The 144,179-nt window shown below is 35.0% G+C and overlaps 1 protein-coding gene across 2 annotated transcripts; it reads left to right on the plus strand.

The window, feature by feature from the left end:
- Nucleotides 1-12,142: 12,142 nt before the first annotated feature.
- Nucleotides 12,143-113,470, plus strand: CDH9 (cadherin 9). Of its 2 annotated transcripts, XM_051799395.1 has the most exons (12): nucleotides 12,143-12,458; nucleotides 41,936-42,252; nucleotides 64,711-65,005; nucleotides 88,212-88,331; nucleotides 90,970-91,137; nucleotides 95,029-95,216; nucleotides 96,496-96,749; nucleotides 98,019-98,155; nucleotides 99,531-99,652; nucleotides 109,395-109,512; nucleotides 109,598-109,849; nucleotides 112,551-113,470. In XM_051799395.1, the coding sequence occupies exons 2-12, from the start codon at nucleotides 42,022-42,024 to the stop codon at nucleotides 113,036-113,038; spliced, it is 2,373 nt and encodes a 790-aa protein (XP_051655355.1). In that variant the 5' UTR covers nucleotides 12,143-12,458; nucleotides 41,936-42,021; the 3' UTR covers nucleotides 113,039-113,470. The 2 variants fall into 2 exon arrangements, with proteins under 2 accessions (XP_051655355.1, XP_051655356.1); XM_051799396.1 differs by lacking the exons at nucleotides 12,143-12,458; nucleotides 41,936-42,252 and adding an exon at nucleotides 64,324-64,385.
- Nucleotides 113,471-144,179: the final 30,709 nt, after the last annotated feature.

Here is a 144,179-nt window from a genome sequence, read left to right on the forward strand (position 1 = left end):
AGTCCCTGCATTGATTCTGACCACAGGTCTGAGGAATGAAAGATCATTGCATTTTCCCTGACATGAAGGATCCTTTGACTGCATTAGTTTTGCAACTTAGCAGGAATGAACTAATTTTGCAATACAAGCTTTTCAGAGTCATGTAGAGGAAATTCTTCTAATTCAGAGCCCCCTTTCTAACAGTCCTTCAGCTCTTTTTGTATGTGTAAAACATACATTTGCAAGCTAAAGAGCAGCAGAGTGGTGCTTAGGGTTTAGACACTGGAGAAGAGTGTGTGAAAGTCCCCTCATAGCTTATCAGATGCAAAATGAAAAGAGCAGTGGGGAGAGCAAGTCTTGAGGCAGGATCACACCAGGTATCTGGTTTGAAGTGACCAGCAAAAGGGTGGTTGCTCCTTTTTAATCTTTCCAGTAGGGCCCATATCAGTGCCTGAGGAGAAGAATTGTGACTGGTGATATGGTAAGATCAGGTCAGTGTTTGCTATTTGTTAATCTATTTGATCAGCTATGAGGGCCTCTAACATGCAGATTTCCTTATTACAGTGCCCTCAGCTCTCTGTTTGACTTGACTTGAGAGGACAGAAGAGAATTCACTGTATTAACACCACGTACACTAAATAGATAAGTTTGTCATCAAGGTAATGGAGTAACTTTTATGCATATAATGAAGATGATTTCTTGGTGGCAACTAGACAACATTGTCATTGAAGATTTAAAATTTGAGCAATAATAAATCTTACACAAGTCTTAATATTTTAATTTGCCACTATATATTTCTACAATCAAAATTACAGACTCAATACTCAGAAATAACTGAGGTAATTGGAAATGGTTGTACTCTTATTTACAAAAGAAATAAACTCTTTACTAACAAAACAGAAAAAGTGTTACTGGAAACGTAATTATTGCAACACATTACTTAGGACTTGTATTGCTTATTCCCATACTTTAACTCTTTCAAGAATTGTGGTTTGCTTTGATTTGAGTCTTTTAATTTTTTTTTTCTTACTGTTACAGCTGATGTAGCTTTAATTTTAAGTTTTCATCTTTATTTGTTTGTTATAGGTTAGAAATCCGAGAGGGGGAATTTTTTCTTCCCCCTGCCCCCCACTGTAGGAAAGACCAAGTTTGAATGGAAAGGGGGAAGGGAGTCAATTATCCTTACAAAAGAACTAGCTGGTCAGGCTGCATTTCTAACTGATGACCCATCAGAGGCTGGGGGAGAGGGGAGGAGTTTTGGGGGGGGGGGCTCTGCTCAGAGGGGAGAGAGCGGACTGTGGAGTTCGCTCTCTAGAAGGGAGACAGAATCTGTGTGTGGGCAGTTTTGGGAGAGGGGAGCCTTGAGGTCGGTTTTCTTTCGCTGGCCTCAGCTTCCTTGTAGGCTGCCTTTGCCTCCATCCCGAGTTTTGATGTGTTTTCATCGGAGAGGTCTTTGTGCTCACTGGGAGAAAAAGGAGGAGCCCTGAGACACCGTCATCTGAGGACAACAGCGAGTTCCGTGGGGGTGGACTGTTTTCCCTTTCCCCCTTCTTCCACTGGGGGAAGGGTCCCCATTTTCTTTTCAGCTTCTCCAGCGATCCGAGACCTTTCCCCCCAGACCCTCCTTCCCACGTGGGGATCGCCAGAGCCCAACAGTGCCCCCTGCAGGTAAACACAGAGAACTGAAGGCCCTGCACCTCCAGCGATCCCACAGCACCCCCTGCCAACTGTGATTAGAACTGCACTAGAAGATAGAGAAGTATTCAGACTTTTTCTTTTGTTTGAAGGGAACTTCTGGGTACAGGACTATTGTTTAGTTGTTTTTATGTTCTGTTACTGTTCTTGCCAATATAAATATTTCTTTTAATAAAGGGTTGTTATTTCTTCTTTTTTTTTTTTCCCACACTTCCTTGATTACAGCCCCTTAATTTTTGAATTTACAATTGTTGAGAGAGAGGAGTTTGATTTGTGTCATAATTCATCCTCTTTAGCAAACATTCCAGTCTCTTCAAACTGAGACATTGTTCCAAAACAAAATTTTAAAAGTGATGTGCACAACAGCTTAGATCAGAAACAGTAACACTTACTTTTTCCAGCTCATCTTTTCAGAGCAATGTCTTTGGACATGTTTTGTTTTAATTCCAGTAACTGGCTTCACAAGTTTTGATCTTTGGTTGCACAAATTCTTCTGGTCACTCTTTTAATCAAATAATAAATAATTTTCTTAAGACAGAGGACTCTAAAAAGAAAGAAATGGGAAACTGGCAGGATATGAATATATTCATGTGAATGCTGTGATTTGCAACTGGACAAAATGTGCAAGCAAATGGAGCTCTGTTATCGCTACTTTAGCTTCCTGAACAATGTGTGTAACAGTCATTTGGTCACTGAATGCAGTGGTTAGAGCTGAGAAACACTGAATGTCTCCTGACAAGATAGAAGACAGCTCAACATTGCTAAAGGTAAGCTACATTTTTGCCGATGGTAGTCTAATGCTGTATGACCTTTAGAGGGAAAAATCCTCATCTAGGCACAGGTGGGATGTTGAACTGTACTGGAGAAAGACATACCTGTCCCCTCTCCCATCCCCAAACAACAGCAACAACAACAAAAACAAATAAGCAAACAAAAACCAGCAAAAAACCCACAATAAAAACTCCACCACCACTACCACCAAAACAAAACAAAACAAAACACAACAACCCATCCTAAACAACCTCCCAAAAAGTCCCACAGACAAACAGAAAAATCTAAAACATCTCCATGTCAAAAACTACTGCTGCTCAACTTGCAGGCAGCACACTTTTGAAGTTCTTACTGTGGTGTTAGAGAGCAGAAGTTGCATATTCTCTATCCGCTAACCACGGCAATGTGATGACAATTAAGTTTCCACAGGTTCAGCTAAAGTGGTTTGAAATCAGCATTATCAGGGGAAGGAAGACGCAGCACACAAGGGGAAATGCCTTAAGGTGCTTTATGATTGAGAGGAGTAATCTCAGCAGTTTGATATGTGCTGTTACTTTGCATCCTATACACTCACATTAAAATATCTTTGTCTATTTAAATTGTACCTTAGAATTACAGAATTGTTTAGTTTGGAAAAGACCGCTAAGATCTTCAAGTCTAACCGTTAACCCAGCACTGCCAGATCCACCACTAAACTATGTCCCTAAGCACCACAACTACATGCCTTTTAAATACCTCCAAGGATGGTGAATCATCTATTTCGTTAGGCAACCTGTTCCAGTGCTTGACAATCCTTTCCACGATGGAGTTTTTCTCAATATCTAGTCTAAACTTACACTCCATAATGTAAAATCAGTGTCTTGCCACATGTTTTCAAAACACTTTGCATAATATGTTGTCAAGTCCTTCAAAAGCCCTCTATTCTCCACAATAATAGAAATAGGTAATAGTAAAGACTGACTGTCACAACATAGAGACCCATTCAAACACAAGTTTATAAAACCAGCTACATCTAAACCACTTCTAGTCTGTCTGCTAAAGTAACTTGAATGTTTTGCTGTTTGGGGGGACTCAGAAACAAAGTACTCCAACACTCCATTTGGCCTTCATCCTAAGAGGGTGCCTATTCATTCCAGGACATTATTTTGAAGCTTGAGTTGTTCTGTGCCTCTTAGAATAATGCTTTTATGAGCACTGTTTAATGTTGTTCATAACATGCAAATATATTTTGGACTTTGAATAAATTCTGAGTCTGAATAATTTCTGGATGCTTTATTAGAAAAGAAGATAACCAGATAATAGGGCCTCGTATTTGGATGCATTTATCTGATATATTTTCTGCTCATCCATCTCTTCTTTTTATTCTTATTGTGAGTTATGGTGCCTCCTGTTTTCTTTTTTTCTCCCCATTTCCATACCTAATTTAAGGTGCTTGGAAAACAACAGAGAAGAGTTACTGATTTCAGGTCACATAAAGACAATAGGTAAATAAAAAGTATAGCATTTTCATGTTAACCTCTATAAGTTCAAGTGTTGCTGTGTACATACTTACAGAATATGATAATGGGGTTTCCATTACCCTCCTGATAATATCAAGGATTTCAATATAACCTAGACAATATTGCCTCTGATATTTGTAAACAACTTACACAGCCCCCACAAGGGGCTCTCCTTTAAAAATTACACTGCTGTGACTAGAGTAACATTTATCAAAAATGCCTGCATTTTAGAGAAAACTGATTACATGAGACTTGAAGCCACATAAGTTTTCTAGTTAAGATAATTCACATTAAAACAATCACAGTTTTATGAAAACAAAGGCCAGGGAAACAAGAACTGTGTAGTTTACAATTCTGAAAAACAAGGCATAGGGTTTTCATAATAAAAGGGTAGGTATATAAACATGAAGGCACAATATTAGTTCTCTTTCTCCTCTCCTCCTATCAGAGAGCACTGCTATTAGAGTTGACTGAAACAGAATTTTTTTAAGTAGCCGAGAGTGGCTTTTATATTTTCAAACCAAAATTAAAGGCAAAAAAGCTAATAATTGAAACAAAAATCAAGAGTAATAAATATGATGTTGTTGTTTACTTGTTTTTCTACTTTAAAATATTTTATTTAGAAAAATCTGAATCATCTGCTAATGCATGCACAACCAGTAGAATCTATGAATCATTAAACACAACTGGTGTGACCAAGTCAAACCACTTGATAGCATTGCTTAACCTCTCAGAACTGCTACATTTGTATGATCTACATAGATACCTTCTTGTAATTCAGCAGTATGACAAAGCCAAGCACTGAGATAACACTCATATTTTTTTACAAATAATAATATGCCAAAATCTTCTTTCTTGCCCTCTTTTTCTGGTTACCCTTTCATTCTTTCCTTCCAACCATGATGACTAGTAACATACTTAAATAAGAAATTGGGGAAAAATATGAGTCTCAAATAATTGGCATCATGAATTATAGACATTTCAGAACTCTGAGAGCTGGAACTGGAGGACAGGGCTCATCTCACCTATCAGGAGCAGTTGAAAGTTAGGCAAAGAGCTGAGTTCCTCAGCAGGGTTCCCTCCATAGACAGCAGAGAGAAAGAAAAAAAAAATCCAGATGAGGTTGCTTAGCAACTTCAATTTCTTCAAATATCTTAAACAGATATCTTAAAATGGGATGAATCTTCCTCTGGAGACCTCTTTTACCTTCCAAGCATTATACATGAAATAACTTGAAGTGGCTGCCTAACTTCTGGACTAGTAAAAGACGTGAAATTAATTCCATCTCAAGATCCAATTACAGCAAAATTAGAGATTTTGACTGTGCTCCAAGGACTGTAGTGGAAGGAAACTTGAATATTGCCACACAGAAGGTAAAGAATTTCATCCAAATAACCTGATGTTAAAAGAATAGATATTTCCCAAACTGGTGGAGTACAGCAATGGCGTGTGCTGAGAAGATTATGTATTTATGTGTTGTTTTACATCCATAAGCACAGAGCAACATGGGAGAGGTCTGGGAATATTTTGCACCAACAGACTAAGATCACTGTTAATAGACTTATTTATGCATGCACATTTATCCCAGTTTAAAAAGAGTGAAAGCTAATTCATTCAGTTTTGGGTTCATGCTTTACCTTTGTCATTTCAAGGGGCAAAACATCATCTGACAGAGCTTTGTTTCATTTTAAAAAAAAGATCATGCTTCTGCTATTTCCTTTATTCTAAACCAGCTTCTTCTCCAATATTAGAGGAAAAGAACTCTCCTCCCACGATTTTTTTCAGAAACTCTTCACAACTGTCATATATCACACACTCTAAGTAAAGAACCTCGGCATCAAGTTTATGAAGAAATGACAGCTGAACAGTTAGCTGTTCGCCTTGATTAATTTTTGAATGCACATACAAAGCTCCTAAGGACTCTTGCTGTGGAATTAAGAATGGAAATTTCACGTGGAGTTAACATACTTTCTGGTTGTGCCTTAGCAATCACAAATAACACAGTATTTATTTTTATTTTCAGAAATTTTAACTGTGTCTATAGTTAGCTGGTGACATTTACACTCCAGAGCACTTTACTTATGTCTCTTCTGAGCTACAAGTATTTCTATTGTACCCTGATTTTTTTTTGTGTGTGTGTATAAACCTGAATGAGAGTGGGAGCAGTCTGAAATCAATGTGTCTGATCTAAGATGAGTGCTTTGCTGTGGACCATTAAAATCGTGTTTCTATAATATGAAAGTGAGGGTGGGTAATGTTTACCCATGGAAGTGGCACTGTTTCTAAAAGGTACTACATGTTTTGTTTATCTGCTTATTTTCTCTAGAAGACACTTAAACACTATTGTAGATTTAGTCTTCTGTTCTGTAAGTGGTATATGTGGAGGTTTACCCTGTGCTGGGACATATGTTCCATTGGAGTCTTACATATTTTTATTAATATTTAATATTTAAGAAACCCTATTTTCTTAATGTTTGGAGATCAGTGTGATTTTTGGTTTTGAGTAGAAAGTGGATTCAGGTTATCCAGATCAAATTATTGCCTTAACTTTATTTCCTGTACCAGAAGAATATTTAACTTCATTGTTTCACCTCTGCAGGTAAACTAATTTGCTCCACAAGTACATCTTGTAAAAGTGTATTGCTATTGCAATTAATTGGATAGTTACTGTAGAGAGGTCAATAAATTTTCCACTCAGTGTGATTTTTCAAATTTCTGGGAAATGAGAGGCTTTATTCCCAAGCAAAATTGTTTCAAAACATTTGCAGACTAAGATGCAAATGAGAGCTATTAGGATTAGGTCAATCAAAACAGTGCATTTAAATAATTTTATAAAGTTGCATTTCATGCATGAATCATATGCTCACAATTTTGTTCCCAAAAGAATTGATACGGGAAAAAAACGAGGAGCAATCAATATTTGTCAATACTTTCAGTGAATCAGTATTTCCAAGAAAAAAATCTGTGTTAAAGATTGTTACCAGGTCTACAAATTCATGCAAAAAATGTTTATATAAGAATAAAAAATAAAGTTCTAAGCAAGTCAGTTTATAAAGCAGTTGTGACTTGAAACTCAGCTTGACACACTTTCATGTAGATGACTATTTTCACTTTCTCTTCAAGTGTCTCTACCATCCATCCAATATTTGTCATTTTTACTTTAGCATACTGCACTTTACTTTTTGTGTATGCAATAAATCATACTCTATGACAACTTTGGTAAATTGATTGAAAATCTGCACATTTCAATTCTTATACATAGTTCCATTGGTTATTATGTACTTTCAAAATCTTAACCAGCTTTGAACTGATTAAAGGTGTGGAAATCATTAAGGCCTTGCTGCTGTAAAATCTGGTCTGTTGTTTTAAAACTTCAGTCAGTTCAGCAGAACCTAACCCAGATTTATCTTATCATAATATTTCAAAACAGTATATCTGCAGACCGAGGAAAGAAAGCAAGATAGCAGTGGTCAATACCATTGATTTATGGATGATGAAAAAAACAATTCAAAATAAATTAATAAATTTGAAACTACTAGGTTTTTCTAAAACTATTTTTCTACACATTTAACCCATAAAATCAAGTTAAATATGATATTGAATTCAAGTTTTGAATCTTGACTTACTAAGATAAATAAGTTTTCTCATTGAAATAAATGGATAAAGGGTGTATGTATGTAAATATGCATATGCATGTGTGCGTATGCAAATGACTCCAATAATTTTGCACCAACTATCTAAATAAATCACTGGGTTTTTACCAAGCCAGGAAATATTTAAATTTAGGGAATTAATTTACTTTAAAAATGCTGTATACAGACTAAGCTATGAAATGGATTATCACATATATTCTTAACTAAATATTTTACTACTGCATTTCTTAAACCGGAAATATAAATACGTCTGGAGATGTTAGCCTAATTCCATGGTCTGTGTTACACTAGATTGCTTTATACACGTGTTTTAACTTTGAGCTGTTTAAAACAAAGCAAAGTTTAGCAATGTCTAATTGTTCTTATCACATTTTGGTCTTGATATACGTTCCTTCCCACATACGTCTTCCATCCTCTCGTGTCTTTTTTGGGAATTTGGAGCCATATAAAGAAATATATTTTTCCTTCAAAAACAAGACAGAGTGGCTGTTCCTTGCATAATTGTATCAAAGGAAGAGGTTCAGAAGTGGGAAAGAAGTAGGAGATTTTTTATTCTCTCTCTTATGACCCATCCTCTGTATAGGATACACATAGGCTGGGGCCAGCCAAAATCTAGTGCTTACCCGGTCTGATTTAGCAATTCTTGGGAAGAAAGGGTTAAAACTGAAAGGATGGTAAGGAGGATGGTAGATTCACTCAAGTGACCTTGCAGCTGGGATTGCTGAGGCCTGGACAATAACAGTGTGGGAAATCCCCTATATTACACCTGCTGCTGTTTATCTTCTATCTGTTTTGAGAAGCAGAATTTCTGTGTAGAGATAACGTAGGTGTTCTGAGAGACTGGGAGGCACTCTCGCTGATATTCTTGAGCTTCCTGTTTTGGGAGAGAGAAGATCAAAACTTAGAGATCATGAAAAAGCACAGAGATGACAGCATAGTGATAAACTACACATGCATGGGCCCTTGATAAATGGGTTCAAATAGCAGACCCTCCTCCCGCCAGAATGGACTGAGCCTTACAATGCCTATGGTCCTACTTGTGTGTGCCTGCCCAGGTGTTGCTTCGTGATCCTCCAGTTAGTGAGGTAATTAAATAAATTTACTCTTTACATTTCAGTAGTGGTTTTGTGGTGTTCTGGCTACCTACCTGTGGCTATTCACACAATGATGTTCCAACAGTCTTTCAAAGTTATGTACTTTATCATATTCTTTGACAAATGGATCATACAAAGTCTTTCACAGAAAGAGAGAAGAAAGCTATAAGAAAAGCTGGAAAAGAAGCTAATGGCAATCTTTTGAAATGATTAACTAAGCAAAAATATAGATATGTTTCAGATTAGTTTTCAACTAGTGGTAATTATTTGATCCAGTTTCTTTTTGTATCAGAATCTTAAAGGCTCTGGTGAAAACAAGCAGAGCTGAAGCTATCCAACTGTTAGCTTTGTTCATGTGTATCTCAGGGAGCTTTTCTTATTTATATGTTTCTTGATTGTTCCATTCTGTTCAGCACTGTTCTTTTTTGGCATCACACAGGGTCTCTTATTTAAGAAAGATTAAATACATATTTAAGATTTCTGACTATGGAAAAAACTCGAAGTGGCATAATGAAAGGAAGTTGTTACTACTAAACCCCAGACTAAGATTTCTTTGCAGACCCTAGGAGATTTGTGGGAAAATAGATTTGTGAAAATTCAGCTCTGCCTTGGCTTATAAGAAGCATGAGAAGGGATCACATAAGATATCAGTTCCACTGGCAGATGTCTGGATATCATCTGCTGACTACATATAGGTAGAAAAACCTAGGGATAAAAATAGATTATTCCTTTCCCCTTCTGAAGTTTTATTTGCTTTTAGTTTTGCTTAAACTGGTTAAGTACAAACATGTCAGGAAACGAAAAAATGATGGGAAACTGTGATTGAACTCCGAATGATTTAACATGGCAACCAGCCCAAGTCTGTGCACTGCTGAGTGATCTTAGTCTCCGTGAAACAAGCAAATGTTTGGAATTTCAACGAAGAGTGGATATGTAATCGCTGTTTCTCATGGATGCTAGTCAGACAAATCTTTATAAATGTAAAAAAAGAAAGATGAATATAATATTTATATGAAATATGAAACACAAGTACAGCCTATCTTGCAATAAAAGCAATCCTGCCTTATCCTTTTGGTGCACTTTCTGTTTTTCCATATCTTTCCACTGCCCACGCTTTTTCAGAAGGAGCATTTTGTATTCCTCCCCTATATGGAGTAGCCTTTTGCATGTTAGAGCACAGGCTTAGATTTCCATCCATCTCTCCCTATTTGCTGTCACACCTACGCTTTTTCCTTTTTGGCCTACTTTTGATGTATATTCCATTTACAGTGTATGTTACAAAACTTTTTACCCCCATCATGCAACACCATTTTCATTAAAAAATGCTTCTTTTTTTTGGTGAACGCATGTAATTTCAATATTTTTCCTCTGTAGTAGTCACTGTGCCATATTTACAGCACAATGAAAAATACATGTTACAGAGCAGGCATTACACTGTCTAATATAAATAAAGTTGCTTGTTTTACTGCAAACCTGTAGATGGCATTAAGAAAAATGGGGCCACTCCCATTTATCTGAGTGTCCTATGACTGTTATGAACAGATCTATGACAGTATTTAATCAGGGGCCCGTTCCTCAGATGCCACTGAATAAGCTCAAGACAGTATTGTGAAAAGGTATTTTGTTCCTCTCACATTTCAGGGATTCCTCTGTACCTGAATGATCTCATATTATTGATTAGAGTAGCCACAATGTTCCCAAACAGAAGCCAAAAGAGCAAAAAAAAGCCAATACAATGAAAAAAGTAGAGCCATTACTCATGCCTTCTTATCATCCAGACATCTTCCTATTAGGAAAATATCTTTTTAGGATCCACAAGATTTAAGGCTACACTGGGACCTTAGGACATCAGAGATATACACTTGTCTGTAACTTTTCTTTTTGCTCTCCCATAGAACTACTGAGACAGAAGTTGTGCTAAGTATTTTTTTTTCAGTAGTTCCACTGTTAAAGTGGACCAACTTTGGGATGAAACTACTAATTAAAACTTCGCTTTATGTGTTTTACCCGAAGTACATTAATTGATTTTTTTCTGGCTCTAGATTTGGTTTTTGATTTTAGAAATATTAGACCAAATTCTGCAGCCCGTTATGGATACACAAATATTGTTTTCATGGATGTGTAGCATTCACAGAGAAGATCTAGTTCATTCAGAGCCAAATTTGACTGCCATTTAAATCGATGAAAGGCTCTGACTTATGTCTATGTGAATTGCATTAGTCACTTAATAATTTCAGAGGAGATCTAATGGTGAATTGGTTCTCACTAAGAACAGTATACAGTGAGTATATTAGTCTGTTGAGCTCCTAAATGGTAGTATTAAAGCAATAACAAGAGCCTAAAGAAAAAATAAATAGTTTGCTTAGGTTTCCCACTTGTCTATTTGATGTAAACCTTCCTTTTGTTACAGCACAGTTTCTCCACAAGAATAAACTGGTATCTTCTTTCACTCCAACTACTGAAAGTACAGCCCTAATAACATTTCATAACTACAAATTAGACTCATGATTCATCTAAGAGGAAATTTTGGTCCTAAATTAATTATGCAACAAGACCGGAAAACTACACTTTGCAGCATTTCATGTTATTCTATTGATGCCCACAGTGGACTTTTGATGAAAACTATCTTCAGGGTTTGTCAGTACCGCAACCAGTTCCTGAGAGTCCCATTTCAAAAGTTTATCATATGTTGTTGACTGAAATAGTCATTAGTACCCAGAAACCCACAAAAAAATGAACAAATACATACATATATATATATATACACATATGTATATCCAAATTCAGAACTTACAATACTTTAGTTCTCTCATTTTATTAGGAGACATGCTTCACTTGAAATGCTAGTTCAAGCAAACCACAATATTCTGTGATATTGAACATCTATTGTGAGCAGTGATTACTTGTACCCAAACAGGCTGCGTCGGAAAGCAGGAAACTCATTACTGTTCTGGTAAAACTGTGTATTTCAGACAATGATTTGAACAATATTAGTCACAATTCCCAAAACATCCCTTGCAACTTTGTATTATGTCCACTTTCAGGTACAATGACAAGTCCATCATTATCAATAGCTGTAAGTGATGCTAGAGCTGTAAACCTACTGAGTTCAGGGGGAAATCTCACGCACCTTGCCTTCTTTCACCTTGAAATCATTTGTCACTGTAGTAGTGTTAGACGACAATTTTGCATTCTCCAATGTGTATTGCACACAAATGGCACTGTATTGCTAGTGTAGATATTTAAAATGATTTTTTTCTCCACATAATGCACAGGTTATGGGTATGCCTTTACTCCTATTATTAAAACAGACCAAACTGAGGTGATAGCATGAGTCTCTGTATTTAAGCCTCAGTTAATAAGAGGGTCCTTAACAAAGCCCTCCTCTTTGAACCCTCCCACTGCATTCAGTTGCAAATCACTGTTTGGCTGACAAAGCCGTCGTCCTGTCCCCCACAGCCCCAAACCTTCTCACGCTGAGCACTGCGGCTCTATCAGCAGTAACATCTCTGTGAGGGGCAGCAACACCTCTTCCTGTGAGGGACTGTTCTTATTAATCAGGGGCACTGAATGGAAACCAATCAGATAGAGAGTCCCTTTTGCTTCTGCTCGCTGCCTGCCTGACTTAAAAGTGATGCTGGGAGAGAGAGAGCCCTAGAGAGATGCAAGTGCATTCAGCGCTGGAGATACGGTAACATGCAGAAGGGAGGAAGCAGGTAGAGAAGCAGCAATGAACGGACAGAGCTAGGCTCACGCTGACAGACTCGGTGAGTAGATTAACTTTCTTTAGCACCGGAATTCCTGACAGCAGAAGAGCAGATGCTTTCTTTAGGAGTGTGTTAAAGATGTCTTACAGACACTTTTTTTGGGGGGTGTGTGTGGAGGGGCAGTATCAGCAGAACACTTTGGGGGTATTTCTCTTATACAATTCAGAAACACCTCCCTGTACACTAAATTGCTGAAATCTAAACATTTGTTTCTGTATATATGACAACTGATGTGCATATTAGAAAACTAGCAATGCATATGCTATTTGGCAATACTATTTGACATTACTCAGTTTTTATTGCCATATAGCAGTAACGATACAGCCTAACTTTTGTGCAGGATGCTTTTTCACCTGTCCAGATAGAAGGTATCCTCTTTTTCTTTCTTTCACATTTGTTTTCCTGATAAACATCTAGGATGAAAAAATAGAGGTCTTTACTACTACTAAGAATGAAGTACCAATGCTTTAGCTTGTTTTTCTTTAGTGGGAGTAGCAAAATTAGCAGGTTTTTTTAATATGCATTGTAGGGAGAAGTGGCAACTCAGGGTTCAGAAAGACTGAGATCTGAGGGAGATGTCCCTTTGGATATCCATAGCAGTAAGTCAACAGACTTAAAGTGCAAGGATGCTTTCCAGAAGTGCTTCCAAACAACCTTGTCAGCCCAATATATATAATCAGAGATTCACACAAGAAAGCAAGACAGAAGGCACAAAAGGTCACACTGACCACTTGATTCTGAAGTAACCAGCAGAAAACAATTGCCCGATGAATGACATTTTGCCTTTTCTTCTCACATGCAAGAAACACGCTGTCACATCCATTCAATTTCACTCTATAAGCTTAAAAGACAGAATGATGCTTATGAATTAAAAGGAAATTTATATACTTTGCTGTTGTAAGGCAACGTGCATACAGTAGCTACTCACCTTGTCACAGAGTTAAGTCATAGGTCAGAAAATAGAATGGTATTTTCTTACGATAATTTCAGTAGACAAATTTACAACCAATGTGTCAGTCTTACTTTTATTAAAGTCAGTGTTAAAACTTGTATTTTACTGAAATTACAGCAAGATTATATTTCATTGCTGAATGTTACACTAGCTACTCATGGTAAGGATAAGTATGGATAAAAACACAAGTGTGATACTTGTAATAGTTTCAGTGATATGATCAAAAGATTTGTTTAATAAATAATATTGGCTGTAGCGATAGGAATTGCTAATGACAGATCTTTAAAAATATTGTTTCCAAGTCATTTTCCCTATTTGAAATGTTAATTTCTATTCCAAAAATTGAGTGGACTAATTAAATATTAATAAGCCTTGTGTTATTATTTTTCTATGATTTTTAAGAACTCTATTTAAAGAACTGTCTTAGTTTAAAAAAAAAGCATTTTGCTATCTGTATGTCAGTTTGACAGGTAAAATACATTGCCCTGTCATTTGTACTTCACTATGTAATAATGTAAATTCAAGACAGAATTAAATATGTTTATAGCTAATGTGATTTTTTATTAAAAAAACATAAAACTTTTACAAGGTCACATTATAAAGCCAAATATATATGAAAGAAATAATTCTTTTTTTAAAGTTAGATAAACAAGATTAATTTTAAATGGAGAAATGTAACTGTATTAGTATTACTAATACGTACTAATCTTGTACCTAAAATTGTTGCCAAGTCTTTTTAAACTTGATGGGGTGATTTCAGCAATCAAAGTTTTTCATGTTTATCCTGTGAATGAAGTAGAGTATTTAATTTCAGAGGTTGTCTTGCAGCCATTATTGTGGAAAATTATGTTTTGTATGCAACCAATACCTCTCACCTAAACATGAAAAGCAGTTTGGTGATGCAGTTTGTAAAGAAAATGTGGAGAGAAACAGCTCTGCCATATGTTTTGTACAGCTCCACAGTAAAAGTGCTTCAAGCTTTCAGCATTTGCATGCTTTTCAGCAGAAGTGACCATTTTGAAAAGGCTTTCCTTCCCTTCACGTGGCAACCCATGTGCAGGGATCTGTGCTCTACCCTCACCTAGCTGTTGCTCCACAAGGATGCTGATCCCAGCAGCAGTTGCATGGTGCTGGCAGAGACGCCCTCTCATCATGGGATTAACCAATAAGGATGACTGCATTCCCCAATTTATGCACCAAAAAAAATGTAATAACTCAAATCCACTAGTTTAAATGTCATCACCCACAATGCTGCAGAAAGAACTTAATTCTGACAGTCACTTATACCCTGGCATCAGGACATGGTTTCTGAATTTGTAAAATATGGGTTGCAAGTAATCTACTGGCAGAAGCGTTTGAGAAGTAGAGCCAGAAAATAACAGGACTGACAATTTCCTCTGAAGACAAGTTTGTTTGGCAGATAAAACAAGGTAGACTAGTGTCTCCTGTTGATTGATGATAACCGGACACATGAAGGAACAACCATTACCTCAGAATTTTCATTTATTATAGGATGCCACAAACACACAGATTCTTACAACTATTTTCAGAGAGAAACAGAAGCACAGAACTGTTCTCCTTTTCTTTCTCCTTCCCCATCTTTTCCCAATTTTGAAAACTGTTCTGCAGTCACAGGAAGACCTTACTGAAAATCAGAATTCAGTAATGATCACCGACTAAAAATTCTCCCAACTTCTGCACAAACCTTATGCTTATAAAAAAGCTGGATTATATAGACTGGAATATAAGACAGTAAGACACTATAGATATATAATGTTATGTGTTTCTTCTATGAAGTCAGAACTATTTAACTGCAGAAGGCAACTGGAGCAAAAGCCTAGAGAAAAATGCATCTCCCACTCATATCAGAACATCTTCTGAATTTCTAAGGCTTGCAGCAGGTGTTACATGCAAATGTTATCTGTAGAAGCACTAATGTTTGAACATGAATAGGGATGCCTGAAAGCTAACTACATTCTACATGTGAGAGAGTTTATGAAAAGTCATTTGTAGGAATAAATTCAAAATTTTGCTAAAGGGGGTGGAAAGAGAAGGAATATAAAGCAAAGGGAAATGAATAAAAAGAATTTTTATAAAAGCAGTCATCGTCATTTTAACAACTTTCTCCTTTTGCCTTTTAAACACATGTGAAATTTCTGAATGGCTGAAGGTGACTTATTTTCCTGACTTTCAGTGACTGATCATGATAAAAATACCCCAGTGGCATCAAGGACTACTTGCCGAGCATGATTGGAGAGGCATATCTTAAGCAGATCATATCATGTGTTTGCAGTAAAAAATCCCAGCAAAACTGAGCCTTGGTTACTCCCAGGAAAATGTTGTTACTAACTTCAGGAGAAAGAAAAAATACTGGATGTATGGTGCAGCTCAAAAGAAAGCTCTAAAATGAGTATGTTTTGGAAAGAAAATAATTTTTTAATGCCTAGTATGTAAAGTTATTATAGAAAAGATAGGAAATTAAGTATGCTACTTATAATCTCTGATCCACAATCTTGGAAAGATAACAGAAGGACGTGGGTGGCACTGTTTTCATCCCACACACAGGTATTATCGCACAGAAAGTTGACTTGATCTCAGTTATGGAGTAGCTCTGTGTCAGAGCCAGGGGTAGAATGGGGCCTCCCCTTTCACAGTCCTTCAATTTCTCTGTATGAGTACATCAATATTCATATATCCTTGAATACTTAAATTTGATACCATAAACAACCACAGATGTTTCTCTGGAAATATATTTCTGCCACTGCAAAATAGAATGCTTAAAGTGATGGTCAATGCATTCCATTGTTAGTAAAATGCAAAAGTCTATAATCAAGTTTCACACTTTTTAACAGTAAGAGTAATAGCAACATGAAGACAGAATCATTTTAGATTCTGTTTCCCTATCTCATACAAACATAGCTTTCATAGTCACTAACTCCTGATACGAAAATGCAAATACTAGAGAGGTTTATGAAAGTAAAAATTTTCTGTGTGCTGGACAATATTCAAGTTGCTCCCTCAAAAACCCTATTTGAGGGAAATAACCCCCAGCTTCATGGAAATTCTGCCTGGAAGGATATTACAGTTTTAGACCATGCATGTTGATACTTAGAGATTCCAATTTCCAAAAAATACTAACAGCATTTTCCTATTGTATATAAGGATATTAAGAAAAGCTTCTAAACCAATTACCCAAATTCAAAACATGATCTTTGTAAATTACACTCAAGAAAGACTCTGTGAAATAAAAAAAACTGGGAATAATATTTTTATGTTTGGGGATGGAAACAGTAGGCCTTTCCATCCTTTTAGACATCCTTTAGACAAACTACACAACAACTTTCATAAGGAGACTATCTCAATTTACATATTTTTAATAGTTCAGTTGAAGTCAATTAATAATGCATACAGGCCTATTTGCAATATACACATGAATAATTAGATTTAGCCATTACTTTCAAAAAATTATGACCTATAATACTGATAATCAGTGGTGTAGAATTTGACATTTATATTTTGGCACCTCTTAAAAAAGAATTCAATAAAACATCGAGTTGTAAAAGAGTGTTCAATAAAGGAAATGTAAAAAATATAGTGATCTAACAACCTCAGTTAAAGATCTTACCAAAATAATTGTTCTTTATTTCCTCTGTATTCCATCATTCAATATTTGCTCCTAGGGAGATGATGAGGAGGCAAAGTGAAAAAGGTGTGAGTTGGGGATAAAGGAGAAGTTAATCCCATTACTTCTGTTTGAAAGAAAAGTAGTTACAGTAGAAATTAAAATTAGTATTTTGAAATCCAGCAGTGATAAGTTCTGTATGACTGGAAAGTATCAGTAAACTATTCAAAGCTGGTTTTAACAAATACAAATAACCCCAGTTTATGAACAGAACTTTTATATATATATATATATATATATACATATATATACATTTATACATATATACATACAAATAGAAATGTAAACCCAAGCATAACTTATGCAAATTCTAAGAATGATAACATATTTTTAAAAAGAATATATTAAAATGGGTTTGTTTAAGTTTGCAGTGCTGTTTTCTGGATGAATTTGCCTGCTTACTTTGTTGTTTATCAAAATACTTTTACATGGTTTGAATTATTCTTTGTAATTTTTTTTTTTATATTAATGGATTTAAATATCAAGCGTTGCAGTGAGAAGCTATTGCAAAAAAGTTCTTTCTTCTGATTCTTAAGACATAGGTGCTGGTTGTGGGTAATCTCCTGGAACTCATTTTACCTGTGTAGTAAAAGAAAAACAATCAGGAAAACATACTTATTTCAAAAGGAAATTCTTGTAGTTGTTTAAACTACATGTCAGGAGAGTTGTTTGTACTTGTGCCACATTCCGGAACCCGTATTTAGAATGACTAACATTTTGCAATAAGACTAGTCCCACTGAAGCCAGTGAAATTGCTTTTGTGCATTTCCCTTACCCAGAGTAAAAATGAGCGCTGAATCTGTGTTCTTATAACAATTCTATCTGATGAAAATTTCTATTTCCCTCAGAGTAAACATAAAAATATTATGTTACAGAAAATATTTTCCCATTTCCTGAAAGATTTGCAATAATCCTTACATTTGCTTCCCAAATGTAAAAGGTAATTTCATTCTTAATGAGAATTCAGACTTGCTGAAAAAATGGAAATATATTTAAAAAATAATGTAGACTCTTCATTCCTTTCTGTTAATAGCATCCCATGGATTACCAGAAATTAAGCCAGATCTTGCTCTTAGTGATTTTAAATTTTTGTTATACATGACTTCTGTCCTTACCAAGACAGCTTTCTGGATTGTATTTATACCTTTTCTAGGGGTAAGATAATAAGTAAAACTTGTATTCTAAATAAAATTAACTAATCTCTTCAATTTCCTTAATGGAAATAGAACTACTTTATCTATAACACTGAAGATATTGTTCTTTGCTTAGTAGTAGTAGTAGTAGTAGTAATAGCAGCAGCATCAAGGCTGAGAACTCATGTATCACTTGAAGTAATGATTTTGTAATGTTTTAATAGCATTTGTCACATTTTGATAAAATCCAAGCTTCTGGTAGTGCCTGCTGTTCCCATTATTGTCCTTCTGAAAAATCTACCCATGATGGTAAACCATGCATGCAGCAAACAAAAGGACTTTCAAATCAGAAAAGTATATAATGTGTTTAATGTACTTCTAACCACTTTTTAAGGCAATTAAAGACGAGAAACTCTCAAAGACATTGGTACAGCTACAAGTGGCCAAAAAAACCCCTACTGGTTAAGAACCTTTCCCTGAAGCTTTCATTCAAGAAAGGGGGAAATAACATCAGTGAAGTCAAAAGGGGGAGTAAATTAGGAAGTGGTTAGACTGCACCATAGTTTGATGGTTTTGTCCAAAATAAAAGAGAAACAAAAATTAAAATAAAAGATGTTCACCCATACTGAAAGGTTAAATTTAATAGATAATGCCTTAGGAATATACATAGTGTTGCACATTCAGAAATGTAACTCTTAGCACTGCTAGAATGAAAGATTTAGCACTTCTGACAATGGTGCTCATTATAATAATTTATTTGCCATTTGAACTTGTGCTCATGCAACTCACATTTACATTTCAGAGCAAATTTTTCTAACAGCTCCCTACAATGTAGATCCACAAAAAATAAACTTCTCAAATACATAAAGGCCCTCTATGTTTTTTTCTCTCCCAAATATGTTGAGACTCTAGTTCATAATGCTCCCAAAACTAGAAGCCTACAGGTTTAATAGATTTTTAACTACTTTAAAGATTATGTTTGCAAAGCATTTGTTTGATTAAATAGTGAGCTGCTGTTATACACAGACACAGGACCATAGTTACCTTGATTACTCAAGAGATACACTCAGCAACATCTAGTAATATATAAATGACAATTTCAAATAAATAGAAAAGATTTCCTAAAAATTGCATATGAGAACAAATGGTTCCTGTGTAGTTTGTGTCTAACACACTAGGAGAAGCATATATTCATAGTTTAAGTTTTGATTAGAACTGAAATGGGTCTTAAGGATTAACCAGTACAGGATTAAAGTTCCTGGTCTCATGACATAAAATGGATCTCAATTTCTATTTAAAAAGTATTTCACTACTTTTTAATTGGCAGAAAAAGTATATAAACTCAGGAGAAAGTGATACTTTTCTGAAAGTGCAGATAGTTAGAAACAGTAGCATTGTATGTCACTGAGAACTTTCATGAGATCTACATGTGGTGGTCCCAAACAATACAAAGCCAAGGCTTTGTATTTACATGCATTGAGTAACCCCATGTAATTGGTAAAGTGCTGAGAGCTATTAGAAGAAACCTTACCAACCTGGTACAAAGTATCACTAGTTGGAAGGAACGAAGGAAGGGAGAAAGGAAGGAGGGAAGGAAGGAAGGCAGGCTTCCTCTCCAAGAAGAGTAGATTAACAAAGCTGAAGCAGCATAAAGATTTATGTAAACAAGGAGAAGATTCTAGATTACTTGTTTTGAGGTAATTTAAAATGCAATAGTGTGGGTAGCTACAATAAAAATAGGACCAAAATGAATGTTATAATTTATCTATACCCTTTCTGTTCAAATAGCATCAGAATCAATAATTTGTACAGACTGAAAACTGAAATCTGAAAAAAAATGCTTTAAGGAACATAAATAGGGGGGTATTGCAGTAGAATTGAAAATAAATGAGTCACATTAATTTTCTGCTTCCTTCACCTCTAGTTAATTGGCACTAATTAAATTTCATGCTAGTCAGCCTGTGAGTTTGATAGGTAATTAAAAAAAGCCCTGAAATTTCATTGCTTGTGGTGAAAATATACATGTATTAGTGTATACATATATCTGTATCAACATCTGTGTCACTACTGATATAATTTTAGAGGCAGAGGTGACATAAAGAGATTTAGAGATCTAGATATATCCACACATGTATCTACATATATCTGTGTAAATATAGCTATACCTTTATATGTATAATTACATCGATAATTATACATATAATTTTTGTTTTATTTTTTATTTGCTCAGCATCTGTGTCATGAAAGTCATGCATGTACTTGCACTGTAAGGTCTCCAGTGGTACACTGAGTTCTAAACAGGAACTGGTAAGGTAAGATGCCTACATGCTCTGCGTTGAGGAGGACTCTGCAGGTCATTTCAAGTTTCTATTCTATCACCTCAAACCCAGAGAGGTAAATATCAGAGGAAAACACAGCAAAACATCTGTTCTGTCTACATTATCAATCCAGAATCATAGAATGGTTTGAGTTGGAAGGCAACTTTAAAGAACATCTAGTTCAACCCCTCTGCCATGGACAGGGACACCTTGCACTAGATCAGGTTGCTCTAAGCCCCATTCAACACAGTCTTGAACACTTTCAGTAACAGAACTTCTACAACTTCTCTGGGCAACCTGTTCCAGTGTCTCAACACCTTTGCTGTAAAATATTTCTTCCTTATGTCCAATCTAAACCTTTCCCTGTTTCAGTTTAAAGTCATTGTTTTGCATTGAGTTTTTTATCTACCAGTGCTCCCAAGTCCTTCTCAATGGGGCTACTCTCAATTTTTTCATCCCAGTCTGTAATACTGGGAATTGCCCCAACCAAGGTGCAGGACCTTGGAATTGGCCTTGCTGAACTTCATGAGATTTGCACAGGCAGAATCCTCAAGCCTGTCGAGGTCCCTCTGGATGATGTCCCTTCCCTCAAGTATATCAACTGCACCACTCATCTTAGTCTCATCTGAAAACTCTGAGTGTGCATTTAATCTCACTGTCTATATGGTTAATAAAGACATAAAATAGTATTGGTCCCATTAGAGAGCCTTAAGGAACACCACTGATTACTGGTTTCCACTTGGACATTGAGACATTGACAGTAAATTTTTGGATGAGGCCATCCAGCCAATTCCTTATCCATCTAACAGTCCAACCATCCAACCTGTAAGTCTCCAATTTAGTAGCAGGACTATTGTGGGGGCCTCAAAGGCCTTACAGAAGTCCACGTACATGACCTTTGTAGGTCCTTGTCCACTGATGCAGTCAGTCCATCATCGAAGGCCACGAGATTAGTCAGGTAGGAGTCACCCTTGGTAAAGCCGTGTTGGCTGTCCCTAATTAACTCTTTGCCTTCCTTGTGCTTTAACAGGAGGATCTGTTTCATAATCACACCAGGTACAGAGGTGAAGCTGACTGGCCAGCAGTTCCCAGGGTCCTCTGTCAAATCAGCGTCATTTTATTCCTTCAAGATTATAGAAAAAAAATTCCAGTTCATTCAATAAATTTCTTTTTGAGGGAAAAATTCCATGAAAGAGGAACTTTTGACTATATCACATTAATACAATTACATGGCATGACTGGTTGGTAACTTTCAGTGAAGCACTTAAATAGCCATACACTGTCTACCTCACTACATGTATTGACAATTTTTGTACCTTCAGAAAATTCAAGCAATATTTTCAACATGGGCTTTTTAGCTTCTATCACTGTTTCTCATCTGAAAGAGCAAAGATTCAGGAAATCTGGAATCCTTTAGCTACAATGCAGTTTTTGGAATATCTTCAGCCTTACTGTGTGGTCATCTAAATGATCAACCCCAAGGTAGACAAAGCAATATCTCTAATGACTTGAATTTAAATGTCCCTTTACAATGCAAATAAAAGTTGACTTCTTATTCCTACTTCACTTAATTTGTCCTGAAGTTGAGCTGTATCCTGATAACTGACAGGTCAAATGATGTGATCATCTACCTTAAACAGAAATTTTCAACCCAGTAACCACTATCAAGTATCTGAAGGACAGCAAGGACCAGGAAGACATAGACATGTTCTTTGGGTTTTTCAGGTAGTCAGTAGTCATTAATTCTAGGGCACACTGAACGAAGAATGAGATTTTCATCATTACCACAGAGCATCCAAGATTTTTTATACTATTTATAAAAAAAGACAATTGAAGATTTCAAGATTTAAATATGAAAGTAGTCATAGAACAGTTACCAACTTAATTTACAAGCACTTGCTTTCTCAGGTGTGGTTGGTAAACAGCAGCACCAATCCCGTTTAAAAGATGGAGAACTGTTATTTGCCCTGAAATATAATGGTGTTCATATTTGAAGGTAGAATGTATCGTAGTGTTTTTTTTTTCTTCAAGACATGGAATGTTACCATATGATATGTTAAACAGTTGTAACTAGGAATTGATTTACCTTAATACTCTTCCAGTAATATTCATTACTGTATGTTAAAACTTGTAGGTTGTCTCACTGAGAATTTAATGAGTATTTGTCAATGTTCATTTGTTTTATTGACTATGGTCCTACAAAAGTACATGCAAAAGAAATTTACACTCAGTGTAAAAAACTCAATATTTAAATGCAAAAACTTACATATCCTATATTTTGTTGATATATATATATATTTATGTGCATTTATGAGCATAAGTAAATGTAATTAAAAGTAGCAGCTGAAGTACTACGTCATGAGAGTCATGTACATTATAATTTCTTAGAGTGCATTTGGTTGTGAGTGGGAGTACCACAATATCCCAGTAGAATATTAATTTACGTGAAGCCACTTACAAAAATTATTATCTGAAAGAATGGCAACAGTATCGTAACATTTCCAACATTTATCTCTTTTCATACTCTGTACAACTCCCTTGGATCTAGCCTCACTGCCTTCTGGAGCAACCAGCCCCATTGTATTCCTGATGTGGTTTGAGCCAGAAAACTGTTGAGTTTTATGGGGACAGAGAGACCTGCCGATTTGAAGAGAGGAAAGTAGAGAGTTCAGAGGTATCCTTGAGTGACCCTCAACCTGAAGGAAGGGAGGAAAAAGAGGGTTGGCAGCCTCCACTGTAGTGTGATGTATCAGCAAAAAAATCCTTTTCCCTTATTCTGGAGATGAAACTGGTGCAACAAGTGTAGGAAAAGATCTTTCTCCTTACTCCAAGTCTCACTGATCTGTTATCCAAAAGAATTAATGTCATCATCATGTTTATCTTAACAATTTATTGATATGAAAACAATGAGATATTGAGAAGGTTAAGATTAAGAATCATTACTGTCTGTACTCCATCATTAGGAGAACTCCAGGAAAGGCCAAGAATTGGGCTAAAGCAACCCGGCCTAAGTACATGTACCCACAGTACTGGATATCCAGAGCTTATCATGCTCTTAGGGCAACCATTGTTCAGATGAGTTATATACTCTTCTGTCATATTTATGTCCCCTGATAGTCACTGCCTGGCAAAAATTATAATAATTAAGTAATATAACGGTTAATATTTCTGCATTCCCTCAACATGGAAAATACTACCTATTAGTTAAGTGAAAGTCAACTTATCCTTTGTAAATTAAAGATACTGAACCCAGTTCTCACAGAACAGCACAATACTACCTAGATCACTAGGGATACACTGGTTTAAGTGAATGTTTCTCACCCTATGAGACTGCAAATTTTTAAGGAATCCATTTCTAGGACACCTACACAAAAATATACAGGGCAATTACAAGCAACTTGAAATTTGTCATACAGAATCCTTCTTTCTTGATGGAAAATATTTATAGTGTCTGTAATCTGTACTAATAAAAAAGAAAAAAAAATAGAACAATATGTATCTACTGCATTTTCAATAGAAAATGGTTTATAAAAAAAGATATGTGGCCTAAGTAGCCTTGTTTGTGTTCATAGACCGAAAATACTGAAGGAAAACAAAGGCAGAGATTGTAAAAGGATAGGGAGTGGAGAATTTTTTATTCATGCTTTGTTTTGATTCTGATACCACTAAGAAATCTGAAGGACAAGACAATAATCAGGAAGGCACAGACAGTGAAGTTTTAAAAGAGAGATGTTTTAACCATTCTAGTTTTAATATGAAGCTATTAACAAGTTGCATAGATACAAACCTGCATTTTTTAAGTTCAAGTTTTGCCTTTGACTTCCCCTTAGATAAGAATAACCAAATAATTTTACTTCTGAATTTGAATCCTGTCAATTTCCTGGTTCAACAGGATAGTGTAAACAGTCATAGTTTATTGTTCGGTAAAAAAAAATACATGAACTCGAATAATAGGCTTTTTGATTGAGCATAGAATAAAATACTGAAACCTTGAAGAAGAAATACTAGAACACAAGAAAATTATACAAATAGTATTATCACATCATATGCAGTGTCTTTGCAAAGATATGATTCTATCTCACTGATCTGAAAGAAGATCACTGTTATATTAGAGACCAAGTAAATTAGTATTCCCATTGTGTCCCTCAGAAATTGCCAATTATCAGTCAGTAATTACAACAAAGTATTTCAAAGTGTTCTATGAGAGCAGTCAAGTATAAGCTTCAGGTAAACAACAGAAGTGCACATAGTCCTGATGTACGGCTCATCATGGTCCAGCTGAATATTCCCATGGACATCAGTAACATTTAGATACAATCTTTATAAAGGGAGGAAATATTGTCACAGTCATTAACAGGCCAAGTAGAGGACTGGAGAGCTGCAAAGGGACAGAAAATGCACTGCACGCTTGAGCACCAGCTTGTTCAGGAATGCCTGAAGTACCTGACCCTCACCAGGGTCTGCAGGCTGGGCGGTAGCAATAGGGTGGAAATGGTCAACTGTTGTACAGTAAGGGCTAATGTTAAATTATTAGATATTTTTCTTTCCAGTCTCTTCATATCCTTCCTGCTGCACAGAGGTCAGTATGTGCGCAGAATCCATGTTAATTTGTATAATGTGCATGTGTATATAAAGTGAGTAGACAGCATTACATGGTAAAGTCAATTATGATACAATATGCAAACAAAATTATTTGAATAACTATTTTTTTTAAATGCATTCTGTTCTGTGCAGAAGTCATCAGTATTCAAACAAATAAGTGGAATAAAATCCATGTTCCTTTTAAGGTAAACGTCAGAGGAAACAGTATTGCAAAATGCCAACAGACTGATTACTAATACATCAGAAGATAAAGTTAGAGGAAAATACAGATAGTGTAAAGAGGCTTCTTTCTGCATAGGCTGAGAGAGAAAGTATAGCTTGTTCAGCTACCAAAATGAGATTGAAATATAATTTTAATATAACTTAAAATTATATAAATAGAATATTGTGAACTTATTGCTTATAAAAAATAAATTCTTTTATCAGATAAAATAAATATTTATACATGAGTACTCCCTAATAAGAACAATAGCTAAACACACAGTACAGATTTATAAATTGTACAGAGGGCTAAAAATCTTTGGTTAAAAAAATCAAAATCAAATATATACATATAAAATGTTGAAGAAGCCATGGCTTTAGAAGGCATTCAAATGTATATATCAGTGAATAAAATTTCATTAAAATTAATGACAGACAAAATGGAAAAACTGTAGAAATGCAGCAAAAACCTAACTGCAAGCCACTGCAGTTAGCAGAATATTTTTACTGACTTATATGACTTGGAAGAAAGTTCTATGTCCTGAAAATGCTAAAACAGGGAAAAATATGAACAATGTTATGCATAGCTAAGAAGAGAAAATGCAGTGCATGTAGGAAATGGAAAAAAACCCAAAACATCCCTACAAAAATTAATTGCATATTGAAATAATGTCGTGTGTAAGTGATGAAGCAAAAAAGAATGGAAATAAGGAGTGCCTTACCACACCTAAGCTTTGAACAAATGACAAAATAAAGACATACTGAAATAAACACATCAGAAAAATGCAGAATACATTGGGTTTCAGAAAGAAAATGTAAAATTATAATTTTATGAGTCATAGAGAATTCACCAGAAATTGGGAATTCCAACTATGAAGTAACTACCTAAATTCTTAGTAAGGCCACTTTTTAGTGTAGGTGAAGATACAACCTGCATTAAAAACAGACAGTAATTAAGTAATCATAGTTCACTGTACGACAGGACTTACATGATTAAGACAAGACAAATTGAAATTATGAAGGTTTTTGACTTTGTTATGGAGTATTCAAAGTCTGATGACACATAAAAAAACTTCATTGAATATAATTAGAGTAAACATGAACATATTTTCAAATACCAACAGGGAAAAGAGAAAGTAAAAACATGGCTAGAGTAAGCACTTTTATTTTTAATTACATTTGCAAGGATCGTATCCAAATGATGAAAGTTTCACATGTAGCATATTTTCTGATGCATTGTCTTTTATAATTTCTAAACACACAAGCTGGTGTCAACAAATGTATTTTCTTACGAATTCATCAGGACAAAAAGGGGCAGCTATAGATCAAGAAAGTTCAACCTCAAGTTCATAATTTCTTTTATGATGACTTAATAGCGGCTGATAATGTATTTTTTTATGGTATGAAATTAACTGCTCTGCAAGATTACTCACTTTCATTATGACAGAAATGGAAGGGGGGTTCAATCTGGAAATTAAGATAAAGGATTCCATTTTGTATTAGATAACAAGGCCTTCAATAATTAAAGTGATGTTATTATTTCATCTAAACTACTAAAAAATTCCATGTCGCAACAGAAATAGTGAAGTGGAAAGCTGTTTTGATATTGTAAGGCAATAAAATAAAAGATCATAAAATATCAATAGTAAAACTGAAAAGCACAAATTTTAAAAGATACCAACTAAAGAATGTCTCTTTTACAGGAAATTTGAAAAAATACTGGTAATGAGAGTAAATTAAAAAAGGTGAAATATTCTTAACAAATAAAACTTGTTGAAGATAAATATCTGTAAATGAACTTCTCCTTTTTTGTAGATTTTGAGTTCAAATGTTGGATAATTTGAATGTTTGAATGTTGAATAATTTGCTGGAGTAAATTATTGGGAGGCCAAGTCACAAGCTGTTACAACAAGGTGCATCATAGGTTGGATTGACCATAGGTCATAAAGAGATATGAGATAAGCAAAAACTATCTAAAGAATTTCAGACTGCAGAAGAAACTTCCTAGATGTTTTTTTTTTTCAACTAAACTCTTTTAAGGTGGAATGCTTATTCTCTTATGCTTTATTTAGTTGTTTGCCTCACTCAAGAAAATCTACAGTCCTTCTTGTCTACTTTGCAATGGAGTCACTCTTAAAACTTATCATAACCCAAATAACACAGAAATTTTCCTAAATCTTATCTATATATTTTATTGCAGTAGAAACTGTTAGGTGACTTCAGATACCACTGGAAAAAATATTGATTTGTGTGAATGATGGTTACTCCCAGACATGTGTATCTTTAATGTTCCACTAAAAGTAGTAGAGACTCTTAAATATATGGAGAAAGTACTGTTATTAAGTATATTTCCAGTGAGAAAAAAAATCTCAAAATAAATGAAACCATAGATCCAGTTACAGAACTTCTGAACATTTATAAAACTAGTTTAATTTCTGGGCCCACTCAGCAGCTCTGAAAAAGTCAGATCCATGTTTCTTGAGATGTTTAACTGGAAAAAGTGATTCTAATGTACAGCCAAACTTTATCTAACAAATAGATGCTATGGATGGAATGTTTACATTTAACTTTATCCACTTCTCTGAAGAATACTTATTCTCCTATCCTGCAGCTTTGTTGTTCTCAAGTGTTTGTAACCTCTCTCCTTTTTCCTCATCTCCTTGATACATTTACTTTTTCCCTTCTTATTTACTCAGCATTCATTTCACCATGGTTTAGATTACATAGTTCAGGGTATGAAGTTTCATTTTACTTAAGAATAGGAATGAAAATACTAGAAGAAATCACATTCTATACAAGGAGGAGCATATTTTCATATATGCTTTCAGCCACAGACTTTGTATTTGGACTTGAATCTCTAGGATGTGGTCTGTCTTTTCTCAGTGACCAAATAGGTCTGTAATATCAACATTTATGTTTCTTTCTGCCTATTACATTGCAACAAAAGAATGAGATATAGTCACAGATAAACCATCAGGAGAGCTTTTTATCTATAAATCAACATGAAAATCAAACATTTAGTTATCAACATGAAAATCAAATACTTTAGTTAAAAAAATATTACAAAGCAATTAAACAGCTGTCAATACTCCTCTGATGCTAAGAATACCACAAGTCCTTCCTCACATAGGCTGACTGTTCTGTGTTGGAAGCCCAGTGTGGCACAGAGAACTCTCAGGAAGAGGAAAAGAGAATGCTGAAAAGAAATTATGAAAGTAAAGCCCATATTATTCATCACTATGTGCTTTTCTATTCTATTCTTTCGGATACATTGTTGTCCACTGACCCTTCAGATATGAAGGCATTCCGGTCCATTTTTTCCAAAATATAGGGAATGCATTTCTGAATACCTGTTCCTCCAAGCAAAGGTTTAATAACTGGATGTCTCATTGGTATTAAAAGTGATATTTTATGTCAATCTCACTTTTTACAGAGATAAGCACAGTATGTTTAGAAAATACCTCAGGCACTTTCCTTTGATAGCTGTGTATATATATATTCTATTTCAAAAGACAAAAAAAAAGTAAAAGGACACTAATCTCTTTTCTCAAAATTGATAAAATGAATGTAGTGGAATTAAGAGCAAGAAAAATCATTCCAACCTTTTTTTTTTTTTATGACAGGATGTTTTGTTAAAGCATATTTGGTTTTAGTGTAACCATTTCACTCAGCTCCATCAAGATCATGAACATGTATTATCTAGTTTTGGGCTGTATTGCTTATCAATATGAAAAAACAAAAGAGTAAAAAGCCACCTCAGAGCAAGCATCATCTTTAAGAAAAAAGGAATAGAAGAATTTATGCAGTGGAAAGATATAGTATAATGTTATGGCTCCCTCTTTTGGATAGCAGAAATCTAATATTCAAAAATAAGAAAACTCATTATGCCCTTAATGCAAAAAAATAACACAAGACTCTACTTTTCCCCCAGACCCAGTGCAACAGTAATTAATGCAGTCAATATAAACAAGATTTTTGTCAGTTTCTTGCAAAATGCAATAATATTGCAGGTCTCTACATTACATAATAGACATGCACTTCCCACACAGCACTGTAGTTAGAATATTTTTGAAATATGTTAAACATTAGTCTATCAAGTACCTATAAGAACTGGAACATGAAATTCTCTGATGGATTGCTCTTTATTTTAGCAGTGTTGTTGATACAGAATAAAGAACAATAAATGGAAGATTGATGAAAGCACTTGATCTAACTTACCCTCTGGACAAGTGACCAGAAAGGAACAAATTTTATTCCTAAAGTGTTATTACTTCATTTATAACTGTGAGTGAAAAATAAAATGAATGGTCATGTGGATTCTTTGCTTAAAATTTTCAGCATAAATACAGCTTAGTTGAAAAGCCACAGATTTATATGCATTGATTTGGGGAAATTTTTAAACATACCTTTGAAGAATAAAGAGAAGTATAGCATTTTTAGAATTAAAAAAAAGTAAATCTGTAAAATAAAATGTGTTTTATTAAATGGGAAAGTGAGAAAAGAGTAAAACTGTTAAAAGATGTCAATCAACACAAAACAGTGACTCCTGACAGAGCCTAAATTCCTATGGTTTAAGATTTTTCCTAATGTAAAAACTGGTAATCAATGCTAGCTTTAATTCTGCTATTTAATTCTGAATTCGGATTTTACTTTCACAAGTATTGGCAGCATATCATCATTCTTCTACATTAGTATCTAAACATAATTTCATGTTACATGACAGGTTCAATTTTCTCCATATATCCATGTATGCTGCTGTGAGACAAGTAGGAATAAAATTTTTGGAAAAAAATGTCCCTGAATTATTCAGTAACACTATTCATGACTTCAGCTGTGTCAGCTAGAAGTCAGTTTATTTCACTCAAAACCTCTTCCTGTTGCTTTCTTATTACCTTTATGTAAAATATTGATGGGGGCAGATATATAAAAATTAATTGGTTTACAGGTTTTGTTTAGCACTTTCTATTTCTAAAAATAGCCATTCCTGAACATTCATTAAGATGCTGAGCTATACAATTTTAAAATTATCTGGGTTTATATCAACTAACTTAAAATTGTTATGGCATGATGCTCATTTTTATTACACCATTGCAATACGTTTTCCCTTCACAGCACCCTGACTGCAATAAGAAAATTGCATTTGGCTATGCTAGATCATTATTATTCATTCTATTTATTTGTAACAGTTACTATAACATGTTTATTATATAATCAACACTGCAGCAATGAGATTTAGACGAAGGTACATCTCTTCCATGAAGAACTGCCTGTGGACAGTGCATATAATGGCAGTTTTTCAGAGTCAGGAAAAAAAGGACAATTTAGCATGCCTTATTGAAAGTAGAAATTAAGCTGCTTCACTAACTGATACTTTGTACTCCAAGCCATATTACTAAAACATGACAAAAATATTTGCTATAATAATGATTGAAGAATCACAAAGGTAAAAAGAAGGAGGAAATTCACTTATAGAAAGCATAAGTTTGTTTCATGTAAAATATCTATTCCTATTCAAACCAAGAAAAGATTAAAAAAGAGTGCCTGGCACACACATCCCTATGGTTAGATGAACTATGCAATTTCTTTTTTCCTGTTACGTGCTTAAGTTGTTTTCTATGAAGTCACACGTTCTTGATTTGTCTTAACAGTATGAAGCTCACAAAGTTATATCTCCTCATATAACCTTTTCCCTCATTTTTGTTTTGAATGCAAGAAGTAAGGGAGAAAGTCACAGGCATTTGAGTTTATTCAATAAAGTTTTGAAGTCTTTTCAGGCAAAGCTAGACAAAACACAAAGCAGAAATAGAGCAGGAAACATAAAGCAAATGTTTTGCTATACCAACTTTTTTCAACTGTATTTCTAAATTTTTTTCACTCTGAAATTGAAACTGTATACAAGTTTTCATGTAGTTATATTTTTTGCTTCTTACTGACTTTTAACAAAAAGGACAAGTAAAATATAGGGGATAATTCTGGAATGATATATGAAAAGTACTCTGTGTGTTTGGAATTGATCCTAATAAATCACATTAAAATCTGCATGTTCTGGGAATTCAGTCTAAGATATAGATTATTAAACTCTTACATCTGGTTCAGGTTTTACTGAAGGAAACATACCACATGCCATTTTAAGAGAAATAAACCGGTTAATTCCTTTTCTGGTAGCTAGAAACAAAGGAACAAAATAACAAAAGACATAGCAAAACAGTTGGTGTCTGCAATAATAACTGCAGTGTCATCAGAGCACAATTAAATTATTAAATGCATATGCAGATGACATATTTCTCTACCATTAGACTCAGTTCCAGGTGGGTCTGAAGTCTTCTGAAGTTGCCTATCATGGGAGCAACAATAAACCAACATATAAAGTCTTCACTTGTGGTACAAATTTGAGGGCAAATTCAGGAAATACTACAGAAAATCTTGAAACCTCATTGGGGAAAAGATATAATCAAAACTTCAACACAAAGTTGAACATTAACCAGCAGAGTTCTCGGTGGGCTTCTCTGCAGGACCGACAAGCACCAGAGGGAGTTTGACTGGCCGCATCTAGGTTACTAGATCTTGGGAGAGAGTATAAACCCTTGCGAAACAAATAGCAGAACAGGTCTTCACTAAAAAAACTTATACACCCAACATCCAGGGCTATGTATCAGTGTGATACACTGACTGTCATTTCCTCAGAGGCTGGGGAAACTAACTGCAGCGATTAAGAACTAAAAACTTGTTTTGGAAGTTCCATGAAAAACTTTACCATCAGTGCTGTGCTTGTTTCTACGCCATGTTCTGTGGTTCATTTGTCACAGTTTTCAGGAAAATATAGGAGTTATAAACCTCTAAGGAATAAATGCCACATTAGTTTGTTTGTTTATTAATTTATTTGACCAGGGACTCAGCAGAAAATCTCATTTCAGTACAGCGGGATTTCAAGTTGTAGTAAACGGCAGGGACTTCATGCATACTATCAAGAATCTTAAAAATTTCAGTATTGAAACCAATGAAATATTCATTATTTATTCTAAACTTTCACTTAAATTTCCTTGATACTTGAGGGTATCAAAAGCAATAAAGAGTTTTAAAAACAGTCTCAGTTCTATGAGGAATAAGTTGCAGGAACAAAGTCTGAGACCCAAATGAATGAAACTGTTAACAACACTAGCAAAGAACACAGTAGCTTCAGACCTAGACAAGTCCTCCGAAAGAGTCATCAAGCATGAGGATAGCTTTGATCACTTTGATATGATCTAGTCTTGCGAGAAGGCTTTTGACAGGCCACTCACCAAAAGCTCTCAAGCATTCATGAAGTAGAAGTGAAGGTCCCTGCATATATCAGTAATTGAATAAATAAAAATAATTTTAATTAATGTTATTTTAATTTAATTTAAATAAGTAATATTTAAATAAATCAATTTAATTTATTAAATTGATTAAATTATTGAAATCAGCAGGAAGAAGTAAATATGAGTTTTCACATTGAAATCTATGATGCAGCGTTCTGCAGGGATCTGTACTAGGGCCAGCACTATACATACTCATAAATGAAATGAGAACAGGCTTGAATACCATGTGATAAACTTTGCAAGTGACATTCAGCATGAGCTGGGATAAAGTTAATTTTCTTCATAGTGACTACTATGGGGCTGTGTTTTGGATTTATGGTGAAAACAGCACTGATAATGCAGAATAGTTTTCATTATTGCTGAGCAGTGCTTACACAGAGTCAAGGCCTTTTCTGCTCCTCACAGCATCCCACCATCGAGCAGGCTGTGGGTGCACAAGAAGTTGAGAGAGGACACAGCTGGAACTGCTGACCCTAACTGATCCAAGGGGTATTCCAGGCCATATAGCACCATGCTCAGCATATAAAACTGTGGGGAGAAATATACTTCATCTGGCAAAGAAACTTTGTAATGTACTTGTCCATAACTTTTCAGTGTTATTATGTCAATTTAGCTTGTACCAACTGGCACTATCCCAGAAAATTCCTGGGGTGATTTCTCGTAGGTGGTATTGACATGGTAACACTACTTTGGACTGAGGCAGGGGAGAAAAGAAGAAGAGAGTTTAGCCATATGGATTTGAGCCTTGCCATGCCAACTGATTTCTACCTTACAGTGGTCTAGTAGTAAGTGGTTTGTCATATTTACATTTGAAATCTATGTAATAGAGTGAGCGGGCACCCAAATGATGCATGATTAAATTGTTATGAAATTATGTAAAGCCACACACATTTTAAACCCCAGATTATACATTTAAAATAACAAAGTCTGGCTACTGCCATGGGGAATAACAACATAATGTAACAATAGATAATAACAGGAAAACTTTAAACCAGGACTCTGCAGCAGTTAAAAAAAGGCAAACGATGCCATATATCACGATGAAATTAAGTAGAGAAAGCAATTAAGATGCTGTTTATATATTCACAAAGCAACAAATTATGATTGCCAATCTCAAGAGACATACCAAAAAAACAGAAGAGATTCAAAAGAGAGCTACAGGTGCAATCAAGTCTGGCACAGCTTTCACACAAGAAATGATTAAGCAGGCAGTCCCAGAACTTTCCATCTTGGAAAAGAGACAGCTGAAGGAGAAATTGATTTGTCTATACATTCATCAGTGGCAAAGAGAGCGGAGAAGGAATGACTATTTATTGTGGCTTCCAACAACAGTACTAGTTGTCAAATGAAGATGTCAGTTACAATGTTCAAAAAACAAACAAAAAGAGTTGATTCTTTTCACAAGTTCATTAAAATATGTGTCTCCTTGCAGAATATTGTTTCTCTGAGAAGCACATGTGCTTCCAAAGCAAAAGTTGAGAAAGTCATGGTGAAGAGAATCTACTGGGGACTATTAGATACCTAACATTTGGAGACTGAGAAAACATACTGAAGAAAAACCATTATATGCTTCTCCATGCTTATGCACTATCATGGGTATCTGTTTGTTAAAGACACTCACATTTTGTACTATCAGGATACTAACAGAATAAGCAATGCTTTTATTACACTTATTTTGAATTTATTCATATTTTGCATTTATCTTTCGTTAATCAAGTCAAATGACGTGCAAGTGAAAGATGCTTTTGTTGGAAGAATATTTTTAGTTATTTCAGACCCAGAAATAAGGAAAAGGAAAGTCATTGTACTTTGTGTTTCTGAGACCCATATTATTCTTGCAAGTGATAGAAATATGATTTGTAGGTATTTTAAGGTGTTTATTACGGAAATAAAGGATGAGGCCTCAGCTGCATCAAACTCCTTTCAGATTACTTTGAATAAACAAATTAAAAAAATTATGTTAAGTTTATGCACTATTTCTGTGTACAAATTCTTGTGTTTCTAAGAGTCCTGTTCAGCTCTGAGAATGAGACTTTTCTTGATTTTGTGATCCCATTGCAGACAGCAGAAGGGCATAAAGGAGGTTGAACTCTAATAAATGACAGCATTCAGCAGCTGCTCAATTCCTTCAGGAAGGAAGCAGCAACAATGGGCTACAATTACCTTCCGAATTTGCTAAGTAACTTTAATTGGTCAGCAATTAAGTTTTTCCAGTCCAGAGAAGTGAATGTATATTCCCTTGCAGGCAGTAATTAAGTCCTTCTCCATAGGAACAAGATTTCTAATGACTCAGATGTACATGAGTACAGTCCCCCAACAAAAACATAAAAGGATGGCAGAGATTAAAGTTTTTTAAAAATCTTTGGGATACTAGCTTGAAGATATCTTTATTCTGGGAAATTCTGGCTTGTAACAAGCTCTTGGACCATTATAAAAGCTGTAGACTCAGAAAGTTTTTCAAGCTCTCATCCTGGTACATGCCATGCTTAGGAAATATGCAGAGACAGAAGGTACATGATGTAGACTCTTAGAATGCCTAGTTAGTTGCTGATTGTGTGACCAGAGTAGATTGCTGTATAATGAAGCAATAAGAAAGAGGCATTTGGCAAAAGAATGTAGTCCTAGTTAACAGAACTGGTAAATCCAGTCATTAACAGTGCTGCCATAGGTGAATCTCATCTGCTTCATGCAGAGAGACTAATGAGAATTGATGTGGCTGGAAAATAGGGGCGTATGCCTCCAGAAATGGCTTGGGTTTGTATCTGGCAGATAGAAGGCTATGCTGTTTACAAAAAGTAAAACAATCAATCAACCAACCAACCAAAAAAAAAAACAAACATAAAATCTCATAAAAATAAATGCCTTAATTTTGACACCTGCAGGGTATCAATATCAAAGTACAGACAATATGTTTATGAATGACAGAACATGAGACAATCTTAAAGGGGAAGCAAAGAGAGGAATTTTGCTTTGAGGACAGCATTTATTTTTCTTCATGTGTCTGAAGGCTATTCTTTAAAACCATGAATGTAATGAATGTGTTGCATTTGTAAATAAGGTGTGGTATAAAACCTTATAATGCAGTTTCATTATGTGATGAGTGAAATGTGTTCCCTGTAGAGAAAAATCAATACTAAAGATCAAAGGAATATCTTCAAAAGACCTTGCTTTAAGGGTTTACAAGTGCTATATTTCCTAGTTTCCCTCATGCTGATGAAAAGCAGATCCTGTAAAAATGTTCATTATTGGAGAAAAAGAGTAATCTTTTTATTTTTCAGTGTGAAATTGTACATTTCACATTTGTAATCTAGTGACCTGCTGCCTCAGAAGTAGATGTTTTAAAACTCTCTTTTTAGCTTCATTGAATGCCATTGCTAAGAATTGAAAGACTCATATATAGGATGGGTCAGAAGTGCTGCAGGCTTCATTCACTAGCTGATAGGAGGGTGGTTGGAGGACGAACTGTTCAGAAACAGTTTCATTTGCTCTTCAGAAGATACTTGCTCCAGAGAAGGGCAGATGGCATTTTCATTGCCCAGGGACAGTTAAATCACAGCTGTATCTCTGCAGAATTCTGCCATCAGGGATTGTTCAAATATGAATCAACACATTCTCTTGCCAGATCCACCCACCTTGGGCACTGGTGTTACTCACTGTATGTGCTATAGAGAAGGTGACTGAGGCCACAATGAGGTGAATTTGAACCTGTGTTTCCAATGTACATACCCAAGAGGCTGGTAAAGCTCTGAAATAACCCTCTTTTGTCGCAGCAAGATAAATGTTTCTTACAACGCACCTACAAACCATAGGTTCATTTACCTAAAGACAGTAATTCAACAGGCATTCCAGTACAAATTGCTATTATTTCACACTCCCTAAAACTTTATTTGTATTAGTGTGACTCCTTGAGTGAGGTAGCTACGGAAACCTGCACTGGTGTCCAAGACATAAAGAATTGCATTCAGCTGTTTCCTAGCAAAATTTTCAGATGAGCTTACCTCTACCGTATGTAGTGCTGAACAGATCAGCAACACAATGGCAAAAAGTAGTTCTGAAAATCTATTCTGAAAGGTTTGCAGTGGTAGCTGTTGAGTAGAGAAGTGTTTCTTTATTAGTGTGGCCCCTACTTCTGTGCCTGAATTAGATTTGAGTACTTGTATTCAAAGAATGGGTGTTCATCAGCCAAAAAACTATTCCTTAAGTTTTGGGGATCCCTCAAAAACTAATTCAGGTCTCATAGAAATAAATGAAAACACCTTTCTTGATTACCTCAGATTCAGTCTATATGCACATTGTTTCCTTTTAATCCTTTCAATCTCAGCCCCAAACCAATCTTTATCCATGAAGAAGAGAGAGAGAAGAAAAAAACTTTAGGAAGAAGATATATTCATGTCTATAGGATGACTGCTCTCAGAGGATGTGAATGCTGCAGCATGTGTATGCATACCTGGGCTATCTTTAGCGAGGGAAGTGATAAAAGTGAACCTACAGTGGCACAGATCCAGTCTCTACCTAAGCCTAGGTATTATCAGTGGCAGTGCGCGGTTTATTGCACAGCCTCTTGTTGCTATAGCTTCATCATTCTTAGTGTTCAGTCTAGGTGGATTAAAGCTACATTCAGATATTTTGTTTTCAAAAGAAAGACTGACAAAGCCAGTGAGACTTCTGCCCAATGAGACTTCTTCCGTTCATGCAGGCTACACAAGATTTATACTTGGTATACACTGTTAAAATACATACTTCAGTTTTACAGATTCTTTGGATCATCCTGAACATTAGTTGCATCTTTGTTATTTAGACATTAAAGCTCAATATCAAGTGCTGCTGCTGCAGTTAACTCTGCTATTTTTAGCTATACACGAGCACCACATCCTTTTTCTTTTAGAACAGAATTCTACTTCGCTGTTAACAAATGGAACAAACTAATGTGGGATACATCATCAAGTTGCCAAAGGTTAGTTTTTCTTCATGTCATGCTTGTGAGTGACTGCGCTGCACTAATTAAAAACATTGCCATGGCAATTGCTATAGAAACATTTAAATTGGCATCATCAGTAACAAATCCCTGCTATTGATCCCAGCAAGGCTTATTTCACACTACACCTGAAGAATCTAAATAGAATATTTTGCATTCAAAAGGACTTTAAAAGATAGTTTTTTCCAGTTGTTACTGTGCTCAGGAGGATAATATTTTTCATACAGAAATAATTCATTTACCTGGAACTGTTGCAGGATTCTGATATCACTCCTTACTGCAAGGAGACACTGTAGTGGTTCTAGACTACACCATATATCCCTCAAACCACACAAAAGAAAAAATACTTATTACCTCCACTCAGATCCGCTGATTTGCAAAATGGGGAAGAAGTGCAGGTTCTCCAAAATTTTTGGCTTTAAAATGTTTAACACATGAACACCCCAAGCGGAAGAGAAGTTTCCAATACAAATAGGAAGAAAACCATTTTCCGCTGTTTGACAAGAACAATAAATTGACATTGTACTGATTAAATGATGGAAGTGGAACAAAGTGGGAGAGAGTACATGTAGAATATTGATTGATGGCTTAGAAAAAAAATATTCTCTCTGTTTTCAGACTAAAGACCTTTGCTCCTTTTAGAAGAAATCAATTTAGATATTTATCATAATGTTCAGCAGACCCTATTAGATCGAGACTAATAACCCTCTCTTTACACCTAGTAGCACCAATTATTGTTAAAAAAGAAAAAAAAAACAACCAGGAAAAAATGGGTTGTAACTCTGTTTGTTTGTTTGCTTGTTTTTATTCTTCTTGACATTAAGGTTTCTTTCTCTTCGGTACTAGTGAATTTCTTCTCTTAATTATCAAGGAAATCAGTAGAGGGCAGCGCTACACAGAAAACCACATGTTTTCAGCAATCTCAGTTTAACTTCTGCCCTGGCTGGGACAAACTGTTAGAACCTTGATTCCTCTGAGAAAAAAACCTCCGTGAAAAATTGGTATTTGCAAAGAGATAATTTCTTACAGCGGGGTCAGAACATCTGTGTACAGTGCATTGAGTTCCTTTGAAGCTGGTCTTACTTTTCCGTACTACACCAGAATCCTTTGTTTTAGTGTTAAACTACACCTTCTGAGTGTACTAAATGCAACTGCTGACCCACTTCGACAGCTGACTATAAGATAAATTGTAAAAGCCAATGACCCCCCTGAAGAGTTTCTTTGAGTACAAAGAAAAGAGTAGTATAAACATCATATGGCAAATAGTGTTTGGACAGAAAGGAATTAGGGTAATTTCAGGAAATTAAAAATGTGTCGTTTTGAAAAATAAAAGTGAAGCATTTGAAATTTTATTTACATTTGAAATTATCATGAAACCGAACATGCAATCACACATCTCAAAATGGCCAAATGAAAATATATTGATATCACCTGTATCTCCCCTTGTTTCCAAAAAAGAGTAAAAACAAAACAGACTGAATCATCTGAGTGTTAGGCTTGTCTAAGTTTTGATATGAAGACATTTTAAAGAGAAAATTTGAACTGTTTGAAATTTTTGCATAACTTGCCTTTGACAGCAGTCTTTTAAGGATAAGAGGTTTTGTAAAATATATTTTTAGGATTTTTAGTAGTTTCATAGATTCATTATTTATTAAAATTTTGCCAAATTTGTACATAATTTTCAGAACTTTTTGTCTATTTTATGGTTTGTTATGTTTTAATCCAGAAAAGCTGATACGCTCCAAGAAATTAGAGAAATAAGTCAGTCATGACCTTAAATATATAAAAACATGTTTTATATATATATATATGTATATATATAAAATAACACGTATTAGAATAGTTGAGAAGTAAAACATAATTGGTATCAAAGTAAAAGTAATCAAATCCAAAATTTAATCAGTACAAACATTTGAACATTATCATTCAGAATGTTGTGATGATGAATTCTTGAATGACAGTCCAACAAAAAGTGTTGTGATGGAGCTATGAAGGAGCACTATTTGAGGGCACATTAAGCAAGACCATCTCCAGAAGACAAGAGATTTAATAAGAGTTACAGAGTATGCCATTTTTTGAAGGTGTCTCTCTTCAAATCGGAATCACACTCTAAAGCCAAAGTCTCAGCCTCACACTTTATATATATTGTGTGCAAAATTGTGTGTATGTATATTGTGTGTAAAATGCAGGCCCTGCATTTTACTTCATTGGACAAACTTGATAGTCTGCCTTTCGAATACTGTATTTCCAACACATCTACTTTCATTTTGCAACACCTTAAGCAGGATCTAATTTACAAAGCATGAAGAGTCTCTGCAATTTGCCTCAGATGTTGCAGTGCGATGAATTTGAAACACATATGATAATGTTCTACATTGATAAATAGTTTTATTCAGTGATAAAACCTGCTTCAGTCTATATTATACAGGGAATTCGAATCATCAAACTTAAACATGGATAAAAGATTGGCTGAGGGTTTTTTTCTTTTGATCTGTGTCCAGTAAATTTCAATCACTAGGCAAGATCATCATGTACTCAAATGTTTTCCAGTTAACGTCAAAATTTACTGGTATTAAATTAGCCACAGGAGAGTTGTACTTTGTCCTTCTGCCTGCAACAGGAACATACTGAGCATTACAAGGGAGAAAACAAGAATTCAAAGAAAATACATCCACAAATGTATGCCAAGATCTATGCACATTCATAATTTTATGCAAATAGAGTTAATTTACTTTACTCTTTGATTCTTCAATTAAAATAAAAAGCAAAAGAAAACAAGCTTTCCTGAACTATATACATGATCTTCTGCATAAATCTGACACCTATTGAATTGTTTTCTTTTCGTTTTGGAACATGATCTTAGAAAGTGATAAATATTCCAAGCCTTCACTTCTTTCTCAGCTAAAACTCTGTTTGAAGTTACTAAAACGTTGAGACTTTGATCCTCCTTCAGGATTGCTAGCTAAGATCCTGAGTCCATGCAGGATATAAGCATTTTAAGAAAACTTCACACAAGGGCACAATTCTATTAATTTAATCATTAAGGTCTTTAGAGTACAATTCATTGAATGTTTTCCATTAAACAGACTCTCAACAGACTAATAATTTTTACAAAAAGCATCTTATTTCCAAAATATCTTTTTGTACAAAAAGAGACTGCCTCCCCTTCCACCAAAAAATAACACAACAAACAGCAGAGTGAAATTAGCTGTTAGTAATATTGAGTTGCAGAAGAAAGAAGGATAGGTTTATATGTGTTTTTTTAATTTAAAGATTTCATTATTCTAAAATTTTTGAGTGCTGTGACCCCATGCTACAATCACTGTTAACGGACTAGGACTCTAAAAGAAAATGTACTTTTGCTGCTGAATTATTTTCCTATGATTTCTGTAATATACAATGACAGCTCAGCAAAAGATATCCTAATGCAAAAACAGATTTATCATGAAAAAGTTTATGGAAAAGACTGAGACATTAGGCACCTAAGCTGCACTGCCAGATAAAGAGTATTAATTTAATTTGGTTTGATTAAATATTGCTTACAAACTTCCACACAAACCATCAAAACCATTTTCAGAGAAATAATAATTACAGTAAAGTTCTATATCATGAAATTTTCCATTCATTCGTCCAGGATTCAGGGAAAAATAAATACATTCCAAATGGAGAATTCTGTTCCAAATGCAGAGGTTTTTTTAACCCCAGAAGGATTCCTATGAACCCATACTTATCTAAAAAGTAATTTTCTTTCTTGTTTAAAGAACTTGTTAAAGACATTAGTAACACTTTATAAATTTCATTTGATGAGTTCTTTTCTGCAGAAATAGAAGAAGATACTCTGGACAACTGGGGGCTAACAAGGAGGAAGAATGGGTTGTATTAATCACGAAGTAACAGACAATTTATATTTGCAGACCATTCTGAACAGATATTAAGGGAGGATAGCATCAGACTGAGCTGGGAGAGATTACATTGGAAGGCTTCTTATTATTTGTGCTGTTTCCTCGTGTCAGGATGCTGGTGGTAGCTAAAGTTTTCAGATGAACTATTTTACTCAGATTGTGTTTTAAATCAATGTCTATATACCATGTGAGAGAGTGAACTAGAAAAAGATGAAAAAGACATTAAAGAACTTGATCTAAAACTCTCTGAGTAATTTTTATGATTATTTGTCACTGACATGAAGTATTGTTGTGATCACCAGATTGTGTTCCTGTTTCCTCAGGGAAAAAAAGTTGTTGCAACTTACCCAAATACTTTTCTCCATCCCCTAGGTTCTACTTACAAGAGGAATATAACATTTGAAAAAATTTTTTCTGGTGAATTATTAGAGGAGTGGAGGCTAACAGCATCTCTGTAAATGATGAGGACTTACTCCTTCCTGACAGTTTTGCTTTGGAGCTATATGTTTCATGTGATTCACATGATGCCATCCCAAAAAAGGACTAACAAGCACTCACACAGTGAAAAGATAACAGAATTGTCAGAGAATGATGGAAAAACACTGCACCGCACCAAGCGTGGTTGGATGTGGAATCAATTTTTCTTGCTGGAGGAGTACACAGGTCCAGATACTCAATACGTGGGCAAGGTAAGCCTTGTGTTTAAAGGATTCTCTAAAGATGATGCATCTGACACCCTTGGTAATTTCACTCCTTCTTCACAGCTGTTTTGCTTTTTATACAGCAGTGGCCCCAATTTCTCATTAAGTCAAAGCACACCACAGACCCCCTGGGGTTACCACGATTGTTAGAAGTTGTGAGAGATGTGAAGTAGTTCAGTGAAAAGAAAATAGGAAACTGTTCAGACTAAAACATTCCAATTTCTTATTACATATGCCTATGCAAGTTTTATAACTTTTTCAACTGTTAAACATAAATATTAGATAAGGGAATAGAAAAGTTATACCTTCATTCATCTACCTTGAGGCATTTGCCAGTATGCTGGGCTGTGTACTTCCTCAAGTGAAATCTAGAATTCTGTTAATAATAAAATTGCTGTCTATCCACAATTCCAAGTATGGATGAAGTGTTGGAGGTGAAAAAAATCTAGTTTTCATCACTTCTGAAATAAACTGATATCTTTAATTAATGACTTGAAGGACTTTACATTCTTTGAAATCTGTCTACATCCACTATTGCCAACAATGCCACCCCTGAATTAGTTGTCTGCCGTCCTATCTTTTCTGATAACACAAGACTCAAAGATTTCCAGATATTTAGTCGATTGTGGAGTCTCACCATCCATAGATATGACTTGTGGTCTGGTACAACCAAACAAACTTGGAAAATATCTAGAATATATCCAGAATTACTTAAAAATTAAAGAAATGTCTATCTTAATGGCTTAAGGTGAAAAATATCCTTTCTAGTTTCTGTCATTTATCCCCAGTGTTGTCACTGGCTCTTATTGTCAAGTAACTCTCTCATTTTGGGGTGCCTAGATACGAAATTGATTGAGACATTTATAATCAAAAGTTCCAAAATGTTTCTGACCATTAACTAGTGTCTCTGGTCATGGAAGACATGATCATTTGGAAAATGTGAAAATCATCTCTCTCTATTAAGAAACCAATGTCAAAGAAGTTAAACATGGTAACTATGAACTTGATTCTGACCTTGTTTCTAGCAACACTACACCATACAATTTTGTTTTTAGTGAAAGAAATTCTTACTCGCAGTAGCAGAAATGAGAGCAAATAATCCTATTGCTAGATCTGTTTATTAGTGTGTAAAATAGGAAGTTTTGTTGTAGAAAAAGGGGTCTTCAATAAAGAGTGAACTAATTGCACAGAGATATTTCTCAAAAAAATTGTTTGCAAGTATAATTTAGTATTGAGTAGACTTGCCAAGAAAACATACAAAAAGGTACACAATAATATAGAATTCCATAGATGTAAGTTCTACCTAGACTCACAGAATTATTTTTTTTAATAGAAAGCTCTCGTAGAGGAGAAGTGTCAAACATAAGAACTGATTCCATCTTACGATTTTTCACACGTCACTGCAAAATATTATACAAAGACCAGGAGAGAGGTCAACATCACTGGTTCTCTAAAGAGATGGAAATCACCCCAAATATTACCCTGTGTTCCAAAGAGAAGGAGTTGCATTGAAGTGATGAACTCCATATGGTTGCATAAATTTTATAACAGTTTATAAGATGATGAAATTATCATAGTTCTGTCCTCCGTGGTATAAAACCATGGTAAATCTGTTTGAGTTAGTTCAAATTATCCTAGGTACGTGTGACATACAGCACCAAGAGGAGCTGCTACAACAAGAAGTCAAATAAGGAATCTTTTTTAAAGAAAAAAAAACCCAACAACTTCTTTGAACAATATTATTCTGAGGAAGGCTTAAATCTCAGGTTTACTATTCTCCTGCTCAAAGTGATGATAATTAGCAAATTGGTATGTGTGAAGAAAGAACACTTTTATTCCAACCCATGGGAACTAGTTCATAGCAAGTATTCTTATCCAAGCCCTTTTTAAGATGGATATGCACAGGCAGATGGATTACTGGGGTAGAATAATAAATGTAGCACTGAAAATTAAATAAACTGAATTAAGAAACTATCAGGAAATAAAATTCTTAGAGATCATAGCCATAATACTAAAAAATTATTTTTCCTACTCTAGTTCAATTTTCATACAATTTTTATCTGTTAGGTCATTGAATGTGTTTTGTTACTAATGCCATTTTATTGAAGCTTTATTTTGTTATGAGTGCATTCTGTTATTGGCAGTGGGGGAGCATCACTCAGTATGACATAATGAGATAAAATTTGTTTCCTAAGAAGGATGGGTACATAGAATGGGGAGCTATTCTGTGAAATCCACACACCTCTCTTACTGCTCAGACGCCAGCCCAGTTTAGACCAGAGCAGGGAAACTGGGTACTTGCTTTTACCGGTGGACTGTCCAAGTCCTGACTGGCAGTCTGGTTCCATGAGAGGACTTCCTGTGCTCAGGGTCCACTCAACATCAAATGTTCCTGAAGTGCAAAGTTTCTCCCTCATATCTAAGATATTATAATCTTAAATATTACTTTTTAATGTTAGATTGTTGTCAGCCAATGGTCTCACTAGCCAAGTAGCCCCAGGATCTCTTTCCCCATAACTAAGGCCAAGGAGCAGTTTTGTTGGGACCACTCTCAGCCTGTGGTCTCCTTCCCAAATATCCTCCAAGAATGGAAAGTTATCAACAGCTCCATGTCTGATTTTTTATTTCTTTTCTATACATGCCAAATTAATCTAAGCACTTAGAGCTGGCAAATGCAATCATGCCTCATTTATCTGAGTTGGTAGGTCCCACCCTGTGACAAGAAGTAAATAAAAAAAAAGATCTCTGGTGTACTTGTAAGGTAGATGAAAAACTGAGCTCCATGCAAACCTGGTGCATGGCTCACAGGTTGCTAACAGAGCTAACACAGTGTTAATGGACCCTGAAAAGCTAGAACAGAGCTTATTTTGCTAATTACAGTTAGATAGCTTTTAGGCAAAAACAGTGATAGTGTTGATAGGTGACATAAAATACAGGCCACTAAGTGCATCTGATACGCTTGGCAGAAATTGAAAATATTGTTTGATGAGCAAAGGAAGTTAGCATTCAACAGCTGCCAAAAGGCTTGATGGCTAGAGCAATTTTAGTAAGGAAATTTCTCAGAGAACAATCACCCTTCAAGGACAGGGGATATATGCAGAACAGCTGTCTTGTGAGCGTGATGGGAGTCAAGGTAAATCCAGACAACTTACAGTGTATCCCTCTCTCATCTTTCTTTTCTTCTCTTCTCTCAATTCAGAGGATCCGTCTCATATACAGGCAAATGCATAAAAAATAAGTGCGTGGGAACTCTTTAAACTTGGGTTCTACTACTCATACCTGCAAAAATGCAAGAACTGCTTATGGTATCCTTTATTCTCTTATCCTTTTAAATTATATTCAGGAAATTATTAGAGAAACCAGTGGATCCATCATGCTAGATATTGTTTAAAAAATGCACAGGGAGATAAACATACTCTGGAGAGTTTGCAACTGCAATATTCAGTCAGACACAGGTAAGGTAAGCAGTATCACAGTCCTGCTTAAAAATTTAGCCAAGAAGAAAAAATAAATTCTAAAACATAAAAATGGCCATATTCTTTCAAGATACCTGTTACCTAGTGTGAATGCTGAATATTTCAATGAGATCATTAATGTGAGGAATTTTCAGAGGATATAGTGAGAGGAATTGTAACTCATTCTGCCTACTGAAGTGGATTCAATATAGCATTCAGAATTAAATTTATGAGATTAATTTCTTTTTAAAGGAAAAAAAACAACTGATAAGTATTTTTGTGAAATATAATGGTGTTGAGAAAATAAGCACCTGGCGATATATCATACTGTGGCATTATTTGGTTTCTGAAATTTCTTTTTTTTTCACTAGTGAGGATCAATAGATCCAACTTCTCAGCTGCTACTAACTTTAAGCCTCATGCAGAACCTAAAAAATAAATGTTAAAACTGACTTTTTATGAGAAAGCATATCAAATGTACTCACTAACAAACGCTACAAAGAGACAGTAATCTAAAAGAAAGGACATGCAATCCAGGAAGTATTAAAATCTTGATGAGGATGACGTTCATTAATTAAAGAAAAAACTAATAAAATACACAGAAGGCTTTTACCAGGTAGCCCTTGAGGAACAATTGGTTTTATTTTCCAAAGATAATATTGATTTTATGTGTCTCTATTTCTACATGACATACCTGACACCCACTGAATGGACATCACTTGTGCAAAATGAGAAATACCATGAACTCTGTCATTATGAAGTATCCCTAGACAAGAAGAAATAGGCCTAAGCAAAATCATCAGCCATTTTGGAAAACACAGTCCTTTACGTTTTGCAACAGTATACTGAAATGATTTCAAGGGACAAGATTTTTCCTTCCTTAAGTCATTCAATTACATTTTTTACATGAAAGTTAGTCTCACCCTATATTAAAAAGGCACTTTACTAATCAAAGGATGATAATCTTGATAGGCAGATAATGTGTGAAGTTTCATGCAATATATGTTGGACCCAGTCATAAGCTTACAATCAAACACCTGCTGTATCCCAGAATTTTAAAATGAAGAAACAAACAAGAATAAAAACATTTTTGTAAGCTATCTGCAACTGTTCTTTCTCATATTAAGGGGGGAAATACAAAAGCAAATAAAAAATAAATTACACTGTTCAAAATTAGTTCCTCCATAAATAGACTCCTTTTTAATTACTTCCATAAAAATAAATGAAGTGGGTTTTGCATGTTATAAGCATCATTTAGACTGGATGCAAACCGAAGAAAAAACTCTGTTCTACCTCCAGCTGACCAATGAATTTGATTCATGACTCCTTTCAGTGTGTCTTCATAAGAAATATAAGGTGAAAATAAAAATAATCAGAGGGTGGATTTTTTGGGGAGGAGCGTTTGTTTTGGGTTTTGGTGGGGTAGGGTATAAGATATATTAAATACAACCATTTATTTCTTGTAACCTACATTTAAAAATATTCAGATATCTGCAAATGAGGGCGTATGCTATAGCAGTCTGCCTTACAGAAAAGAGAGACACAAAACCAAAAGAACTTCATATAACAACTAAAGAAGTCTCACTGAATTGCCAACAGATTTGCTGTTATTTAATACAGAACTTCACTCAATTTCCCTTTTGTACTGTACATTTTGTTTTTTTTCTTATTTAATGGAATTGGATAGTAGTTCCTTGTAAATATAGAATGAAAATGTACTAATACCTGAAAATATTATTTCACAGTACTTTGCAGTTTGCCTTTGGTACACAACAGAATTCCAGAACAGGCTCCTTCTTAATAAGCGAAGCAGCAGAAAAGTCATAAAACGAGATCAGTAAAGCCCTTCCTTCTTTAGTCTTATCCCCACTTATTAATGTCTTTTCAACTTGTTGCTGAGGCCTTGGCCATAGTCAGCCTCTGCTTTGAGCAGTTTGGGAAGAAGAAGCTTATGGCCCAAACAGGTAACCCACTGAGCTGACTCGACAGCACTACAGTGCCCAAATTGGCAGTAAACTTAATTGCTCCATCCCGAAGCATAATGTTCTCAACCATAATAGTTTTTATTAATTATGTAATATTATTTTCTTTATGTAATGAAATCTTATCTTGATCTTGTCTTTAGAGTATGGGAGAGAACTTTTCTGCTTGTGACTTTAATCAATTTAAGCAATTTCTCCATAGGGATTTCTTTACAGCATTTGTTATTTTCCCTCTGTAGAGTCATTTTAAGAATGACCTGTTCTTAGGATGGGAGAACATGCAGATGCACTATCTTTTCAGTCTTTCAAATGTGTTCTCTACTTTATTATATCTGCATCCCACTTGTAAAACTGTTGCAATGAGTACAGCATATAAATGCTGCTAAAAACAGCGTGTTTTTTGATATCTTTTAACTTAGCAGTATGGTAAGTTTCAAGAAAACAACAGAATCATAAACAATCATATGCTACTGACCCACAATCATTTAGAAGTATAATTAAACTGGGGGCAGACTTCATCACAATCTTAGTATGTCCCATCTAGTATGCACTATATCCCAAAGCCATCTTATAAACTCCAAATTTTGAAGAAGATTAAATAATATCTATTGATTAGAATCTCTGCTATTAAAGTAAAATCAATATTTTAAGATTAAACAAAAGAAGAAAATTTAGTGGGGTCTCCTCTGTCTCCTCCTTTTGTCTTTACTTTCCTCTCTCAGACCTCAAGTTCTTCCTTGTATTTGAATAAATACAGGGAAATAATGATGTATTAAAAGAGAAAGGAAAAAAAAGTAAGGACAGAAAATATCAAAGGAATGAGAAAAAGTCTGACCAATATTTTAAAAAATACAGAACAGAAAATTTATTTGATTAATAAATTAATAAAGTATCTCCACTTACATTGCATTCTTCAGTTAGTACATTTCTTCAACAAATATTTGGTCTAGTTTCAAGCAGATATATCTCTAGGTAGATGTATTTCCTAAATAAAATTGAAACAGGCAAACAAACAAAAAAAAGATAAAAAAGTGCCATAACAAGTTCTTGTCTTAGATACATGCGTAACTAAACTGCAAACACCAATGAAGAGCCATAGGTTTACTTGTTTAAAAATAATTTATTTTCTGAAGGTCAGCATAAACCTTATTGAAAAATTGTTGGAAGTAAAATTTATTTTTGTTGAAAAATAGTAAGAACCAAAGTTTTCAATAAAATTTCATTGCTAAAATGAAGGTTGAAGGGCCAGGGAAGAAAGAAGAAAATTGTGAAAGACAATTGTTACATCTTCCAAACACAATAGAACTGTTTTGTTTTGAAGGAAGGACAGCAGTTCATTTCTGATAACCTAAATACATTTTTAATTGAAGTTTCAAAAATAATGAAGAGATCTAGTCACATCATGCATAACCGGAGTATAAACAGTTTAAATACAAAAAAACTTGAATGTTACATTGCAATAATAGGCCTAAGCTAGAATTTTGCTGTCAAATTTGAACATCATATTTCATAAAGTAAAGAATTATTTCTGAAAACAACTGCAATGATCAGAGACTTCAAAGACATGAATAACAAGAGTGAGTTGGCATTGTTTGGTACAGATGGAGCAGCTGTCATGAGATCTGACAGCTTCTGTTTCTTCAACTACATAAAAGACTGCTAAAATATCTGAAGTTCTTGTCATGTTCAGGGCAAGAAGTTGGGTTCATATTGTCACAAGATTGATTTACATTCACCATCAGAAAAAAGTTTTTGATAGTAAATACAGTCAATACAGTGAAGTACTAGGTAAAGAATGCTCAGAGAAGCAGAATTGTCTTCTTACTGCAGGTTTTCACGAAAAACTAAAAAAAAACCACAGGTCAGAAAGTTGAGATTGATCCTACCTGGAGGCAGGAGGATGGGTATCTCTTTTGGTCCGTGTCTGTTTTCCTCTCAAGGATTCTGTGTGTGTTTTTCAAGTTCAATAGCTAAATTAGTTGGATTGGTTGTGGGAAAAAAAACAACCAATCAACAAAAAATAAATCCAAAGGATAAGAAATACAAAATAAGGAAATCCTCAAACCTTTTATTGTGAACTTTTCCCTTTCTCCTTTTCCTTGCTTTTTCCATTTCCTTGTCCCTTCTCCTCCCCTATCCTCTTCTGGGACAGAACATCCAGTATGCAATGATTTTCAATTTAAAAAAAAAAAAAGCTGCCAAATATGTGCCTTTATAGGTGTTTTGCACTTAATGAAAAAAGGAGAATCTGCAAGATAATTTTCTAAAATTTTGCAAATCTAACTTAAAACTTCATCCGTGGCATAAATGCATCTAAAAAATTATTGAGCTATTTTTAAAGCCAAAGCCAATGCAAGACAATTCAACAAAGGCAAAACGACAATAATTTTGCAATACTTTTCCCTTTTTCCTCTCTCCCTCCATGCTTCTTTTTGGAAAAAAATTACGATCACCCAGCCCCCAATGTAGCAAAGACTATTGTTTGGTGTTTAGTTTATAGTTCATTACAACGCTTGCTTTTGGCTTAGTCACAGCTTCCCTTCCCCGGGTATCTCCTGAGTGTACTCAGAGCACAAGGGAGGTGAGACAGGAAAACGGTAATGGAGGTCAGGGGCCGTGCACAGTGGAGGCCCCCCAGTGGAGTTTTCTGGGATTGAGGGTGTTGACAAGCTAATAAAAAACAAGACTTGAAGTAAAAACATCTGGTTTAAACACATAGTGAGCATGGAAAATGAAGTCCTCTTCTGCCTCCGGTGGTAATTTCCAGCTGCCATTTAAAATATAATTCTCATTTTAATAAAAAGCGGCTTTTCTGAGCTTAAAAGGCTCTTGTTCTTGTCAAGCTCCTCATGTGAAAAGGCCTAAGAAGGTCTACCTCCAAGACCTGGCTGGCTCAGGAACCTGGCTCTACAAGTAATTGTTATTCGTAGAATAGCCCTATCTTTTTACAACTTCATGGGCTGATATTTCTCAGCTTTGCAGCTTTAAGCCTGGAAAGAGAAGATTAGACTTCTGGCAATCTGCAGACCTATCATTGTCTGTTATCAGGCAATCACTTAGGGTGCATAAAAAGGTGAAAGGGTAAGGAAAATTGCATTTCACAAGATATTATTCATTATCTTGTTTATTTATTCCATTGATTACATTAGGGGAGCAATTCTGAAGAGGGGAAGTGTTTCGACTATATTGTGGTTTACTGATGCCTGCCAGCCTGTTGATAAAAACTGCTCAAAACTCGTCAGAACAAAACAATATATGACTACCTAAAAAGATCAATTTGACTGCATCGGAGGATGGTATGGTGCAATGTCTTGTCTCTCGGACATGTGTTTATGAATAGTCACCTTGATGACAAATAGGGAGGCTGTCAACAAAAAACTGCCAAGAAGAGCAAGTCTTTTATCTCTGTATGTGCCTGATACATCAACTCCTGTCTATTGCAGGATTCATCACATGTTTCAGTCTTCTGAAAACTGAAAAAAAATGTTAGTCTAGTCCATGTAATTAGTCAATTTAGCACTATGCCAGGCGTCAATCAAAAGAGGAATTTGTAATCTCTCATCAGTTACAGAAATACATAATTATGGACATATCATTTCTGTATGTATTGCTGTAGCAGTACAAACACACTGGGGTAACTTCTGCTCGCTCTTACATAACTCTAAGGTCAAGGAACTGATGAAATCGCTCTTTTCTGCTTTTACGCAGCAGAATTTAATAAAAATTATGAGAAAGCATTACAGCCTCCATGAACATTTTAAAAGTTACCAATTTCTCCCTGTCTTGTTTCACATTTTAGGGAAGTATCCCCATTTCAGATGTCAAATTGTGAGTGTGAAGAAACGACAACCAGGATGATAATATTAAATGAGTTCTTTAACTGAAGAGAAATTTTTGTTATGTATTCTCCATTTCTGTAGAAGGAGCCTAAGGAAAAATTCTCCTTTTTTTAAGTTGTAAAACTCTTAACAAAATCTCAAAGAGGTCTTTGGAATGGCTAATTCAGCTACAGGTGTAAATTTTTAGCCTAGATCCCATAAAAATAATAATTGGTATAATAAATACTTGATAATGCTGAAAATAATTATTAATAAAATTTGATTAAATATTTACTTTGTATAAATTTTGCTTTTTTTTCCATCTGTAAAATGTAATTGCCAACACTTCTCTAACAACGCTTTTCCTCTTAACATGTCTATGTATGAGGTGTTTCCACACAATATTACAAAAAAAGCTCTAGAATATAATGAAAACAGTCATGAAGTATTGGGTCGAACAATATATCAGGACACACTATGAAAAGGAGGAAAATACAGAACCAAATATTTAATATCTGCTTACTTTGTGAACAGTGCTTGAATGCTTGAATTTGTGATACAAATGACAGCTTTAACTTTACCTATTGTATAACAATAACAAAGATAGAAATACTAAGTGGGATATTGTTATACTTCTAGTCAAGCATTCATAAAATGCATTTACTTAACTTAAAATTTGTGATTGTTGTCCACACCTCTAGCTATTTTTGCCCCTTGAACTTTCAGCTGTTGCTACATATTTCTGGTTAAGAGTTGAAATAAATTAAGTTTCCAAATATTGAGGATAAATATGGTTCTCATAAAAAAGTTCTGGTTTACAACTTCTACGCAGCTTAAGTGGAATTAACACTAATATATCAAACTGATAAAAATGTTGCAAGTACTGATGCAACTTTTAAAAATGGTGCTTTTCTGATAGTTCAGTCTTACAGGGATTGTGGAAGTAAACATATTTTTCTTTCTAATAAGCATTTGTGATGAATAAACACTGTCAAATACCAGGAGGTAACAGAGCATTAAATCTTCATATGTAACTGGGTCAGGTAGCTGACTGATAGGACCAAAGTAACAAATGAAAAACAAAATATTGAAAGTGTTTGCTTACCTTGTCTCTCTAGCACTGTAGCATTTGCATTTTAAATGGTAAGACTAAAGTTCCACATTAATTTAAAAAAATGGAAAAAATACTGTAGGTTCTGTGTAAAACAAGTAACTAAAAGAAATAATCATGTATATTTACCTTTTATTTTAAACCTATATTATATATAAACAAGTGGTGTGGACAATAAAATGAATTTAAAGAGAAATTTGGCATAGGAGCAAGTATTTCTGTATATATTGTCACTGAAGTAAATGGAAGTAGGGTTGTAGTAAAAAAGCAAAAACAATTATTCAAATTTTTTTTTTTTACTATCTTTCTAAGTTTCACTGAACATTCAAATACACTAATCTCTGTAAAGCCTAGCAATTATGAAGTCAAAGAGGTAACAGTTTGATTCTCATCCATTCCATATGAAAAATGTAGAATCACATGCAGAAAGGCGTGAAGGGCAAAATGTGAATCTATAGCAGAAGGAATTCTTTAGTCCTTCAAAAGTACTGATAGAAACAGGAATCACTCATTCTGTTTTCATCTTTAATAGTGGTACTGCAGTTAATTTTCTTTGTATTTGAGGTGGCTAAATCTGGTGTAACTTCAAAATATGTAAAAGAAAAAGCAATAACAAAAAAGAGTTTAAAGTCATTCTATGCTCCTAAAATACTATGAGAAAATGTGTGTGTGTATCTCTATATATAACACTGTTTTATCTTCGGGATAAAGAAAGGATTTATGTTTATCCCTTTGATGAGGATAAAAGAGAACAGGATAAGTAAAATGTTATAATAATGATGCTGGGATTATTTGTAATAATTTCCACTTGCATAAGTATCATTCAATAAAATATATCAAAGTATTTTCCATTAAATGAACAGTACCTGTTGTGAGACAGGCAATTCCATATCTCTTCTTCTGAGGAGAAAACTGCAGCAAAATTGCTGAAACAGTGATTTGAGGTCAGAGAGTGAGTCAATGACAACAGTTAGATGCAGAACTGAATAGCCACTGTATAGGGACAAATTTAGCACAATGGCAAGGCTTATGTATTTGTAGAGGTCCAGACAAGAAAGGACAGTTCTCCTAAAGAGTAAAAACTAGTTGAAAAAAAAAAGAAAAAAAGAAAAAAAGAGTAGTTCTAATACCTTATTTCGAATATTATCAAAATCTCAAGTTCTGTCTTAAAACCTATCTCCAAATGATTAACAAGACCATGGTAAACATTTGACTCCAGACAAAGTCATAGGATAATTAGTAAAACAATACGGTTTTATTTTATGTGCTGTGTGCTTTTCCAAAGTACAGAGCAATTCTTTAGACAAAAAATGATTTCACCAAAGAACGAAGACTGTCAGCACTGAAGACTCCAGTTCCCCCCCAAAAATCTATTTTTTTTCATAAATTTAATAGAAAGTTAATGTCAATAGATTCAGACTTTTTTCTGGTCTAATTATGTGCAAAAGTCTTGACTATCCTTGCTGTTAAACTAACAATAATTTAACTATTCCCTTATGTTCTTCCTGCTGGGCTTCTTTTTCATTAATATTTGCACTATGAATTTCAAAAAAAAAACCACACAACAAAAAAGCAAAACTCTTCAATAACTCCTGAATTTCTTAATGTCTCCATATTAATATCACTTCATAAGATCAGCTTGCAGATTCAGCTATTAAATTAAAAATTCTTTCGATGAAGCAACCTGTTCATCTACAGGGCTTTATGCTTGCTTTAGGGCCTTATGCTTTGATTTGTCTAGGCATAGACTTCTCTTTCATGGAGTTTTTATCTGAAGCCTCAGGCAGCCTTATCCTGGCTGTCCTCTAAGTCAAAGTCTTCATAGTCTTCATGTTTATTCAGACAGGTACAATCAGCCTCTGGTTTATGCAGAACCCGAAGCCCATCTCAGGCCCCTTCCAAATAGAGTTACACTTATCAGTTTCTGTTTTGCTATGAAAGTTATTAAGTAGTTTTGTTAACTATTCCAACCACCACCTTGTCTTTGCCCCCATTACAGTTATGACCTTCCAAAGATGGTATTTTGAAACAAGATTTAAAAGAACCATACAAGTAAGCAATGAAAATTTCAGTAAATACAAAATCAATGACAAATAAGAAAAAGAAAAATAGTTACCCTAAATATTCCTTTCCTAACTACTGGTTTTCATCATGCTCTTCTTGAAAAAATAGCTTCACTTAGAAAGCTACATTATCACAAGACAAATTCAAGGCTTGATGCTTATTGAGTCCTGTCCTGATTACAAACCTTTTTCTTTGATATACCTTCCTTTGAGAATCTGCTTCCCAGATTTTACCAGGAGTTGGGCATGTGCCTATGTACCTTGGAGCAGGCATGGGGCAGGAGAATTGCAGGCAGGCTGATGAAGGCATGACATCGATACCTCTACAGTGTACCTTCACTGAGTACTCTTCAACTGGCATGGCAGTTTACATTTGCAATACAGTCACCAGGATAGAGAAACAGTATAATACTTTAATGTGTCTGTTTCTTTTTTTTTTGCTTGATGCTTTAAGTTAAGCAATGACCTTACCTACTTTCTACCACTGTTCATTTGAAAATTCAGTTGTAGATAAACATTTAAAATATCTAAAATGTCACCACTTAACAACAGCATTCTGAAATGAATATTGAGGAATGAACAAAAATCTTTTTGTAAGGTGTGTACAGTGTCCACAAAATATTTAGTTTATCAGTTTGCAAAACAGGATCATAGGAAAAATGCGTCATTTTAAAGTGAAGCTTTGTGATAGAGATCATTATGGATCAATAGTTCAACGTAATATTTTTTTAGGTTTGAAATGCATTCATGTAAAAGCAAATATGGTTTAGGAATAGTAAATAATTTAAAATATTTTTAATATTTCTGGAAACTACATATAGTTGAACAGCTTAAGAAAAATGCGTATTCTGGGATCTGCTTCCTTTGAGTCAGCAGGACAACAGTCTGGTTTTGTTTGTTTGGTGCTGCAAACCTAGAAGTCTGTTTACATTTTTAAAGCCAAAAAAGACGCTTATCATATTGGTTTACATCTCAACATCTTACCATTCCATTATACTATATGAATTTCTAAAAATCATGCAGTTCTGATCTATAGATATTTGCCTGCATATATATCTGTATACACATATATATACATAAAATTATGACTAGAAGTGGTAAACTACTCCTGTTATTGATGTGTCCTTCAGGTCATTGTGGATGACCCATCCCTAGAAACAGTATGGCATTCAGGATATTCAGCCAATGCAGTACTTGTCCAGAGGTAGGGCAATGAGTAACCATACAAGTTCAAGGACATCAGATTCATAAAACAAAACAAAACATAACAGAACACAAACCCACACACAGGTCTATTCTAATCTGAAAGTTCTAGATGCTGGGGCCAGGGAGGCAGGGACTGTAAAATAATTAAAAATTATAGTGGCCATACTGAGTACTCTCTCAAACCAGCATCTCCTATTGCTTCTGAAATAAAGCATTTGGCTAGAAGAACAATTGGTCTCCCCTATTAGAGTATTTCTTATAAGGGTATTGGTGTAGACCTGAGCTCAGATCAATTGGTTTTGTAAAGGGTAAGGGATAATCCTTATCCATGTGACAAATTCATGTTGCTTCCATGGCCAGAGTTTTTATTCCTGTCTATCTCTGTGCACATCTTTTGGAACTACAGTGCACTTTGAGTGCCTCTAAAACAGCAAGAGATATTGCACACACAGACAGATTTCACTCAGGAGTTTCTAGTGAGAGAAATCCATGACAAAGATATCCTTTGTTATTGTGAAGCCTTTAAAATAATGATGGATTTAACATCCATTCCAGGGATTGATTAAAGTGACACTGTTTGATGTTATGATGTGATAATTTCTGACCTGTGGACACAACTGATAACTACAGTCACTTCCTGTAAATCTGTATCTCATGTTATGGAACAGACAACCAACAGTGTATGGCAAACCATAAAAAAAAAAAAAAGTTTGCTCTTTTTGTCAGGCTGAAAACCTGTGACCCAGCCATTGATTTCGAGAGTAGAGAGAGAAAAAATTTTATGTGCTCTGAAATCCCGTTCTTTGTACAGAAGTAAGAATGTAACCACTTTTGCAGATTTGACTACAGCTTAGCATTTAGGGCAAAGGAGATACAAAAGGTACGCAGGGAAAGGAGATGCTTGAGAATATAGCTCTCATTTCCAGGACTTTCCCCTTAGGTATAAGGGGGTAGGGATATATATGGAATTTCCCTATATTGTCTTTGTATCACCAGAACCAAAAGACTACTAAAAATTCTGCTGAACCCTTCCAGAATGGAAACCAGATTTACGCTTACCTGCTAAGTCAAAATCAGCACCTGCAGCTAATGTCAGCAGTGTTTTTCACTATATCATTCTCTAGAGAATTCCTAACAATAGACAGCTGAACACAAGAACCAGATGCTGGAAAACAGAAGATAAGAAAAGTAAATGTCATTTGCCTTGTTTAATATACAGTCACTTAGGTTACCATCACACACAGAGTTTGGCTGTTTAATTAAGAAGTTTGTGCTGATGTCACAAATTAAGTCAAGTAAATACATTGCCATTTAGAATATACATAAAACTTTTGATTAAACATATATAAATAGAAAAGTCAAGCAATGCTTATACTGCTACTTCAATCTACACTAAAGAACTACTGCAGCTATTAAGACAATTTCAGAGCTTTTAATTAGTTGAAATGATAATGAAGGAGAATATTGGCTGAGCTGCTGTTGATGATGTATCCTAGCTGCTGTGAATCTCACAAAGGTCTGAAATCATAGAGTAGGGGTACTGGTTAATATTCTGCCTGTCACTAGCCCTCAATGAGAGATTTTATGTCTAGGATGCTAGAAGCTCCTATTTCAAGTACACCACTTTCATTTTTTTGATAAGAATTAATCTATTTTATTTTAAGTAATACTCATCCATCCTCTTTCACAAATACTGTCTCTTTCCCACCTCTACATAAATAACCTTTTTTACTTGGAGTAAGCTTAGAGCAATAATTACAGTCAAGTTTCCTGGGATCAAATCAATTTGTGGTTTAATACATATTGGGATGACTTGGAAAACTCAATTTCTTTGTGTTCCACATCTTCAGAATAAATAGCATAGTATAATCACCATATATGAATAGAAATTTGATGTAAATAGACACATGACTTTTTAGAAGAAACATATGCATGTTTTCCAGTACTTAGCATGTTGCTTCACTCAGGCCAGGAGCTTTAGTTAAAAACTGTGATTAAAAGATGTTTGAGGAAACCTAAAAATTAAGAAATTTTCTTTATTTTCCACTAGTTTCAGAAAGGGTCACTTTGGACACTTATGAATAGCTTATGCTTCCCTGTTCTTTCCCATTGCTTTCTATTTATGCTTATTGCTTTCAAATTTAAAAAGATATAAGCATACTTGAAAGGATCATACTAAATCTGACAGTTCGTGACACTTTCTCAGGTTCAGAGTTCAAGCTATGTACAGCCTATTATTGTTTCTCTATACATTTTCCAGAGTCAGTAGGTCTGGATATATTACAGCCAAAACTCAACATTTTGTAACTGTCAAGTTATTAATGTAATGCTTCATTATGTTAATTTCATGAAAAATACTTTCAAATTTAAGTTATATCTGGTTTGAAACCTTTGCCTTAAGCTATAAAGAAAGCAATGCTATGAAAGATAAAGTCAAGGAAAAGACTTTGCAGCCAAGGTTAAGTTATGACTGCCCATGACATGTGGGATGGAACTAAATGATCTTTAAGGTCCCTTACAATCTATGATTCTATGTGAAAGCACCTTAGCTGCACCAGGAACTAAGAGACTAAATATACAGTGGTTTTGTGGTGGAGGAGGAATATTTTCCATCTGGAGCATAAATTCCACATGAAACAAAAAAAGAGAGAGATATGTTTGGACAGCTTAATTTTGGCTTATCAAAACTTTAAACAGAAATACATTTGGCATAATAAGACACTACCAATGCAACTTTTTTCAATTTTCATTTTTACAGGGAGGAAAAATCTTTGTCCTTTATAGCTTTCAGTTTTCTTCTGCTGACTTATGATAATCTCAAAGTAAAATAACTAGCACCATTTACACTTCATATTTTATTGTTATTCCTCCTGAAACTGGAAGAAAACAGCCCCAGCAAGTAAACCCTAATATACTCCTTTAAGAAAGGCCTTTGAATTATACATACTGAAATGAAACCCTATTCCAGCCAAAATTAGTGAACAACATGCAATAGGCTATGCTCCAAACATCTGGAATCCATGTCCAGGTATTCACAAATTCACCATTAAGATTTTCAGTGTTTCATGCAAATACAAATACAATCTAAATTTACTGGTGGAAGTGGAAAGAAATAACAGAAAAGACTGCTGTAGACCAGATTCCTTAGAAATTGCATCACAGAGATGTAATACAAAAAAAAATTAATCCCATTAAATTATCATAGCAAATTACAGATATTATGAAAATACTTCTACGAGATGTAGTTAACAAACACTCTGAGGACATTAAAATTGTCTAATGCAATGTGTAGGACTTTTGCTCAGAGAACTTTTTACTTCAACTTATACACAACACTAAATAGCAAGTAAGGATGAACATCCAAGCACAGTATTGCACAATATACAATACAATGTCTTTGACAGTGAATATAGGAAGAAAGGTAACACACTGTAAGTGTATCTAGTGTATCTATCCAGAACTGCTTCCCCATGCCAAGAAAAGACCCAGTTTTGCATCTTCTTCTCATTCCTCCCTGTCACGGTCTAAGAAGAGCAAATAAAAATAGCTAAGACAGATAGGAACCTCCAATTACTCTTCTGTGTGACCAGGATACTACAGTGTTTGGAGTTTCAGATGTTTGGGCCCGGGACTGGGCATACTCAAGAATTCACTTGTCCTCCAGATCATATTTCAATCACCTGCCTATCTATCTGGTAAATTTTTGACACATCTGAAAAAAATCACACAATACTTCTGACTTTAAAGCTCTGTATTTGCACCATTTGGCCCTTCAAGGTGCATCCGCATTCTAACTGTGATTGCTGCTCAGTGCAATCCTGACTCTTTGACGTACCCTTGGAGAGGTTGACTTGTGTTGTGGTAGCAGTTTCGCCACAACAATGCAGAAATAAGCATGGTCTTCATCTCCCATTAAAATATGCAGATATGCCAATTTAGTGCCACTAAAAAGAGTTCATTTGACCACAACAACCCCCCAACATATCTTCTTCACTTTAAAATAAGGAAAGAAAATTTTTCACTTACTAGAAGGTATTTACAGGAAAATAGAACATGAGGTATCAGGATTCCTCTGCTGGAGACAACTGTGTGGGTGCAGGCAGTGAAGGTAAGAGATCTGAAGTAATAAACCTTTTTCTGTACCATGATACAGAGGTAGGATGTAAACCACCTAAGTTGAAAACATTAGTAGAGGGTGTACCTTCTCCTGATGTGTTTATGTCTTTACCTTCCCCTCACTCCTCTCTACAAGAGAGATTATACCTCTTTTCTGAATTTAGGCAGCAAATAAATGTTTTCACTGTATTTATTCATAACAATCTTGCTAGTGATAAATAGCTCTTCTTGCTCTTTTTTCTCCTTTTCTTCTGCAACAATAGTTGTACAGAAATAAACTGCAAATAAAATGAAAGTTAAATGATGTCAGGCAATTTCTTGCTTCTAAATGCAGAAAAAGCATTCATATCACTATATAATTTGGTAACTATGTTCATTGATTCTCCCCTCTTCCATTGATTATATGTCTACCTAACTTGAAAAGACATATTATTTATTAGAAAGAACTGAGAAAGATCAGCTGTAGAGTTTACAGGAATTTAAATTTAAAATTGAATTGATAAGAAACAGTCAAGTACTCTTAAACATTGACCTTTAAGAAACTCTTTTCTAAGGTAGCAGTTTTTCTTTTTCCTTTATATTTTGTTTTGCCATTCCATACTAATTCCTGAACTTGATAATTTATGAGATATATTTTTGCTCTAAAGAATGATGATATTATCTTCTCTGGTGTATAATAATAAGAGTTTTGAGAGAAGTCGTGAATTAGGCTCAGACAGAATGCATAGTCAAATTAAATACTTCTGAAACCAAGAAATGTGCTATAGCCACCTTTTGTTGACAAATATTGAGTACTTCATAAGCGTGAAGTGTAAGCCAAAGGAGCAAGGTATTTGATTTAGGGAAAATAGCATGCTACAGAACTGTGAGATAATCTACTGCTCGTTTACTCATTTATTTATTGGAAATTACAGTAACAGTGACCCATGTAAATTTATGTCAAGATTTTTGAGAACATCAAGATTTCAGTTATCACATCATGTAAAAATTCAGTTTTGCAAAACTGAATAGGCAGGCTAATTTGAGATGAACATTTTTCCTATGTAAATAGAGAAAAAAAGATTGAGAGAGCATTTATAAGTATGCCAATATTTATCAGATATATATTGTTACAGAAAGAGCTAATCGTCACTCCCATAAACATTAGCAATGTCTTTATCTCTGATGATCCACAGGAAAAGTTGTATTGAGAACTGTTTAGCCAGTCACACAGAAGACTATAGAAAGAGAAATATGTGAAAAATAATAAAGAAATCCAGATATTCAGCAGTGCGTCTGGGTTATGTTTTCATTCCAACATGTTTCAAATTAATTCATGGGGATGGCATTTGTTATTAGAGTGGTGACTATGTACTCAATGTATTTATAATGTCTGATGCAATATATTACCCGCTTTTGTTTGAGTTTGTTTGACTTTTTCTTTCTCAGTTTGATTTGAGGTATTTTTGTTGGTTTGTTTTTTTTTTCTTTATAATTTTTTAAAGTGCTTCATGCTTTCTCTGATCTGCAGAGTGAACAATTTATGATATAAGAAAGGAAATATTTGACGAGTTCTTTTTTCCACCCATGTAGGGTTTTTGCTTGCTAACCTACCCCACCCCAAACAGAGAAAAAACCAAACCATTTCAACTTTCTGTGATGTTTCTATTAGTAAATTGGGAATAAAAGGTGGAACGCTTAATTCTTAGGAAATCACTATCTATTCACAATTTCATCGTGCTTGAAAATCCTGTTTATCATTTCATAGAAACATGAGATAAGTCGGAAGCTTAAAATCCACATCACAGTTTGAACTAGCTGACATCTTTGCAGTTAGTTTGAAAAGACAGATAAAATAAATTAACCTAATCTCCGTGAGTCTATGAAAAGCAGGGTAAAGGAATGCCACTGGACAGATGTGATTTCTTTGTCAGAACCACTGGTTAGCACAGAAAAGATCATTGCTCCCATTACTTGCTTATTGTTGTCACTTTCAAGATGTTGTTGACCCTGGAATACAAGCAGAGTTGCTCATCTGAGCAGTCAAAATGAGATTGCCAAACTAACAGTATTTACATTTACAGCCTGATACTCATCTGTATCTGTATTCTTTCACTATATAGGACCTCTTTTTAACAGATGACCAGCTCTGTGCTAACTGCAAGTTATGTTCTCTGAAAGATTCTTTAGGCAGCAGAACTGCCTGGGAAAAATATTTAGAAGGTTTTCAAAAATAAAATACATTACTACCACACTTTACCATATTAAAACATAATTCCAGATATAAATTCCAATAAAATGCATATTATGTAATTATTATTTCTCATAAAATTTCATGCATACTGTATATGCCTATTTAAATAAAAAATTTAACTTTCTGTTCTAAATCAAGACGAATTTAAAAATGTCATTCTATTTCCTACCACATTCTTTTATTTTTCAGTTCAGAACTGTGCAATATTTTCCTTCAGTAATGAATGTACAACTACTTAACTTTTGAGAACTTATATAATGTAAGCATGTACATGACTAATGTTAGTGCTATAAACAGTTTAATAAATTGCTGATTAGTCAGTGATGACTCATAGTGTGAAAATCAAGAAGCGTTTCCTTATATTAAGTGTTGAGAAAGGATGTTATTTTCTCAGAGGCTCCAACTTCCCTAAACCTTATGTTAAATTATTTCCCTTCTTTTAACCCATGGGATTGATCCCTCATGGTGTCCCTAGGCACAGTTCTTACTCTGGCTGAACCCTTGGCTGGCTGAGCATGTTAAGGAGGCACATAAAAACAAAGGCATTGTAACAAATAATTGGACATTTTAAAGACTCAAAAAAAAAGCTGACTTGTCTTCATGAGAAAGCTGAGTCCAGGTGGTACTCATCAGTCCTAAAGATCTGATTCTTATTTGCACGTTTTAAAAAATCTTCTAACTCAAGAAAGAAGATAAAACCATGTTTAGGTCACCAGGTGAGGAATATCTCAACAAGAAGGAATGTACACTGCTTCTGAGGAACAGGAAATTGTCCTTTGTGACACAAGACAAAATCATCTGACCGAAAAAAATATGCCATATTTTGTATTTGACATGTCGACCCTTTTTTTGCTAAATCAGATATGAATATACGAATCAAATATTTTTCATGAACTTTGAAACTGATTACTTAATGCTCTGTATTCTGTGTCAAGATTACCATAAGGTATTGAAGTTTATTTTCTCTGTATTGCCTGTAGAGCTGCAAGTTGATAGGAACATCTTTTTTTGAGTGCTAAAGGCATGTTGTGTATAACTGTTTCAACCCACTGTTTGCAATCCTTAATAATTTTCACAGCTATTTATTACATATATACTCTGAGTATGCTAAGTGCTAAAACTGGATGGTCATCCCATATAACCTTACCTCTGGAAGCCCAAAATAACAACGACATAATATTTGGTGACTAGTGTTATGCTACAATGTTAAAATAAAGGGAAAAATTAAAGTGAAGAATTTGAACAAAATCCATTGCAATCATTCTTCAGATAGGTAGAGTAATAAAAAATTTGCAGTGGCTCATGAGGTAAACACTGGCAGGAAGGCAGAAACAATTCAAAATGTGGCAAAAATAACTTACTGCTCTAGTGACTATTTAGAGTCATACCTTTATTGATCCTGTATTTTCTGATACTGATAACTGATATTTTCTCAGATTGATGATATACTATATTTTTCTATTCATAGAAGTAAAAAAATGCTGGGATAATGCTCTATCCACATTTGATAAACACTCAGGTCACTGATCTGTGGCCAGATGTGACTATAAGCATATATCTAAGGAAAGCATCCTGCAGAAGCTCAAAAAAGGGACTGTGTGTCCCTGCAAATGAAATTAGAAGAATAGACTTCTGAAGAAGAGTATTATGTGAGAATTTCTAGTGCCTGTGTCAGCTTCAGTGGCTTGTTTTGTCTTTGGTTTCAGACACTTTTTCATAATGTGCTATATAGAAAAATAACCAATGCCTGTAAGTTCACAGTGACAGTGTTTTGAACCCTTAACAAGAGATGGAGTAGGAAAAGAACTGTTAAACCCCTCTTTATCCTTTGAAAATTTACCTCCTAGTGTTCTCGAAAATTATTTCTCCTGTGTGGGGAGGACTAGAAGGAAAAAAATAATTAACTGAGGTAAGATGTTCCTGAAGGAAAAAAAAATGAAAGGAAGACAACTAGAAACATAAATTACTTAAATCAGAATGGTTATAGGTGATTTGTGGAAGTTCAGAAGCTCTAATCCTTAAAACCCATTTCTTCTATGTTGTTTCAAGTTAACTGGTTGCCTTATCAGCAACCAATAAATGGCAAGGCAAGGATTATTTACCTGGGAGTTCTACACCCCCTGTCATCTTCAAAAAGGTGAGTTCTGGTCATTTCTGGTCAGACTGTTCAAAGAAATATAATTTTTTGTTTTAAGTTGGTCATTTTAAATACTATTCCAATATATTCTAATTAAATACTATTCCAACACATCCTCCTGTGTCCTTATGAGTTTGATAAGAGCTATTTTTTGTGTATGACTGAGTCTAAAATTTTCAATTTTTCCAACAGTGAAACAGAAGATAACCACTACTGACCCCAATTATAGTCAAGATTGTACAGACTTATTCATATATCCTGAATTATTTGGTCTGTAATAATAATACATATATTTATAGAATTCTTCTTTTCTACCTCTCTGAAGCTACACACTGACCAAGATAAAGGAGATGGAAATTTAAAATACATATTAACAGGAGATGGGGCTGGCAGTCTGTTCATTATAGATGAAAATACAGGAGATATTCATGCTGCAAAGAAATTGGACAGAGAAGAAAAGTCCCTGTATGTGCTACGTGCCAAGGCTATAGACAGAAAAACTGGAAGACAAGTGGAGCCAGAGTCTGAATTTATCATTAAAATCCATGATATCAATGACAATGAACCAAAATTCACCAAGGACATGTACACCGCCAGTGTTCCAGAGATGTCTGGAGTCGGTAGGTAAAAACTTATCCTTATGTCAAATACAAATGCGTTTGAGCTGATTTGGAACTTATAAGTAATTTTATTTGAGACACTTACTACTAGCTTCTCTGAATATCCATGGAAAAATTTCTGTTGCCAGTAACGTATCATAAATGATTAGTTTCTGCTTTTATTCATTTGTTTGATCTTCATCCACTTTTTAATCCTATTTCCATGCTATAAGCTACTCTTTGCTCTTTTAAGACCAGGAGAATCATCAAGGAAATGTAGCATATATGGTTGTCTTATCAGTTTTGTTGCACCTGAGAATATCACTTACATAAAATGTATCATCTTTGTATTTTGAAGTATAAGCTTTGAAAAACTTCTGTACCTTTAGACAAACAATTTTAAACATCTAAGTATGTAAATCAATTAATATATCAAAATGATGCAAAATATATTCCTACAAATGTATTTTTTTAATTATTTTTTCTCTTTGGTATCAATATTGATTGTTGTGGTGGTGGTAGTGTTTGGTTTTTTTTAATATGAATTTGTCTTTTTGGTCATGACTATTTTGATACCATATGAACTCTGTCCCCAGAGAACAAACTGGTTTTGTCTCAAAAATATTTGTCTTCATGGGTAAAAACTTACAGCTACTTATAACTGCTGCACTGAAAAATAAAAATGTGGAGTTACATTAGAAGTTCTTTGAGAAATATATCATAAAAGTAAAAGTAATTATCTGAGTTTTGTTTAAATATAAAAAGTCATAGATAATATTCACCAACACACATTCATCAGAAGTTATCATGATTGCCTAAGTGCTCCACTCTCTTACAGCTGAGACAGTCTCTTTGAAAAGATGAGTAAGCATAAAACACATAGGCTAAGGAAAACAATTACAGATAAATTCTCAAGAGTTATTTATTTGTCATGAGTTATTGTAATGGTTTGCAAAATCAGTCCAGGATGATGGCATTGTTAAGAGAGATAATAAAATACCCCTTGACTCTTGTGATTAATATGCATATTTGCAAAATAATTTCCAGAAGCTAATAATTATCTCTAAGAGCAGTAGAAGTAAAACAGAACAGGATTTTATTGTATAATTGTGATGCTATAAAATATTATTTTATAAAAATAAAATATTGTATATTTAGAAAATATTTTATAGTAATAAAATATTATTTCATAATAATGAGAAGGGAACACCTACACTACTATGTGTAATGAGAAGAGTCTTAGTATGCTTCTTTTAAAGATACATGGAAAATAGAGAAATTCTTTCCATTCAGAGTTTTCTCTGATGATAATCACTGAAAGAAAAATTTTGTCAGTACACCTGTCATATGTAATTTGAAATATGTTTTTAAGGAAGGAACTCTCTGGGAAGAGATTGGACAGAAAAGATGATGGCTATGTTTAACCTTATCACTTAATTCGAGTTCATTAGAGTAAATGGAGACACATGAATAAAAGAGAACCAAATAAAATCCAGTGCTTTGGCACTGCCTGAGAAATATAAAGTCTATGAAATGTCTATATTTGATGAGGAGGATGACAGTATATGTACTTTAAGTTGAGAAAGTGTCCACAAAAGACCCAAGTAAACATGAGTTATACTGTGAAGAAGAGTTTATATCCTTTTCCTCAGGAAAAAGGACATAAACAATAAAAAATGCCTTTTGGTTTCCAATATGAAGGCAAAAATAGAGATCTGAGTTATTCTTTCCTCGACATTTCCATTTAGGGATATAAAAACTGTACTGGAATGGGAAGTCTTAGTGTGTGAATTTGAATGAGTAAAAGTAGTTTTATAATTTATTTAAGTGGAAGAGAATAAGAACCAAAATCCAGACCAGTCCATTCTAGAAACAGACATTCTATGTTGCTGAAATCAGTCATAAGAATACTAATTCAAGAGTCAGGATGTACATACAAGTAAATAAGGATTATGCACATATATATTCCTTCTTGGAGTCTCTTTATTCTGTTCTTCCAGATAAGGAAGTGAATGCTATAACTGGAGAAAGCAACTTAAATAGAAGCCTAAATTCTATTTTTATAAGGCAGACGGGCCAAACTTTTAGTTTGTTTGGTACTGTAGAATTTAAAATTGAATTTGACGTCGTAGAGTTGTGGTAATTAAGTCATAGAATGATAAAATTATAGAATATCCTGAGTTGGAAGGGAATCTCAGGGACATTGAAGTTCAACTCCTGGCCCTCCATGAGACAGCCCCAAGAATCACAACATGTTCCTGAAAGCATTCTCCAAACACTTCTTGAACTCTGTCAGGCTTGGTACTGTGACCACTTCCCTGGGGAGCCTATTCCAGTGCCCAGCCATCCTTTGGGTGAAGAAATTTTTCCTAATATCCAACATAAACCTCCCCTGACACAATTTCAGGCTATTCCCTCAGGTCCTGCCACTGGTCACCACAGAGAAGAGATTGGTGTCTACCCCTCCTCTTCCCCTCACAAGGAAGTTGAAGACTACAATGAGGTCTCCCCTCAATCTCCTCTCTTCCAGGCTGAACAGACCAGGCGACCTCAGCCATGCCTCATATGACTTCCCCTCAAGGCCCTTCACCATCTTCATAACCCTCCTTTTTATTCTTTGGACACCTCTCTAATGGTGTCCAAAGATGCTAATTTCTGTCTTTCTAATTTCTTTCTTATATTATGACACAAAAAACTGCACATTATTTGAGATAAGACTACAGAATACAGCAGGACAATCACCTCCTTTGACTGGCTGGCAGTGCTGTGCTTGATGCACCCTAGGACACAGTTGGCTCTCCTGGCTGCCAAGTCATGAAGTAAGAACAAAGTGAAAAATTATTGATTGAGCAATGCATATAAGGGCTGTTGCTGCTGTGAAAGTGCAACTGAAAGAAAAGGACAGAAAATACAGTGAAAGATGAAAGAAAAGCAAAAGAAAGAAAAGCAAAAGAAAGAAAAGCAAAAGAAAGAAAGAAAGAAAGAAAGAGAAAGAAAAAGAAAGAAAGAGAAAGAAAGAAAGAGAAAGAAATTACTATATATATGTTATACACATTTTAAGAAATAGATATACTCAGGATAAACAAGTCAAAAATCTGTGGGAAAATCCCAGTTTATTCCAATTCTTTACCTCTTCCCAATTTTCTGTCTCAAAATGCAATTCTTTCTTGACTATTATATTTATTATGTTTGCCAAGTCCAACAAATACGACAGCAGATATTTATGAAAGCTCAGAGAAATGTCACTAAGATTGATAAATTGAAGAGGAATCTTCACTAGCAATGTTTCCAGCTGCATGTATATCTGTTATTCAAATTACATATCATACTATGTACTTCTCAGTGTGTTACTGACTGTTTCTTGGAATAAATATGTCTAAAGCACACAAGGGAAAATGGTAAATCAACACCTTTGACAGAATGTGTGATTTTCAGTACCAATGAGCAAATCTCAGTCATGTTTAACTAGTTTGATTGTAAGAAGAGTGAAAGCATAACATGGATTTTCAGCACAACCTATTCAAGCCTGGGGGAAATACAAATGCTTATTTGCGCACTAGTTTGTGCAGCCATCAAGCTATAAATAAATTAGCCTTGCTATGTCTAAATGGGATCCAGTTCACCATTTACCTAAAATGATGTGTAGCAAATTTAGTACTGGAAACACTCAAAGCCACTGAACTGGGCTGACTGCAGTGGCATTTCAGATAAATGTTATGGAAATGATCACATTAAACGTTCACAGTGATATTAACTTAAAAAGTTAAATGAGAAAGTTAGTTTAAAAGATTCTAAAACTCAATCATATGGAATTCTTATTAAAAACATCTACTGTACTGAAGAACTGGAGGGTAATAACTGCTATAGATATATTTTTGAAGAATAGTGGAGTTGACTGGAAGAATCCTGAGATTTATGTCAGATTTGTAAATTAATTCAATAAAAAATAATTCCAAGAATGGAGAAAAAAAAGTCAAGAAAGACTCATAAAGGTTAATCAAATCATAATATAGAAAGTAAATTTACAAAAAACATTCACATTTTAAATTGATGGAATACTAATGTTGTAAAGTACAATCTTGATCACAATGAAGAATACGTGGATTTGAAGCATGATCTATTCTGATTTGTCTATCAAAAAACCTGAAAACTTCAGAGAAGTTAAATACATATTTTGCATCATGAGAATAATCCTTTAATTTTCTCTTCATGTAGAAGGAAAAGTACAGCCTTGATCATTCTTAAAATCTACTAGTTTCATCTTCAAGGCTTACATGAGTGTAAGTTATGGTCCAAGTATTTTTCCCAGTGCAACGTAATTGCTAAAAAAACCCAAAATAAAATAAAATAAAAACTAACATCACACTTCATGTTGAAAAACACTTATTAAGAAATTTTTAAAAAGGGAGGTTAGCAATGAGGTGTCCTGTAGAATTCAATCCCTTTGGGCACCAGGATAAATATTACATCTTCTGTACCTTCTTTGTTAATTTTTATCTCATTAAGCATCTTTAACATGTAGCTGATGAGTACTTCACAACATATTTTTAATCTTTGCATTTATCTTATCAAGAGAAGGGACAATGTCTAATTTAACTTAGCAGTCATTTCTTCAGACTTAACTGCTTCTTTCTAGATTTTATGGATCTAACCAAAGACATCTAACATAGTTCAGGATTTCTACATGACAAGATTTGTATAAGTATAGAGGAACTTATTTTAAATGGTTAAATTTAGAACATATAACTTTTACATTATACTACTTTTATTGAAAATAGAATATAAGAGGTTTTCATTAGCTGATCAATGAGATTTGATGCAAGAATGTTATATATGAAATATAAATATGGCCATTTTTATCTCAGGCATACAGGATTATAGCATGATTAAACAGGCCTTGTATTTAACATCTACTTTAAATAAAATATATATAAATATATAAAAGACATACATGAAGAAAAAGAGAAATCAAATTGCAGTAAAACACACAGGGTAAAATGTATTAACATTACCATTTTTATTACTGCGCTATTGTCTGTGAGCACAGTAGTATATACAGAAACAACAATTATACAATTATTCTCTTAGAAGTTCTAATATCATTGTTCATTTTTTCTATAGTATCTCTTGAGAATCTATAATCATCACAACTACTACTGCATTTAAGTAAGACTACACTCCATTCTGATATTATTTTTAGTTACATCATGTTTTCAGCATCACATAGCCATAAACATATTTTTCAAGAACAGTTTGTTCCTTTGTATAGGAAGATCTTATAAGAACAAGTAGGCCTTACCGTAAAAAAAAAAAAAAGAAAGAAACTGAGCCAAATGCAGTAACCATCACATTTTCTATTTTTGAATTTGCTTATGTCAGTAACCATTAATCTACAGATGTGTATAAACAACTAAAGGGAGGCAGCTTTCATCTTTCATGTTTCAGCAGGAAATAATTATATTTTCTCCTCTGCATATTTTCCCTGGTTTCAGATGTTTATAAAAAGAAGCTATGAATGACTGTCTTTGACACAAGCTTATGAAAACTACTTTACTAACTTGCAAAATTTCAAAATGCTAATTGTTAATCTGCACTCTATTTTAAAATGAATTATTGAGTTAGCTTTAAGATAAAGATATATTTCAAATAAATATTTTATTCAAAAACTTCATATTCTACATTCTGCCACTAAAATATAAAATTAGAATTCCTTTTAGTCAAAATAGGCATGACAGCATAAATCCAGCAGCTAGAATACTTCCTATATTTGTTTTTTATTTGCACTAGAATTAAAGAATTTCAAAACCTCTAAAGCTGTTAGAATCTGCATACAGTTAACCTTTTTATAAGCAGATTTTTTGTCTTAATTTATGCTCTTTATTTTTTTCTTACAAGAAAAAAATCCCTTCAAAAAATAATAAAAAAAAAAAATATAAAATAAGAGTTCAATGCCCAGTAACATTTTCTTTAAACCATCAAGGTGAAAAAGTTATAAACCTCTTTTTGTTAAATAGCTAAAAATTTACATGTTTCCAGGATGTTTTCCAAGAACTTTGGAGTATTTGTGTTTGTTTTTTTTCTTTCAATTTTGATCACCATTCTGTTAAGGACATGTATAGGATTTTTATTTACAATAAGCTTGCACCACATTTTTATTAGGAAAATGTATAGAAGGATTTTACATTTGGCATGAGGCAGAACTCTTTCATAGTAGTATCACGGGGTGCTCTAGAACTTCAGATGTCCAGACAATAAAAGAAAACCATTGGAACACCAAAGAAATCTTATTTAGATCATGAGTATTTTTGCTTTAAATTATTCTATCATTTGTCTATACGTTTATCTATGTATATAATACAGATAGCATTTTCTTAGCAAAAAGGATGTCTACTCAACAAGCAACTTATTACATCTCTGATACTTTAAAGAGGTTATTTTGAATTTGTACAACTCTGCTGATTTCAAGCTGGATGTTACATAAGTGATAGGATCTCCCTGCATGGTCTTCAGTTCATGATCAATGTATATACTCTATGCAATATTCAAATATCCATTTACAACTACTATTATTTTTTGTTACTGACTGAAGGTAAACACCTAAAATATAATATAAGCAATCATATAAAAAACTAATATGTATATATTGTGTATATCATATAATCATAGAATGGTTTGAGTTGGAAAGGACCATAAAGATCATCTAGCTCCCCCTTCCCTGCCATGGGCAGGGGCACCTTCCACTAGGTTACTCAGAGCTCCATCCAGCCTGGCCTTGAACGCTCACAAGGACTGGTCCAACTTCTCTGGTCAACTTGTTCCAGGTCCTCACCACCCTCACAGTAAAGAATTTCTTCCTAATATCTAGCCTAAACCTACACTTTTTCAGTTTAAAACCATTTCCCTTGTCACATAACTACATGCCCTTGTAAATATTCTCTCTCCCTCTTTCTCGTTGTCCTCCTTCTGGTACTGGAGGGCAGCAATTAGGTCACCCCAAAGCCTTCTTTTCTCTAGGCTGAACAATTCCAATTTTCTTAGCCTTTCCTCAGAGAAGGCATTTTCCATCGTGCTAATCATTTGGTGGCCCACCTCTCAACTTGCTCCAACAGGTCAATGTCCTTCCTGTGCTGGGGGCCCCAGAGCTGATTGCAGCACTGCAGGTGTGTTCTCACCAGAGCAGAGTAGAGGGACAGAATCACTTCACTTGCCCTGCTGGCCACACTGCTTTTAATGCAGCCCAGGACACTTTTGGTTTTCTGGGCTGCAAGTGCACATTGCCAACTCATGTCCAGCCTCTCATTCGCCAGCAGCCCCAAGTCCTTCTTGGCTGCTTTTGATCTGTTCATCCTCCAGCCTGTATTGATACTACGGGTTGCCCCAACCCAGGTGCAGCACCTTGAGTTTGGAATGTTAATAGTCATGAGATTCCCATGACCTCACTTCTCAAGTTTGTCCATGTCCCTCTGGATGATATCCAGTCCTTCAGATGTGTCAACTGCAACACTCAGCTTGGTGTCATCTACAAGTGTGCCGAGGGTACACTCAATCCCTTTGTTGATGTCATCAATGAAGAAACCAAATAACACTGGTCCCAGTACAGACCCCTGAGGGACACCACTTGTCACTGATGTCCACTGGGACTCTGAGACATTGACCACTGCCTTCTGGATGCGACCACCCAATGAATTCCTTATCCACCAAAAAGTCCACCCATCAAATCCATCTCTTGCCAGTTTCGAGAAGGATGTTGTGGGGGACTGTGTCAAATGCTTTACAGAAGTCCTGATAGATAACATCTGTAACCCTTCCCTTGTTCACCGATGCAGTCACTCCATCATAGAAGGCCACTAGCTTGGTCAGGTAGGATTTACCCTTGATGAATTCATGTTGGCTGTCTTGAATCACTTCTCTGTCCTTCATATGCCTTAGCATAACTTCTAGGAGGATCTGTTCCATCATCTTCCCATGCACAGACATGAAGCTGACAGGCCAGTAGTTCCAAGGGTCTTCCTTTCTACCCCTTTTAAAGATGGGTGCAATGTTTCCCCTTTTTCAGTTACCTGGGACTTCATCTGACTGCCATGAATTTTCAAATATCATGAAGAGTGGCTTGGCAACTACATCAACCAATTCCCTCAGGACTCTGGTATGTATCTTATTGGGTCCCATAGGCATGTATATTTGGGTTCCTCAGTTGGTCAACCTGATCTTTATTTACAGTGGGAAGCACTTTGCTTCCCCAGTCCGCATCCTACTATCCATTCTGTCGAGACATGTGGGAAGAGTAGTTATCCTTGAAGACTGAGGCAAAAAAGTTGTGTATGTCAGCCTTTACCTCATCCATTGTTACTGGTTAACCAGTGTTGTTTATCAGCGGGGGTAAACTTTCTTTGACCTTCTTTTTCTGGTTAACATATCTGTAGAAGCCCTACTTGTTATTCTTTGCGTCCCTTGCCAAGATCGGTTTCAGCTTTGTCTTGGACTTCCACACCCCATCCCTGTACAACTGTATTTCATCATTATCCTCTTCCCAGGTTATCCGTCTTTGTTTCTACTGCATGTGCATTTGCTTCTTTTCCCTCAGTTTGACCAGTCATTCCCTACTCAGTCATGCTGGTCATTTGCCTTCCTTGCTTGTTTCTTGCTCCTGGGAATTGCTAGCTCTTGTGCTCTATGGAATATTTCCATAAAGATCTGCCAGCTCTGTTCCACTCCCTTGTCCCTGAGGTCAGCCTTTCACAGGATCCCACTGACTATCTTTCTGAAGAGCTGAAAATATACTTTCCTAAAGTTCAGGGGCCTAACTTTACTCCTTATGTGACCTACATCCCTCAGGACTGCAAACTCTGCCAAGACACGATCACTGCAGCCCAGGCTGCCTTTGATTTTTATGTACCTAATTAGCTCACTTTCCTTGGTGTCCAACAGAGCCCATAACACACCCCTTCTGGTAGACTTGTCTATTACCTGGCTCAAAACTCAAAGTTATCCTTCAAGCATTCGAGGAGTCTCCTGAATTGCCTACAATTTACCATGCTAATTTACCAGCAGATGTTGGGGTGGTTGAAGTCCTCCAGAAGGAGGAGTCCTGTAGCTGGAGCGAGCAGACTTCATCAGTAGGCTTCCTTGATCAGGTAGCCTGCAAAAGACGTAAGCCATAAGGTTCCATTTGTTGCCTTGGTCTCTGATTCCTACCCACAGGCTTTCAACCTGCTCATGGTTGTTCTTCTGAAACAGTTTTTCACACTCAATCCACTTCTTTACGTAGGGGACAATACCTCCCCCTCTACTTCTTCCCCTGTCTCTTCTGTGCAGCCTGTAACCATCAATAGTTGCACTCTAACAATGGAATTTATCCCACCAAGTTTCAGTAATAGCAGCTAGGTTCTAGCAGCATGGTGGCTTTCAACTCCTATTTCTCGCCCATGCTGCCTGCATTGCTCTAAAGGAACCTCGTCTGGGCTGTCAAGCACGTTGCCTTCCTAGAGGAACACCACTGAATTCCTTTGAGATATTTCACTGGTGTTTCCCTCTTGGCTTCTGTTTACCTCCAGAGTCCATGTCTCATCTCCTTAGGAGTGCAAGTGTGCTCCAGTGTAGCTGGCACACTTCTGAGTCACCCTTGCTAGCACCCTGTCCCTTTAATCTTTGCATCTTGTCCCACAGCTTGCTGGAGGCAAGCCTGATATCTGTGAAGGTAAAGAGGAAATTTAAGTAAAAATTTCGGAAATTTCTGATAAGTCATCAGAAATACCACCTTTTCTTTGAAGTTTATGCAGAATACATTAATGTCACACTTGAAAAAATTGAGAGACACCGAAAATTCAGAAAAGTGAGGAACATAAGATTTAACAAGATTCAATGTAGTGCTTCTGAAGAATTCAAATAATTTACAAATTTAAGATTTCCAGAACATTTTAATATTACAGATAAGATCTCAAGCTAGAGACAAAAGAAATGGCTCTCTTTTTCTCCTTTTGGTCTCTCTGCTCCCAGGTATTCTGTCTTATGCCTTTTCCACTGTCTCTGTGAACTCAAAAGAAGAAAGTTTAAGCAGCTAAATCATCATAAAAGTGGGTTGTTCAAGGTCCTTTTCTGCTACTCTTGTTCCCTGGTTCAGATCACATGAGGTTAAATGCCAGAGCTGGTGCTAGGGAAGTGGCAAGAGTGTGGAAAGTATAGCAGGTAAAAGCAGGAGAGACTCTTTCATCCAGCAGTATCAAACTTCAGCTAAAGGATCACTTGACATATCTATTTTTCTTCAGCTCCAAACTCCTCTAATCTTTTTATTTTATTTTTTTTGGGGGGAAGGGAGGTGGAGGGAAGTTTGGTTTCTTATTAAAACACCACAATTCTGAGACAGCACAATGGGAAAACCAGAACCATTTACTCACTCATTGTGAGTAACAACTCACTCATGGTGCTATAAGAAATTGGGGTTTTGTAGATGCGCTGTCAGCAAGTAAAAGTAGCTAGTGCTTGCTGTTAACATAGAAAAACATAAATATGTCTGTCCTGTGAGAACTGAGCCACTGTCAACTCATTGTCAGTGTGCGACCTACTGTGAGCGTCCTTAGACCTCCACCTGCTGACTCTTCCTTATGTTCTGGTTTAAAGTATTTCTCATAGGAAGAAACAAGATGACAGCAGTTCAAATGCAGCAATTAGTAAGCAGGATGGGTGACTTTTAAAGCACTCTATGGGACTTCAGGATTTGTCAGCTGGTTAATCTAAACTTTGGAGATGCATCTTTAAACTGACCACAAACTCTTAAGTTCCCACCAATTAGTAGAAGACTAGAAAAGTTCTACATCATAAATATGTCTTATTGTGTTCAGCTACTACAGCAATGGACATTGCAGTGCCTTGAAGTGACAGTTTCTTTGCCAAGTGGAATTTTCAGGCCTGGGCTATGTTAAATATACCTCCCCTTTATATCACTCTGAAGTTATTCAGTGCAATACTGTTTGCCTGGCTGCTTTATTGCAAAAAATTCATAATTTTTCATTATCTGTGTACATTGAAAACAAAACAAAATGGGAAAAAAAACCCCAAAACCACATACACCAAAAATCTCCCAGAAACAAAATAACCAGAAACCTGCACCTCTCTAAATTAGAGACAGGAATTAGCATTAAAAGTTCCTGTCCCGTACTTACACTAAACATTTTTTGATGTATCAATTTTTCTTAATTTTATTTCATTAGATTTTCAGCTATAACACTATAATCTCTGAACAGAAGCATAGTGGACCTGGATTCTTTACATCAGCACTTTTGCTCATACTGCAGTGCAATACAATGGGATACATTTTGCATCATTAGAGATGTTGTCCCTCTGATACAATGATATTGTCCCTCTGATAAGGTCCTTTCATCTTTCATGGCTTCACATCTGAAAACTAAAAATCTCACTGACATTCTGAAGCTATTAAGGAACAGTCATGTTGCTTCAGCCAATATGTATACCTCTTGATACGAATATACACACTTTTACACATCCTTTGATATAAACATGTTACAATTCACAGCCATGTGCAACCTGTTTTCAGAGCCACAGTAAATAGAGTTCCTATGCATGATGCCAGTTTACAGATAGCTAATTTATTCCCTTGTGAGCTTTTGCAGCTACCAGCCACCAAATAATCTTCCTTGTTTTGAGAAAAAGTGTACAAGTTGCAGTGAGCCCCTTCTGACATTTATGGGACCATATTGAAACCTGCAGCAATTGAACAGCTCATACTAAGGACTGGCACTAATTAACAGCACTGATATTAGGAACACTTGTGTCTTTATCAGAAGGAACATGTCAAATAGAGGCATACATATGTTATGTCCTTCTTTAAAACTAAAATATGGCAGACATTAAATTAAACAGGTTAGTAGCAGAGAGGAGTTAATCTGTCGTCTAAGGACAGATTTTTGCCTTAAAAGTGCTAATGTTAATGTCACGATTTATATTACGTTGATGCTCAAGGTTCTTTCCTGACACCATGTAATGAAGTCCTTTGTGCAGTTTTGGCTGTTTGAAAAAATTCTTGCTCTTCATTTAAATGATTTTTGAGAATGGGATTTCTCATTGTTGGTTCTGTAGTTGGCTGGGAAGGCTGTTCACACAGATTTAAGTCAAGAATTGTAATTAACTAGATATAAGGTAAACCTGTTTGAGAATTTTTTATATGTAGCCATAAAAGATATTTACAAACTACATTGAGAAATATAATTTCTTTTTTATTATCATTTTTTTGTTAAATAACTTTGTTAAATCAAAGCATATCTGGGATGCTCACTTAGTCTAATCTACTGAACACAGAATATTTTCAGTTGTTTATAAAAGGAAAAACAGCTTTCTGAATGCTCAAATATACATTTTAGTTGCTAACATTATGCAACTAAGTGTAAAATTTCAGGGATTTACTTTTGTATTTTCTTTTTAATCCTACTAACACATATATGCATGTATTTTAAAAGTAAAACACAACGCTAGGGTTGTTTCTGTGGTTTTGGTTTGGTTTGATTTGGTTTGCTTTTGCATACCACATTTCTCTATAACTTCTAAGTATCTCTAAAATATATAAATAAGATACAATGCATCATATTTGGGTGCATGATAAAACATATTTTTTCTAACACAATATAAATTAAAGTAATTAATCATTAAACGCAGAGTAAAATGTACATAAAGATGCTTTGACATAATTTTCAATCTTCCAAAGAGGTAGTAGTCTCGTCAAACAAATCAATCTGTAACAAAACAAAGGTCCAGACTCAACTTTTTGTTTATCCTGTACACCTCTTTTTGTGAGCTATCCCCCTCCAACCTAATCCTCAATTTTAGTAGAGTCACTGAAAAATGAAACCTTTATCTCATGTGAATCTTAATTATTAGAACCACTTCTATTACAAATGATTTAGCCGCAGCATACCAGCAGCCTAAGAGTAGGAAGATCAGAAAAGGAACATTACCTGTCCCCAAGAAGTCAACTATTTGCCTTAACAGATATGATAAAATAGTTCTTTACAGAAATAGAAGGACTATGAAATCTCTGCTCATAACAGATACAGTATTAATAAATAAGTAAATTTATCACTTAAAATGTGCTTATATGTATATATACAAAAAGATATGTGTATATATATGTTACATAAACATGACATTTTTAAACTTAAATTGTTAAAGTAAGTATGAGAATTTATTACAATTTTTTAGCAAAGTAGATGATGAATTATAGAAATGACAGCTACTGCATTTGTGGTTTCTTAGTCCAATTAATAATCAGCTTTAATTCTGTTATCCAACAGTATTTTTCTTTTTGCCAATCATATAGTAATTTTGGAAATTTTCTGTACTATACACACCCTTCACAGAGTCAAGAAAATGAAGGAAAAAAAAGCCTTATCCTGGATTAGCTTGTCTAAGTCCTGCCTATTTGAAAACTATTTTGTATTATTCCCACTGATACTCATCTGTTACTAAGCATGTGGAACAAGATGGTTTACCGCATTTCTCTTGGAAATCACTGTATTTTTCTCAGTATCTTGCAAAATGCACATCTGCAAGTTTTCACAATGGCAGCAATCCTGATGTTCACATTTACTTTATTATCTACTATCTCACCAAGTGCCTGAGAACTGTTTCCAGAATAGCTTTTTCCTACAACCTCATAGATGTGTGACACTGTGAAATTAAGATCAAACATGTTTAAGATCTGTACAAGTATTAGTTTTATTTCTTATAGAAGTTGTTCGTATTTTCATTTTTATAATATATTGCTCACACAAATGAAAACCCCCATCAAACCAGAACAAAACAACTTAATGTCCTCTGAAGTATGTACACATGCATGAATATCTTGCATTTAACTGTCAGTAAACCCCAGATTCTCATCAAAGCTTCCTGTCAGAAAGCCAACTTAATAACAGTTATTTCATTCTGCTCTAAGGCAAATGATAAATAACCTGTGATAAATAAGGCTATGTACACAGTATACTGGAGGTGTAAACAAAAAATTGAAAGGTTTATTTCCTCATAAAGTCAAAATATGTGACAGTTGCAAAAAAAAACAAAACAACAAACAACACCTAAAGGAGAGACACCTCTTTAGCACACAGAGGTGGTTAAGAGAGAGGAAAGGAAAAAAATAATCTTATATTTCATGGTCTAGAAGACTAATACTTACTGACTTCATGACTACGATTTTAAAAGACACCTTGTCTATTGGGAACATGTGTCTACCTGAGGAAGATAAACAAACTGTTTAAATGTATATGTCAAATTAATTTTCGCTGAGATCTAATCAACCCAGTGTCTAAACCTTTTGAAATTGGTTCAGGTATTTTTAAGAGTATTTCCCAACCAAGTAATTTGTAATCAACACCTTTAATTTTTCTCAACCAGAAGTTTTCAAATCTATATGTCCAAATGAGATTGTCCTCATGATGTGCATCATTTACTGTGACCGTAATCCTGCAGTTAATAACCAACGCACTTGTGATTGATTTGCCAACATTGTGAAAAGTCTTTAGCAGAACACTTCTGCCTGTGAATCATTTGACAGATTATTCTCAAGACCTTTAAACACTTTTGAAGATAAATAAAATGTCTGGAAATAATAATAGAAGAGTCCCATTAGTGACCTTAGTTAATATTCTATCTCTATACATGTACCTACACCCACACATATATATAAATACATCTGTATTTACTTTTATATGCCTATGCAAGCTCTAGAAGTGTTTTGCTTTTGTCTAAAAATGGTACTTTAACTGATGTAACTTTAAAAAGCAAACGATGGAAATAACCCTGAAATTTGCTTCCTTTTCTTTGCTTTAGACTCCATGTCTCTTCAAAATTGTAGGTCTTTATTGTTATTTTCACAGATGACACCACAATATCTAAACATGACAGAAGCAAGAGATTTTCATGAATCACATATTATAAAATAATGCAAATTTGGTGTTACCATAATAACTTCATTAACTACATTTTCATGGAAAATTACTATTTTCCACAGCTGTATTAATGTTTAAAGAGAAAAACTTTATCCAAACAGGATTTCCCACAGATGACAAAGATGACTCCAAGTAAAATAAATATAGGACCAGCCTATAGTGTTAAAAATAATTATTTACATTCTCATGGTCATAATAGAAATTCACATGTGATTCTAAAACGCATCTGTTTGCAGAGCTGGCAAAAGGTAGAAGCTCCCTAAAGGTTTATATTAATTCACATTACAGACAAATTTTGAAGACATAAATGAGAGTAAGCTTCTAGTTCCCTTTCATAAATAGAAATCCAAAGCTAATAAGTAAATGTAGAAGCTGAGTTCAGAAAAGGACAAAATGAAAAATAAGTACAGAAAGTGAACTTGTTCCTTCTAAAAAAAAAAATAATTCATAAACTTCTATGTGTTGCATTGCAAAATAAATAACAGTATAGAAATGTATTCTTTTAAGCTTGCTTTTTTTTAAAATGAGAACTTTACAAATTGTATGGAGGACCACAAGTAACTTCTTTTGAGAAAAGGGCAAAGCAGAAAGTGTCTTAAAGTTGTGCTACATGAACAAAGGGGCCTTCTCTGTAACTGTTGGCTAGGAATAGAGATTTCTAACCAACAGGTAATCATGCTGCAACCTTTATGAACTACTGTTTCGTCTAATGGGATCAACAGGGACAAGTTCTTCCTATGTTTATCATAAAAGCAGCTGAAAGTTTTTTCTCTCCGTTGGAGTATTCCAGAAATTAAGATGGGGCAAAGGATGAAAAATATTAGCTCTCATCTTATAAAAGGAAGTAAGTAGTGGAGTTGTGATTGACAGTTGTCAGGTCCCACAGCTGGCCCATTTCCACATACTCTGTAAAAGCATTGTGGTCAGATTAGGAGTAACCAAGGTAATTAAGTGCCATATTATAGAATTACTTGTTGCTCCTTCAACATGTTGATTTCATTAGACACTATTTCTATTTGGAACAACTCTACCATATGCATAGCAGCTTCGGACCCAGAAACATGCTACTGGTGACGTTCATCATTATTTTGAATAGAAATTTTGAGGATTATTCAGTGATTATTTTCCCAAATCTTCGTTCGCGAAGCCTAGCCATGATTTTAATTTTGAGGTTTAGTTAATTTTTAAACATGGACTGTAGACATTTGTTCTGCTTAAAAGTGTGTTTTCTAATTGTAAGTATATACAGAATATTGAACAAAATGAAGAGGACTTCTAAGATGTAGTTCGTTTGTTATATACGGTAGATCACTTTATACTGTACCTCTTTATTCACTAGAAAATGCAATGTAAAAGCTAATTTACATTAACACTTAAAAAAGTCTGACTACTCTTTTCTCTGTTTCATCTCTGACATTTGATTGCACCAGTATTACTGTTTCAGGAAAGAGTAAAAGACTTTATGATGAGAAGGAGGAAAAGGAGCTTCACAAAAAAATAAACTTAGAGTTGTTCACCCACCAATCGTTCAAATTATTCCTAATTTTTTTACTGTTTCCCACTTGTTAATGCATATATAATGCTTTTCAAATTCTCATGCAGGGTATCTGATACACTTCACAGTTACAATTACTGCCAAAGGAAACCTAAGTTACTGTATCAAGGTACTGAACAGCAGGAGAATGAGGGCTAGAGGCTTTGTTCAGTTTTAGCAGATCTTTTCTAGTTCAAATTTCGACATTATGTTACAGCAGTATATGTATTGTATTCACTGGAAAATGCAGCATTTCAGGCAGATTATAGACAGGTCAGATTATAGTTTAGTCACATTGCACCTTTCTCACTACAGTGAGATAATCATTAGCAGGTAGTTACTTCTTTAATGCAAGTTTTGATAACATAGTTTAAAATGGGACTTCTTTGTCATTGAAAAGAAAACATCAAACAAAACCCAAAACCTTAAAAATGCAGCACACACAAAAAACTATAAGCATTGTTTCCTCATAATGTTTACAAAATAAATGAGACTGTTTCTGAAGTAAAACTGCATAGAAACAGCATCTTGTATTTCTGAAATTGGTGGTAAGGTCCATCTGCTTTTAATGCTTATCTTTCTTACATCTCTCACAATTTACTTTTGGTCAAATTAGCAGGGGTTGCAGTGACTGTTTGTGTACACCACGGTGGTGCAAAGTTTGTGATTCCTGCATGAGAGATCAGTGGACATTGAAATTCAAGGCACAGTACCCATTTGCAGTAGCTGGCATATCAACTGACTTCTCAATCAGACATTTTCTGAGACAATATACACAAAAATAAGACAACATGTTTTCAAGTGAACCTAAGTTTCATCTCATATCTATGCAGTAGACTAGTAAAAATAAAAATTAATTCTTTATTACATGTCCTTTTTATGTCACCTTTTTGCATCAGCTCTTTTTTTTTCCCTTCTTTTTAGATATTTCTTCTCAATATGTACGGCTGAACTACATTCTAAGTTCCTTTCTAATTTCCCATTGTTGTTTATTGCTTTTATTGAATCTGGTTCCTCAGGTTCTTTATTTGTTCTAAGTTAGCTTCATTTTTTTTTCTCAGTAATGGCCATTTACTCCTCTTCTAGTGTTAGATCATTTATCTATTTACCTGTTGACACTTGCTCCTTTTCTGCTTTTACTCTTTCCTTTCCTTTGCTCTATGAAATCTTTCATGTTACCAACCTCCTGTCCTTTTCTGCATCGAAGGAAGAGCAGTCTAGTGAAAGCTCCACTAAATTGTGGTCATGCACAAAAGAGCAAAGTTCACTTTGCAGTGAAGTTGAAATTCCTTCAGCTTCCTAGGTAGATTTGTTTTACAATCAAAATATGAGAGTTGTAGCTCAACCTTATTTAGCCCTGCCTTTTGTATACAAAGTAGTCAGAAGTGAAGTCATCCAACTGATGTGGTAATGAGATCCTTGATGGTGAGTCCAATATTTTTGGGCTTGGGTGGTGCCATCTAGCTCCTATTGCATAATGTGTCCAGTTCATTGCCTAAGCACAGCCTACTATCTGGAGAGAACAATCTACTCACAAAGAAAAAGGTAGTTTAACATCTCTCAGTTTCTGTAGCTCACTTAAAATTTTACTTATGTCTTCATCAGGGGCATCTCCATAGTAGGCCTGCATAATCATTGGAGCCTTATTGTCTGAGCAAACTACCTGTCCACTCATTTTCTTTAGGCTTCTAGCCATACAAAATTCCTTATTCCAGAGGTTTTCCAGAGCTCATCCAAATCTTTTTTGCTTGCAAAAGTAATCCTCTTCTAAAATCTTCCCTCTGTAAATAAACTTGACAAACAGCAGATTGTCATTGCGCTTGAAAACAGGAAGCAAGTACAAGAGTGCTTTATCTCCTTTAGGGAGATAAAGTCCTTCCTGCCTCTTCACTTGCCCCAGCTGGTCTTCTATTTCTGAAAATGAAGCAGACTTTCTGCACATGCACAGACAAAACTTCTCTGTAAAAAACAGAACTTTTAAATAATTGCCAATTTTGACAGAAGTTGACATGAAAAAAAGAATAGAAATGAAGCTGTCTCATAATGTAAGAGACATCCTGTTTCAATGTTTTCAGATTTTTTTATTTTCAAATTATTTTTGAATGCTTTATATTAGAGGGCCAAAGTCTAAGCCTTTTTATTTTTCCTTAAAATGAGACTTTTTAATTGTTCTGAAATCCTACTTTTAAAAAAATGTCAGAATCAAAATGCATTTTGAAGTTAGAGCATTGCCTTTTGTAAAAAAATTGACATGGTTCTGAATTATATTTAAATCACTATCTGTCATTTTTTGATCCAATATTCATGGTGGAATTTTGAAACATACATTACTAACAACATAATCTGCTCATTTTCTTCACCCAAGATTGAGAATACTGTTCAAAATGAAGGTTACAGAACAAGTTATCAGTAAAAATAGCATTTTCCAATAGAGGCATATATATTCTTCTGATTGGCAGGATTCATGTCAACCAAAGGAGCCAAGTAGGAACAAGAGTTGCATGCTGAACAGCATGACTTCATATGAAAATGTAGCAAAATGTGTTCCTCTCATCTAGTGGAAGACCTCTTTTGCACTACAGCAATACTCTTCAGGCTAATTACTTCAGTGTTGCAATGCACTCTGGTGTCATGCTGGGAGACCTAATTATACCAGTGGGACTCTTTCAAACACAGCACAAAGGATAGAAAGCATTTTAAACATAATTTATAAAAACATTCTCATTTCAAATGTTGAGGGTTTTTTCAAATTTATGTCTCACTCCTCATAAGTTCTAGTAACCTGTGTTAGCGACATTCAGTTCTGACATTTGAATTATATCGTCCTAGATATGGAGTGATGCTCTCTCTAACTCATTTTTCCTTTTTGGACTCTACATTCTGACATGAACATACATCAATACATATGAACAGACAAACACACACGCACCAACACTACTTTCACAGATTTAGCATAGATTTACCTTCACAATTATCCTTCTGCATTTTTCTGCCCTTACATTGGGACCCCATACATCACAGATGTGTTATCAAAGTGCTTGAGCTTCCAGACTCAAAACAAAGAAAAAAAGGGGGGTAAATGCTGATGTTATAGCACTCATGAAGCTTGGTAAATCCAACATATACAGCAAACTCCTATTTCTTGCCTACTGTGTGCAGATAGAGAATCCTTGAGAGACAAAGCTACTAAAATGATCAGTAAGCTATGTTAAAGAAGTATTGAGAATTTGTTGAAACAAAGAAAAAGAAAAAAGAAAAAGAAAAAGAAAAAGAAAAAGAAAAAGAAAAAGAAAAAGAAAAAGAAAAAGAAAAAGAAAAAGAAAAAGAAAAAGAAAAAGAAAAAGAAAAAGAAAAAGAAAAAGAAAAAGAAAAAGAAAAAGAAAAAGAAAAAGAAAAAGAAAAAGAAAAAGAAAAAGAAAAAGAAAAAGAAAAAGAAAAAGAAAAAGAAAAAGAAAAAGAAAAAGAAAAAGAAAAAGAAAAAGAAAAAGAAAAAGAAAAAGAAAAAGAAAAAGAAAAAGAAAAAGAAAAAGAAAAAGAAAAAGAAAAAGAAAAAAAGAAAAGTACACATCTCTTGAGAACTTTGAGATTTATTTATCATCCTGAGATGAAATAGGCTGGCTGGTTTGGGTTGAGTTGAAGTGGACTTTGTTTTGCAGAGGAGTGGTGTTATCACTGCTTAGACTGCTACTGTAGTCATTCTCACATTTTCTTGGTGATCTTTCACACCAATTTGCTCCTGTGATGTATTTGATCTTGACTGGCTACCAGAAGCCCACCCAGCTATCTCCTTCTGCTGAAAAAAAAAAACAGGGAGAGAAAAGAAGATGGAAAAGCTCATGGATTGAAATACAGACTGAGTGATTGCTTATCAATTACCATCATGTCCAAAACAGACTTCACTTGGGAAAATCAATTTAATTTATTGCCCACTAAAAATAGTTGGATGGTGAGAAAAAAGATAAACACTAAAATACATTCCTTCACTCCCAGTTCTTCCCAGGCTCCACTTCCTCCCTTCATTCCTGCTGTATTCATCAATACAGGTGCTAAGAGGCTTCATGTGAAGTAATCTAGACTATAAATGAACAAATGAATAAATAGATAATTCTATGGGTAACATTCAAATGGGGTAAAGAAAAGACATACTTTAATTAAAAAGTTCCAAACTGTTTTTGCTTCATTGCCAGTGATTTCATAATTGGTGTTGAGTTCCATTATTTCACCACCTTTTTTTCACTCCCATTTCAAACCCAAAAAACAGAGAAGTTTCTTTCCTCATGAAAGAACCTTTCACAAGCATTGCCTATCTTTTGTGAGTATCCTCCTTTACGACACAGCAGACTGTGTCAGAGAAGAAAGTTAACTGCAGGCTGACACTGAATTTTCTGAGGATATACTTTTGTTAATCATTTTTCACAGTTGTACAGTTAGTTTCCTAGAAAGAATGAGCTTTGTAACACTATTTATTCACCATCTCAAAAGTTTCTGTAGGGTTACATCTTCTGTACTCTCCTCAGCAACCATAATCATATGGCACTTGAGCCTCAGGAAAGAAAGATAGACATTCCAATGAGACAAAGACAGAAATTTCCCAAAGACTGCCCTGAGCTCTGTAATATACCTGTCTTAAAAAATAAATACCAAACCAAACAAACAAAAAAAACCCAACTCAAAAGAAATTCAAAGATTCAGCAACTTTTTTCATCAAAACAGCAGACTAGGAAAAGAAAGAAAGAACATTGATGTGCATGCATTGTTCTAACCATGACAGTGTCTAGATCAGGAGGCCACACCAATAACTTTTCCTGATGAAGGTATTTTGGTTGGTTTTCTTTTTTGTTTATTTTGGAGGGGCAAGGTGGGAGGGTGGGATGGACATATATACATACATTTCTCTTGATTCTTAACTTCTAGATACCATAATGACAGACAGTATAAGCATTTGAGCCTACTGATTACCTTTATGGTTTTTTTTTAGGCTAGCAAGGGTTATTGACTCTCCCTGTTAGTCTTGAGGAGGCATGGGATTTAACTTACTTGCTTTTCTGAAAATAGATGAGACTAATGGAACTTTACCATTCTCAAAAAGCTGTCTTCATTTTTTGTCCAGATGAGCAGTTCTGCTGAACAGTTAGTGATAAAAATGTCCTTAAATATTAATTTCTTTGGGATTATCTTTGCAGCTAAGCTTGGCACACAGATGACCTCCAACTGTTTAACCAGGCAAAAAAGTAATCCAGATAGCTGATGGCAAAAATCCTCTTTAGAGTTTGATGACTTGTGACAGATCATTTTTACAACTTTGTTCTGCTAGTTTGTTGCAGAGAAAGAAGTATTCCTCCCCTCTTGACATGCTTTTCAGATAACCTGAAATAGTGGAAATTGTTGCTGTTATATAGGTAAAATTATAATTTGTAAAGCTGTATTATGTACTATGAAAAAAATAGTTGCATCTAACAGGATTTCATATTAATATGAAATCTATTTTAATTACTCTGGATTTCTATTTTCCCCCATGCCCTGCATATGCTGAAAAGCGACAGTAGAGATGATTCATTTCAATTCCATTAGTCCCAGGTAAATGAGTATCTTCTAAATTTTTAGTCAAGTTGCAAGTTATCTGGGTAAACTTCAATCTAGAGAGGTGGAAGATCTGAAAAAAAGGAATAGGGAATGATGTTCACTTTTAAATGAACAGTGCTCAATAGACCTTTTCCTTTCAAGGAAAGTGAGATACATAAAAAATACCTAGCCAAAAATAGGGTAAAGAGCTTCTACTCAGTCAGCCTTCTTCCCCTGGCAAGGAGTGAAGGACCTTTACACTTCCAGCTATTTGACTGCCTGCATTTGTCTAGGCATTTGTCAGCTCAAAATTTGGTTAGCAAAATGCATTCTGACATCTTGAAAAGTACTAAGAAATAAAAGCTTGTGAAGAACAGCTTTGTCCTTTTATATATCTTATAAAAAAGTCTTTACAGACTTTCATTTGCTTTTAATCCATAAACTATACCAAATTTATTGACTCACAGTGCTCTTGATCCCATATAACCTATAGTGTCTTCATTATGATCACAGGACATGGGTGAGCTATTATCACACAAAACAAGTGAATGCTGAAAAAAATTAGTTATCATTTAATGACATTTATTTGATGAATAGATGGATAACTTTGACAAAGAGAGAAAAAAAAAAGAAAGAAACAAACCCCCAAAACTCAATTTCTCATTGCAAAACCAAGCTATTTTTTAAGAGCATCTTAAAAATCAGTTAGGATGAAACAAAATTTTACATTCAGTCTGATTTCAGATATTTGGAGTTTGCCATCTAGGCAGAAAACGTGTATGGGAAAATTTGCTTTAGGTTTATTTATTGATTAAGGCAAACCTTTAAGTGAACAGTTTCAGCTGAGGTCATGTACCAGAGAACAATACTCAAATCTGTTTGATCACCATTGTATTGGGTTTCAAAGATGTGTCAGTCCCTATGTGTTTACTCGTGTTTAATTGAAGCATGAATCTTAAGTGATAATGATTTTAGGTTTAGTCACAAGGAAGATGAGATCTGATTTTATTTTACTGTTTCTTGGGTAGGGTAACTCTGGATTTGTCCACTGGATACTGTTTGACTTCTTACTGAATTCAGCACTGCCACAATTGTATGCGGTTTACAAGAACGATGCCTTGTTTACAAGAAGTAGATGCCTTCTTAAAATCTGCTGATTCCTTGTTTGGTACCCATTTAGGTACATCTGTTATTCAGGTGACAGCCACAGATGCTGATGATGCCAACTACGGAAACAGTGCCAAAGTGGTGTATAGCATCCTCCAGGGGCAGCCATATTTCTCAGTGGATCCAGAAACAGGTTAGCAATTCATTCAGTCTTACTTTTTGCAATAACAGAGACAGGATGCAGGGACCAAGATACTTTTTGTTTCCATTTCAATGCTGGAACAGGTGTATGACATCATATGACTTGACACAAAGCTGATACCATTAAATGAAAACTGGAATCACAATAAAAGTACAGCTTTTCTGTTAAAATGAAATTATTGAAGAAGAACTGTTTTAAATGCTAAGAATTCCAGAAGATGACCATTAATTGTAAAAGGTCAAAATGAGTCACAAGCCTATTTTACACCAATTTCTGGGATCTTCATGTGTTTGTCCTTAAGAAAAGGAAATAGCAGATGAACAAATTCACATTATAGGGTGTAAACAAAAGAAAAATCTCATAGGTAATTAATTATTTCTAAAAGTTTGGAATTGATTCCTGACCACTGACAGTTTTTAACTGAAGATGCTTTTTGAAACTGTATTCTAATTCCAACACTTTAGAATGAAGTAAGAATGTGGTGGTTTGGAAAAAACCTTTCCCCCCGGGACTGGTGATAGTCTGCCCCAGGGGTAGTGTTTTTAATACTGGGCCAATTAAAAAACTTGGTGCCCCCTGCAGAAATTACATACTCACAGAACCGGAAAAGAAGAGGTTAATTTTAATTGTGTAGCTGGAAGAGAAGCAGCCATGAGTTGAGATGACACGTGTTAAACGGCGGGTTGGGGTGGGGGGGTGGGGGGTTCCCCCCGGTCCTGGCTGTTGGGGCCGGGGGCTTCTTTCCTTCCCCGGCCCTAAGTCAGTGGGACCAGGCACGGCTTTGTAGCTGGGCCAGGATGCTGAGTTAAGACCGCGCCCTCCCTCCCACTGCCAGGGAGAGGCGGCGGCGCGGTGCCCAATCGGCCAGCCAGAGGGCTGCAACCAGTGGGCAGATATGGGACTGGAGCGGAGCCAGCGCGAGTCGAGAGGTAGCTGGAGCATGAATCTTGTAAAGCACGAATGAAAGTCTTTTTTCACTGTTATGCAGAAAATTGTATAAGAAAACCCCAAAAATTTAGAAAAATGTGTGAACTTCGGATATCTATAATTCAAAATTAGGGTTCAAAAAAAGAGAAACAACCACAGCCTCTCCTCCAGACGAGTCCTAAGGGACTCAAGACTCAGCAGGAATTGCATTAGCTTGTTCCTGCATGTTATCAAAATTGTTCTAGTTTGAGAACTGAGAATTTAAGAGCTACTTTGCCCAGACCCCCTGAATTCCTAATCCACTGAGCATGATCAGAAGATGGCTAAAGTCCTTTTGAAACAATTTTCTTTTTAGAATACAGCAAGGGCATGGTATAAAAAAGAAAATGAGTCACAAGGCTACAGTTTTAAAAGGGAGCAAAACAATTTTGTCTTGGATAACAGTGTTTGGCTTTTTCCCACCTTTTTCAATTTCTCTCCTTTTTCTCTTTTCTCCAGTCCCTTACACAAACATCTTTAACAAGCATGATCAGGGAAACAGGACCAGTATCCCATGGACAATAACTGATGGTAGCAGATGGTTAGGCTGGCAGTTGTTTTGCAGCAGACCTGGGCTCTCACCTTTGGTTCAGGGATTATCTTTCATTTTAAACCAATTTACTGTTTAATGTTACATATACTAACAAGCCTAGGTATGGTAATCAGAATCTGGTAATCCTGGATCAGATATAAATACCATAACCACTAAACTACAAAGGGGTTTTTTCTCTCTTTCTAGAAGTAGAAATTTTCCAGAGTTGTTTTCTGGTTTTTGGGGTGGTTTTTTGTATAATATCTAACATCCTATAACAAGAGTATTCTTCTGAGAAAGGAAGGGCAGGGGTGGGAATCCTCCAAGCAGAAAAGGACAAAATATTTAAATTTTTCCACTTCACAAGAGAAAAATCTCATCACTCCAGCCCTGCAAAGCCACCACCCTTCTAAATAAAAATAAGAAAAAGGAAAAAAAAAAAAAACAAACAAAAAAGCTCTGCTTGGTTTTCTAAAAAAAAATGTGTGTGCCCACTTTAATGAAAAGGTCTTTTGGTTTTCTCACCTGAGGCCCCTATTCTTTTTGTGTGCCATACAAGACCTTGATGTATTTAAATTACATTTATGAAATTTTTGAAACTGAACACCCAAAAAAGAATTTTCCAACACTAATTTTGCAGCCTTGTCCCGTTCTTTTGTAGCTATAGCCCTAGCTGATTTATGGTGTCCATCACTGAGCATTACAATCTATGATCTATTGTGGCCCAGAATAATGAATACAGGTTAGAGTTAGCCTTGTGTTATAATATTAAAACTTCACCAGGGCTGGACATAACACAATGTATTAAAATAATAACTGGGGTTAGTAAATGAAAAATTTCATTAATTCAACAGATATATTGATATTTTTGTCATTGAAAGAATAATTAAATTGATTTAGCACATCAAAAACAATGACTAATGTCTCTGTTACATTTATTTATCTTTCTCCTTAAGATCACAGTAAATCAGTTATAGATTTAAAGGCTTATTGCTGTATATCTTGTTGTGCTTGCTATGGATTATCATCTGCACAGTATATCTTATATGAATCCATTTAAAAATTCTGAGTTCAAAGTGGGTGGTGCTTCTCCTTCACTGCTCTGTCTCTCCTTTTTCTCACTTCTTCAAGGCATAATCAAGACTGCTTTACCAGACATGAGCAGAGAAAACAGGGAACAGTATCAAGTGGTCATCCAGGCCAAAGACATGGGAGGCCAGATGGGAGGACTATCAGGGACCACCACCGTGAATATCACACTGACTGATGTCAACGACAATCCACCTCGCTTCCCCCAGAGTATGGAGCATCTAATAGTTCTGTTTTCCAAAAAACCTTTCTAGAATCACCTGGTTTGCTTTGTCCACCTGGAAACTTCTTTTTTTTTTTTCATTATTTTGGTAGTGTAAATACTGGCCCACTGCTGTGTCTGTTTACACTGCCACATTATTAAGGCAAATGGGAATCTCTGCCTACATTTTTTTAATAGCAAATTATTTCTTGGTATGATAAACTTGCTTCTCACTCTTACTCTGCTTACAGGTATATAAGATGTAACAATGACTTAGGCTAACTGAAGGGACTTGAAAGCCTTCAGAGGAATTTAATTACAAAATATAGGGTTCAGTTTTGGGAGACACTTTTAGTTCCGTATGTTTAGGCAAGCAAATAGGTCAGCAAATTTTCTAATGTTCTGCCTTGCCCAAAGTTGATCAGGTGGTATGCTGTGCTTGCAGTCTAAATATTTGTTTTAGGTACTTGTAATTTCTGTTCAGTTCTTGATGTTAAGTGATTTTGAAAATCTAAGCCAGTCTGATAAATCTGTAGAATAAAAAATGGCAAATAACAGAAAGCTGCACAATACAAAAAGCTTTACAGTAGCACACTGCAGGTCTTTTCATCCTAGGCCTCTGGTTTAAATCCAGTCTCAAGTTGTTATAGTCAGTGTCTGATAACTGTTTGATAGGCTGCAGATAGGAGAAATTTACAGCCTCAGTTCAATGCCTGCTGGAAAAATGTCCACATTATAAATTTTGAATTGTTCATTCATGCTGATGAGGGACCTGGCTCTCTTTCAGATTCACTTAGGACTGAACAAACAGAGCTGATTTAGAAAATGTTCCTCCAGACTTGAAGAAACTTGAAAAGCACTTCAGTACCATGACAATAAGTACAACCAGAGCAGTACAAACAGGTCAACCCAGAGCAGATTTCAAAAAAATAATGAAAAATTTTGGCAGGATGGAAGAATGAATTACAAATAACTATTTTAATCTCTATCCATGATTACTGATAACTTTAAAAAAAGAATGAGAGGAAGTACTGCAACACTCATAAAGAAAAGACAACTTGAATTCACATTCAGAGTGAATTTACTTCTTGAGAATTCACTTACTGAAAATCAACTTCACATGGCAAACTCAAACAGCAATTTTTAGCTAAATTGCCTGTTTGACTTTATGAGGGGATACTTTTTAAACATGTATAGCATGAAAGAGCCTGTTATATTTCGGCAAATAAGAATTCTTGAACCTAAATTATAATTTAGTATAGTAGATTGCATTGCAAGTCTTGCTATTGAATAAAATAAAATAAAATAAAAAATGAAAAATGTATAGAACTGCAAAATAACTTAAGATTTCCAGTCTCCTCAGCATGTGTTCCTTATGATGCTCCTCTTTCAAAATTAACTAAAGGCTCGGGTCTATGGAAGTTCTTATGATTATTTCAATAATCTTTGTGTTTCGTACTTTATAGAGAAATTTACACAATTTGATGCCTCATACAATATTCTCTGCAGCGTTCGACTTCAAACACCACTGAAACCCATTGGATGGCATATAGAAGGCTTGCTGTGGAATCTGTTCAGTGGTGCAATTTTAATTTTGCTGATGACCCTTCCCTGTCATTTTCTTTCTCCTCAGCAGGGTGGTTTTCAATACTTCCTAGGAAATCAAACACAGAGAAACATCTGAAGGATTTGAGTTCTTCTTAGATAGCTATGAAGCAGGGCATACCTTCAAAGAACTATCTAGTTCTGGAAGTTTGCTTCTTACAAAAACATTTGTCTTCCATTTTCTCCTGTGTGAGGTAACAATAAGTGAAAATGTTGCCAGAACTGAGGGTGAATGGCACTTGCAAGCAGCACCGGTTAATATCAAGGTATTTAAGAACTAAAGCTTAATTTTTTAGAGGGACAGAAGAAAGTAAAATGGCACTGTGAAGTACTGGTTGTTCATTCTGCATTAAGACGAAACAGATTTTCTGTTTTGTTTTGTTTCCTGAAAGAAATCCTGGACATCTAGAAGACTTAGGTCTAAATGGAATTTAAATGGCACTATAATGGAAATCTTACACGTTTTGAATTTTATTGTACTCTAACCCAAACATCCACCTCACATGCCAAAAATGTGTGACATTCACACAGGATCACAAAAATGAGGAATACTTTCAAATGAAAAAGCACTAAAGGGAGTTATTTGTCTGGAAGGAGTAATAAGTACCATGATTAAATCTGTTCTTATGGTATTTCTGGCTCACCTGCCAAACCCTTGAATTTGTCAAGGGTTCAAGCCTTCAAACTCTTGGTTTAGGTTTCAAGAATCCTACCTTTTTCCCATTTTCAGATTGGTTTAAGGAAACAAATGCACTTTGGTCTGTGTGTATTGCAGTCAAACAGGCTGCTCTGAGTTTTCACTTACAACCTTGAATTTGCAACAGTTTGGCATCAAGCATTAGATTCCATTTTGTTGCACATTAGATTCAATTTTGTTGCACATCTATATTAATATAAGGTATTTGCAGTGATTCTCTTTTGTGCTTTGCACAACTGGGGACAGAAACTCATCCAGCACTCAGATGTTTGGTATTTCCTTGTATTAAATGGAACATTGAGGATCCTTTAGGAGTCTTAAAAGACAGTAAAGAGCATGTAAATATAGGAAATATGGTAGTTGCAAGAAAGATAGTTGACTGTACTTCACTACAAGTCAACACAATTTATACGGGTTCTTACTGGACCCTTTCAATAAGGATTGTACATTTTATCAGGTGCTGATTTTGTCAGACTCTTAAGGTATTTTTCCAATGCTACTATGTCACTCAGTAAATTAATATGAATTTACATGGAAAAAAAAGATCAAAAGAAATACCAGATCCTGGCATCTCATGCAAAATCTGAACATATCAAATTTTTTTTTTTTTTTACATTTTCTTGGTAGTAAATAACTGAAAATACTGATTTTGAATTTTTTTTTTTGTCTTGCTAGTGATGAAAAGTCTTCAATGTCTTGTTCTGACAGGTCAGGAAATCCATCCAATTAATACTTCTGCAACAGCATGTCTTTATAATTTGATTTTCATTACAAATATTGTCAGAAAATACACATAAATTCACTTTTCATGTACATAGGCAAGATTAAAATGTCTTTGTAATCAGATTTCTTTTAGAAAACCCTGATTATAAAAAGATTAAATGAAACCAACCATTAAAAGAGCACAAAAAGTATATGCAGAGTAAATTAAGGAAAATCTGAGTGAATCTGCATTTCAATTAACTATAGCAATTAACATGAACATATATCCAAATGAACATATATCCATGACTCTTTAGTAGGTTTTGCCAATAGTGGATGAATTAATTACTTTCACACAGAACACCTACCTGAATACATATTTCAAAAGAATAAAAAAAGATCCTGATTTTATTTTAGTCTGTTTCCAAAATCCTCTGTGCTTTTTACAATGCTTATGCATTGAGAAAACAAAACTAAATCCCCTCCTGTATCTAAATATATCTAGGAACATTTCTAGAAAACTGAGAGAATATATTTATATACATATAATTTATATTTATATACATATAATTTTAGATAATCAAGATAAGAACTGATACCTTATTGTTTAGCTTCTCTGTACCTTACAGATGAAGAAAAAAAAAGAAAAAAAAACCCAACAAAGTAAAGGCACAGTACTGAAATGGCTTTGAAGAATAACTTCAAATTTTTGTAACAGTTTGTCAATCAACTCTGAACCCTGTTTTAAAGTTTAGTATAATGACTAACACTAGCACTTTTCTTAATGTGTTTGGAACTTCAAGTTACTTAAATAAATTCATGTGAAATTGGAGGGGGTTTTTATTCAGAAGAAAAAGTTTCTCAAAACAATAAATGCTTGAATTTGCTCTCCCAGGAACCTACCAATTCAGCTCTCCTGAATCCGCACCACCTGGGACTCCTCTTGGCAGAATTAAAGCCAATGACCCTGACGTGGGAGAAAATGCAGAGATTGAGTACAGCATCTCCAGTGGGGATGGATCAGACATGTTTGATATCGTCACTGACAAGGACACACAGGAAGGGATTATAACTGTCAAAAAGGTTTATTTTTTCCTCCCTCTCTTTTATATGTACTTAGCTCTCCAAGTGTTACAGTTATTTTTCTTTTTCCAGGGGAAGGGAGGGTAGATCTCACAAGGGGTCAGGCTGCCAAGGAGCTGTTGTATTAGTTTTGTTCTTCTCTTTCTTCAGCAGATATCTGTTATTTTCAAGTCTCAAGGGAAATTTACTGGCATGTCACTTCACATAAAGCAATATTTCAGTGGCTGCTGTCTGTTCAATATATATAGTCTTGCGCACAGTACTTTCAAATTAGGATTGTGAAAAGCTAGAGGGGTTCAGTTTATAGTGGGATTTGTCAGTTGATTGCTGTGGTAAGACTCACCAGGTTGGGAGGCTCGCCTGAAGTTTGATGAACTTACATGTCCAAGCCTAAACTCTCCCCTCTAATTGTGCAACAGCCTCCAGGACCTGAAATCTGTCTCAGTTTAGGTCCAACCATGGTGAAACTTTGGTTGTTACATATTATGTCAGTGAAAATCCAAGGAGCAAGACATTGGTAGAAACTTAATTCAAAATACCATCTCTGACATATTTATTGGCTGTTTTTCAAAATTCAACCTGTTAAACTCTGAACACTCTTTCCAGTTCTATTGTTATTGAATATATTGAAAATTAATTGATTTCTCTCTATATAATATAGATCTATAAACATCTTTGGAAACATGTATATTTATGTATGTACGTATGTGTAGATATGAATGTCTGTATATGTATGCATATATGGATATGAATAATATAAGTGTCATATTGGAAATCAGATTTCACAGTTTTTCTTTTCACTGTGGAATATGGAGTTCAGGGACAAGTCTGGGTTGCTCCTGATGCCAAACAGGCAAGGGTAGATGGTAATAGGGGAGGAGTAAAGAAAAGGCAAATATGACAGAACATTTAGTAACAGAGAAAATTGCTCTTCTTCCTACCAATAAGACAAATAAGACTTTAAACAACTCCTACTTGTGGACTGAGTGACAGTTCCATCTTTCTTTCTTTGTATTTTATATAGGTTGAACTCTTCTGGTTTTTATAAACCTAAACAAGTATTAGGCAGAGGGATCATATTTGCCTTACTCTCCTATAACAATTCTTATTTTTCTTCTGCCTAGAAAAAGACCTAATATACTCAATCTTCCCCAGGATGCATTAAAGTTTAGAACTTTCACTTCTAAAAATGTTTCCATTTTTAATTCAGCATTATAAAACTCACATTTTTTGTAAAGTGACATAATTTTCTTTATTATTATTATTATTTGATCCTCAGCATCTGGATTTTGAAAACAAGGTGCTATATACCTTAAGAGTGGAAGCTACGAATGCTCATCCTGATCCTCGTTTTCTTCAGCTGGGGCCATTCAAAGACACAGCTTTGGTCAAAATTTCTGTTGAAGACATTGATGAACCTCCAATGTTCAGTAGACCCTGGTATTTAATAGAGGTAGATGAAGATGCCAGGGAAGGAAGCATTATTGGGCAAGTTGTAGCCCAAGATCCAGATATAGCAAAGAATGCAATAAAGTAAGACTTTACACAATATAAAATGCTTTGGATGTGGGGCAAGTCTCATGCATGGAGAGTGATGAGAGTGAAATGTATTAGGAGGCTGAGTAATTAAGCACATGTGGTCTCTTGAAAAGTGTCGAACAGAGAGCTATGGAGCTTGTGAAAACAGATACAAATAACACAATTAACAGTGTAGACAATGCTTTTGAAGAATAGCCTATAGGTACTATGTAAAAAGAAAGGAGAGGTCAGCATTTAACTGCTGGCATGTTCTAGTACTTTCACCAAACTCTTCATAAAGTTATGTTTTATATCATGCAAAAACTCAAAATTATGTATTTCTATGTTCCATGAAGCTTGATAGCAGTCAGCCTTCTGCACATAATATTGTCTACCATGTTCTATACCTTAACAATTTAATGATCACAGTATATTGAATAAGAAGCAATTGCTAGAAAGTCATAACAATTAGAGGTGAGGGTTCAGCACTGTAAAATTTCTGTAATTCTGCTATTATTATCTACAGTGACAAATACAGCACTTAAATTTGTGTATTTACCATGCAAGTGATTATGAAACCTGATCTCTGCATTTCTGAACAAGCCTTTAATATCTTGCAGAAGAACACGTTGAGGTAGGAAGTGTGAGAGGAGGAAGAGAATAAAATATTTTTAAGTAAACTATGTATAACATCTCAATCTAACTTGATAGTGACTCGTAACTAGTAGGCTAATTAAAAAACACCTGTAAAATAAGTTTTTCTTTGCTGGGTAAGAACAAAGCAAAAGCAAGAATCATAAAACAAGATTTTAAGAAATTTCAACTGAAACAGCAACTAACATGAAGATTTTTCTGGTGAGCTTGATTGTCCTTGTGACACCCCAAAAATATTATTTTAAAAATTGATAGTTACTTATATCTGCAATGTGTGTCCTTTGGTGACAGAGTTCTCTAAGAGACAATTAATTTGCATAAATCTTATCTAAAAATATCTGCTTTTAGTTGTTATTCCAGAATTCACTTTATGAGCTGAAATGTAAGTTCCAATATCGATCTACAAACCGCCCACATAATAATTTGCTCTTCCTCCTGCTCATTAGTCTTAAAAACTTGTTTCTCACTATTTGTAGCATGTAGGCAGCTACAGGAAGGGTTAGGTTACTTGTTAAGAAAACATTCTTGATTAACCACAGTTAAAATTAGAAAACTTTTAGAGATGGCTGTAAGCTAAACTGGAGACTGCAACAGCAGAAAGTAATGCTCAGTTCTACTGTATCTTGACAGATATTCTGTGGATCGACACACTGACCTAGACAGAATATTCAACATCTATTCAGGAAATGGATCCTTATTCATCTCAAAGCCACTTGACCGAGAAGAAACTCCCTGGCACAACATAACTGTCATAGCAACTGAAATCAGTAAGTTGAAGAAAATTTATCTCAGAGGAATATTAGAATTGAGAAAAGAATTAAATTCTGCAGTATCTATGACTTATTTGTTTCATTAGTTTTGCTATTATTTGGATATTATCAATATATACAGCAACTTTAAATGCACATCTAAAATTTCAATTTATTACTTTAAGATTGGTTTTACCCATTTTTAAAAAGATAATTTGTAATTCTCAGGCTCAACAAAACCATGTACTATATATATATATGACAAGTTAACTGGTTCTCTGATAATTCACAGACAATAATTTGGTGCAGGTGTGATGCACTGGCTCTGACCCAAGTTAAGTCTTTGGGAAAATCATTGGAAAAAAAAAAAATTGTCCATGACATATCAATAATACATTGTCAGAATGGCCACTGTTAATGGGAAGAAGTTATGCTTTGCCTCAACTGCTTTAACTTATTTCAGAAACTGGCTTTGTTTGAAGACAAGGAAAATTCTTTCCCTCCACTTCTGAAGCAAACCTTAGGCCTTAGTCTTTCACTTGGATTCCCTACTATTCTGCTAGAAACTCATAGATATGGATGTCTCTTGCCTACTTTTTTTTCCAGGCAACAGTAATCAAAGGGGAAACAGAGACATTAATTTTAGTGAACAACTTTTCTCCCTTACCTCATTCTCTGTATAGATTCCCCAGGAGTCAGTGTGCTTAACAGCTTGGGATTTAGGTAATATGGAGAGATGAATCCTATCCCCATTTTCAGAAAGACTGATATCTTTTCCTCATAAATTCTTTTCATTTTTTGGTCAAACGTTCTCCGTTTTTGATATGTGTAGTGTGAGAACCTTTTCTGGCAAGAGCTTGAGATTGGAGGTCAGATTTGTGAGGAGTGATTGATCACATCTTACCTATCTCCTTTTATTGTTTTGTTTTTTACATTTTGGGGAGAAAGGACAACTTTGTTTTGTTGGGGGTTTTTTGTGGTTTTATGTGTGTGTTTGTGTTGTCGTTGTTGACTGACACTGTTTTACTGCTTTATTGATTTGAAAAAGTAAATGTTCTTGACAGCTCGACCCCGTGAAGCAACTTTTGCAATGAATCATTTGCTGTACTGATGTATGGAATACAAAGCAATAATAACTCCGTCACCTGTTTTTAATGCGAATCCATTTAAGTATACTTTATATTATTTCAAAACATACATACCATAATAAAAAATTGTTTCAGATATAAGTAGGGCTTTTATATAAACGGAATGTACATCAGTAGAAAATGAGACATAATTGTTTTAGTATAATAAAAATGAACATTTCTAATGTCTGTTGGAAAAAATGTATTGGACTATTTTCACAGACATACCTCTTTGTATTGTAATATAAATAATTTTCTTTTTCCAGATAATCCCAAACAAAGTAGCCAGATACCTGTCTTCATCCGGATTTTAGACATAAATGATCATGCACCAGAGTTTGCCAACTACTATGAAACATTTGTTTGTGAAAATGCAAAAGCAGGACAGGTAAACCAATACTTATGTTACTGAAGAACTTGCAATGAAACTATCCTGGAATGCCATCATGGATACTTCAACATATGTTAATTTGAGCAGCTGCAAAATAACCCAGCCTCTTTATTTCCTATCTTATACAGAAAATACCAGTCGATTCAAAAAAGGAGGAGATAAAAGATGAAGGATAATACCCTAGTATAATAACATAGAATATAATACAAAATGATAGGTTTTGGTGGCTTTCCTTTTCTAGTATCAGAACATATTTTTGGGAAAAAATGTGTATAACGCTACAAAATCCTTTACACTGTTTTATAATTCAATTTCTTTCTGGATTTTACCAAAGCCTTAGTTAATGTAGCCACAACTTCAAGTACACAAAACAGGAAATCTTTATTATACTTCAGAAGAGAAGATGTGAAAAATGAAGTCTTACAAAAATAAAAGGCAATGCAGCTGCTTCCACTAAGTTGAAACCCAGTTTGGTATTGTGTTGAATCTGGTCAAAGCTCATATATATCCCTTTATAAACAATCTCAGAATTGGATTTGAGTAATAGAACTCAGAGCCAATATATTACAGAAATCTCATAATATTACTGATGTTACAACATCATCTGCTTATGGTAATGTCAGTCGGTCTTTCAGTTTTAAATCCTGTGAAGAAAGATATATGTTATTATGACCTTGAGATTATCTTTCAGGAATAGGCCTAAGATCATACATGAGCCTCTTGTCTAGACTGATTCATTCTTGACAGGAAGAAAAATCTTGAGATCATTATTTTTGCCAGCACAAACGTGTGTTCCTACTCCAGCAAAGAAAGTCCAAGTTGGAACCCTAAGCTTGGTTTAGGTCTATCGTCATGTCTCACTAATTTTATGCTGTCATCATCCAACCAAAGCTGGCTGACTTCACAGACAGTATGTGTATAATATTTTGGTTTTAGAGCACAGTGACCATACAACATTCAAAGACTTTACAAAGATGATGAATATGGATACACATCAGGAAGCATAGCATGCTTATGTTTTACCTTGGTTGCTCCCCACTATTGTATTTAACGTAGTTTCAGAGGTTCTACTGAAAGTAGCATAGATGGTACCTGAGATGAGTCTAGAATTTCAGGTACTGAGAACTCTGTACAGAGAAAGAACACGTAATTTACCAGTCGCAATTCAAATGATGCTTTATGAATAGTTTAACAGATAGAAAAAGGGAAAAAGAGGAGAAAAAGAGGATACAAAAGATTATTGTAGACTATATTCAATTCTATTTATTATAGTTAGAAGGACAGAGGATAGTTGGATTAAAATTACTTGGCTTTAATGGTACTTGACCATTATTTTAATTATTTTTTTAGAAAGTTTTACTATTTTTCATGCAAATGACATAAATAGATGAATATACATATCAAAAGCAGTGATGAATTAAATTAGAAAAGTGGAAGGAATTATAATATCAGAAAAATGAGCAAAGAGCACTTTTCAAAACAACTGAAGTTTATGATCATAACATTCTGTCCTAACCAGTAACTTAAATTGTCACTGCAAAAATATAGTTTAAGAATGTACAAAAATTCCCTAAACTTTTGGCTATTCTAACAATATTGTTTTGGTTTATGATTTATAAGCTGTTTTTTCAGGTGGAATACATTCAGAGAACTCTACTCACTTATTTCAAACAGATATCATAGAACCTAAATTCTCTCTGTGCATCAGTGTCATTGCAGAAGATGAAACTGAAGGAAATAAATCTTAAAATCTCAGTATAATGACTGATGATTTTTTTGCATAGCAAAAAAATTTTTTTCTAAAGCTTACAAATGAAGATTTTATTGAAATTATTCTTGTGCAATTTTATCAAGCAGCAAACACAGGTTTTGTTATATATTTGAAGAAGTTCGCCTTTCTGGTAAATTCTGTGCTTTCCTAAAAACAGAGATGACTGAGACCCATACAACAGGCATACTGTTGTTCAGACCTCCCGTACATATAGTTTACCAACATAATTTCAGCAATTATTTTCCCTCACTGGAAAACTCCCCAAAACTACTAGAAAGACAGTATACACCGAGTGTAGCTACAGAAAAATGACAGAGCCAGATTGTTCTTCTATTTAATAATAATTGGATTCCTCAAGACAGGCACCTTGAATACATGTATGGACATTTACAGATAGTTGACTACCTTTAGTACGTGAGACTACTTTTATTTTGGTGCTTAAAAATAACAAGTATAGAGATAGAAACTTGAATATTTTGGCCAAGGATGCTAAGTTCCAGATGGCCTGTATTACTTGTGTCTAGCAGTCCCCTGTAATACAAGAAAGATATGGAACCATGTGTTCATTTAGTACTGCTCCACCTTATTTTGGAGATCACCTAAACCAGCTGTCTTATTAGAAACATTGCTGCTTCCTGACACATCAGAGCACTGCTTCTACGTCTGACGCGCATAACAAAAGAGACAGACTGAGAACATAAATATATTTAGTTAATTTCTAAATTTATTTTTTAACTACACATTTTTTTGCTAATCACACTGCTCTCTAAATCTCAGGTGCATCAGGAAGCAGTCAGACTGATCAAACATCGCTCTCTGCTAGCAAGTGACATTACTTATTTGCATTACTTATTTGGATATTAGAGGCTGCACTTGTGTTTTTCAGGTAGCCTTAGGAAGGTCAGAGGAAAGAAAATCCTGCAGAGTCTCTCCTCCTCTTTTGCCTCCAAATAACAATTATATGACTGGGGAGAAACATTATCACTAAAGGTTCATAAAAAACTGTGTTCACTAGGCTGGAACACATTTGTCACCATGTGAATCTTGTTCCACCAGCTAGTACACTGTCTAAAGAAAAGTATGAAGCAGCCTTCCTCTCATTCAATTTAGAAATCCCTAATCCTCTAATGGCATGCTGGAGCCCCAGGGACTGTTGTGGGGAAGGCTCTGGTAAAAGTTCTCTCATGGTCTTGTCACAGGAATTAATTGGGTCTTTTTAGTTGGATTAGAGGATGAGTCCTCTCCATGGAAACCAGGAAGATTTACTTGAAAAGGAAACTGATTTAACTGAACAATTTGTTGGTTAAAAAGTTGGCTAATTTCAACACCCACCCATAATAATATTGAAGAAAATAACCTGGATCACTTTTTTTAAAAATTTTTTTTTTTATTTTTTTTTTCCCACTGGTGCTATATTCTTTCCTGCCATTCAGAGGCTCTCAGACATCAGAATGGAGAAAGTTTGTTTCCTCCTTCAGAGAGCTGGCTGATTTTTCGTTTCGTTACTCTCCATAGCCTCCCTCTCTTCTAAAGATAGAGCAGACTTCGAAAGATAGAGATCACTTTTTCTCATGTGGCCTCTGATAATTATGAGTCATGACTTGTTTATACATTGTAGCTGCTTCTCTAGGTAGACACCTATTGGCTAGATTTAGTAAGAGACCCATGTAACAATCTGTCTCTCTTTTGAAGTAAGAATTGAACTGCAAGAGAGTTTTCCAACTCCTGATAAGCATTCAGTCCTGCTTTAAAACTGCCAAGAAATTTCTGGAACAGAGCCAAGATCTGAAAACCAAACTGCTTTACTTTACTAAACACGAAGCTTTGTTAAGTGGCAGGCATGTATTCTAGCTTGTGCACATGTGATGGAGGCTGTTTTCTGCAGCTAGGAGCTTACAGGTGTATATCCTAGAATTGTGTTTGTTCATGTGTGATCACTCAAACCGCATAATGACAAGATGGACATCCTGTGACAGCTGGATTGATTTTGAAACACTTCTATGAATCATAACATTGCTTCACTCCTAGAGAAATGTAGCCACTTCAAAACATTCCACATAATCTTCATCCCTCACATTTACACTGTGCTGTTTGTTTACTAACTGTTACATTCAAGATTAGTTAGGGATTGGCCCTACTAGATCATACAGGCAGGAAAAAGAAGCAAGGGAAAGAAAGGACAGGAGAAACACAAAGATGTTCTTCCGCCGTTCCCCAACAACATTTGCACACTACTATGTTCTCATGATTGTATAAAACACAGTCTCTCTCACCATATATTTCCCCATAGTTTATTGCAGACAAACTAGTGAGATCTTTTCAGATTCCTAGAAAAATACTTGCAGCTGAAAACAAGATTGATTACTTCAAAGAATGACAAAACCAGTGCACTGAGGTCTAGAATTTGTTCTGTTCTCTCCTATACCACTTCTGAAAAATGTTAGACAAAAACAAATGTTAAAATTTCCCCAACATTCCTTCCTTAAATGCCTAGTAGTATTTTAAAGTCTAATCTCTGAAACAGCTGAAAGTAGATAAGTGACATTAGACAATATGTCTGTTGTACAATAACCAGATTTAACTAAGCGAATAATATAACAAGAATGAAAGCCCAAATGATTCAAGTGGACTAAAAACCTAGACTCTGCAACTCTACAGTTGCATACAGAAACAAAAAAATTCAGCAACTGTTACTGTATATCTAGCTTAGCAGCATCTGTCTCCAGTGGTCTTACTTTGTGACTAGAAGTACAATTTTTATGTTATATGGTAATGATATTATTTTAATACTTCAGAAGGCACTGTCTACAACACTGACCATCTTTAAATTATTTTTCACTGTCTTATAGGAAATTTCAAAATAAGGAATTTTGAAAAAAAAAAAAAAAACCAGAAAAAAAGAAGGCTTAAATACCAGACAGCAACTACAAACATGCTGCTGTTTTGAAAAGGAGTAGCAGCAGATTTAGTTGTGTACATTCTATTTGTCTCAGATTTTGTTTTATTAATTGAAATGTTTAACCTGAAAATACATCATATCTGTCCACCCATGGACTTCATCTTGTTCATCTTTCTTCAATGAACTTTTCAAGAATCTTTACGAAGCATGTGGCTGTAGGTTTAAGTGTATACCCTGGACCCAATGTGCAACTGTCATTTATTTGCATGACATGCAAAGCCAGCACAGGCTGAAAAGCTCATCTAAAATGTGACTAGCTGTTACCGACCTCTGTACTGTTAAAAATGCACTATTATCTTAACATTTGCTTATGGTTCCTATATTCCTTTTAAAGGCATTCCCAAGGCTGAGCTCATGACCTAAGTCTTCTACTTCTGCAGGTGTCTGCATCCACAAATGCAGCCTCAAGAGCACTAAAAGCATGCTCTGATGTGCAAAGTGAATCTTCCTATTTCAGAATTCCCCCACCTAGCTTTTACTTGCTTTCTCTCTTTTAAACAACTTGAAGAAAACTAGAGAGTAACCTTTGTCTAAGTACGTATCAAGTACACATAAGAAATCTGTTACTAGGCTTTGTATTTAGCCTCAATCACTTTTTCAGACATGAGTATGAATAATTATAAACTAGACTGACTGTCACAATTTTGACTGTGATGTAAAGTCATGGCCTTAAAAACACAGCATCCAGGAGAAAAAACAAACAAACAGTACAAAACAGCATTATAATTGAACCTTTGTTTGGAAAAAAAAAAAACACAAAACAATGGGAAACAGGTCCAAACCCTTTAACAGAATCTCTGTCTTCATCATTAAAGAAATAAACAGACTAATGGAATCCTAGAATCATGTAATGATTTGGATTGGATAGGACCTTAAAGATTATCTTGTTCCAACCCTCTTGGCCATGGTCAGGAATGTCACCCACCAGACTGGTTGGGTTACTCAGGGCCCCATCCAACCTGGCTCGGAACACTTCCAGGGATGGACCATTCACAATGTCTCTGAGCAATCTGTTTTAGTGCCTCACTATTCTTTGAATAAAGAATTCTTTTCCAATGTCTAATCTAAATCTCTCCTTTTTTAGTTTAAAACCATTCCCTCTTGTCCTATCACTGCCTACCTGTGTAGAGAAGTCAGACTCCCTCTTTTTAATAAGCCTCCTTTAGGTACTGGAGAACCACAATAATTTCACTCCAGAGCCTTATCTTCTCCACGCTCAACAATTTTGCTATCTCATCCTGTCTTCATAGTAGAGGTGCTTCAGACCCCTGATCATCTTCGTTTCCCTCCTCTGGACTCGCTTCAATAGACCCACATCTCTCTTGTGCTGAGGATGCCAGATATAGATGCAAGTTCTCCAAGTAGAGTCTCTCAAGGGCAGAGTAGAGCGGTAGAATCAACTCCCTCGATCTGCTGACCACACGACTTTTGATGCAGCCCAGGACACACTTGGTCTTCTGTGCTGTGAGTGCACATTGCTGGGTCATATCCAGCTTTTTTCCATCAGAACCCCCAAGTCCTTCTCTGCAGGTCTGCTCTCAATGAGCTCTTCTCCCAGTCTGTACTCATATCTGGGATTGTCCTAGCCCAGGTGCAACACTTTACACTTGGACTTGTTGAAATTCATGAGATTCTTGTAGGTCCACTTCTCAAGTTTTCCAGGTCCCTCTGGATGGGATCTCTTCCTTCTGCTGTGTCAGCTGCACTACTCAGCTTCATGTCATCTGCAAACTTGCTGAAGATGCACTTTATCTCGCTGTCTGTCATGACAAAGATATTAAAGAGCATCTGTCCCAAGACACTGGCCTTTGTCAGAGCACCAGTAAAAATCATGACTAAACAGCACTAGTCCCAAGATCTTCGAGAAATGTTTCCATTGAGAATAATTCACAACACATTTTACATTGTCAAACTGCTACCAACACCTTGTTCTGAATGTAAAGAGAAAACTTTATGTCAATGCTTATGTTTAAATTTTCATTACCCTCAAAGAAAAACGACCTCTAAAAACTTGAATCCATCGAATAAGATCCACTCAAGAGTATGACACTGTTTCTTAAAACATACAGGAGTGCACATGCACATGCACATGCATAGGCAGCTGTCAAAAAATAGTGACAATAATGCTGTATTTTCTAAAGTGTGCTCATTTGCATAGGAAAGTATGAAAGAAAGAAAAGAATGGGAATGCTTTTTATTTTCTCTAAACCTGATACTCTTGAAATATATTCCGGTAAAAGTAATTTTCTTGAAATAAGTCTTCCCTCATAAATCTTACAGCATCAGAGATCTTTCTCTGAAGCCTTGGTGAAGAGTGATCGTAATTCAATGTCCATAACTGCATCTAAATGGTAGAATATATTTCCAACATGAAATTACAAAATGTACACAAAACACTAAATTTATTCATATAAATGTGATACTTAAAAATAGATTTGTTTCATTTCTGCAGAAATTATCATCAACATCATTCTCTGTTATTTACAGCTGTATAACTGAAAAAAAAAATCCTTAATTAGATAAAATCTCTAATTTCCTTTCACCTATTCATCATTTAACACAATTCACCTGCAATCATCCATTCTCATTGTTCTTTTATTCTCCCGTCTTTTCTGGTAGAAGAACAGCTGGTTCTCAACTTATGAATCCAACAGTTAGAACAGGTAATAAGGTTGGGGTTTTTTTATTTCTTCTTCTGCCTTACCCTCAACAATAATTTTTCATTGTAATTAGGTTCCTCTATGCCTCATACAATTGTGCTTCTCCATGTGATTTGCACATGAAGAGAATCAAATCCAGATCTTACAAATACCCCACTGATTGCATCTCAAAAAACCCCAAGATACTAAATTGCAATTTTTGGTAGTTATTACATGAGGATATGGGTATTTTCTCCTTAGGTTTTTCAGCAGGTAACTCCACAAATAATGTCACTTATTCTCTCTTCTCTTCGGTATTTTTTTTTTTTTTGGTAACACTATTATTAGACATTGTAAAACTAAAATTAAGTCCAAACCTTGTCTTGTTTGCTGTACTAATGGTCTCAGAGGTAGATTACAGCAAAGATCAAAGCAATGGGACATTGGAAAAATGTTGGCATAAACAGAGACTCAGAAACATACTGAACAAGGTACTTAAACATAAATGAGAATTTGAGTAATCTTGGGAAAAAATAATGATTTAAAGAACAGTGATGTTTAAGTGCTTTAAAAGTGATCTTAACATGTACTTATTATTCTAATTGCACTTAGAAACTGCCTAATCCTGCTTTCAATATAGTTACATCTTTTGTGCAAGGCTGATGCTCACAAATTACCTTTCAAGTTCCTCAGTATGCCTCAAAAATAAAAAGAAATTATAAAAAAAGTATTGTGGCTGTTTTATAAAGAGTTGCTAGGAGTTGGACAAGCTAAACTCAGACCTCTCTACTGTTTTTGTGTTATGTTTGTTTTAATTGCACCTTAATATTACTAGCTGTAATAAAATTATCACAAAGTTAAGTAGAAAAAATGGGTTGAATACCCATGATGCAGTACAGCACTCTAGTAGCAGCATGTTTCTGAATGTTACAGTAATAAAAATGCTTTATTTTGTAACCCTATAAATGTTTGCCTAAAACAGTGTTCCATTCTGTGAGATACTAAATGCCCTCCAAAATTTAACTGTATCCTCAAGTCCTACTCAAGCTGATGCTCAGAGAAAATACATAAGTAAAAGTAATTCCTTATTTGATTTGTGCAAAGCCAAAGATTGTATCAGTGCTACTTGTCAACTACTGTATTTCTTGCAGAAGTCATGCTGCACCTTCTGTGGAAATAAAAGAAAAACAAACAACAAAGTCTTTGATAAAAAGTTGTTTTGATGTCTGCAGGATTTCAAGACAACCTGTGCAATGGAAATACCTGAAAACTCAAGACAGTCATTGGCTCTCTTGTAGCTTTGAAAGAAACAAACTCATTCTGCCTTTAAGTTTAGGTGCCATAGGAATGCACCTCTACTGAGTTAAAGCATCCTCAGTTGAGACTCTTGGTCTTATGCCAAGAAGTTTTGTCATCTTGTTATTGAACCCAAACATGTCCTTGCAAGCCAAGGTGGACTAGGGGCTACTCTCTAGTGTGACACCCATCAGGAAGGGCGAAGGATAGAACAATCATTTATACATCTTACTGGCATTACTGTGACTCATGTAGTGTGGCATTTTAACTGTTGCAAGTCCATTCATAAACCACAGTTACTCCCAGGCAATTTCTCCTTCCTCAGTTCTGAAGCTGTTTCCCTTAGCCTCTATCTATCAGTCCAGATAGACAGAGAAAGCAGAAAAAGAGTCAAATCACTAGTGCATATGCATGCCTATACACACATGAGTACACATATTTGCACATTTTGATGCAACAGAAAATCTTGTGCAATCCAGAAGTACTGCTGAGGCTTCCTTTTTTTAGTCCTCTCTGCTCTCACCCTATACTGCTACGTTTATCACTTGTTCCCAGCTGGGCTTGAGTGGCCTTGTTAGGGCAGCTATTAAGTTCCAATATAAGAGCTTTCAATTTAGGAGGGAGTAAAGCATCTCTTTTTATTACCTCAGGAGAATCAAGCATCCTGCCAGTGCAGTACTCCAATTTATCGCCAGGAGCAGATGAGGTGGATTGAGAATTAGACCCAGTCAACAACTGGTTTACACAATATCATTGCTACGATGAGGCCACAGGAGGTTTACAGCTTATACAGAAGGGGTATTGTTTGCGTAACACTGCAAGATAATGAGTACAAATCAAAGCACAAGGCTGTTTTGCAGTGAGGACTGGATCCTTTTCCATCCTTCATTATGTATTTAAATAATAAAACAAAGTATTTACCAAAACCTCTACTGGTTTATGTAGGAAACATTTGGCTTAAGACATCCATTTATGTCTTCAGATAGAGATTCATTGGATTATTACTGGACATGAAAAGCGGAGGTTTGAAACACATGATTTCTAAAATAGCATAAAATACTCTTTTCTTTATAGCTGATACAGACTGTGAGTGCAATTGACAAAGATCAGCCTCCTCGAGGACACAAATTTTTCTTTGAGTTGGTGCCAGAATTTGCTGTTCACCCCAACTTCTCCATTGTAGACAACAAAGGTAATTGCTGACTGTACCACCCCCTCCCCAATATCACATAAAACTTAATCCAGAAACATTTATTGATTCTGCTTTTCCGTTCTAGATAACACAGCAGGAATTATGACTAGAAGAAATGGATACAGCCGTAGTAAGATGAGTACCTATTTTCTGCCAATCATAATATTTGACAACGACTACCCGATCCAGAGCAGCACGGGCACGCTGACCATTCGAGTGTGTGCCTGCGACAGCCGGGGGAACATGCAGTCCTGCAGTGCTGAGGCCTTGCTCCTCCCTGCTGGCCTCAGCACAGGGGCACTGGTTGCCATTCTCCTCTGCATCATTATCCTGCTAGGCAAGTACCTGTGATGAGATCTTTACGTGACTAGGCAAAGGTCATTATTCACATGACCCACAGAACAATATTTCATACCTGATATGGTCTTTTTCTCGATTTTTATTTTTTTTTTTACCAACTGTTGTCTAAGAGGGAAAAGGAACAGGGAGAGGGGGAGAGGCAGGTACTATGGGCTGTTTGTCATCATTACTATTCAAAAGAATATGTAAAAGGAATGAGACTGCGCTATTTAGATTAAATAAATTAAATAAATATAGGTCAGTTTTAGATACCATGCTTATTTGAATAATGTTTTTACTATAATCAGATCTTCATTTAGATCCAGAACTTTAAAATCATATTCCTGAATCTGAGTGTTAAGTTTTGCAGTGACTAAATGATATCAATTATACTAGCTATTAAATGGTGAATGGTTTATATTTTTTTCTGTTCAGGAAATGTTTAGCTCAAAAACATAGAAATTTTTGATTGCTTGCAAGTAATAGCAAGAACAGCTGACTAAATAAAGTGTGATCACAGAGTTAGGTGAGTGTTTGGAGAGTGGAAGCATTAGAAAAATGCATTGATAAATGAGAAAAGTAGATTAAATGCTACTCATACCCTGGTGTTAAGAACAAAAAAATTGCAACTTGCATGTTTTGCTTACCAGAGAAGTGCCTCTTTAAAACTGCCATCATCTTAACTTTCCAGTAAAAGTCTGCAGAAAACCTCTTCCACCTGCCGTAGCAAACACAGCTAGGCAAGGGGGCAATGAGAAGCTACAGGTATTGGTTTATATAATTATAAGGAGATCACTTTTTTTCCCCCCAGTTTCTAGACTGGATTCAAGATACCTCCAGTAAATATTCAGAAGGTCACAGAGTTTATTAGGAGAGGGGCAATATCTAGGAACTATATTTGTAATGTTGGGCATAGGGAAGGGAGGATACTTGAGCTCTGACAAACTGATTTTCAATGGGCAACATTGCCCAGGCATAGTTTGAGCAGCAGAACTTGCAGAGAACCCCTACCAGCAGACAATTATGCTTCAATTCTGCCAGACCTAGCTGTTCACCTTGCAAAGTTCTTAACACCAGTCAACAGGCTCTGCATCTTCAAAACCATCCTTCATACCCCAACATAGAGCATGAAAAGATGGAACATGGAAGGCTGCAATCCTTTTAGTACAGAAAGAATGCTCTAAAAAAGAAAATCTAAATGTGCCTTAGGATCACATCAATAGCACATGAGACTCAGAACAGGATCAGGGACTATTGTCATGCAGAGCAAATATGACCACGTCCTGTCTCTAGCCCCAGGGTTAGAGGCCCTGCTCTACTTAGTGTTACAGACATATCTGAAATGAAAGAAGTATATGGCTGTAGAGCATCTAAACAGAACTGTTAGTCTACAGCTAGTGTGATACTCAGCATCTTATTTAATTTTTTAATGAGGTGCAGTGTTTTAGAATAGTAGACTGACGTCAACATGCCCAACATAGGAGAAACCTATTAAGTACCAGGCTGTGAAAGACACTTCTTCATAGTAACCTTTTAGTGATCTGCCCTTGTCTCATATATGGAGTTCTTAAACTTAAGTGTGCTATTTCTTGTCTAGCATTATGAAAGCTTGAAAAAAAGTGGTTCCTGAAAGAAAAAAAAACTAACAAAACAAAGCAGAACAGAACAGAACAGCCTTTATATTCACAACATTATACTATGGCATGTGGAAGATTTCTGTTCCCTTCTCCCTACCTGCAGCATGTCCAATCTTACCTTTTATTCATCAGTACTCAAATCACTCAGAGTAAAAACTTAGCTCCTAAGACTCAACAAAAGCATTCAGCACTGTTGTAATGTATGGTTTAGCAACCACTGTTGTACCTCATTGACAGACAGTCTTTCTGGCCTCTCCTATTTACTCCAGCTACTGCAGCTAGGGTCAGATTTTAAAACGCAATTAAGCATTGAATTCCTCCTAAAATCAATAGCATTACAATGTATTTAAAAATCTTAACTTCATTTTTTTTCATCTGCTTTTGCAGAGGTTCATTTCTGTGTCAATCCTCACCTCTTCAGAAGAAAGAGTCATTCAACTAGCACTTAAACTAGGAGGATCATATTTTTCAAAAGAAACAGTAGCAAAGACTGGATTTCAATTCTTGCAGTCATTGAAGCCAAAAATGGTTTTGTCAATAATATTGATAGCTGAAGGTCTTCAGGTTCTTATTTTCAGAAGGACCTGTAGAGTTCATATTTAGAAGTGAATTAGACACTTAGGAATACCTAAATCACAAGCTTTCAAGTGTGCAAATTACTTTTACCAGGAGATTCAACTATACTTGAGGAAATCACCCTTAATGACTGCCAGAAATGTGGTACTTCACAAAACTAAAAGTAAAGTTAAACTTTAGTAGGATCATATATTGTAAGGCATTGTCTGCTTTTTAAATTCAGCTTAATTGTATATCTATTTAAAATATATAATATTTTGATCATTGCTCCCATAGGTAAAAAAGCATATTTTTTTCACTGCTATAAAATCATTAATACTTTTTCTTATTACCTTCAACTTGGAGACAGCTTTTATCAATATTTTCCTACTAAAAATCCCATTCCTGCCTAAAAACTTTTCTGGTTCAACAGATGACATAAAATATTTGCTCATTTATTTCATTGCTAACTACATATTTCTTCATTTATCTTTTGTTTCCTTTTAGTATTAGTTGTCTTGTTTACGGCTCTCAAAAGACAGAGGAAGAAAGAACCCTTGATCATCTCCAAGGATGATGTTCGGGACAACATTGTGACCTACAATGATGAAGGAGGCGGGGAAGAAGATACCCAGGCTTTTGACATTGGTACACTGAGAAATCCAGAAGCGAGGGAGGAAAGTAAGATGAGAAGAGATGTCATCCCAGAAAGAATATTTCAGATAAGGCGGACCGCACCTCTTTGGGAAAACATCGATGTCCAAGATTTTATTCATAGAAGGTTAAAGGAAAATGATTTAGACCCAGCTGCCCCTCCTTATGATTCACTAGCAACATATGCCTATGAAGGAAATGATTCCATAGCAAATTCACTCAGTTCCCTGGAGTCACTTACCACTGAAGGCAATCAAGACTATGAGTACCTCAGTGACTGGGGACCTCGGTTTAAAAAACTGGCAGATATGTATGGTGGAGAGGATAGTGATCGAGACTGAGAAAATAATCTGTGACCTGGTCAGTGTTAGTGGAATTCATGTCTATGTTACTAGATAAAGTGGCCTACTCTCTCTTACTTGGGAATAAAAAATTTACAAAAAATAAGTGTTGTCTTAGTAAGGGTTTGCTTAATCAATAAGTCAACGTGAATGAATATGAATGATTTAGATTTTTAAAAATCTATAATTCACCCTCTCTGCCTAGAAGCCTCAGATGAAAGGGTTTTATTTAGAATGAAAAAAAAAAAAAGGCTTTTTGTGCCTTTAATAATGACATGGAAACTCCATTTTTTTAAATTGTTTTTCATTACTTTTCCTACTGTCTTGGACAGTGTGCACCTGCATTGTAACATAATCTCAAAAATATACTTCAAACCAATTAATATTACTGCCATATTTCTTGAGTTAAAGAATTTCTGTGTGTTGATTCATCCCAATATTTTTATATATGTATATTTATATTTTTGTATTTTTATTAAATAAATTAGTATTTATAAAAACACTACCTACTCACGTACTTTGTTAAGCGTGAAGAACTGTCCAATCTGTCTGAACAAAGGAAACTGCATATTGTGCAATACTTCATTTTTTAATGCATCTTCTTATATTGGATTAGTGGTTAAAATGTACTGTGCAAGAATGATATAGACAGAGTGCTCTGTAATAGGAATGCAGTGTAGAAAAAGAAAAACTTTTTTGAAAAAGTAATTATAAATAAACGCACTCTGATTTGCAATGTGTACTATATGACACAACAATATAGTTTCATGGTGAAACTCACTCCCACTTCTTATATGAACAGGTGACCAGTTAGCAGATTTAACAAGTATGTCTGAAGATTTAAAGAAGTATAAAAGTTTAGTCTGGTATATATGAAAACAATTTTATAATATATCTTTTTAAAAATGAATAATTAAGCAAACATCAACAATGAAAGGAAGGCTTTTGTATTCTAATCTCATTGGAATAATAAGAGAAAATTGGAGGGTTTTGAGAAAATTAGACAAATCTAATGCTACTAATAGTTTCTTTTAAATAAAAGTGAGCCAAGCAATAAAACCAAAGTCCAACTAATATTTTATTAAAGATGTTAATCTTCTATCCCTTCAAAGAAGTGCATACATTTGCATATTTCCTAAAGCCTTAATAGCAGTCGTCAAGTATATATTTGTGTTTAAAATATATTTGCTGGATCAGTTTTAATGTAATGCACATTCTTTTTCACAATAATAGGAATTTAAATGCATCACGTTATCTAACTGGGGGTTGAAGGGTTTGTCCACATTTGTTTAATAAAAAAGAAAAATAAAGACCCTCAAATGTATGGAAAAAAATGAAATATGTCAACAATGTATGATGTACACTATCCATAGAATTTCCACTTTTAGTATCAACTTCAAGGAAAACCAATTTCATACAGATGTTCAAAATAACAATGTTTTAAGGTTTTCTCTATGTTACCGTGCTATTTTTCAGGTCCTTTCAGAAAGAAACTTAAGAAACACATTGACAATGTAATATGGACTACTAAGGCACTCATCTCTTATCAAAAAGATTATAAAGAGGCTCCAGTAAAGACCTTTCAGCCAGACATAGGAGCACACTCCTGCCCAATATTTTCCTCTCTATTATTTTGACCCTTAGATTATTTATCAAAAATATTTCTTTATTATTATTTATTTTATCCTTCTACTAGACCCTTCTGTCAGCCCCAAGACATCTCACTTCAAGTTTTCTCACACTGAACTCCTTTTTGTGGGGAGCAGAACGTGTGTGTTTGTAACTGTGGTTCCGAGCAAGCACTTGAACATCTTGCTGTGAGCTGCATGTCAGGTCTGCAACATTATGTTGCAAACAAAATACTCTAGTGACACAAAAAGGTCAAAAACATATGCAGGTATGTGTCAGCTATGTACATGAATGTGATGCAGTGGCAAGACATCAGTGTATAGTTTGATGGCATAGGAAAACATGTATCTGGTTTTTGTCTTTTGGGGGTGAAAGCAAAAGATTTATGGAGTGTATGTCCTCAACATTGTTGCTGACAAAGTAAAGTACACAGAAATCCATTAGTCTTTGAATTCAATTCCCATAATTTTAAGGCACTGCCTTAAGATGAGATAGAAGAAAAGAAAAACAACAACAACAACAACAAAACAAAACAAAACAAACAAACAAACAAAACCAAATAAAGAATAAAAACTATGTCCCTGAAGAGAAATGACTGGGGGTGAGGGAAGCAAGAGGGAGTGTGGTGAAACCCAAATAAAACCAAAATAGAAATAGAATAGAGCATATAAACCTCTTTGACTTATAGAAATTGTACACCAGACATCATCTTACAAAGTAGATTGGGCTAAGAGGAGTGTTTCAGCGATCAGAAGTTTGAATATCAAACAGTGAAGTAAAATGGTAGGAGAGAGGAAAATGAAAATATATCTGTCCTCAAGTAAGGACAGATACAGACAAGGTTTATGTCCATGGAGTTGACTAAATTTTTAAGATGTCAAGACTTGGTCCAGGACACATCTGAGATCCAGTGGAATTTCAAAGAGACTTCTAGTGAAAGCACGATGAAAGAAACAGGGTGTGAGAAATTCTTATTCCTTCAAGACATATAAAATTAATTAAGAAATTGTATTTTCCATAACGAAATAATCTTATTTCTGTATTTTAGGATTTTAGTTTGCTTTTCTTCAATGACAGAAAGAAAAAAGGAGTATTGTAGAAGTCACCTCACAAAAGGTTCTGGTAGAGATATGTCCTCGATATCATTATGTCATGGTACCATTGTTGTACTTTGGGAAGAGCAGAAAGTCCAGAAAATCAACAAATAAAAGTACCTCCTTGCCTTCTCTTTCTGTAAGTTTTCTCATCCCATGAGTCACTGTCACTAAAGAGAGGGATCTTTAGCCTCTCTTCAGCAAGAGAATGAGACTTTCCCATGCTTAGGAAAATGAGTTGTTACTCTAAGAACCCTGTATTCCTTAAAGCAACATATGTTTAAAAGATGACGTACATGGGTTTAGAGCTCACAGAATTTCGCATAGTTGACATAGCAAAACAAGTAATTTCTCAAAATTGCTAAAGATTTCAAGCATTCTTACAATGAATAAAAGTAGTTGACACTTTATCACCTGACATGTCTAACTGGTAGTTCTTCGAGCTTGTTCATTCAAATGGACTACATAAACTATATTTTTTTTTTTAAATTGCCTTTTTCTTTTTTTAATGGATCTTCTTTTGCTCTTGTGTTTGAAACAACACAGTAAACAGCTCATCACAGATGGGGAATTTATATTCACTGTGGAAACTACTGTGAATAGGCAAAGGGCCAGGTAGAGGAACTAACAGGAAATTGCATAGCATTGACAGATCCAGAAATCTACATTTTCAGATGATAAAGGTGGCAGAAAAACTTCAGATCACCCTTTGACTAACTTCTATTTTCAATTAGTAAGTTCAAACTGATGGACTTATGTACATAATTTTTTTGATAATTTAAAAATATTTTTGTGAAACAAATACAAACATAGTTCATAATTCAATGAACAAACAGGAATTTTGATGGAGAAGGAAAGGAGATTGGATACTAAACATGTATCTGAATTACTCAATTTGAAGTCCAGTTACTAGTAAGTCATCTTTTAACCATCAGTGAAACAATGGCTATATGATTTCTCTAAGTCCTAAAGGCAACATCACACCCAGACCTTGCTGCTACATTGTATTTGGATTCCAAAAGATATAGAGAAGGAAAAGAAGGTTATGAGAAACCTCTTGGAATTTGGTGGCTATTTTTGATTTCACATGTCTATATTTGGAGGATCTGGGTGAGATCCAGCGTGGATACCACTACTCTCATGTTATGGAAGGAGCTAACTGACACGGAAAATGTCTTTGACTTGTCCAGTCTGATAGTACTGATGAAGTTATTAGCTTCCTTTGGCATTTTAAGATGAGTGACATTGATGGATACAACTTACAAAAAGTCCAACAAAAAAGACCAGGATTCATCTGAATAGGCAAAAAATATTGGTCCAATAATGGGCAGAAGTGCTAAATAACACAGTAGGATATGCCATACCAGTTAAGCATCAGGAAGTAAAGAGAGATAAGAAGTCAGAACTCCTTCCAGTGATGCTTCTGCAGATGTTCCTCCCTCTGTGAGAGAACAGAGGCACAGAAGTGCTGGGTATTTCATGTTTATATACATCTTTATCCTCTGTGAAGTCAACAGTGCTTAGCAAAATTCTGGATCCATGGGATTGCCTAAAACTTCAGACATGTCTCTCTGGGGAGTTCAAGGCCATAAGACCTTAGAACAGCCTCAAGAGAAAGGAGAAAACTATTTTTTTTTGGTGTTAATCTTTCCAAGTATCTAATTTTCTGCCACTCAGATGTGTTGTGGTTCACTGCAAAGGAGAAGAAGTAGTTGGAAACACTTAGAATTTACAAGACTAACTCAGGATCTTTTGCAGAAAAACTACTTGTGACTGCTAAGACCTAAGATAAATTTAGTAACTTCTGAGGAAATAACGTTATATTTAGTGATCATTCTGAATTGACTTAAAGCAATTTTGAACAGACTCTTTCCAGGCTTAAGAAAAAATAAGCTGAAAAAAAGGAGTAAAAATGTACACAGAAAAATTCCAACTGAATGTTCAAAAAACCCCCAAAACAACAAAAAACTAAAAACAAACAAACAAAAAACCAAAAACAAAGCCTAACAGAAATCCATTCCACCTTGATGGAGGTCTTCTTTGTAATGTTTATGTATTTGCTATTTCTTTTCATTTAAACTGAATTTTTGTACCATCCACATAGAGTTACAAGCTTATTCTGGTAAATTGTCTTATCAGTAAAAAATAATTCTGGAGACAATCTCCTATAGAAAGTTACGTCTTTCAATTAAATACTCAGACAGACTCCTCATTATGCCAGATTAAGCGTTCTAAGTACAACCACCATTGTACATAAACATTCCCAAAATTTTTAGTCCTTTCATTAAATGGCTGTTTTCAGAACAGCATAGTCACACAGAGAACAGAACAAAAAAATATATGAAACTTTCCCTTAGTGCTTTTCTTATGCATTGATGACAACAGATATTAACACCTTTTGTTCTGCCAAAGGCATTTCAACTGCTAATGGCCTAATTTACACTGAAAGTTGTATATTAAAGTTATATTTATACACCATTCCTCACTTATGCTAAGCAGACAGCACGCATAAGTGTTCAGGTCATTGCATATTGAAGTATTGTTACATAAAGCTTACAACTGAACTTTTAGAAAAACTTGAGCAGTTCCAGAAACAAAAGCAAACACAAAAGAAAAAAAAACAACAACCAACCAAACAAACAAAAGAAAGCAGATAAATTTTAGAAGCATTTTCAGGAACATGACACGTATATTATTTGTACGCATCTGTTTTTTCATTTTATATGTAGGGGTGAGTGAATATATATGCCTATATTAAAAAAATCCCCACTTTATTATATATAGGGTTAACCTTTAGGTACCACACTTATTCAAACAGAGATGCCCATCTAAAAGGAAAAAATCCATGGAAGAACACAAGACACATTCAACTAGGTGTAAACCAAAAGATATAAAACAATCTGATTTCATAGATTTATATGTTAGCATCCTGTTGTTAGAAGGTACATTTTACACTTCAGTTCAATTTCAGTTCACAAATCAAACAAGAAGAGATTTGGCCTGAACTCTGTTTAAAAATCACTTCCAAATCTGGGATTTTTCATGTTCATTAAAATCTTATGGAAATGAAATGCAGAAAAAGAGTGTTGTGAATATCAATGTTCTTGTGTTCCAAAGAAATCATGTTGACGTTATTCCTGCAGGGGAAGTGAGTGCCTTTGCTTGGAATCAGCCCACTGGCTGTCACCAGGCTCCATGCAGCAGAGGAAATCCAGGAACACATATTTCTTTCCTTTTACTCCCTGCTGCTCCACCACCCCCATTCAAAGCAAAACACTCTGCAGCACCCTTCGCCCACTCCAGTAAAATTCATTAGAATACTTTTTAGCAAATTTCAATCACCAGTAAATGCTGAAGAAGTGACAATGTCTTGTCACCACTTCAATGTCTTTTTCTTGTGCTCTGTTTTAGCAGGAAATATGTTTTCATAAAAGTCCTGTAACTTAAAGTATGAGCATATTCCTGATTTGTTCGTTTTATCATGGAATTTGACATAGCTCCTGTCATAACACTTATTAATATACCTTTATCAAACTTGGAAAGAACTCTATAGTTTTAAAAGCATTTGCTTTTAGAGTCAGTGTGCCAAGCATTTCTCCCATCACTTCTCATAGGGGAGTGACAGGTTGTACAAAGTAAGCCTGCACAAACACAGGTTTTGACTTTTGGTGGGTATTAAATGGTAATAACATTGTTCACTGCTTGTAGTTCTGTCCTTCAATTTACCTTTTGAGTTACTGGTAGACATTTAGACATTTAGGATATCTTTGGAGCAACACAGGACCCCAAAACCAATCCTTGAAGCGTTTCTTTTGCTACAGTAGCCAGAGGTAGAAGGACCCTCCCAGGCACTACATCACATAAGTATATAACTGGCACATACTAATGGAAGAATAAGTGAAAGCTATAGTTTCACAAGTAAAAACGGTGAGAAGGAAATTAGGGCTGGGATTTTTGTCACTTGAGAATTGCTCTTGTGGCTGTCAGGAAGCAGGCTGCTAGTTGCTAGGGGCAACGATAATAATACTCACTCCTTATATAATGCTTTTTATCCCTAGTTTTTAAAGCTTTTTTACAAAGAAGGTCAGTGTCATTATCACCATTTTACAGGTAGGAAAAGCACTTATTTGTGCACCAGTTTCCCCAAGGACACCCAGCAGGACAACAGTGAAGACAGAAGCAGAAAACTGCTCTTCTCTCCACAGGTCACACTGCCTTGAGGACAGCTAACCATTTAGGAGACATTAATTTATGTCTTCACTGTTTAAAATTATCAGAAATTTTGCTTTTAATTAGCTTTTGCTGTCCCTCAACTGTCAGAAGAAAACCTTCCATGTGACATCATCCGTCAAAGATCCTTTCCAAACTAAGGTTGTGTTTTGGATAGGTATGTGTTTTGGAGACAGGTTCAAGGTAGTTTCAAGAGGACATGCTGAGTTGCTTTCCTGGACTTGCCTCCTGCAGGAAGTGAATGAAAGAAGCAATTGATTCCGGGTACAAAGGGAAAAGGACAGACAAAATGTGCAGTAAGCCCTAAAAACTGCAGGACTGTGCTGAGATTTCACAAAGAAGCAGCTTTAACTTAAAAGTTAATCATTCATTTAAAGCAGATAATGGTGGTACAGAAGGGGTGGACAGTGGAAGAATATCAGCTTGTAGTACCCAACAGCAGCTGATCTCCACTCCCTCAGAACTGATTGTTTTTTATTTCTAAGGACTCCTTCCATGCCTTTCCATTTGATTTCTTGATGAGACATTATCTTTTGATTGCTGAAGAAAAAACCAAATTTTTCCCCAGCAATTCCAGATTTGTAATTTAATGACAAATCTCTAGGAACAAGCCTGAGCAGCCCTCAGCAGAGATGCAGAGAGAAAACAAGACATGAAGAGGCTTTTCAATGTCATCCCCTGTGTAAATGAAGGGCTTTGTTTCAACTAACACTCAAATTAGAATACAGAATGGACACTAAGCAGCACAGCAACATCTAACAGGATCCAGAGTGAGAGCCAAAGAGAGTAAACAGTTTCCCCACCTGCTAACACATATGCTGCCATCTGCAGCTTACTGACCAAGGGGGAAGTTTGATCTTTTCCAAAGCAGTGGCAGTGTGTTTTTTTCTGCGCCATGGCTGAGTGCCTTCAGCCATCCTGTACAATAGTGCCAGAATATTTGTTGTCACTGATGTTCAGCCAACCCTGAACTGTTTTACGGCCAGTTTTTGCACAGCACTACCAGTAAGGGCCAGATTTCACCCACTGCATTTTTCTTCCAGAGTCAGTGATGTGTTGATGTACTTACCAACACCAAAGTCATTGCAAAGTATTATGAATACTATAATATTTCAGAGGTAAAAAAATCCTCGTGTAAATGGTCTTTCTCTTGATTTTATGAAAAGCCCTTAAAAATGTAATGAAAATGAGTTTTGCATTACATTTTTCTACAAATGCATGCTTATAATAGTGACGTAATCTGATGTAATTCGCACATGAATTCAATGACATAAAGGAGATCTCTTTCAGTATGTTAAGCCAGATTGTTGCAGGTATATTAAAAGCTTGATTCTAAAAACCCTACAAAGCAGGTTTAAATAAATTTTAAAAGGTTAGACAGTATCGTATATTGTTCATATAATTTGCAGAAAGACAGTGTACAGAATTTTAAATAATCTTACAAAAACTGTGAATCTATACTATCTTAGATAAAGTAGAGAAAAAAATGGTGATATATTTCTTCCTAGCAAATAGAGGCTTTCCTATAAAAAAGATTTATACACTTGCAATAGAATGAAATTCTGAGGAAAGCGGTAGTATCTTTTATCCAAGTATATTAGATGCTTTAATAAAACCAGACAAGCTTTTAGGCTTATGAATCCCTTCTCATCAGAACTGACAAAGACTTGATGAAAAATTTTCAGTGTCACTCTGCACTATAAGCTTTCAAAATCCAAATGTCAAATTAAGTTTTAAATTGTTTATTAACAAAGGTTCTCCTTGATAAATTTCAAATTTGGGGTGCATTTGTATGGTAACATTTGCAACGTAGATATACTGATGTGCCCTATAGCTAAATTTAGGGACATTTTCTAATTAATACTTTTTCAATTCAGTTTTACCATATGCACATAAATACAGCAAATCAGTTAATGAGAAAACATTCTTGTAATCTCACTTTTCAGTCAGTAGGGCAACACACTGCCTGAATTTTGTAGGATATGACTGTTAACATACCCACAGAGGCAGATGAGCGTAATCTCTAAGCAGTTAGTTCAAAATCATTACATAAAGTAGTTGCAACAAAGTAGTGCAACACTCTTTTCTATAATAGGAATATATTCTAAATAGATTTTATTATGTAATTAAATAGAAATTCAGTCCATGGCTTTGTAATATATGGAGTTTTTTAAATTATTGCGTGCAACTTCAGAAAAGTCAGTGGGTCACAGTAGTCAAATGTTAGATTTTAAGGAAATTCCTTCCATATCATGGTTGTCCTGCCAAAGGTGGAACTCTGAACTGTCAAGGTGCAGCTTTGGATGGCAAAAATCAAGAGTAAGAACATAACATTTGACACCAAACATTCATAGGTCCAAAGTAAGTTACATTTCTGATTTGATAAAGGTCTCATCCAAGTCTTACTTCCCAATAATGCCCAGATGTAGAGTACTTTCACATGCAACTCCCTCAAGTTGCAATATTGTCATGGAATCAGGCCTGAATGATTTTGCGAATTTCTTCAGTTCCATTTAGTGATAGTATTATTATAAATATCCTGGTCAAGGTCACTGCAGACATGGATGAACAGACCAATGAAAGTGAAAGTTCATTGTTTCAGTGGCTTCTAGCTTTGAAAAGAACATTGTGAAGTGATTATCGCATTATACTTAGGAGTTACAGATTTAAGTTTCTGTTCCCCAAATAGCAAATTATTTGGATTTGGATAGCCATTTGTCTCATTGCATCATATCCTTTCCTTATAGAGTATGATGTAATTGAATGATGTCATGTTTACAAAGTTGCTGTAATAGAGACTATACACTACGTAAAGATATAAATCTAGGAGTATAAAATCTACATAATACTTAAATCACTGAACATATGCAGTGCCTATCAGTAGGCCTGAACAACACTGTCATGCTCACTATTTTCAAGAACAAATCCATTTTTCCCCAAGTTTCTTTTTCTCCATTGTCCTCTCTACATCTTTTACAAGTAACACCAGGATTTTTACCTGCAGACTCTAAGTATATATAGGAAATTATTTGCTGTTTTATAATATCTAGTGTGTCCATATACATCAGTGTAGTGCTGCCTTCTGATTCTGTAGTATTATTTTCCTTCCTATAAAACTACAAAAGCAAATGTGGATGTGGTTCTACTCTTCAGAATATTGTTACTGCTGTTGATTTGCTACTAATATTTTCCTCATGCAAGAATCCACAACTGTAGAGTGAGAAAACTAGTGTTCTTTTGTTCTTTCTCCTGATACACAAAGAGATTTGTCCAGCAGTTCAACTGTTTCAAATTACTTAAGATATTGGAACATTATTATTTTTCCTCTGTGTTAAATCAGTAAATGCTAGGAAGCAGCCTCTAGAAACAAAAGAGGAGACTTTGGCTCAATATTCATCTTACCCTGTTCTGGACCATTTTAATAGCTGCTTATAGATCTATCATCCACAAAGTTTGTAGAAGTTTCTTTTATGCTTTAAATTGTTTCTATTCAATTATTGACTAAGTTTGTACTTGCTTTACACCTGTTACCTTATTTTCTCAAAAAACCTATGAGATCAAGTTTTAAATTTTTTCAGTTAACTTTTCAAAGTTTTTTTACTACCTTTCAATGCATAAATAGGTTTGAGTAGCTAATTAAAAAAAAAATGAAAAAACCTAACCCAACTGGAGATTAAATGGCATTGGCACTTACCAAAGTTTAGGATATCATTTCATTTGCAATTAATTAATGCTTCAGTTTTGTAAAAAAGATAAGTATGCTCATTAGAGACTATAAAGCCTTCTTGTGGCACTTATTTCCTTAAAATTAAAAGAAAATATTTTTTTTTACTTTCATACAATAATCATGTTTAGAGAAAGAGTGGGATAAAAGAGGACTATTTGCATATGAGTTCTTTACAAAATATTATGGATCACAGATTTGAAATTACACTTTGGGAAACAACAAAATATATCATAGAAGAAAGATATATATATCAGAAAAACGGCATGAAAAAGGATAGATATGTGGGAAGATGAAAGATAACCAAAACTTGGGAGCAAAAAGAAAAATCAAACATTTTAGTCACATATTAAAGACAAGAGTCACAGAATACAAACAGACTGACCAAGGGACAGGCAGCGGACTGCCAGAAATGTGGTTAGTGACCAAGAATAGAAATTGGCTAACCAAAAGTCAGGGTATGTGTCTGCATTATGTTATTGGTTTTAGTAGCGAAGAGAAGAAAACTAGAAAAGGCTAAATTTGTGAATTGGTTTTGTCGATCATTGGATCAACAGTGATAGCTTTCAAACCTCTTTCAGCCACCAATCCTACAAATATTGTATTATTTGTATTCAAAAGACGACTAATTCTCAAACTGGACTTTCATTTTTTTAAGCTCGTTTGTTCTTATTTTAAGAACTTTGTGTAGTGTCCTCAAATTAACTTCCAGTACAATTTCTCCTCCTGAGATATGAGCTTACATATATTTTGTCACTGATAGTAGGCAATAGAGTGTTAGCCTAGTAAACAGTTCAACAAAAATGAGGATTCCAAATTTATTAACTGTCAGTGTTTTTAAGATCATATTTACTCATTCTCCTGGTAGAAATATTGTTTTCATACTTAGTCATGCCTCAAGTGCAACGTGGAAGTAAGAAGACGAGCTATGTCCATTTTCTGCTCACACATCACCCATAGTTCTGCAGTTAGAACTTACAGAGTGAAAAGTGAAGGGGAAGGAAAGAGAAAATTGTCAAAAGGTAAAGTTTCCTCTGATGTCACACAGGTTAAGAAATAACCTATGGTCAGTTCATGAACTATAGAATGTTTAAAGTAATTTAAATAAATGAAAGCAAAAAGTGTCCTTTAAACAAAGCAGTTTTCCACAGTAGAATTGCACCATTCAAATTGGAGAAGACCAGGATAAAAAAAGTCTAAATACCAGATGTGGTCTACAAGACACTTCTCTTCAGAACCATAGGGTATTCAATTTAGAATTCCAAATAAGGATATATAGAGGGACTATAAGGAAATTCAATATCAAAGCACTGATATTTGTTAAAGTAGAAAATTATCTCCTCGGGAAAAATGTAAATGCTCATTTACTTCTTGCAATTTAAATTAGCTAAGAGAAGAACAAACAATAACACAGTAGAGAATCATTGTGCTAAGATGTAAGGGGTGGAAACAGAATGATGGAGTAATTACTAAGAAAATATTACTCTTTTACATCAGTATCATCTGCATTATTAAATAATTATACACAGACTCCTTTTCTTAATGCATAGTACTGAGATGCAGGACCTGGTCTTTCAGTTTCTCCACTGATGAAGTTTTCTAGACCTGCAAAATACCCCTATCAAATTGTCTTTACAGGACAACATTTTACTTTTTTTGAAAGAAGAATCTCATTTCCTAGCACTAGTATATAAGCATAAATCCTCTGTGGCATGGAAATGCCAAACTTACAATCCTGCTGTGATTTTTATGTGTGTGTTTTCAAAAAGGAATGTTTATGTTAATACAGCAAAATACTTGAATCAGCCCAGTATGTGTCATTTATATGTTCTCTTGCACTCCTAAGGAATATTAAAAAAATATGATGTTTCATGGGCCTTAATTTCAGCATTATACTGAAGAAACCACAAGAAAATATTACATATTTTGATTATGTTTGAAAAACATTAAACATGACATTCAATGTATCAGCTCTTAACAGCATACATTTCTTATGCTGCTTCTCGGGATGTAATCAAAGAAAAACAAATCACCAATATGTCAGATATGGAAATTTAAATCTCAGTAGCATAAACACATTTTGTACGCTACATTCATATATAAATATTATCATTCCCATGTGGACCTTTTCTTTATTCTTTCCCATTTTTTGGTAATACAGCTCTGAAGCTATTTGCTGTACTGCCATTATCATACTGAGATATATACAGAGCAAAAGAATGTAAAAAAAAAAAAGTAACAATACTTCCTTGTTTTCTGTAGTAAAAATCTATCAGGCACAGAGTTCTCTGACTGGCTTCTGCTGTTTCTGTCCCACTTCCTCTGCCACCTAGAAGGCTACCAAAAATATCACTCACAGATAAAACTGCTAACCCTCACAACAAGAAAGGATGGGCTTCTGCATTCAGAGAAATAGAGCCAGGCCTCAGTGCCCTAAATCACAGTCTGTGCCACTGGGGAGGATGGTGAGAAGGGTGAAAATAAAGCAGAACATGGATTAGTTCTCCATCATGGAGCTTCCCACACAGAAAGCTGGAGGAAAAATGTTCACAATTTTGTGGCAGTTTGCTTATATTGAAATCTGAATATTTGAGGACAAATCCTTGACCTCAAAGCCTATTTCAGGATGGGAGTCTCAACACTTTCTGGTTTCAAATAAGAAAATTATAGATCAATTTTCATTAAATTTTATTCTATCTAGAAAAAGATTTTATGAAACCAATATTTCAAATATATAAAATTAATCTAAATTATTACAACAAAATTTTACTTATTACATATACATTTATAATTATTCCTAGATTTTTTCATATGAAACTTTCAAATGTACTTTTAATTATTATTTTCTTACTTAAAGGAATATCATAATTCCTTCTGGAACATAAACATACTATTGATGGCTCTACTGTATTGGTATAACAAGTTGGAAACCTATTCTATTGAAAAGATTAAAAATTCTTATAAAATACTTTCCTTCAAGAGTTTCTTGTAACAAAGAACAGGAAAATTTCACTAAAGATCAGTATTTTTAGGTCTTTATTGACAGCTCCTACCTTTTTATAATAAGTTTTAAATCATAATGAAGTAGATAAGGTTTCCTTAATACTATACTTGGTTAATGTGGCTCTCCATAAAATTCTTTGGACAAGTAAAAAAATTAGTTGAGCAGCAATATATATTTCTCTACTTAAACCTTACTGGTACAGGATTTTTAATACTAGTTAAATGGTCCTGAGGAAAATGCTAAAGCAATTATCTGCCATAGAACGTCACTGAATAAAAATATGGTTTCTACAGAAACTTGTGTTTAAAGAAAAACAAATGTTGCACAGTGCCCTGCATGCTTACAAACTTGCCTTTGTCAAATTCATCAATTGAACTACTATATGACATCTCGCTCAGCATATAAAGCTGGGTGAAAAAGAAGGAAGAGGGAGACTTTTGGAGCTATGGCCTTTGTCTTCCCAAATAACAATTACAAGTGGTGGAGCCCTGCTCTCCTGGAGATGGTGGAACATCTGCCTGCCCATGGGAAGCAGTGAATGAATTCCGTGTTTACTTTGCCTTTGTACATGGGTTTTGCTTTCTCTATTAAACTGTCTTTGTCTCAGTCCACGAGTTTTCTAGCTTTTACCATTTGGATTCTCTCCCCCATCCGGATAAGAGGTGATGTAGTGAGTGAGTGGCTGTGTGGGGCTAAATTGACAGGTAGGGTTAAACCACAACACCAAAAAAAACCAAAAACAAGGCCTCAGACAGCAACTTTGAGCTAAATTGAATATATTTAGGTTAGTACATTAAGTTTCTGGTTTTTAACCTAGTCTCAAGTCAACACTGTTACTTTCTCTACCCTTCTTCATTATTTCTGAAATTTTTTTGACATATGCTTCTTACCATAATCTATACTCAAATCTGTGATATTGTATCCCAATACAGCTTTCCAGTTGAATGAACATTTAGATAAGCAGACAACTGCTGTGCTCCTCAGAGACATTTGGCAGAATATGACTTTCTACTCTGCCAGCTCCCCAGCTTCATGGAGAAGGATGTAGTTGCCCTTGGCAGGGCTGTTCTGCCCACCTGGAGCAGTTTGTCTGAAAATGAGGATACTAGCCAAAGACACTGCTAGACAACACCATGCAACTTAGGCAGAAAATACACATGACCCATTTACAGTGTGGTTACATTGCGGTCAGAAGTTAGAATATGTCAAAACCCATATTTTGTTTACGTTAGAATTGGCAATCTGAAATGAGCATCTTTTTTCCTTCATTTCAAGCATCATGTCTTCATGTTTCCAATGCAACTGGAAATTTTAATTGTTGATCAACCCTTCTATTTCCTATCTCTGTATTAAAATGCTTAATCTTGTAATGAGAATTCTATCTAATTAATCAGTTATGCTCTCTAAATTGATATATTTATTTACATTTTTATAATTTTTATTTATATATTTTAATGTATTTTAAGTTAATATTCAAAACAATATCAAAGAATATTGATATGCAAATATCCGTATTTCAAATGTAGGCATGCATTGAATCTTTACTAAACCTTAGTTAGGATTTTTTTAAAACTCAGCAATAATTATTTCTGCTACATAACTTGTTGACTCTTCTGAAATACAAAAACAAAAACAAAATGAAAAGAAATAAAAAGTCTGCATTTTTAAGTGAAGACAGATACTAGATTTTGTCCTTCTGCATATGCATTATGTGGACAATATTTATTCACTATAGGTTTTGACAAACTTTCTTATTAGAGAAAATTAAAAATTAATTATCTGAGGATACTGAGGATACTGTACATCTCTGTGTACACCAGAAAAATATTGTAGATGCAAGGATACACCTTCTGTTAGTCCTTTGTGGTTCACCAAGAATTCCTTCAGTCTCCCTGGTGATTTTGTACTACTACTAGGATTTATTCAGTCAACGACTAAAATTACTGACCCTATGTTATCATAAATCTTACTGCCAGGAAGTCTATTCTAAAAAGCCATATGACCACTAATTATAACCTATCATAGCAAATCAATGCACCTAGATAAAAATAAAAAGCAGTGTCTTGGTTTGCAACCATCGTACACATATAGTTATGCTAAAATGACTGTTTTTCTTTCATTTCTTAAAAAAAAATTAAGTAACTACCTTTTATATAACTATTTTACATTATTTGTGTATTATTTCACAATTATGACTTTTTTTTGTGAACCCATGTCTTAGTAATAATTCTAATGCCAATAATTTAATTCATAACATGGTATTCCTCTCCTTAAAACATGTAACAAACCACTCAGAATTTATTATTGTAAAACAAAGTTGGGAATCTACTAAATATAGACAAGGAAACAGAGGAAGACTGTACGGAAGATCGTGAGTCCAATCCTGTTATTTTATAACAGAAGGTTTTTCAACACAAAGATCAAATTTGAAGGACAAAAACAGGTTAGATTGGTAAGATAACTAGGATTTCTGTGGAGAGAATTCAGGAAGATGGGATTATCAACAATGTCAAATACTTAAATCAGATTGAGGGCTCTTCATTAGCAGAGAATAAGAGGACATTAACTACTCCAGGGAGAGTGGTTTCTATGGAAGCCACAGCAGAACCCGTATTGAATTTGAACAAATAAATTGCCTCAGGGTAAGAAAACACTTCTAAGAGCTATGATAAACAACAATAGACTTCTTACCCCTATAAAAACAACAAAAAAACACCCCCAAAAAATCCCCAAAATTAAACAAGTCCAATGTAAGAGAAATTCATAGTGCTATTACAGACACAAATCACCCCAAGCACTATGAGCAAGAGTGAGAGAGGATGACAGTTTACTTCCATGTTGCTTCTCTTTCTTCTTGACCTTTCTTGTCTTGTCCAGAATCAAGAGTAGATTTAAGATATTATAAGTTAACAGGCAAATCAAGGGGAAAAAAAAAAGTAAGAGTAAAAGAGGTAAGAAAGAGAAATGGAGTGGAGAGAAAAATGATGCAAGCTCTTTGTATCTTTCTGGGAGATGTAGTTATGGAGGAAAGGTGGGGCAGATATAAGTCACAGGAAGACAGGCTATTTCGTTTGTCTTTTTCAACGACTTGTAAACTAGATTTTGTAGTTCACAAGATTTGCCTGTCGATGATTCGGATAAAAAACTCTCACATTACTCTCTGAAACCGGTCATTTTATGTCAATATGAAAAGCTAAAGGTCACAAAAGTCATACACATTAAATACATTAAATGTTAATTACTCATTTGTGAAACACAATACAAAACATAAGGAGAATAATTCCCACCTGAGCTCATAATTACAGTGAAGCTACAGAATTTCTATATACAGTTTAATATTTACTTTTAAAAGTCTGGGAAAATTTAGAACTGATATGTCAAAAAATGCCTCTGGTTTCAGCCTTAAGCATGATTTTTCATGCACTAAGCAAGAGAGTAGCATAAAGGAAATTCTGGTTTGTTGGCAAAACACCATGGGAATGTTCTCAGATACTGTGAAAACTTCAATTATTTCTTGCAGTTGAGGGGCACAGTCTGTATTTACTGAGATCAATCCCAACACTAAGTTTTTTTGATTATCATGAATTTTATTATTGGCTAGAAGAAAAAAAAAAGGAAAAAGATGAAAGAAAACCTGCTACACTTCTGAAACCATGGATAAAAGACTTACTATGTTGTTGCTTCCTCTGTTAAGTAGCACATTAAAATAGACTAACATAAATAAACACAGCAAAACAGGATCCAATTTTCTGGGCTAGTTAGTTAAATGGCAGCAACTTTACTGATATTTTGATCAAACTATGACCAGTATTGCTGATGGCTGTATAACTAGATAAGGACATAATTGTTACACTTTATTTTTAGGTGCTTTTAATGAATTAAGATGTTCTGTTCTAACAATAAAGTTAAAAATGCAAATAGGAAACCAGTTTTGTATTCCACCATTATACTGATAACAGTCAGTAGGTTCATGTTTCACAGAACTTGACATCTAGTTGTTTTTAGAAACCTATCAATATCTGGGAGCATTTTTATCATAATCAATACAGAGTTTTGATCATTCCTTTGAAATTAAGTCCTCTCATGTTTTGTGTAAAACTATTAATCTGGCAGAAATTTGTTGTTCACGTTTAACCAAATTAATGATTTTGCTAAATAGCAGTCATCGGTAACACATTTCTCGGCAGTGTGCTCTTTCCCATTATGTATAAAGCTAACAAATGTAGACTTTTTTTTTTTTTTGGTTTTTTTTAAAAGATATTTAAAAGTTATTCTCAAGCTGCTCTGAAAAAAACCCATGAATATACAAACATCTGTACTAGCCTTATACTACATATACTAAAGATGATAATAAAAAAATAACAGTACTATTTACTTCACTTCAGAGGCAACTGCTGCTAATACAAAGATACCACAGATCCCTAATGTTTAATTGGAAACAATTTATTATACCTTCCTTAATAAAATTTAGGCAAATCTATTAATATAAAAAAGAAAACTATTTTGGATTGCTCAATATCATATATATTTACTGTGAGGGTTATGAGGCAACAGGACATGTTGCCCAGAGAAGTTGAGAATGTCCCATCCCTGGAAGTGTTCAAAGTCAGGTTGCATGGGGATTTGAGCAACCTGCTCATGGAAAGGATGTTGGAACTAGAGGAACTCTAAGATCCCTTTCAACCAAAATCATTCTGTAATTATAGAAATTGCTTATTGGTCTGAAAGAAAGCAAGATTCATGGACAGCTAGAAGGTACTACAAAGAAGAATGCCCGCAGAATTGATAACTTATCTCTTAGTATATATTCATTACAATACAATATTTAATATACTATTTACATAGTAACTTCCCAAAGGACCCTCTCTACCCTCCCATTTCATATACAGCATACCTGGCTTCATAAAGGAAGAACTAATTCATATTTTCCTATTCTGTTATTACTTAATGTTTGTCACATAAATTATCTACTGCACACTGCAGACAAAGCATTGAACACAGAGTTTTAAATTTTCTCACTATTTACTGTATGAGATGGATCTGGCATATCCATCAGATATTTTTATTCAAGAATTCTTCCAGAGTAGAAAACAATTCTTTAGGCTACAGTTGACAAATGGTATACTGTGTATATTATACATTTCTCTATCTATAGCATACTAATTGCAGTCTACCTCAGGCGTAAGAATCATCTTTCCAAACTGTTTGCATAAGCACTAAAAAATACAAGAAAGAAGATGCATTACCCTAGGATGCTGCTGTGAATTGATATGACGTGACAGGAAGTTACTAGATATTCTGCTTTAGTCATTCAGGGGTATAAAATCAAGAGCCTTGCAAAAAAAACCCAAATCCAAACCAAAACAAATAAAAACCCTAAGCATATATTAGGTATTTCCTCCCAATTTATGAGACATTCGAACTACAAAAATATTAAAGTCTATGATCATAACTTGCATTCCCTAATTTTCTGTGACTTACTTGAAACACTGTTTGAAAAAATATAGAAATGGTTCTGAGAAAAGAAAGGAATCTGAGCTCACTTTTTTTCAAATAGATACTCTAAAACAGTAGGTTTTTTCAGCCTTATTCCCTTCAAATGACTCTCTCCATCTCAGGAAACTTAGTTGTTTGGTTTTTGGGGTTTTTTGGTTGTTGGGTTTTTTTTCACCAGTACTGACAGAGTTTCAAAGTTATGAATGAAACATTTCCATTCAACTTATTGTCTCCAGTTTGTCTCATGTCCCCTCCTCACCCCTGCAAAGATTTTTTGGTTAGCAGGAGGTAGAAGCAGCTATGGTTCACTACAGGCAATTCTCAAAAGTTGAAACATGCCCTGACATTGGAAAATTCCCTATCCCCTTTTAAAATTATTTCATATATATTTTATATTTTTTTACATGTATAGGTATATATGTGTGTGTATTTATAAGCACACACATATATAAAAGGTACCATTAGCTATCTTTTAAGAGAGAACTGAGATCACTATTGAGTTCTTTAAAAGGGCATTTAACACATGGCTACCTTGCCAGCAGAGCTGGAGGAAGCTGAGACTTCCCAAAAATATATTTCCTGGAGCTCTGCATCCCAGTGCTGTGAAAGGCTTCACACTGCATTCATCAGGCTCAGAGCTAGTCTGTCCTATTTCCTCTTCCCACTTGTCCCCTGCTCCGGGGTGGGGCCCCTCCTGAAGGAGACAATCCTCTACAGACCTCTTCAATGTGAGTCCTTTCCACAGGTTGCAATTCTTCGCAAACTGCTCCAGCATGGGTCCCTTCCACCAGGTGCAGTCCTTCAGGAATAGACTGTTTCAGGGTGGGACCCCACAGGGTCATAAGTCTTGCCAGCAAACCTACTCCAGTGTGGGCTCCTCCTCTCTTTCCGAAAGTCCTGCCGGGATCCTTCTCCAGTGTGGACTTCCCATGGGGTCATAGCCTCCTTTGGGCATCCACCTGTCCCAATGTGGTGTCCTTGAAAAGCTGTAGGGGCGTACCTCCCCCATGGACCTCCATGGGCTGATGAGAAAATCTGCCTCACCATGATCCACACGAGGGGCTGTGCAGAGGATTCTCTGCTCCAGCACCTGGAGCACCTCCTCCCTCTCCTTATTCCATGACCTCAATGTCTGTGGAGTTGTTTCTCCCACATATTTTCACTCCTCCCTTCTCTGTCTGCAATTGCACCTGAACAATGACTTTTCCCCATTCTTAAATATGTCATCCCAGAGGTGCTACCATCATCACTGATGGGTTGGCCTTGGCCAGGAGTGGGTCCATCTTGGCTGGCTTTGGCTCTATTGGACATGGGGTAAAGATTCTAACATCTTGCAGAAACCACCCTGTATCCCCCACTGCTACCAAAATCTTGCCATCCAAGCCAATATAAGTCAATTTGTGTCATATCAACACTAGGTAGTGTTATATAACTCTACTAAACATATATTGTGCTAATAGAATTAAGACATTGTACATTATCTTTCACTCTCCACACACAGTTAAAGGATATTACTTACAGGAATTTGGTTTGATAATTTTTTCCTGAGCAAAAAACAAGGGCTTTTTACCTTTCCTAAACACTAGACTGCCTTTTACGGAACAATATTTTGTTATTCTGGCTGTTACTGTTGGAAGGCTGCTAAACTGTTGTACCTCGGAGAGAAGTGCTAGAGAAATAGAAAAAAAGCCATTCAGGTTGTCTTCTTGCTACAACAGAGTTATCAACCTTTTGATTTGCCATATGTCAAGAGGAAAAGCTTTGAGCAGCTATTCAATACTTAGGAATGATTGTAATGATGTTAATACCTTCTTGCATAATGTTGTTACTATGGCAACTAACAATTCTGATCTGGTAAAGCCAAAATTTCTTTCAAATACCAAAATATTTCAGTTGTGCTTTTGTGTGTGTGTTTTGTTTTTTTTTTCCTCAGTAATGCACTTTAACTTCACAAGTTTCAAAATATATGAATAATTAGAACACAATCCTATGTGGACACAGTAAATAGGTAAATGGTAACTTGGGAGAGAAGGAGCTCAAGAGACACTAATAAGAGTCTTTTTTGGTAATCAGGACATTCAGCAAGGAAAAGCATATGCCTAAACCAAACACAAGTAAGCACATCTAGTCTGTCATCTTTGTAAGAGTGATTGAGCTAAGGAGCTAAATCCACACCTTCACAGAGGCAGAATGCTATTTTGCTTCCCTTTTTTCTGCCTATTAGTTTACAAAAAACACTGTTTTGTTTGTTTGGTTTTTTTGGGGCCAGAAATCTTCATCCTGTAGTCTGATTAAGAGGAATTTGATGAGAAGGGAATTGGCTTGCTGCCTATGCAGAGAAATACTACCCTAGTGTTCATTGCACACCCTCACTCTTCTCCACTAATGCTATTGCTTAGAGACTCAAAACTTTATTGTAACTTTTAAAGGCAAAACTAAGTATTCCCTCAGCATCCCCTGGCTTGGTCTATAACAAGAAATATTCACTTTGAGTAGGAGTCTACATTCCTTGTAAAAGTAGCTTCCTTGATGGTTTCAGTGGGAGTCTTAGTAGCAAAAAGAATTCAAGAAAGAGCTTATAACTGTGATGTGCAGCATGTCTGTTTGCCTCACAGGGCAGACAGAAATACAGAACTCTGCTTGTACATACCTGTTTTCCAAGGCTACTTAATAAAATGACATTGAGTTGCAACAAATTCCAAGTGTTGCATTTGTAAAATATGTTTGGATCATTCTTGGGGAAAAACACTGTATTTTTATACAAGATAACATTAAGCACAAATAGAGAGAAAATGAGAGAGGAAATAAATGGCATCATAAACCAATGCACCTCCCTTGGAAAAGCTCAGTAGATCATGAAAAATCTCATGGGCATGTTAAATGTATAAAGCATCTAAACACCTTGAGGAAGCATAGTTACTCATTTCTATGCTCTGATAATATTAAAATCTCAAAACATGGTTCTTAAAGGTAAAATAATTTTGATATACTTGAGTTTGAAACAGACAGTGAAAGGAAATGGATTCCATTCCTTATTTGTTTCCTTATGGTTTCATGTCTAGTTTAGACAGTTATTTTCAAACAGCTCAAAAAGCGTTTTGGACTTTCCTGGCTCCTCATTACAAGGCACCAGAAAAGCCTGTCCCAAAAGCAGCTAACATAGGAAAATTAGAGGATATATCATCCTCATAGTGCAGTGTATGGTAAGAGCTACTATGAGACCTCAGGTGCAGTGAGAAAAGAGGCATCCCACTTATGGCCTCTGCATGTTTTGCAGGAAGACTCCAGACCTGAAAAGACAAAAAACAGTAAGCAGCTATAGAAGAGTTTAAAGTGGCAACACAGAAAACACAAAGAAACAGGACTTGTAATAGTTTCTGAGCCAATAGTTATTTTAGTAGAACAGAGTGGCAGTGATTGGCACTGACTGTGAATGTTTGAGATAAATTCAATTCTGAACCAATAGAATTCATTCTCTCTCTGGAGAAGATAATCTGGAGAGAAAATAATTGTGACCTATCTGAGCACAAACAACCAATGGTTATGGAAAAATCCACGAAGAGTAAAAAACAGAAAGCAAAAGAGTATACAGAAATAAGTTACAGTGAGAAGTTCACTGTGATTTTTTGGAGAGAGTTACTTGCATCCACCTGCTTGAACAATGAATGTGAATTATTTATTTCTTTTTAAAAATATTTTTCTTTCTAACACTTAAATGGCAGTTTAGTATTTCAGTTCCAAACACACAAGGACTTCAACTCTAACTGTAAGGTTATAGCTTTGTTTCACATTGATTGGAGGTGGGGGTTGTGTAGCTTTTTTTTTGTTTTCTTTTGTGGTTTTTTTTGTTTGTTTGTTTGTTTTGTATTTAAAAAAAAAAAGTCATAAACTTAAACTTGAACTAAATTTAACCCAATATCGTCTCTTAAATTAGGGTGAAAAAAACAAAAGAAGAGAGAAAAATATGTAAGCTTAATGAATATCCCGAAAGACATTGTAATTGCTTAGGAGGAAGTGTACTGAAATTTCAAGTTTGGAAGTACACTCAACATAGTAAAACCAAAGGAACTCTGAACTGTCAAGTGCCACAGTGTAAGCCTTTTGCAACGTATTCCATGCAACATTTATAAAGAGACCTTTAGAAAACACCTAAATTGCACATATAGTTTCAGCCTAAAGGCAACGGTTATTCTGTTGTTGCTTTTAGTGACACACTATATCATGTACAAGTTATAGGTACATATCAACATCTTGCATTGAATAAGCCTACCATACTTCGCTGAAATGTTAAGCTTTCAGCACTCTCGCCCACAATATGATAATTACAGCCATTCAAGCACTAAAACTGGCACATTTCTTTTCCACAGAATATCATGGGTTGTTCAGACATTTCACACTCCACCTCCTTCTACAATTTTCTAAGTAGCACTAAGATAGATATAAAAAGTAAGATGGCAAACTCTGTGCCAGATAAGACTGTGAAAAGCAAACCTTTATCCTCAGTTCTGTTCTTCACCTGCAACACCAAACTCCAGACACTTGTTCTCTCTCTTCCTTCTCTTCTCCTTCCCCCATCATATGATAATGTAAGATATTCCTCTTTGATCTTTCCAAACATATTTCAAGCTCTTTTGAAGATTGTGCATATGTAGTTTTTATAAATCCTTTTAAATTTTTTATAGTTTTAAAGGCTTCCTGAAGGATAAGAAGCTTTTAAAATTTAATATCCACACAGCCCATCCTCTCGCGTCTATCTTCAAGAATGCTGCAAAAACCACGCTGAGTGCCCTTGTTCTTGATGTTACCCTCCTAGAATTTTGTGACTTCCTGCGTGTAGTCATACAAATTTAGTCAGTAAGGAACAACTTGGATATTTTCAGCTAGGAAGTGTGCCTCTTTATCAGATAATCACCTTGATTTTAGGAAGCCTCAGGAAATGGGTGTATTGTTTCTATTTTTATTACAGCAGTTAAATAGTTTTACAAAAATATTTTCTCCTTTCCTTAAAAAAAAAAAATGAAACCAAAACAACAAAAAAACCCACACCACTTTTACAAAAGTGTTCATGATTAGTTGTGTTCATGACCGAGAAAATTCCTGGAAGTACTAAAGGCTTAGACAAAATGTTAGAAAGAATAATTTTGCTAGTCCTGTTCTTAGTTTAACTATTCATTTGAGTTTGAATTATATTTTTAAGTGCTTTTAGTTACACAAAATGATATATTCACAGAGATTCATAAAATCAATTAGGTTGGAAATTTTTTCAGAATTTGTACAGATTTGCCAAATAAAAAAATTGCCATAAAATTTTAAAAAAATTAAATATCAGAGATGAATCTGATAAAAGGAATTGTTTGCAGCCTGACATTCACAACCCACATAAGAGTACAATGATGTTACTCCTCTGCTCTGTGACTAAGTGGACAGATGTAAATCAAAGTTGCAGTGATCACAAGAGAGGAGCTTTTTTCCTTTTTTTTTTTTTTTTGGCAGAAATGTTGTTGTCTTCTGCAACATCCTTTCAGAAAATTGATTTAGATATTAATATTCACATGAATGCAATAGGATGTAATTCACTGATCTTGGACAGTAGTAGAGGACTGAACCACTGAAGTCTTTCATGAATCACATACTAGGTTTTTATGTTTCATTGTTCAGTAAGAAGTTTTTACTATGACACTTAACAGAAAACAAATTAGAAAGTTAGAAAAAATTACATAATGAAGAAAATAAAAGCTATTACAGAAGTATGGTATGTTGATTTCTTACTTCTCTTAAAAATATCCTATTAGGGTAATTTAGTTATTTTGTAGAACCACATAAAATGTTTTAAAAGACTCAACATAAAGGAAATTTGTTCCTGAGAAGTGTCTCTTCTATGCATAAAATGACATATCATAAAGGTAAAGGGATTCAAACAGAGAATATTATGTATGTAAGCTCAGGCAGAAAGTTAGGTATTTAAAATAAACAAATTAAAAAATCTGCTGACATAAATGCAATTTAATATTCAGAACCAGCACAGGACAAAGTGCTTGGATATTCCTTTCTAGTTGTAAATGGAGCAGCTTTCAAGGGTGAACATAAATAATTGGTAGAGGAGTAACCAGGGCTGAGATAGCACTCCATTGTTTGAAACCACAATTATCGGGGAATACTTTCTCCAAACAGCAATTCAGGTCATCTACCGATTATTTATGCTGACAACGACGCTCTTGTCGCCCACACAGAAGTAGCTCTGCAGCGTTTAACATCCTGCTTTGCTGAGGTTGCTGACCTTTTTGGGCTGGAAGTCAGCTTAAAGAAGACAGAAATTTTCTATCAGCCTGCACCTCAGGAAGTCTTCAGTCATCCCCATATCACCACTGGCGAATCAGAGCTTAAATCAGTCCTGCAAATGAAAAAAACCCAAGTGGTTTGTAAGACTGTGCTAATATTAATTTTGTAAACTGTCATATTTGCTACCAAAGTCAGGGGTGTTCTCTTGTTCTCCTAATCATCTACTCTGAGCCCACTCATGACTTTACTCTGTCTCCTCTCCACGCTCAGTACTCTGTCTTCTCTCTCCAGTACCAACTGGCTCTTTACCAGCAGCTTCTTCCTACTCCTACCCCATCAGTAGCTTTGGGAAGCCACCTGCAAATACAGTGCTGCTGGATTACAGTCCTGAGAGTCAGCAACCAGTGTGGACATCTTTGCTTCCTCCCACTGCCTAATTTAGACAACACTGTTATTAGTACACTGCCCATGTTGATTTAATGTGTAACAGATGAAGTAAATCATGACTTTACCTCAATCTAGCAACTACTGTGATATTTGTTTCACTTTCTACTACTTAAAGAAATCCCCATATTCCTCATTTTAAGGGCCGAAACTCAGCTATCATCACGAAGGAGCTTGATGGGTTAAGCAGCAAGCCTTGGGCAATAGGGACTGAGAGAAATTCCATCATCTGAGGACCAGACAAGACCCATTGATATTCAATCATGTTGATTGGCCTGTCTCCTGCAGTAGGATATGGAAAGACTGTGATAATGTCATCAGACCATGTTGAAACCCGTTTGTTTTCTTCCCTCCCATGTAATCGTGGATACAGGAAATGTTAACCATCTTCCCCCCACATGTAATCCTCATTATGGGAAATGTAAATCAATTGTGTAATCCCCTAGTTAACATAATCTCTCCTCTGGTTAGCATAACCCATCCTCCTCATTAACATGTCCTGCCCCTGAGACCCTTAAATTGCATTTCACATGTTCAAGAAATATTCCAGTTTTCATCCCCAAAATTGGGATCGTGTAGTTTTGGACCTTTACACTCATTTGTTTGAGAAACTCCTCCATACCGAACTAACAAATCAGAAGACTCTTGATGCTGTTACCATAAGGGAATGCAAATCAACAGTAATTTTTCATTTCCATGAGATTTGTCTGAAATGTTTCATACCACAATGATTGCTTTTACTTTGTTGTTAGGGATTACTGTCTGTCTTTGTAAACTGTGTCCTGATTTTTTCACCTCTGTACACAGAGATCTGCAATGTATCCACTGCTTCATTACCTACAAGCCATACTGACACCAGCAATAAGGAAAGTGGAGGTGGTAGGATTTTCCTTTTCAAGCTTGGTAGCATCAGAATTGCAAGTATGAGCTCTGTCTATTAAAAGAGCTCTTTTCTTTTGTGCAGAGAAGCCAGCTAGCATTTGTCACTAGAGTAACACAGAAACAGGAGCTGCTTCTTTGTTGCTGAACATTCAAAGGTATCTATTTTCCTTCCAATAGGTCCAGCAATTCCCACTAAAAATCAATGAGGTTTAAGCAGAGCCCCAGGATTTCATTCAAAGACCAGCACCATTTCTTCACTGGTCCACAGGAGAATTGGTTTCCTTTGTGCTGATTTCTTTCAAAAATTCTTAATAAATCCTTTGGGTTGAACATGATCAAAAATGCTGAAGTTACAAATTAATTTGTGTGGATGAGTAGAGTAAAAAAAAATAGTAACTAGCTATTTACAACATTACTTACTTCTTTTCATTTCGATGCTTTCTCTACTAAACAGTATTAAAATGACTGGCATATATTTAAAAAAAAAAACCAAAAAAAATTACTTTTAAATTTAAAAAAATAAGGAAAATACATAACATGAAACAAAAATAAATTTTATTGAACCCTCAAAGAATTACCTGTCCCATTTAGATTTGAAACATTCACTTAAAGAACCCACATGAAGCAATTAGACAACATACCACAAGGACCTACACAGCATGGGAAATTAAAAGGAATCAGTGAGATGACAGGCCTTTTCTTCCTTGATAGAACTCCATATTTTACCTATTATTAATCCAGATTTCCTTTTTAGGTCTAATGAAGGTAAAGAGGGGTGACAAAAATGAATGTAAATGTTTATTATTTTTAAAGGGGTTTTATACTGCTTTAATTTGACTTATTTCTCTAGTCCAACTCCTGTATTATTTTTTTATTTCCTTGTGGTCATTTCCAATGAGAATTAAAAGCATTTGTGGTTTTTTATATCTCTGTGCCACCAGAGGTGGAATACAACAAGGGAGACGAAAAATAGTTCACTGTAACAGGGGAAAATAGTAAGACATAAAAGAGAAAAGAATAAAGAGAAACAAATGAAAATTAATTCTGAACCTACTGCAGGATAAAATATGAAGAATATCAGTCAATGATCTGTAGAAGACAGTGAAACACAGTAAATAATCTCTTATAGTAAGGAAATTACCCTTTTTATGTGTATATTCCTTAAAGGCAATATTTGCATACTGTGAGAATCATGCAGAATACTCTTTTGATCTGTTCTCAAAGTCCACACAAATACTTTCCAAGCCTGGAAGAAATTGTTAGTAAGGCTTCAGGTGATTCAATTGGTGAAAAAAATTCAGGCATGTTCAAAACTTGCTGGATTCAAGATTTCCAGCAAAAATACCTAAACATTTCCAATAAAGCTTGTAATGAGTTTTTTGCTTAAAAAAACCCAAACCGAACCCCCCCCCCCAAAAAAAAAAAAAACAAAACAACAAAACAAAACAAAAAACCAGGGTGCATTTTTGGAATAGTTAGGGACATGATAAATTTACGCAAGATCATTGGTCAGACTGTACAACAAATACAATTTTGATTTTCACAATGTGACAGAAAAAATTGCCAGATACTGAATGGAAGTGGAGTTTCATGGAAACTCATGCAAAGTTGGCACAGATTGAGGCTGGAAATGGAGGGCTTTTGGAAGTAAAGACTATTAAAGAATAGAGCTCTAGAGGAAGGAAAGGATCTATAGCAAAAAAAAAAGATATAAAGAGTGGAAATGTTTGACAGAAATGACAAAAAAAATTCATTTAACTGATGAAGCTTGCATATGCATACATATCTACTTAGTTTTCCTTCCTATTGCTTTAGCATTAATTTTTCATCCCCGAAGACAACGAAGAACATTGCTGCCAGAGATAAGCATACCATGGCTTGTGGGAAGCATGGACTTTGTTGATCAGCATGCCAAAGAAACTGAGTGTTTGGCAATACCTAATTGACAAAATTAATAGCTCCTTGCCTTTTCCTCACAAGCAGAGCTAATTGATGAGGTAAGAGAAAATCTTCCAATCACATCTAAAATTTAATTACCATTTAGGAAGGGTTCAAAATTACTGACAGATGAACTATAAGCAGAAAATCTTAGTATCAGAGGGAATCAAATTGAAAACCCTTTGGAGAAGAAAACAAAAATTTTCATCATGCAGAGACTTTAAACTGTACAGTGCAGCTGAAGCAATCAATGTGGCCTATGTAGAATATTAACAAGTAAAATGCTTTGGAGTTTATAGTCAGTGTAGACTGGAGAAGGAAGGAAAAAAAACAACAAATTAAAAAAAAAAGAACTGAATCTATACATGTCTGTCTTGCAGACCACAAAGAGAACTGAATAATTCAATCCCAGGTCTGTGCTGTTACAGGTTACTTTGACCAAAAGACTTACCATATATGTACTAAAGCTTTTTTAAAAACAAGTAAATACATAAATAAAAATGTAACAAGATATGTTACATCAATACAACAGTTAGAATAAGAACATGAGTGGGAAAGAATTGATGAAGGAGAACAGAAACATGTTCCAACACGGTATTATTCCCTTACAAAGGAGGGGAGCTGTTTTACCTTCAGCTCTCAGTCTCCTCAGCTCCCCTTCAGTAATAACTGAAATAATTAGCCTCTCCACAGCAGAACAAACACCATTTGAAAAACCTTGTCCCACTCCCTCTTGATCCCAAAAGACAACAGTCCCAAACAGGCAAAACCAAAAGGAAAAGGTAACCATGAAATTGCCTTTCATATTCCACTCAAGATCATGCTCCCTTGTACAATTAGTGTATCCCCTTTTGCAGTCAGTAGACCATCTCTGACATATTTACTAAGCCATACTATGTACAAGGCAGTTTTTTGGGAATCTTGAGCTTCTCTTTGATGTCCTTTCCTGTAAAGATATCCAAGTGGGAATTGCCCTGGCAAAACAGAGAGCTGCCCTTGAACAGTTGCCTCAGTAAAACAGAAGAGATGTTTTACTGAGGCCAAACACAGTGGTCAAACATAGAGATTTCAAGTTCCCTTGTGAAAGAGAAGCTATATTAACAACACTCAGCAAGTAAATACACAATCTATCCTCAAACTCCTTTTTCAAGTATGGAAAAGTACTTCTCTTCAAACAGGAATGTGTCTGTTGCATAAAAAAAAACTAATGCCACTGCGTATTAGAGCTCTGAAAATTAAATTTTCATCTCTGGGAAAGACTAGAATTACAGGGTATTTGTTTTGTTTTTGCTTTTCTTGAATCATGACTAAGCATTGTTGCTCAAGAATTTCTTATGGCATAGAAATTCCAAAGCATTTAATTCAGAACTATCAAAATATATTGACTCAGCTCTGTTGGAATGGGATCATAACAGAGCATAAATAGAATTAATTACTTAAAATAAAGCATTAGTATTTCCTCTATTGATAGAGGCATTTCCAGAAAAGCCATCACATATGCAATTGATCAAAATTTTGACTATCTCAAAACCTGAGTTGTAATACCTACTGACTGAATCCACATGGCAGTGTGTAAGCGATCTTGAGGTCAAGATTTATATTAAATTACATACTATTTACCCTCAGACACAATGTGACTCAGTTTGTATGCACAAAGGGCACACCCCACATTTAAAAGTGCATCCTGGTATCTGCCATCTAGGTAAGCTTCCAGAATGCACGACCATCTACTCCTATCACCTTCATGTGATCAATATCAAGCTAAAAATACAGTCTGACATCCTTCACATAAAGGCCCACCATCATTTGCTGTGAGGGTAAGCGGAATCTCAATCTTCTTGCGAGAGTAATACGCAGCTGGAGCTGTGTCTTGGGACTACAATGGGACTTTCCAGCCTAGAGACATAGAAATAGTCTATTTGTAAGCAAACAGTCACTTATGTCCAATAACAGTATATTTTTTACAATGACCAACTGAAATTTACCTAATCATTACTTCTGGGATGATGATACTTGAAACAATGAGGATTAGGGCAAGGCAACAAACCAAACATATTCTACCCTCCTGAGGTATGTCATAATCTGCACATGCACAAGAGCGTACAGGAATTGCACCACATTTCTGAACGGAAGGAAGAAAGGACACCATAATTCTGCAAAGCTGACATAAAAGTTTTGATAGGGATTTGAAAGAAAAAAGAGAATTGAGCCTCTCACCCTTAGCCGGTGGACAACCACAATAATGCTGCCACTGACATTGGGAAAAATACTCAGCTTTCATCTTAGTTTTAGAAGTGAATCTTCAAGCACATTATTACACTTCAAATCAATGCTGCACAGCTGGTAACTCTTCATATAACTTAGCTTGAACTAGAGTTAAAGAGAGAGCAGCTTTAATAAGACTGAAATGGAATTGCAGTT

This window comes from Manacus candei, unplaced genomic scaffold (assembly GCF_025592945.1).
Source record: "Manacus candei isolate 608988 ecotype Guabito, Panama unplaced genomic scaffold, ASM2559294v1 h1tg000049l, whole genome shotgun sequence".
In the NCBI taxonomy this organism is placed as follows: Eukaryota; Metazoa; Chordata; class Aves; order Passeriformes; family Pipridae; genus Manacus; species Manacus candei.

Coding starts and splice junctions, on each gene's coding strand:
- CDH9 (XM_051799395.1), top strand. CDS start 42,022: ATGATGAGGACTTACTCCTTCCTGACAGTTTTGCTTTGGAGCTATATG. Junction 91,138..95,028: donor TCCACCTCGCTTCCCCCAGA/GTATGGAGCATC, acceptor TTGCTCTCCCAG/GAACCTACCAATTCAGCTCT. Junction 109,513..109,597: donor CTCCATTGTAGACAACAAAG/GTAATTGCTGAC, acceptor TTTCCGTTCTAG/ATAACACAGCAGGAATTATG.